Here is a 144,179-nt window from a genome sequence, read left to right as displayed (position 1 = left end):
TTGGAGAAGACTCTTGAGAGTCCCTTGGACTGCAAGGAGATCCAACCAGTCCATCCTAAAGGAGATCAGTCCTGGGTGTTCATTGGAAGGACTGATGTTAAAGCTGAAACTCCAATGCTTTGGCCACCATTTGAAAAGACCCTGATGCTGAGAAGGATTGGGGGCAGGAGGAGAAGGGGACGACAGAGGATGAGATGGCTGAATGGCATCACTGACTCGATGGACATGAGTCTGGGTGAACTCCGGGGGTTGGTGATGGACAGGGAGGCCTGGCGTGCTGCAGTTCATGGGGTTGCGAAGAGTCGGACACGACTGAGCAAATGAACTGAACTGAACTGAAGCATTAGCTGATATCAACATCATCACGATCACCACCACCATCATCACCATCACCAGCATCATCACCATCACTGCATCATCATCAACATCATGACTATCATCACCACCATCACCACCATCAACATCACCATTACAATCATGACCATCATCACCAACATCATCACCATCACCACCATCATCATTAACATCACCACCATCCTGACCGTCATCACCATCCACATCACTGTTATTATCAGCCTCAGATCGTCATCATCACTGTTATTCCCAGAAGCAGCACCTTAAGACTGTAAGTCAGTCTCTGCCCATGCAGTCTTCTGATTTCTGTCCTCAGGTGGAACATTTTGGACCAGAAAAATCTCAGGGAAGGACATAGTTCAGTGGCCTTCACTCCCTTCCTGCTACATGGGCAAGGACAGACTTTGGAGACTCCTGGGACCAAGTTAACAGTGTGAACCTCCCAAGTTCCTTATAAAACCCACACTACGGTCAGATAGATAACCTAGTAGACAAACAGGAACCGTTATTTTAAAATGCACAGAGGCACAGGATGGTTCCTACAAATGGAATTTGGCCCAGGGCTCTCCCACCCTGCACATTTCAGTGTTAGCTCAGCCAGAGCCCTTAGCAGACCATATCCTCCCAGAAGCTGCATCTTTGACCAGAAGCTCAGTGCTGGAACTGTGCTGCTCTGGAAATTGCCAGGGAAGCAGAAGTGCCCTGGAGATCTGGTGGTGCATCACAGGTGACTTGAAAGGGGAGAGGATAACCCAGGGAAAGCGAAAGTGCTGTGAAAATTAGAAGTTACTCCCCATGTTCTCTGCTGCAGTGCCACAGACTTCAGGGGCCCTTATGAGTGTTGAAGGTCCCCAGCTTACCAGCCTCTCCCCACCTGACTCATTTAAAAACAAAGGCTGGAGAAGAGGAGTTCCTTCACCTTGTATTCAGGCCATCTGCACATCTGAAGGACCATCAAGGAGAATCTGACAGAGCAGGCGATAGACATTAGGAAGCTTGTCTGCTGGGGAGGAAAAAATTCTAGAATAGCACCAATGGTAGCATCAGTGGGGTAGAGAGGAGGCGTATGGTTCTGAGTGTCACTCAGGTCACCCCGCTCCCAGGACCTGTACCTGAATCCTGGCTGGGGGTTGGGGAGAAGTGATGGGGATGGATTAGATAAGCAGTGAAACTGAGAGTTTTTTCCCCTACAATCTGTGACGTATGGGCTACACAGAGCAGCCTGGGGTGGTGAAGCTGCTCTTCTGTTCAGGCTCACGTGGGAAACATTTCAAGGCAGGAGCTGCAGCAGATGATGGAGGAGAATGAGGGATAATCACGGCATGAGAGCAAAACAATGATGGGACCTCGTACTTGCTGCCGGAACAGTCTTAGAGGATCTGAGGCGTTTTGGGGACACTCAAAACCACGTGGGAAGAATCTTCAAGGAACAGAGTTTCTTCTTAGAATGGACAAAGGAAATACACGCGTTTGTCTCTAACTGTGATCTGACATGTAACCAGGTCGGTCCCCAGTCCTAGAGAAATAGGACCATGTTCAGCTCCACGTTGGGCTTCCGCATGGGTGGCTCAGTGGTAAAGAAATCGCCTGCCAATTCAGAAGACACAGGTTTGATCCATCCCTGGGTCAGAAAGATCCCCTGGAGGAGGAGAAGGCAACCCACTCCAGTATTCTTTCCTGGGAGATCCCATGGACAGAAGAGCCTTGCAGACTATAGTCCATGGGATTCAAAGAGTCAGACACGACTTAGTGACTAAACAGCAGCAATTCCATACTGTCCCGTTCTGCAAATCCTGCTTCGCTCTTTACTACCGGCAGGCAGTTTGCAATTTACCCGAGTGAATGTCCCCACTTCTTCATCCACAATAGAACCTGTCTCCAGGGCAGTTAAATGGGCAGTAAGTGGATTAATACAGGTCAAGTGCTTTGGCTTCCCAGGTGGTACTAGTGGTTAAGAACCCCCGGCCAATGCAGGTAAGACGTAAGACACGCTGGTTGGATCCCTGGATCAGGAATATCCCCTGGAGAAGGGAATGGCAATCCACTCCAGTGTTCTTGCCTGGAGAATCCCATGGACAGAGGAGCCTGGCGGGTACAGTCCATGGGGTCGCACAGAGTTGGACATGATTGAAGCGACTTGGCACAGCACAGCACACAAGTAAGTGCTCCCTAAGAGTAGCATCCACCACTGTCATCAACATCAAAGAGAAGACCGGCATGAGGGTCTTCTTGAGTCAGGGTTGGACTCCCAGCCCCACCCGCCTAATCAACAGTGAGATGTTGGGGACTTTAACTCCTCTGTGCCTCTTTAAGTGAAGTGAAGGTGAAAGTGTAAATCACTCAGTCATGTCCAACTCTTTGAGACCCCATGGACTGTAGCCTGCCAAACTCCTCTGTCCATAGCATTTTCCAGGCAAGTATATTGGAGTGGGTTGCCATTCCCTTCTTCAGGGCATCTTCCCAACCCAGGGATTGAACCCAGGTTTCCTGCATTGCAGGCAGATTCTTTATCTGACCCATCACTAATACCCACCCATAAGGTTGTCCCAGGGTTTCAGGGGCCTGTGTCAACGACTGGGATCTAGTTCACAGGGAGCCCCAGGCACATGATTGTGTATCCACATTCACAGCATTGGTTCAGCGTCTGGCAGTCCTGCAACTGTGTCCCAGCAGCTGTCCCCCATGCCCTGTACCCCAGTTCAGTGCTCAGCTCACTGCAGTGCCCCTCTGCATGGAACACTCCCCTTGCCCTGTTTCTCCAAGGTAACTGGGTCTTCAGTGCAGGTGGGAGTTAGGGTGACTGATGCTCTGGCATCAGATCTGTCCTCCTGCCAATGAGCCCTGGTAAGGGCTTTGGTTCCACTGGGAACAAGGGGACGCAGCCATCAGTCACGTCCTGGAGATGCAAAGTGTCTCTTTTTGTCAAGTGGGTTCTTTACTGCTCCTGGTCTGGGTCCTGCTGAGAGCCAACATCTTCACAGGCAATGAGCCTTCCAGCTGGCCGGGAGTCTGGGATGTTGTTTGCTGATCTGTCCACCCCGAGTTTGGGGGAAATCTTCCCTGGTAGCTCAGATTGTAAAGAATCTGCCTGCAGTGCAGGAGACCCAGGTTCGATCCCTGGGTTGGGAAGATCCCCTGGAGGCAACCCACTCCAATATACTTGCCTGGAAAATGCTATGGACAGAGGAGTCTGGTGGGCTACAGTCCATGGGGTCGCAAAGAGTCGGGCATGATTGAGAGACTAACACTTACCCCTCAGGGTCAGGAAAGCACTTGCTCCCTGGCCTGGGAGGGAATATAATGCTTTCCTCTCATTTTGAGGCAGAGCAGGCGGATGGTCCCTGGGACTCCCAGAATCATAACCCTGGAGCAGGGGACCCAGGTTCTGCTGCCTGTCTCTCACAGGCTGTGTGACTCTGGGCAGGTGGCCTCACCTCTCTGGGCTTCGATCCCTTCTTCTGCACAAATGTGGGGCTTAGTTCTGAGGACCTCTTCAGTCGCTTCCTGCTGAGCTTCTGAACCGCTTTTTATTCTGGGGCCAAAACTGATCTCATCTGTGTGTGCTGGGAAGGGAGGTGTCCCCATTTGGTCACCTCCCTGAATGCTCTGCTCGAGGGAGAGGGAGTCAGAAAGAAAGCCTCCCTAGGGGTGCCTCCACCACGGCACATTTTGATTTTTTTTTATTAATTCATTCAGCAAATACACATTCAGTGCTTAAAATATGCCAGTGCTGCCCTGGGCGTTGAGGGACTTGTCATGAACAGAGGAAAGGAAATTCCTGTCCTGATGGGACTTATGTTCCTGGAGGCAGATCATGAATAGGAGATGGAAGGATGTGTGTGTGTGTGATGGTGAGCAGGAGGGGCACACAGGTAAGAGGAGGGGATGACGATCTCACATGGAAGTGGGCAGGGGAGCCCCACTGATAAAGTCAGAGTGATGGAGCAGACACTCCAGAAAGAGGGGGCCCTGGGCTCTGTGAAGCCTGATCACGACATACCAGGTGAGGAGGGCATGCTGAGATTGGCCTGATTCCAGGTGGATCACGGTGGGGAAGCTGCAGAGTGTGGGCATCTCTTTGGGGCACCCAGGACTGGGCCCCTTGCCCTCCCACAGCAGGGAGGCCAGGCCAACCTGGATGGTCTGCAGTGCTGGCAGAGTCCAGGGAGGGTAGTGCTGCCAACCCCAATGGACCCACAACAGCATCCTCAGAGCACTTGGCCGGGTGGCCAGGCGATGGTCAGCTAATGAGCTGGAATCCAGGACTCCCTCCATCCCTGCCTCCCTCCTCCTCTCCTCCAGGTGCAGCCAGAGGTGGTGGGGAAGGGCAGGGGGCGGGACCAGGGAGCACCAAGGCCCTGGTCATTTTCAAAACAGCCCAGTGGATTCGGTTCCAGGAGGAGGGAGAAAGGAGAGGTGCGGAAGGACCTGGACCTCCTGCGAGTTGTCCTCTGTCCTTCCCTAGGTGCAGAGCAGAGAGAGAGAGAGGAGACTTCTGTTCAGCTGCAGAACATTTTCACCAACTCTGGAATTTTCCAGCCCAGCTCCTGTCCCCACCTGCCCCATCCAGTCCCACAGGCCGTGGTGGGAAAGCCTAAGGGAGCTGGAGGGCAGGTCTGTTGGCCCCCTCAGCACCTCCACCCATCAACGCCTCTGTCCGGGCAGCTCGGAATGGAACCTGAGTTTTCCTAGAAGCAGTCTTGCCCTGGGTCCCCGGTTCCTCCTCTTTCTGCCCCTCCTGTGGAACCTTCGGTCAACGGATCCCTGCCTGGCCACTTCTCCACCTCCAGCCACCTCCTGGGGCCCCCTCAGCCTCTCTCCTTACCCAGGGCTGGCCTCCTACTGGACTCACTGCCTAAAACCTTCCACAATCAAGCTCTCCTCTGCCAGGGGGGCCATGGAAGGAGGGGATGGGGAGACACATGAGTGTAGAAATTCAAGACACAGAGAAGGAAACGCAGTACATAAACCAGTGACACATATGAAGCCGTGGCGTTGCAACTGCCAGAGCAGACTGTCCTGACTCCCAGGCTTCTCGATGGAGGGAGAAGCAGGGTGGGGTCTCCACAGACCCCCACCACCGCCTGGGGCCCAGACTCTGCCAGCACTCCCTAGGCCTTCCCGGACCACCCTCTCATCTTCAGGAAGGCCTCTCCCACCTAACTCCAAAAGTTCTCTTGGGGGACACTGGATGCTTTAGCCTCCGTAAGGGCTTTAAAAATAGACTGTGGATCCCCTGCAAAAAAAAAAAAAATCTGTGGCTAAAAATAGCTCTCAGCATCTAAGGAAGGAAAAAAAAAGAAACTGCAGCAAAATTCAACTGGAGCAGCGACTTTCCTGCCTCTGACGTTCCGGGTCAGTTACAGCGCTGGGGACTGCGGAGTGGGAGGGGGCGGGGCGGGGTCCTTCAAGGACCCGCATCAGCATCTCACTCCGCGGAGAAGGGCCCTGGACCACTCGGGCTTCCTGACTGCGGGCCGCCGGACCCCTGCCTGGTCCCAGCCGGCAGGTTGCACTGGAAGCAGCAGTGGCCGGAGTCCGCCGTGGAGGTGGGCAGGTGCCAGAGGGGACAGGCCCTGCAGTGTTCCCAAAGATGCAAGTTCAGGGGCAGCTGTAGGGCAGCCTCGAATCCTATGCTGAGAGTCCCTGCCATCCAAAGAGCTGCAGGGGAGGTGAGGCTGATGCTCCGTCTTGGAGAGCGACTGCCTCCGCAGTCAACAAGGGACAAAGAAGCCCTTTGGGGCACTGTCACTAGGAAAGTCAGAATTTATATCCCAGACTTAAGTTCAGGGGAAGGGGGACCCCGTGGTCTTTGGTTTAAGATGATCTGGGCAGCTGGCAGTAGAGCTATCTAGGGAATGAGCAGACAGCGCAGGGACGCGGCTCTGCTCACTAAGGGTGCTGTGTGTGTGTGTGTGTGTGTGCATGCTCAGTCACGTCCGACTCTTTGTGGTCCCACGGACTGTAGCCCGCCAGGCTCCTCTGTCCATGAAATTTTCCAGGCAAGAATACTGGAGTGGGCTTCCATGCCCTCCTCTAGGGACTCTTTCCCAACCCAGGGATCAAACCCATGTCTCTTGCATCTTGTGCCTCGGCAGGCGGGTTCTTTACCAGGTGAGCCACTTCTCTTACCCAAAGACACTTTAAGGGGTATATGTGGTGTGGGAGCTTGTAGTCTAAACACTCAGACACACAAACATACATACACACAGACACACACCTTTTTGTTTCTAGCCACAAAAAGGGAGTCTGCTCATCTGCGCAGATCAAAATGCTATCACAGGGAGCTGGAGCAAAGTTTCAGGCCCCAGCCAGAGAAGAGAGGCTTCTGGTCCCTCCATTCATAACATTCTGGTCCCTCTCCTCCTCCTGTCATTCCAGCTTTGGTACAGGAGGAGCCATCTCCCTTTCATCTCAAGCCGCAGTCACTGACCGCACAGGGGGTGAATGAGGATGCACTTGGGAAGAGAAACAAGCAACCTGAAAAGCCAACAGCCCCCCCTCCCACCACACCCTGGATGTGGATGGAGTAGGTTCACACGGAGATGGCAGCAGTACGGCGGAGCCTGGCACACACAGAGGGCTGCCTGGACATCTCTGCTCCTGTCTCCGCAGTACTTTTCCTCTTGTCAGCCCCTCGGGCCTGGAAAGAAATCACCCTGCCCCACCTGGTGGCCAGCAGGGGCCAGAAGCTCAGAGCATGGGCCTGGGATGCTTCCTGGCAACATGGTAATTAGCCAGGAGTTTTGGCCTTCCCTGATGGCTCAGACAGTAAAGAATCTGCCTGCAATGCAGGAGACCCAGGTTGGATCCCTGGGTCAAGAAGAGGTCCTGGAGGAGAGCAGGGCAACCCACTCCAGTATTCTTGCCTGGAGAATCCCATAGACAGAAGAGTCTGGAGGGCTACAGTCCATGAGGTCGCAAAGAGTCGAACATGACTGTGAGACTGGCACTTTCACTTCTGCTTAGTTAGCACCAGAGCCTTGTGAATAACAACGGGAGGGGAGTGGGGACCTTCCGTTTCCTTGGAGATTTAGCTGTGCTAGCATCCACGGCAGTGACTGTTCCCTATGAGTGCGACAATCCCGGGTTAGGATCTTCACAGGGCTCGCCACCCTGGGGGTAGATGACGCGTCATTGTGTCCTAGGCCAGTGCCACCCCCCAGCTTGGTGTCCTGACCTGCAGCCTTGGTGTTACCCAGAGCCTGAGAGAAATGCAAGTTCCTGGGCCCCTTCTCAGACCTACTGTTTCAGTAACTCTAGGAGTTGGAGCCCAGGAATCTGCACTTTAACAAGGTATCCGGATGATCTGGATCCACAGTGAAGGGTGAGGAGGCCTACCCAGGATCACGCATGCCCCTAGTATCCTGCTCCCATTAATGTCTGGAGCCTTTCTTGACTATTCAGGCACTAGACAGGGACGTCCCTGATGGTCTGGTGGTTAAGAATCCACCTTCCAATGCTGGAGGCGCAGGTTCAATCCCTAGATGGGGAACTTAGATCCCCTGTACCTCAGGGCAACTAAGCCCTTGCATTGCAACTACTGAGCCCGGGCACTGAAACAAAGACCCAATGCAGCCAAATAAAGAAATAATTAAAAAACAAAAACATTTTAAAAGCACTAGACAAAAAGAAAACTGAAAAAGCACGTCTTCCTTATTCCAATCAATCACGCGTTGCACAGAACAATGTATTAATTGGAAGGAATTTCTTCTCCTTGCCTCTAAGGAAACCTCTTCAACCCCCTTCCATTGTCATCCACTTTCTTTTGCACCACAACCAAGTCTGGGATGGAGTCTTGGTCACTGAGGCATCTTTAAGAGACAAAGCAGTGCCTGGAAATCCAGAGAAATGAGGACCCTGTCACCAAGCCGTGAGGCAGCATCACAGAGCCCAGACGAGCTGGTCCCAGCCCCTCAGAAATCAGCAGGACCAGGGAAGAAACTAGACAGCAGGCAAGTGATTGTTGACGCAGAAAATGGAAACCCCGGCCCCTGCTGTTGAGCTTTTCCAGCCTATTGCCGTGAAATGATCAATTACTGTCGACATCTAAGCGCAGAGGGCTCAGAATCATTTTTGATGAGTTCACTGGTTCTAAGAGGTCAGTTTAATTTTATTTTTAGTGGGATTTTTAAAAGAAGCTCACATGGGGAAGGACAATGACTTTTAACAGCCTTTAAACCACAGAAAGCAGGGAGTTGGTGGCAAATGAACCACAGTGCAAGAAGGCAAACTGAACAGACTGCTGTCCCTTGCGGGAGAGACCGTATAGGGCATCGAAACACAAACCTAACAACCTAAACTTACACCTGAAACAACTTCAGAAAGAAATATAAACCCCTGTTTGACCGAGATGGAAACTGAGGCCCAGAGGTGAAGACTTGCCCTGGAGCATACAAGGTTATGCGCAAGGTCACTTATCCATACTTCCCCTCCTAACCCTGATGGCAGGTAGGCATTCTGGATAATTCAGCCTGGTGGGATTCCAGACAATCTCTATGACCAAGTGGTATCTGAACTGGAAAATCACTTTTCCTAAAGACAGCTGATCTCTTTGCCACGTCATCTCCTGGCCCCTGTGGATAATTTCCCATCACTGACAGCAACTCAGGCAGAAGTCCCTGGGATGTCAGGTCTCTGAGTGCAGTTTTCAGGGCAGTTTGTGGCTGCTCTGTTGCCTCTTCCAGGAAGTAGGGGACACTCCCAGGCAGGGGACCCCTCAAGTTGCCCACTGGACTTCCCAGGCCAGGGATCTGGGAGCCTTTGAAGCCTGTGCTCTCCCTGCATCTGCCCTGGCTCTCTGAGAAGCACTGCCTTGCGCTCTTGCATGGATGGACAAAGGGGCGGCGGGGAGGGGGTCATCCCCACTCCCTGGACATCCAGCAACATCAGGACTGCTGGGTAGAAACCCTGGCGGCCCCAGGAAAGCAGTGCAGACTCTCAGCCCTGAATGGACTCAGTCAGCAGGTGTGGCTAGACACGCAGGGACCCCTCAGAGTGACCGAGAGCCAGGAGGTGTCCAGCTCCCAGGGCAGCCCCGGGGTGTCCCATCCCACGGATGGGAGAAACAGAAGCAGTGGCCACTTGGGAGAACTAGTGGCTCCCTCTAGTGGCGCTGTCTGCAATGGCAGGTTACTGGGGACCAGAAAGGGAGCAGCAAGAACCTGCAGGGTAGGAATGGAGCTGGTGAGCGCAGTCCAGATTCTCACAAGTCATCTCAAGTAGTAGATTTTGGAGGAAGTTGTTTTCACCTCCAGAACAGGAGACTGTGACTTCAGGCCTCAGAATCAGCAACAAGCACAAGGGCCCTGAGCCCTAACCTCCCACTCAGAACGTCTCTTCCAGCCACTCACGGCCCACCGCGGATAAACCCCTGTCACTTTTCTGGGGTTGTCTCCCTCCACGTGTTTGTGGGGGGCAGTGCGTGCTTGTCAACCAGCTGATCGCCCATCCCTGAGATGCTCTGAGATGCCCCGATTCTCTGATGAGCCCACGGTCTACCACTCACCTACGAGGAAGCACAGCGTTGCTCATAATCTCCTACGCTTGGAGGGAGCCTGACAGTCACCCAGCACGTCCAGGAAGAGCATGATGACAGTCTGATGCACCTCGGCCTCACCTCTCCCACCGCCAGCCCAGCATCATAGTCTGAGGTTGAGCTGAGAGATGGAGGAGGCCCTTCTGCCACCCGCAGGGCCAAGCATTCCAGGCTAAGGAGTCAATCAGGGTTTGCACTTGGAAGCCTAAGAAAATGAGACCCAGGAATTCTCCTTCTTAGAAGATCAAACTAGTCAATCCAAAAGGAAATTAGACCTGGATATTCATTGGAAGGACTGATGCTGACACTGAAGCTCCAGTACTTTGGCCACCTGATACAAGGAACTGACTCATTGGAAAAGACCCTGCTGCTGGGAAAGATTGAAGGCAGGAGAAGGGAATGACAGAGGACAAGATGGTTGGATGGCATCACCGACTCGATGGACATGAGTTTGAGCAATTTCTGGGAGTTGGTGATGGACAGGGAATCCTGGTGTGCTGCAGTCCATGGGGTCACAAAGAGCTGGACACGACTGAGTGACTGAACTGAACTGAGCAGGAGAAGATGTCTATGTGGCCAGCCCATAACAGTCACGACAGTGACTAACTTTCACTAACATTCACACATGTGCTGATAGCAGCCAGGCTCTGCTTCTGCGTTAACTCATGTGATCAGGACAACCCTGTGTTGCAGGCGATCCATCAACAAGCCATTCCTGCCTGGATCCCAGAACAGACACAGCCCATTGCCTCGTTATCACAATGCCTGTGGGTATTTGTGGTTCTGTCACTAAGTAGCGTTCAAGTGTCTGTGACCCCATGGACTGCAGCACGCCAGGCTCCCCTGCCCATCACTAACTCCGGAGCTTGCTCAAACTCGTGTCCATCAAGTCAGTGATGCCATCCAACCATCTCATCCTCTGTCGTTCCCTTCTCCTCCTGCCCTCAATCTTTCCCAGCATCAGGGTCTTTTCCAATGAGTTGGCTCTTCACATCAGATGGCCATAGTATTAGAGCTTCAGCATCAGTCCTTCCAGTGAATATTCAGGGATGATTTCCTTGCAGTCCAAAGGACTCTCAAGAGTCTTCTCCAGCACCACAATTTGAAAACATCAGTTCTTTGGTGCTCAGCCTTCTTTATGGTCCAGCTCTCACGTCTGTACATGACTACTGGAAAATCGTAGCTTTGAATATATGGACCTTGCAGGTATAGATGCTTAATAAGAATTGAATACATATGATCTCCCTAAGCAAGATGAGAGGGCTTTCGTCTGCTGTTAGGTATCCGGAAATCAATTTGCTCTCAGTTACTCAAGTGATGGAGTTAAACATCTCAGAATTCTAAGTGGGAAGAGACGTGGGAGATGGCTGAGTCCGGTTCCGCATTTCTCAGGTGATAAGGACATGCAAAGTCTCAACATGCGTCATGCAGTGAGTTTAGTGGCAGAGCGGGAACTGGGTCCCAAGTCTCTGGACTCTCGGCCTTCAGCACCTGCCGCTCTGCTGTGTTGAGGAAGCTAAGCTGAGCTGGAGGGCAGCCCCAAGACCCTTCACCTTGCATGGCACAGTGGGCTCCCCAGACACCAGCCAGCACAGCTAAGCTCAGGAAGCAGCGTTCCTCCTGACACCAGCCCCAGCGCCTGCAAGCGGCTTCGTAAATCAGATTCCTGCTATCTCACCTCAGAACAAAGACAAGAGTTTGATGTATGATGCTGGGCACCCAAAGCTGGTGCTCTGTGACAACCTGAGCAGATGGGTGGGGAGGGGAGTGGGAGGGATTCAGGATGGAGGGGACACATGTATGCCTCTGGCCAGTTCACGTTGATATATGGCAAAAAGCCATCATAACGTGGTAATTATCCTCCAATTAAGATAAATAAATTTTTAAAAAATGAAGACAAGAGCCACTCCAGGAAATGGTGCATCCCAAGTGCAGACCAATGGCAGAGAGCAGGGCAGTCTGAGGGCGACCTGCTGTCCATTTCTCCACGCTGGACGAGGCCTCCATGGCCCTTCCAGGAGCCAGGAGAGAGGTGTTCTCAGCCTCTCTCTGCTGTTTCTTCTTTTCTCAGATCGATTTCTGGGTCTCCTACTGGAGCGCCCCAACCATCCCACCATTTCCTTCCCCAGGGTCTCAGCCTCAGGCAGTTCTGGTCTCCCATGTATCCACTCCGGCTTGGCTGCCCTGGGAGGCGACAATACCTTGACTGCCAAGGCCAAGGCCAGCCAGGTCCCCAGCCTTCCCAGCAGGGAGAGACTAGAATGAATCACAGAAATGCAGACGCAATCTGTCCTGGACATGGGGTCAGGGAGACAGATGGTGGGGGCAGAAGCAGCTGACCCTCACCCATCCACCAGTGGGGGCAGTGGGGCTGGGGGCAAAGTCAGGCTGTGATGGGGGCAGAGTCTGGAGGGTAAGGTCACCCCTCATCCCGGCTTCCGGGAGGGGGTTGCGGGGTCTCCAGCACAGCCACAGAATCCTCCAGCACAGTCCAGCCTCTGGTGTTTCGTCTCTCCCCCACAGGCTGGAAGTCATCCTTGCCTTCACTCTTTCTCTTAACCCCACACCCAATCCCTCCTGTGGGTTCTCTTTTCAAAGTTATGCAGAATCTCTGCTTCTCATCACTCCCCTCCGACTGCAGACAGCAGAATTCAACCACCGCTCTCACCTAGGTTATCCCACCAGCTTCCCAACTGGAAAGTCTGTTCAATTTTAAGTCTGATCACATCCCTTCTCCACTCAGAACCCTGGAGGAATGGCTTGCCCCCCAAGTCCAAGTCCAGGCAAAGTCCTTTCAGTGCCTCCAAGGCCCTGCCTGGCTGGCCCAGCCTCGGCGCTCAGCTCACCTTGACCTTGTGTCCTGCGGCTCACTGCCCTCTGGCCACGCTGGCCCCCTTGCGCTCCTAGAACACGCCGGCCAGTCTCCCACCCCCAGGCCTTTTCACCCAGATCACCTCCCTCATTCCTTGACCACTTCTGCTCTCCACTCGAACATCCCCTTCCAGGTCAGCCTTCTCCTGTCCCCCTACATTAACCTGGTCTCCACTCCCCTACTCTGGCTTCCCAGGTGGCTCAGTGGTAAAGAATCTGCCTGCCAATGCAGGAGACACGGATTCGATCCCTGGGTCTGGAAGATCCTTGGAGAAGGGAATGGCAACCCACTCAGTATTCTTGCCTGGGATATCCCATGGACAGAGGAGCCTGGTGGGCTACAGTCCATGGAGTCACAAAGAGTCCGATACGACTTAGCAACTAAACAAGTGCTAACTGAGTATATTAACCAGAGCCTACATTCATTCATTCACGACCTTACTCGTTCACCGGATCCTTTGTGAGTGACGATTCCACGTCTGGGGCTTTACTAGACATCAGGTGGCCATGTGGCTGAGAAGATGGTCCCTGCTGCCAAGGCACCTGCAGTTTGGTGACCCAGCACTCAGATCTGGGAGGGCCCAGCATTAAAGCAGACAGTAACCCTGGCAACACCTAATTAGAAAAGTAAGCCCAAGGCAAGAAAATCAGCCTCATGGGTTTTGTCACCAAGAGGACAGGACACTTGGATGAGTGGGCGCCCGTGGGAATGTCCCCCCTAGAGCACCCTGGACGGACGCTGCCAGGAGGGAGGGAGGTGAGGAGGAGGGACGTCCCGGAAGTTGAATCGCTCTCCTTCCCCAGGGCACAGGCCAGGAGTGGAGTGGGTCACACACGAGAAAGAAGCTCCTGCCTTCCTGGGAGACCCCGTGCACGGCTTCATCACCTGGCCTTGACATCCGCCTGCAGGCAGACCACTCCTTGACCACAGGTGGCACACCTGGCCTCCTTGGAGAACGTCCCCTGTCCAGGGTGGGATCACCGCGGAGGGGACTCAACCACTTTTCCTGATGCCACCCACTTTTTGTGGGTGGCCCCTGGGATGCTGGCCAAGTGTCCTGGCACCTCGGGTACCTGCCTGCCTTTGTCACGACTACTTGACGAATCTGCTCAACTTAGCTGTGGGTGTTTCACACAGTGAAACATGCAGCCTCCGAGACTCCGGCTGTATTTATTGTGAGTCCTCCATGGCCACCCTTTTCCTGGACGGTCCTGCAGCACAGCCATGCGCTTGCCGGCGTCACTCGACCCCTGACCCCTCCACACCTGGTTTCTTCTGTCTGCACCCTCAGTTCTTCTGTCTCACCTCCCTGCCCCAGCCTCAGCCCAGTATCCCAATTCCCATCTTTAAATGCCCATGGGTCCCATCCCAGTTTTTTCCAGCCTGGTCATGGCTCATGGGAGGCCACTGGAGGAGCGTCAGGCCTGTCCACCCTAGGAGCAGGGGAGGGGGGTGTCTCGTCTTCTGGAGAAGTTGAGGGTCCCAGTCCTCTTTGTCCAGTCGCTATCAGAAATACAGGTGTAGTTCTCCTGGTTTGGAACTCTGGGCCAGCCTCTTCCTTAGTTCCCTGCCAGGGACAAATCAGAAGAAAAGGAGGTGAGTTAGTGATGGGAGGCTTGGCTGCATGAGGAGCAGCCCCAGGAGACCTGGGATGAAGCTCCAGCCTCTTTCTTGGTTTCTCTGCATGCTGGTCCCCCGCCTGCCCCATCCCTGGACTCTTTGGTTCACTCACTCCCACCCCACTGGCTCCACAAGAGTCCCCACAGCCCATCAGTAACTGCTGAGCCCTGAAGGGCTCCTGCAGAAGCTGCCTTTATACATGGCCACAAATATTCCACCTGTAACGGCCCCTCAGTCTCCAAACTCAAGTCCAAGCAATTCATTCAACTCCCAGGCCCAGGAAGATGAAGCTTCATACAACTTATCAGCTGAGCTCCCTTCTTTTGGATGCTGACACCGTTCTCCTGGGTTCCAGGGCTTGTCTTGACCCTCGGCATCCATCAGGCACACCATCCTTCCCTGAAAGCGTTCTTGCCACAGCCTGACTACCCACCCTTGGCCCACCAGAATCTCCTGCTTCTCGCCCCAACCTCCCTCCATCTTCTCCCCATCCCTCCTGGCCCAGCCAAGCCCCAGAGCCTCCTGGAGCCTCCCTGGCCACATCAACACAATGGGTCTTTCTCTTCTCTGATTGCTGAAGCCTTTGCAGTCTGTCCCATGTGATATCAGACATCACTGTTTTCGACTGGAAAGCATGCGAGATTGGGAGCCCAGTGTTCCATGTTCAAGGTTTGTGTCTACTGTGCCCTGGGCTGAAAAAGCCATCTGGATGTGCCGGCATGTCCCTGTAACTCCCACAAAGCCCTTCAAGAATAGGCCAGGGTTGCCTTAGACCAATTCCTCCAGGTATCCTGCCCACTCCCACAAAACCAAGCCCCTACCCCTCTGCCACTCAGTCAGAAGAGGGGAAGTTTATCTGATTTGAAGAGGTACTGGCACCCCTATGTTTATAGCAGGACTATTCTCAATAGCCAAGACGTGGAAGCAATCTGAGTCCATCAACAGATGAATGGATAAAGATGTGGTACACGTGTACAATGGAATACCACTCAACCATACAAAAGAATGCAATAATGCCTCTTGCATCAAGAGGACGGACCTAGAGATGATCATACTAAGTGAAGAAAGACAGAGAAAGACAAATATCATATGATATCACCTATATGTGGAATCTAAAAAAAATGATGCTGGCAATGCAGGAAATAATATTTGATAGTGATCATGGTATGAACCCTGAAAACTGATTTAACCAAAAAGTATGCTGGAAGCAGGGAAAGTGGGAATATGGTTTCCAGTCAAGACATGAGGTGCCGTCCCATCACTCAGGGTAGAAGCTGAGGTCATTCCAGCAGCCCACAAAACCCTACCCATTGGGCTTCCCCACCCCTACTAAGCCAACCTCACCCCCAGGGCCCTCCCTACTCACCTCGCTCCAGCAGCAAGGGCCTCTCTGCTGTTTGGACCCTCAGTGACCCCCAACCTCCTCCAACCTCAGGACCTCTGCAGTCGCTGTTGCCCTGGCCTGGAATGCCTTCTCCCCACACACCCACAGGGCTCTCCCCTCAATCCTTCCAGTCTTTGCTCAGATGCTGTTTCTCGGATGGGTCATCCCTTTCCCCCTCTTCCCTTACTGACCTCTACATTCCTCCCCAACAGTGCCCACAGGACACCCATGGATGCCTATTCTTCACCATATTACCTATAACCATAAGAGCCTGGCGGGCTACAGTCCATGGGACCGCAAAGAGTTGGACACGACTGAGCGACTAGCACTTGTGTCCCTACAGAGCCCTGCCTCTATATAGAGAGAGGCTGACAGCCTTTTATTTAAACCTTTACGCGTCCTCCACACTGGCGTGATGGCTTCGTGAGGCGGGGGTTTTGTTCCCCACGTGTATTTGTATGGCGTGTGTTTTTGTTTACCGTGTATATTTTTCTTTACTATGCATACTGTGCTCAGGTGCTTTATAAATATTTATTAGCTGAAAAGACAAATTAGGAAATAACATAAGTATTACAGAGAAAAATGAAGGGAAATGACAGAAAGTAACTTAAAATAATTGAAAGCGCTAGCCTCTGAGGACTTGGATTCACGGTGAGAAGAGAGGTGGAGCCTGCCGGGTTTCCTTAAAAGCCTTACAGCATTATGTGGCTTTTCAAATTGTGTGTGTGTGTGTCTTGAATAAAAATGAAAATGTTTTAAATATGCTGTTTGCACCTCCCCCAGCTCTAATCATACTTCGTCACAATACTAAAGAAGTGAGTACTGGGTTTCCTATTCTTTTGTATTATTAATCCTAAAAAATCACCTCCTTCCTCTCTTCCACCTCTTTCTCTCTAACTCACCACGTCTCTGATTCACCCCGAGGCTGGAAGCGCTCACCTCCTCCATTGCTGTCAAATCCATTCACCTCCTCCTGTCTCTATCATTAGGGCTCTAGTGCCCTCATCCACCTGGATGCCGGCAAAAATTCTGTGACCAGTCCACCTTATCCATACAGAGCATCCAACCCACTGCACTGTGGTGAGACCAACTTGCTCCGTGGGTACCCTTCCCCTGTTGCCTTGGCAACCCCATCTCTGCACTCACTGTGTTAATCCCTTCTCAGGGGCTTTGGATACGGTTCACTCTGCCTGGGATGCTGTTTCTGGAACCTTTGCCTATTTAATTCCCTTCTCATCATTCAAATATCGTGAAGTCAAATCCCCCCATTTCAGGCCCTTGTAGCTCAGGTATGTGGATATCTGTGATCTGTAACACTTGTCATGGTTGTAGTTTTATGTTGGGGTTTACTAGATTAACATCTGCTTCCATATGCCCCATCACCGCACACACACCTCATGACTGCCATCAATTCTGTTAAAGGAAGAAATCATTTTTCATGATTTCACGTATCATTTTATTTATCATTCCATGTATCGTTCTATCGCCACTGCCAAGCACATACAGGAGCCCAATGAATAAATGCTGACTCTGTTGAACCACTACCTTTCGCTGCAGCAACAATCAATATGTATTGCTTGGGGGCGCATAACATTCCTCTCTGCCTTAAAACTCTAGGATATGGAGACTGCATCTTTTTTTAAAGCCCTTCCGCTCACACCTCTCTAAACTTGCAGTTCCCATCTTCACGCATAATTTCTGGAAATGTGTATTGATGTAAAATGTGCAGAAGATTATATGTTGTGTGGGGTTTCTATCCTGGAGTGCTAAGGTCTGATGAAATCCTTCCTCACGCTCTGCCGGGTGGATACAATCATCCAGGTCTATTTGCAGCAGTTCACACATGACTTTTCAATATGCTTCCTCCCTTCATAATCCAACAGATTCAACGGGCTGCATCCCAGCAAACCACTGATTGAAGCTAAAGATACAGCACTTCCGGCACATCTAATGATTCTTATCTTGTCTCAGCTCTACTAACATCCTTGCTTGGTGCTCTTAATTTTTCCGCGTTCCCCTCATTTTTCTAAAACAGAGGAAGAACATGCAATGGCATGTTCTGAACTATTGCATGCACACGACTACACAGAAAAGACGGTGACACTGGCCAACAGCCAGGCCACCGTGAGAATGATCGTTCGTTGCAGCTAACACACAAAATTCCAAATGCAACATAAGATCCAACATCGAGGGTTCTAAATTTGAACACGTAATGCTGAGCACCATTTGCGCACACTTCCTGTGCAATTAGGGACTACCTGGTAATTCAGTATTAATTTAACCCTTTGCTGAGTAAAGCAAGTTTTAATTCATCCATTTCTTCCTACTTATTCAGAATCGTATGAAAAATCAAACATTCTTTAAAGTTCCTTTTAAAGAGTGAGGCTGTCAGGTTTAACTCCCCTTCAGACATAAGCTAAAATAATCAGGGGGAGTCTTAAATTCTTGTGTTTCCAATGTAGCACAGTTGAACAACTAAATTTGAGAATTCTCATGCATGTATTTTTCAAACACCCCTTCCTTTGCCCCTAAAATCAACTCTTGGCAATTTCTGTTGGCAGGGAGGGGGTCACATCTTCAAACGGGCTGCACTCTCAAGAACATGGACCATGCCACATGGGCAGGGGAAGGCAAGGACCAGAATCTGGACGATTCAGCTTCTTGCTGGACCCAGTGTGAACCACTGACCACTTCAATCTCGTGTCTACACTCGCTGGTCTTATCGCTGTTTTCAGAGGTAGGCTCACCAACTGTTTTCCAACCACTCAGCCTATCTGTGAGTGATGTGGAATTTGGCATCCCTTCAAACTTTGAGCTTGATCAAAGTTTCTGCTCCTCTGGGATATGTCACCAAACCCTGTGCATCCCCAGAGAGATAGAGATGTGGCTTGCAGCAAAGTGAGGGCTCCGTCATGCTCCAGACACCGACAGGGAGATTGCTGGACTCCCCCAGGGCTTAGAGTTCACTATTATTTTTAAGAATGTGTGGCCAGGACATGGAAGCAACCTAAATGGCCATCGACAGAGGAATGGATAAAGAAGATGTGATATATATATGTCAGCCATGAAAAAGAGTGAAATAATGCCATTTGCAGCAACCCAGAGGGACCTAGAGTTTGCTATCCTGAGTGAAGCCAGTCAGACAGAGAAAGAGAAATACCCTATGATAATGCTTCTATGTGGAAGCTAAAAATTCATACAAATGAATTTATTGACAAAACAGAAACAGTCTCACAGACTTAGAGAACTTGCGGTTACAGAAGGGAAGGGTAGGGGGAAGGGAGAGTTAGGGAGTTTGGGACTGACATGTACACACTGGTATGTTTTAAATGGAAAACCAACAAGGACCTACTGTATATATAGCACAAGGAACTCTGTTCAGAATTATGTAACAACCTAGTAAGGAAAATCTAAAACCGAATCACTCTGCTGTACATCTGAAACTATCACCAGCTTTTAAATCAACAGTGCATGCAGGCTAAGTCGCTTCAGTCGTGTCTGACTCTCTGCGACCCCATGGACTGTAGCTCACCAGGTCCTCTGACCACAGGATACTCCAGGCAAGAATACCGGAGTGGGTTGCCATGCCCTCCTCCAGGGGATCTTCCCGACCCAGGAATCGAACCCACATCTGAGGCTCCTGCATTGCAGACAGATTCTTTATGGCTGAACCACTGGGGAAGCCCTAAATCAAGTATACTCCAATATAAAGTTAAAAGTTTTTTTTTTTTTTTTTTAAAGAGCATGTGAACATTATAACTAGCAACAAAATACAAACTACACAAGATCCCATTTAATCCCCATCTAGTGAACAGCCACCCTCCCCAACTCAAAGCTGGTTGGTGACATAAACAGTCTCATATAGAGCTGGCGATTCCTTCTGTTTGTCCCAGTCTCTATCCATTGACCACACACTATAATGTTTCAAGGTGGAAATAACCTTTCTGATCCTAAAACGTACATACTCATTTTAAACAATGGAGGAACTACAAAGGAAAATTATAAAAGGAAACAACTTCACATACATCCCTTCCACTAAGACAATCATTTTGCCTTTGGAGTCACACAGATCCAGGTTGAGCCCAGTTACTCACGTGGTGGCCTCGTCTGATGGGTGGCAATGATAATCATGGAGGCTGCCTTACAGTGTGAAGATTTACGATAATATTTTTGTTCAGCACAGTGTTCAGTAACTGGTAGCTATGACTATTATTGCTGTTAATACACCTCCAGTCTGCTTTCTATGCACATGTACATGTGTATAAATGTCCATGTGCACACTTCATGTCCCCACAAGGTGCTTTTGTGTGCCAAAAAGATGATTTAGGAGATCTGTTGCTTCGAGAGATAAGTATTCAATTTATGAAGGGTATATATCTTTAAATTGAGTTCTTTCTGAAGCTTTTGAGCTCAGCAGACAAACTGTACTATTCTATTCATAAGCAGAGGCTGCCTGTGTTGTTTTTCAAAGCCTGAACTCCTTTAGACTTTGGAAGCAGTAAGAGGAAAACATCTTTAAAGATACATGTTATAGAGGACTTCCCTGGTGGTCCAGTGGTTAAGACTTCACCCTTCCAGGTCAGTGGGTGCCGGTTCCATCCCTGGTTGGGGAACTAAGATCCCACATGCTGCACAGCATGACCAAACAAATTTTTTTTAATTTTTTAAAAAGATGCATGAATGTATTGTTGTTTAGTCGTTGTCACGTCCAAGTCTTTGCGACACCATGGACTGTAGCCCGCCAGGCTCCTCCGTCCATGGGATTTCCCAGGCAAGAATACTGGAGTGGGTTGCCATTTCCTTCTCCGGGGGTCTTCAAAACCCAGGGATTGAATCCAGGTCTCCTGCATTGGCAGGCAGAGTCTTTACCATCTGAGCCACCAGGGAAGCCCAGAATATATAATTGAATTTAAAAGGTAATAAAGTATTTTTTATTTTTAGCTAAGTGTTTTACATGTACAAGACACATATAAACACACACACACACAAATCATCTGGAATAATTATACTACGATGACAGGAATTACCTCTGGACTGTGGGATTATTGGTGACCTTTATTTTGCGATATACACCTCTTTGCATATACAGTCGAACTTTGAACAACAAAGAAATGTGGGGTGTCCACTCTCCACAAAATCAAAAATCTGACTATAACATTACAGTCAGCCCTCTGTATTCTCAGATTCAACCAGCCCCGAACTGTGTACTGGAGTACACATATTTATTGAAAAAATATCTGCATAAAAGTGGACCCATTTCATTCAAGTCCATTCAAGAGTCAACTATGTTATCTTAACAATCAGAATAAAATAGTAAAGCTATTACAAGTTGGGGGGAAATGTACCAGTAACTTTTAAAAAAAGAATTATGCAAACGCATTCTTTGATCATCTAAAAAGCTAAAGCAGCAAGCCCATGTGTGTGGTTGTTCCTTGTCCCATTTTGGCATTGATTTACCTAAGCTATGATATTTTTCTCTTCCTAAAAGAGGCACAGAAGAACCTGGATGTAGTAGATAGTCACTATTTTTGTTTGTTTGGGGAGGGTGGTGCTTATATTTTTAGTTACCCAACATCTATGTTATCCCTTCTCTTCCTCATGGAGCACCAACTTTCCTCTAGAAAAACAGTCTCCACACTGTATACTCAGTCCATGTGCTTTGAATAAAACTGACCCCAACCTTGGCTCCAAGAGTGTGCATATGACCCAGATACGTCCAATTAGATAAGAAAATGAGCTGAAATTCTGACCAATGAAAATCAGATCATGGATTTTTTTTCTGATCCATAAAAGACTCTGTTTATGGGACTAGGACCTGGGAGGATATATGCCTAGAGCTACTGGCCATCATATCACCATCTGCCGTCCATATGAACAGCAGAATTGCATTAAGAGAAATGAAAAAAAAAAAACAAAAAACTCTGTCTCCTGGATCACACTGTACCTGAAGCCCAATTTTTCCAAAAGAATTGTTATTATTTTCAACTAACATACAATGGACCTTAGACTTATTTTGAATGTTCCAGCACAAGCTCTGGTTAACTTAATGGATATGCTGCTGCTGCTGCTAAGTCGCTTCAGTCGTGTCTGACTCTGTGCGACCCCAAAGACGGCAGCCCACCAGGTTGCCCCGTCCCTAGGATTCCCCAGGCAAGAACACTGGAGTGGATTGCCATTGCCTTCTCCAGTGCATGAAAATGAAAAGTGAAAGTGAAGTTGCTCAGTCATGTTCGACACCTAGCGACCCCATGGACTGCAGCCTTCCAGGCTCCTCTGCCCATGGGATTTTCCAGGCAAGAGTACTGGAGTGGGGTGCCATTGCCTTTGAGGATGAAATTAATTGAGTCTAATAGCACTAACTGAAAAACATCATTTATAGGTACAGATAGAATCTCATGGGTAGATATACCCTGAGCCTAAAGAGGAGGCTGACATGCATCAGCACACACAGAATGTGTCTTGTATTTAATGACTTTGTCCTGCTTCTTGCATTGGCCTCCTCAGGACAGCCTAAATATCTCATAGTCAGCTTTTTTCAATACATTACAAAACTTCAGCAGTTAGAGCTATGCATTACATTATCTAGGCATTCTGGCACTTTCATTTTGTTAAAATTTGAGCCTTACTAAAGAAGTCCTCTCTAAGCCTTACATTCAGGCTTCCCTGGAGGCTCAGCAGAAAGAATCCGCCTGCAATGCAGGAGATGCAAGAGTCGAAGGTTCGATCCCTGAGTTGGGAAGATCTCCTACAGAAGGAAATGGGAACCCACTCCTTGCCTAGGAAGTCCCACGAACACAAGTGGAAATCCCATGAACATAAGCATTATTGCTTGGCAAATTCCATAAACTGCAGAGCATGGGAGGCTATAGGCCATGGGGTGGCAAGAGTCGGACAGGACTTAGCGACTAAAGCACCAACAGAGTCATTCAACCCCTACAGCTGTCCATGCTTTGGCCTATTCTACGGTATCTCTGCTAACCAAAGCCCAACTTTAAATGAATTTATGAGTAGTAGATTTCCCTTTTGGAATAAATTAGTTTGAGCCAGACATTTTAGTCTCTTGTAACCCAAAGAAAGCTAACTGGACCCATTTAATTATAGAATCACTAACACCTACGTTCTGCAGCCCAATTAAAATAATAGCTATTCTTTGCTCATCACTTGGTGTGTTCAAGATATTTTAAATGCATTATCTCATGAATAAGCCCACTCGTCCTTTGAGATAGACATTATTTTCTCTGTTTCACAGATGAAGAATCTGAGGCACGACGAGCCTAGATAATTACCCTCAAATCACCCCGCTAGATGGACAGAATAGGAAACACCGGCCCCACATTCCACCACTATGCCACGCTACCATCCTGTCTAGACTTAGAATTCTAAATTCCAGTCTCGCACTAGAGACATAATTCTTTTATTGGGCTTGGGTGTACTACCAGTTGAGTTAAAAAAAAAAGAAAGAAAGAAAAAAAAATAAAAGAGAAACTTACTTCCCACAAATAGCCCTGATAGAAGCCAAGCATAGGAACAGCACACAAACAGAGCCTTGTTTAAAGTGGGAGGAGAGGCTTCACGAGTGGTCCAGCGGTTAAGAATCTGCCTTGCAATGTATGTGGGTTGCATCCCTGGTCTGAGACGATTCTGCAGACCTCAAAGCAACGCAGCTCATTAGCCACAACTACTGAGCCTGCACTCAGCAGGCTCTGCAACTACGGAAGCCCGCGCACGTAGGGCCCATGCTCTTCAACAAGAGAAGCCACCGCAATGAGAAGCCTGTGAACTCAACAGAGAGCAGACCCCACTCTCTGCAACTAGAGGAAGCAGCACACAGCAGTGACGACCCAGCACAGCCAAAAATAAAATAAACGCTTAAAAAATTAAAAACTAAAGTGGATGGAGGAAGTCCCCTCAGTGCCACCATGTTCCTCTGATTTCCAAGCAGCAATCAAGATCTGAGAGCAGGTTCGGGGCTCACGTGAGTCATGCCAAATGCCCATTAGCATCGTGTAACCTCCGAAGCGTCAGACTTTATTTCGGGAGGCTCCAAAATCACTGCAGACGGTGACTGCAGCCATGAAATTAAAAGATGCTTACTCCTTGGAAGGAAAGTTATGACCAACCTAGATAGCATATTCAAAAGCAGAGACATTACTTTGCCAACAAAGGTCCTTCTAGTCAAGGCTATGGTTTTTCCTGTGGTCATGTATGGCTGTGAGAGTTGGACTGTGAAGAAAGCTGAGTGCTGAAGAATTGATGCTTTTGAACTGTGGTGTTGGAGAAGACTCTTGAGAGTCCCTTGGACTGCATGGAGATCCAACCAGTCCATCCTAAAGGAGATCAGCCCTGGGTGTTCATTGGAAGGACTGATGAAACTCCAAAAGCTGAAACTCCAGTACTTTGGCCACCTCATGAGAAGAGTTGACTCACTGGAAAAGACTCTGATGCTGGGAGGGATTGGGGGCAGAAGGAGAAGGGGACGACAGAGGATGAGAGGCTGGATAGCATCACGGATTCAATGGACATGAGTTTGAGTAAACTCCGGGAGTTGGTGATGGACAGGGAGGCCTGGCGTGCTGCGATTCATGGGGTCACAAAGCGTTGGACATGACTGAGTGACTGAACTGAGTTGAACTGAACTGAACCTCTGAAGCATTAGTCAAAGCTGACTCCATTGGTGAAATTAGCTGGAAAGCTGCAGATTTTCCACTTTATAAGGACACTGTCTAAGCTGGATGTGAGCTATCACCAGATTTCCAATAAGTCACTTCTGTTTCATATAATTATATGAAAATGTAGCAAAATGGTTCGTGCGCATTTACCGGGGACATGGCATCCCATCTAGTTTGTTATTTCTCACAGTAACCCAACTTCACTCCAAGAAACTGAGGTACAACAGATCCATAAAGATAGAGTGTTCACAGTCAGACAGGCCAGGAGCAAACACATAAAGTACCCTGCTTTTCATGGTGTTAGCTGCTAAGTTGTGTCCGACTCTTTGTGACCCCATGGACTGTATACCGCCAGGCTCCTCTGTCCATGGAATTCTCCAGGCAACAATACTGGAGTGGATTGGTTGTCATGCCTCTCTACAGGGGATCTTCCCAACCCAGGGATCGAACCTAGGTCTCCTGCATTGCAGGGAGATTTCTTCACTTTTCAGAGGCAACTAAGTCACCTGGTACATTGAATCACATTTTATTTAGGCTACAGAGCCATTGGAGGTCAAAGGAAGCAGTCTTGCTTTCCTCGGGTTCAGTTCCCCACTGAGAGCACTCACATTAATCCCTGCCGCCCACCCCCTACCCCGGGCATGGATGGCATGATGCTACAGCTCCCCAGGCAGCAAAGGTGGGAGTCGGCGCCTATGGAAGCCTTGGGGAATGGAGGCTGGCAGGCAAAGCTTTTCCTTCTGAATAACCCTGCTTGTCAAACACCTCCCCTTGATGATTTCCTGGCAGCCCTGACTCTTTTAGGGAGAAAGTTCCAGGGACAAAAGAGTGGCTGTTCCTTCCCACTGGCTCTCAGCAGTGGAGGGAGGGCTTCTCGGGCTCCCAGAGAGGGTCCAGGGGAGCCAGGATGGCCAGAGGAGATGGGGTTTGTGAGACCTGTGCCCCTGAGGTCAGCAGGATGGTGACAACTCCCCCCACCCCACTCCCACTCCACACCCTCCAAGCACACACACATGGGCAGCTTCCACCTTCAAGAAACTCTTGGAGGCAGACAGCTTCTGCAGCCTGGCGCCGCAGCACCCCAAGTACAAAGGCTCTTTTCAAATCCACCTCCGAACCGCAGAGCCAGTGCCCAGCCTGTCCATCCAAGAGCTCCCGGCACACATGACCAGAACCTCCTCTATTTACCTGGATTCCTGTAGAAGCCTTCCTTCGGGGGCACACCAGGAGCAGTGCATTAAGACAAGTCTGCCCTCGCACGGGCAATAAAGGCCTGCCCTGTCCACAGTAATGAACCTGGCCAGAGGTCACCTGTGCCAGCAATGATGAACAATGTCAGTGATGAAACCTTGGCGGACCACTCCCACCACCCTTCCCCACAATGTGCCATGCCGGCCACTGCATAGCACTGGGTCTCAAGCCTCATTTCCACTCCGGTCCTCACTTCAGCCAGAGGGATCATTCCCAAAGGCATCTCAGCAGGTCCTGTCTCTGACTGACAGCTCCTGCTGCTCCCACGGGTGTCAGAATGAATCCAGCCCCTAACAGTGTCACAGCTCGTCACCACCTGAGTCCACCCTATCTCTCCAGCCTCTGCTGCACACTCTGTCCCACCCTATGTGTCCCCAGCTCCCAGTTCCTTGAACACATCCTCTTTTTCTTTCTCCCAAACCTTTTTTTTTTTTTTTGCAACATGTGAGATCTTAGTTTCCAGCTCAGGGATCAAACCTGTGCAGAGTCTAAACAACCTTTGCTCAAGTTATTCCTTCTATCGAGAATTTTCAATCCTGAAAACTCCTATTCATTTTGCAAGGCCCAGCTGATATACTGATTTTTTGGGGAAACCTCCCCTGACTCCCTCCAGCCTACGGGAGAATTCTCTACCTTTCTTACCAGAAGCATCTTGCATATGATTTCCAAGGAAGGATTAAACCAGCTGGGAATGTAGACTTACTGCAATTTTCAGAGTCTTGCTCTCTCTCCTCCTTCTGCAAGTCACCTCTAAGAGAGCTGGTCAGATTCTGGTTTCCTCATTCTTCTCTTTCTGCTTTTGGACATGCTGGTATGAGGTCATGATTTCTGGAACCACTGCAGCCTTCTGTGGACATGAGGTAAGGCGGGGGTGCCAAGTGAGCCCCAGAGAGCAGGACCCCCTGAGCCTTGCATCATGAAGTGAAAGTGAAAATTATTCAGTTGTGTCCAACTCTTTGCGACCCCATGGACTATATAGTCTATGGAATTCTCCAGGCCAGAATCCTGGAGTGGGTAGCCTTCCCCTTCTCCAGGGGATCTTCCCAACCCAGGGATCGAACCCAGGTCTCCCACATTGCAGGAAGATTCTTTACCAGCTGAGCCACCAGGGAAGGACAAGAATACTGGAGTGGGTAGCTTATCCCTTCTCCAGCAGATCTTCCCAACCCAGGAATCAAACCAGGATCTCCTGCATTGCAGGCGGATTCTTTACCAGCTGAGCTACAAGGGAAGCCCTCCATCATGGTCATGGGCAAAGGTGGTTCAAACTTCCTTCTCTGTCCTTTGCAATGTGATCTGGAAGCTCCTTCCAAGGTAGAAAGGAGTAAGAGTCCCTCCCCACTTGGCCTGCAGTCCCAGGCAAGTTTCAACTCAGCCTTTTACCCCGGCGCCCTGAGCTGCAGGATCTGAGTGCTGCTTTGGTGCTAATAAAGTTGTTCCTTGATTCCTGCATCAGTGTTTGCCTGTGCGTCACCGACCAGTGGACATGAGTCTGAGCAGGCTCCGGAAGATGGTGAAGGCCAGGGGAGCCTGGCGTGCTGCAGTCCATGGGGTCACAGAGAGTCAGACACGACTGAGTGAACAACAACAGCAACACACAGTCAGAGCTCAGGGGTGATGAGAGGGAACAACAGGGCAGGACCTGGGCTTCATGGAAAGCCTGTCCCCCTAGCTTCCACCGCTGAGCACACTGTGCTGTGGCCAGCTATCTACTCATGTCTGCCACGTACTCCTTCCTCAAGATATTAAAGCCCTGCTCACCTTTGATTCTCCAGGGTTTGGCTCATGTGGGCCCATTATAAATGTCTGTTAAAAAAGAATGAGTGGGTACCAGACACTGAATAAGGCATTTCCTCCATCCTACCAATTCCCAGGACTGCTGCCATCCCCTGCCCTGCTTCTCTGTGCCCAGAAAGTCAGTTTTGTTCAAGTTTTTAAGCACGATGCTCTCCATGTTATAGCTGAGGAACACAAAGCATCAAAGAAGAAAGAAGGTCTCAAGGCTCGCGAGTCAGAGAGGCAGGGTTGGAACTTGCTCTGATGCTGCAGCCGCTGCTGGTATCTGCCAGGGGGTGCCGTCACCTGTCACAAGGATGCTGAGCAAGTAAAGGAAAGCAGGGTCTCTGCACCTGCACCTCCTCCCGGGACAGCTCCGCAGCCTGCAGCGCAAAACCCCGCCTCCTCCCTACCCCCTCCGCCCTCTCAGCATCCCAGGGACCAAGGATGCAGGGTTCTGACACGGAGCCTGCAGTCCCTGGGAGCTGGTCCAGGATCCTGCCTGCATGAGGGGAAAGGTTTGAACAAGGGAAGGAAGAGGAAAGAGAAGCAGAAGTCGTCGCTTTGAGTCGGGGGAGAGTGTGAGCCAATAGCTGGTTCCTGGGTGGAGGATGGATAGAGAAGAGCATATACAGGTACCTGCTTCTGTCCTCCTCAACCTGGTCCACGTTGTCAAGCACCAGTCTGTCCCAGATGTCCAGAGAGGAGACCCGCCACTGCAGGGGCTCACAGGAAGGACTCAGGTGGGCCTGAAGGCTATCCTGGGGGCGGGGGGTGGTGGGAGGGGAGTAGGTGCAGGAGAGAAGCTTTGGTGGTGGAGGGAGAATTCAGATGGGAGGTGACAGCAGGGGAAAAGCAGAGGGAGTCCCGGGCAGCTGCTGCTGGATGCGGCTCTGCTGGCTCCTGCCAGGCACTAATGCAGAGGATCAGCCATGAATGGCTAGGTCTGGGGCTGGGGGTCAGACCCCTTTGTCCTTGGGGCCATCATCTGTTACGTGGGGGTGGAGCTTGGGGAAAAGAGGTGACTGGCACCATTTCACGAGGAGCTCTCTGAGGAGGAGGCAGGGCTGCGGTAGAAGGGATGTGGGTGAGAAGGCAAAGAAGGAAGCTCCACAAGAAGGGGGCTGAGATAATTCCATCCTGCAAGATCTTCAGGGGAAAAGAGGCTGCCCCTTCCCAAAGGGTCGGGCGGGACTGGCCGGGGCTGGGCAGGGAATCTCTGCTCTGACTGGTGGGGAAGCTGTGTCACTTCGGGCAACTCAGTCAACCTCTCTGGGCCGAGGAAAGTCATAAAAATGCCTGCTCTGCTGGTCTCGGTGAACTGTTGTGATGTCCTGTTGCGATAGAGCTTTGTAAAATGTGAAGGGCACTTAAAGGTGAAGGTATAAAAGCATGAGCGCCAGAACCTCCTAGACCAGTGGTCCCCAAATGCAGCTGTACCCTACAGTCTCTCGAGAAGCTGTTTTTTTAAGTGTTGCTTCTTGACTGCATCCTAGATCAGTGGTTCAAACTGGAGAAGCGAGAAGGTGTTAAGACAGCAAAGGGGGCAGAAAGCGGTACTTTTAAAAATAAAGCTCCCAGGGTGATTCAGGCTTCCCTGGTGGCTCAGAAGGTAAAGAATCTGCCTGCAACGTGGGAGACCTGGGTTCAATCCCTGGGTTGGGAAGATCCCCTGGAGGAGGGCATGGCAACCCACTCTAGTAGTCTTGCCTGGAGAATCCCCATGGACAGAGGAGCCTGGCGGGCTACAGTCAACGGGGTCGCAAAGAGTCGGTCATGACTGAAGTGACTAACACTTCAGGGTGATTCTGAAGCACTGGAAAGGTGGAGACCCACCACCTCAGATCTCCTCAGGTTTCCTGAAGACAGTCATGCGGCACACACGTCTTAGAGAAGCAGACCCTCAGCTTCCCCCAGACCTCCTGCGTCGGGGTTTCTGGGAGGCCAAGGGGTCTCTGTGTTGAACACCATGATGAGGCAGCCCAGACCATCATTCTGTGACGTGTCTGTGATCCCCTCTTCCTTGCAGGATGAACAGTCACACCTGCGGGCATCACCTTGCTCTGGGCAGAGCCGCTCGGGGAGGGGACGTGCCCTCTTCAGGGAATACACACAGACATGTGCTTTGGGGACGGGGTGGCGCTAGACAGCGCTCCCCACCCCATTCCTGCTCCACTGGACTGACAGCCCAATTCTAATGTGACCAGTTTCCCAGCCATAGAGGCTGAGATGAGTTATCCTTGACGAATAACACCGAATAACCGTGTTTCATTATTTTGTCAACAGATATCCAGGCTTTTCTGCCCCATACTCTCTCTGTTGGCTCTACTCCATTCCTAAGATTACGTAAGTGTGTGTACGTGCGCGCACACACACACACACACACCAATCCCACTAAACACACAAATGTCAGGGTGAAGAGGATTCAAGGATTTAAGGAGTCAGGAACTCACACCAGGCAACCATGTTACTTGGGAACACGGCTAATGTAGAAATAAATGAGGTAGATGACCTTAGGACTGGATAGAGACCTGGGGACTGTTCCCCATCTCACGGGGAAGTTAAGAGCACGGATACTACAGCTAGAATGCCTGGACCGTGAGACTTGGACCAGCGGTCCTCTGGGGTGGAGATTCTCACAGTGCTGCTGGGAAAGCAAACAAGTCAGTGCAGGCGAAGCTCTTAGAAATGTGGCTGCACCCGCCACGCTGGTGCAGTGTCTCCTGCTCTTACTCGTTGTTGTTTCTGTTGCTGCTTTATGATAGGTGAGGAAGCTGAGGTATAGAAAATAATTTGCTCAATTTATCTATGGTACTTGACTCTTGGAGGAGCACAACCTAAGGAGAGAATCATAAATGTGAACACTTATATAGAGGAAAATGTCCACTGTAACATCACTTAGAACAAAAAGCTAGCAAACAACCAGAATGACCCACAGTAAGCGGTAGGTTACCAGAATGATGGTGGATCTATGTGATAATTGCATGAGAAAATGAGAGACAAAATACGGAGCTTTTTTTTTTAATGAAATACAAAATGGGTCTCAATGGAGAGAGATGCAGAGACAAAGCTGGTCTGGAAGAAACACCAGCAAAATACCAACACTGAAAGTCTCTGGTTATGGGACTGTGGGAACTTTTATTTTCTTCCTTATGCTTTTCTAAATTGCACTAGTTTTTCATAATGAGCAGATACAACTTTTAAAGTCAGTAAATAAAACTGTTTGTTTCAAGCCGTTTGCTCAGTGTGCTCGGAGTCCACATGGGCTTTCTCTATCTCTGGCCAGACCTCTGCTGCTTGTCGGGCTGCACCAGCAGTAGGAAGCGAGGCAAAATGGGATAAAGATGATGCACAAACACCAGGAAGCACCAGGACTGGGAGCTGGGCAGGACCGGGAGCCAGCTCAACAGGGACCCTGGTCCCGAAGTGCAGCCCCAGCTCCCGGGACTGAGCTGAAAGGGCAGAGCTGGACAGACCTTCCTATCAGAGAAACTGCATGGCCAGCGGGAACATCCCAGCAAACACTCCAACACCCGCCCTCGGGGTTACCCAGAAACAGAAAGAGTCAGCCCTACTTTGAAGACACCAAAGAGCTGTACCTACTTGGCTTTGTCTTTTCTACAGGTTCCCTCTGCAAGTGGGGAGCCAGAGACCCAAGAAGATACTAGATCAGCATCTCTGCTGGTCTGCATTCCCTGCTTCTCCTTAACACAGAAGCGTCCGTCCACACCCCATGTCTTTCCAGTCATAAAGCCAAGGTTCTGACACAGACAACACCAAGGAATGCTTATTTTGCTACTCTGAGATTTAAAAGATCTGGAAATCACTTAATGACTAAGAAAGACTTCATCTAAGAAAACAAGAAGGAAGGGAGGGAGGGAAGGAGGAAAGACGGAGAGGAGGGGGGAGGAGGGAAGATGGAGAGAGAGGGAAAGTAACTGAGAAGCAGAGGAAAGGGATTTATCATACTTGGTATCACATAAAAAGCTATGACCGCTTCCAAGACTTTGCTATAACCAACTCAGTGTATTTTTTAAGTGTTAAGTTCTGATCTTTGTAAAATAAGAGACTGGAGTAGATAACCTCTGAAACTGAATGATTCTATGTAAAGTTGAAATTGTAAGTTAACGCCCACTCTCTCTTTAAAAGATCACTCTAGTGGCGAAAGTCAAGCAATAAAGTTGGCCAAGTGATCAAGGGAACCAGCTGTACATTTAATGAATAGGCTTGAGCGCCCACAGAATTTTCCAGCAAAAGCTCAAAAATTGTCTAATGCAACCACCTCACTGTACAGATGAAGACTGGGACAGAATCATACCGACAGTTAATACCTGCCCAGTGCCAGGCAGGCGACCTGCTCAGGGTCACAGCAAGCCAGTGACACACCCAGAATTAAATGTGATTCCCACTTTTTCCACAGTCTACTTGTTCTGACTCTTGGTGGATTTAAAGATGAAACCATCAGTTATCAGAAGCTCCTCCTCATGGTCCAGGATGTTCAGAAGAGGAGCCGAGACAAAGGCAACAGCAGGTCAAGAGCAACCACATCCTCTCCTTTTGTCTCCAAGCACAAAAGGGACTTCCCCAGTGGCTCAGCAGTAAAGAATCTGCCTGCAATTCAGGAGACCCAGGAGGCCTGGGTTCGATCCCTGGGTCGGGAAGATTCCCTGGAGAAGGAAATGACAACCCACTCCAGTATTCCTGCCTGGAGAATCCCATGGACAGAAGAGCCTGGCAGGCTACAGTCCATGAGGTCGCACAGAGTCAGGCACGACTGAAGCGACTTAGCACACACACGTGCAATCTCTGATTTGGTTAACAACGTGCATGGAAATCAAACTGGTAGCACCGTAAGGCAACCCTGAAGTCAGTCATCCACTGGCAAAGTGTATCTGAAGTGTGGCCACTTGTAAGCAAAGCAGAACATAAACTTCACCTCTAATGAAGAACAGCGCTTACAGTTCTTTTTCTCAAGGACTTCTACTTAAGAGAAAGGTCACCAGGGGAGGGAATGTCTCCTTTCACATTATTCAGAGCCTTATCAACTCACTGATTCTGTAAGCCTCTGCACAAACTTAAGAGGAGTGTGGAAAACTTGAAGAGGGTTGCTAAGGAGGTCTACAACGATCCATTTGAGAAGACCTTATTTAAAGGGCTGAGGTTTCACGGACTCAAATCCATTGCCGTGAGTTTCAGATCTCTTTGACTTTCTCGAAATGTATTAATATTCCTTGGATTGCAGGGTTTTTTTGTGGGACATGAATAGAAGTTCCCTCCAAAAAGAGGTGGAGCTTCTGCAGTTAAAAATAAAAAATACTTTGAACAGCACTGACTTGAGAAGTGAAATAGCTTTACTTGTTGCAGGACTTCTCAGAGGCTTTAATCTTCTGCACATATGCCTCTGTATCTCTCAGAGGCAGTGCTTGTTTTCTTTTCTTTTCTTTTTTTTTAATTTATTTGGCTGGGTTGGGTCTTAGTTGCAGCACTTGGGATCTTCCTTGTTTTGTGAAGGATCTTTTGTTGCGGCCCACAAACTCTCCAGTTGCTGCTCGTGGGTGCCGGAGCACACGGGCTCAGTAGTCGTGGCGTGCAGGCTTAGCTGTCTCTCAGCATGTGGAATCTTAGTTCTCTGACCAGGGATCAAACTTGCATTCCCTGCATCACATGGCAGATTCTTAACCACTGGGACGATCATTTCTGAAATGGGCATCATGCCCAGAGATTCTGTTCCCGTGGGAATGTTGGACTGGTGCTCTGCAGATCACCTTGAGGAACTGACAGAAGGAGCTATTCTAGGTAATGCGGTCAGCTGAGTATACATTGCAGCAGAAGAAAAAACACAAGGAAGTTAAAATACCACAGGCGATGTGTAACTGACATAGGAGGGAAAAGTCCCGAAAACAAAGGCTGTGAAGCCCAAACGCATGTCCTGGAAGGGGTGTAGGATACGGATTCTCATTGGGGAAGTCTCAGAAGAGGCCTGGGGGACTTGCCTGGTGGTCCAGTGGCTAAGACTCTGGGCTCCCAATATAGGGGGCCCAGGTTCGATCCCTGGTCAGGGAACTAGATCCCACGTGCCGCAACTAAGACCAGGTGCAACCGAATAAATAATATGAAAAAGAAGAAGAAGAGGCCTGGGATAATTAGGAGCTTACTCAAGTGCAAGGCGGAGTACTGGATTCCCTGACATCTGGAAGTCTCTTCTTATTCAATTATTCCACGTCATTTTGTCTTATTTTCTACGTATTTACCATGGAGCTCAACTGACTTCCATGCAAATGAAACACACTCCTGAAATGCTGCATACAAAGAAATACGTTCTCTGTAAATTGAATCATATTTTCCACCAGTTTGTGTTGTAATTTCAAAGAACATCGACTCCAAACACATAACAAAAGGCACGTCAATGAGCTGCTGGGCACCCCAGGTAGCACCCCACCTGGACCCACTAGCCAGGCAGGTAACCAGCTGAGCCCCAGGTCTGTCTACACTCGCTTACTCACACGCTCAGTTAATTCCTAAGTGAGCTGGAGGCTCTCACTGCTCCCGGGGATATGTTGCCTCATTGCTTACATCCTTTTCAAAGGGATTTACTAGAATCCTTGGATACTCTCTTCTGCTGGCATTTTTAGCCTGGAAGTAGTTTTCAAGTCAAAAAGGGCATTAAACCACTTTCCATGAGTCTCCTCTGTGACAGTCAAGTATCTGATGATTGAATAGCTGGATCGTGGTCAGCCAATCTAAATCTACAAAGCGAGAGAAACTATTATATATACTCATATCTCCCAAAAGACTAATTTATGAGAGCTCCGAGTGGTTTCCACCATTCCGAAAGGTTGGACAGTTTTCAGACGCTTGCCGATTGAAGCCTCAACACCCCACTGAACCAGGGAAAGAAAAGAGAGACCATGGAAACAATACTGCTCTCTGATTGGATGCTTGCCAGGCCGTGTGACACATGGGTCAGCTCTGCCTCAGTGCATTCCACTGGCCACCATGAGGGATGTTTTTACAAGGAAGAAAAGGCTCGGAGAGGTTCCCAACACACCCAAGGCCACACAGCGGCAGAGCCAGAGGGTGGCAGCACTGGGCGCTGACTCCCGGCTTGGCTGAGATCACCTCTTCCGACTGGGCTTACAGAGGAACTAGGGGCTCAGAACTGTGTCCTCAATTCTCCCATCCTGCCTCACCTGACACTGCCTCAGGGACGGAAAATGCAATGCTGCAGGTGGCGCAGCGGTAAAGAATCCGTCTGCCAACGCACGAGACCCAAGAGATGTGGGTTCAATCCCTGAATCAGGAAGGTTCCCTGGAGGAGGAAATGGCAATGCCATTTCCTGAGCCTGGCAGGCTCATGAGGTCACAAAGAGTCGGACAGGACTGAGTGACGAAACTCGCACACGTCGGAATCCTGGCAGGTTCAGCACCTAGAGTCAAAATGCAGTAAGAAAGACATGAAAATGGTCAGAGTCTCCTCAAGTTTCCACTTTTGAAGATGCATTTTGAAAACTATCCCCTGCTTCTGCCAACAAATAGAGACGCTCTTTCTTTCTCAAATCTTTCTAATATGAGAGTATTCCTTTACCCGCCATTAGAGAAAGGAAATCAGGATGGTATTCATAGAAAGCGTGCCACGAACTAGTCCAGGTTCCTTTTTCTATAGACCAAATAGCCTCATGTAAGTTTAGCTATACTGTGATTTTTTTAATGCGAAAAGGCTCCTTACCATTGAAAACACCTCTGACAGAAAGTGAATCTATTATTTTTATACACACACACACACACACTCACACAACAAAAACAGCAACTTTTTAGAAGTGCACCTATTGGAAAAAGTGAGGCAGAGAAGCATTAAGATGGAAGGCCCATGATGGATTTCAAGTCCAACCTGATTTCATTTTTTCCACACTCCTGGAAACAGCAGATATTTTAGGGGGAATGGAAGGAAGGGTTATAGAATTCTTTTCAACTTGGGTTTTCTGCAGTGAAAGCTGTCCCTGGTAAGGGATGACCTCACCTCTCTTGGAATCCGGAGGAATTTGAGCTGATTGCAGCTCAAATTGCTTTTGAGACTTTCCATTTGAATTCTAGCCCTGAAATATCGCAATGAAATTACCCGTAAAGCACTGAAAAAAGGGAGACTTTCTTATCTGCCTCCCAAGGCGATATGTTGGACATGGATCCAATTCTACAATGATTTAACTTTCGGCCAGTAAATCTCACAAACACAAGAGTTCCCCTGGGAGCCAAAACTCACTGGGAATAATCTCAGAAGGACAAGAAGGGGTCTGGGGCTGACAGCGGGGTCATGATGTTCCAGACAGCCAAGAAATGCAGAGTCCGGGCTGCGAACAAGTGATGACCCAAGAAAGCCATATGGTCCCACTTTAGGAATGCCCTCTCTCAATTTTCTCCCGCTCCCAGCCGGCAGGCATGGGGGACACCTAGTGATCTGACATCAGAGATGCAGGAGGTCATCCTCAAATGGGAAATATCCCAACACCACAGTTTTCCTTTTTTCTCATTCTAGTCATTTTGATGGAAACCCTTTATTGCTGTCTCCTTGCCCACATAATTGAACAGAACATGTAACTTAGGGTGTTCTTTTTTCCCCAAATTGAATGGTCTTATTGCAATAATTCTAGGCTTCCCTTGTGGCTTAGATGGTAAAGAATCTGCCTGCAATGCAGGAGACCTGGGTTCGATCCCTAAGTCGGGAAGATTCCCTACGGAAGGAAATGGCTACCCACTCCAGTATTTTGGCCTAGAGAATTCCATGGACAGAGGAGCCTGGTGGGCTACAGTCCATGGAGTCACAAGGACTCAGACATGACTGAGCGACTAACATTGCAATAATTCTAACATTGGGTGCTGAGAACCTACACAAAGGTGATGGCAGAGAGCCCCAGGGTGTTACATTTGTACATTATATTTGCACATTAACTGAGCGTGTTCTTGATTGCTGGGAGGTCCCTGCTCCCCTGCAGCCACACCTCTCGTCTGGAGTTGTGACTGTCTCCTCCCCAGCTGCCAGCCCTCACTTCTACTCCCTCCCACTGTCTGTGTCTGATAACTACCCTCCTCCCACCCCGATCTTACAGTCTGCTGTGACTCAGTCCAACATGATCCCGCAGGAAGGCTCCCAAGAGCAGCCACACCAGATGGAGGAGGCCAGGGCACCATGGTTCAGTCTCTGATGTTCCAGCCCGGGGTTCAAATGCACACGTAGGAAGAGGTCTTCCTCCCAAGAGAAGCCCAACACTACAGGCACAGTGCCTCCATGGGCACCGGGCAAGAGCGCCTTAGTCCAGTGACTAAGACTCCACACCCCCAGTGCAGGGGGCCTGGGTTCAATCCCTGGTCAGGGAACTAGATCCCACATGCCTCAACTCAAGACACTGCATGCTGCAACAAAGACTGAAGATCCTGCGTGCCGTAACTAAGACCCAGTGCAGCCAAATAAATAATAATTTTTTTTAAAAAAGGGATCACTCCGCCCTTCTGAAGCAGTGACTGTGTTCAGTGCTTCTGACCAATGTTAGAAAACTGAAACACAAGCCCAAGGAGACCAGACCTATTATTCTTCAGAAGAAAACAAAAATCCAACACTGCATGTGAACTCTTCCAACATTTCTTCTGTTTTGTTTATTTATTTCTATTCTTTCCAGCTTTACCAAGACATAACTGTCATGTCCAGTATTTCTTAGTGTCCCATCATCTTTGATTTAGGACATGTGGTCAGAAGTAGCTGTGAAATCTCAGGTTAGGCGCTTTGTGACAGCTGTTTGGAATCCTGCACATATGTAAAACCATGTACCAGGGCAGTGCAGATGCGGAAAGAAAAAATAAAGAGTAAAGTAAAATACAAAAAAGATCTTCACGACCCAGATAACCACGATGGTGTGATCACTAACCTAGAGCCAGACATCCTGGAATGCAAAATGAAGTGGGCCTTAGGAAGCATCACTGTGAACAAAGCTAGTGGAGGTGATGGAATTCCAGTTGAGCTATTCCAAATCCTAAAAGATGATGCTCTGAAAGTGCTGCACTCAATATGCCAGCAAAGTTGGAAAACTCAGCAGTGGCCACAGGACTGGAAAAGGTCAGTTTTCATTCCAATCCCAAAGAAAGGCAATGCCAAAGAATGCTTAAACTACCGCACAATTGCACTCATCTCACACGCTAGCAAAGCAATGTTTAAAGTTCTCCAAGCCAGGCTTCAACAGTAAGTAAACCATGAAATTCTAAATGTTCAAGCTGGATTTAGAAAAAGCAGAGGAACCAGAGATCAAACTGCCAACATCTGCTGGATCATCCAAAAAGCAAGAGAGTTCCAGAAAACATCTACCTCTGTTTATTGACTATGCCAAAGCCTTTGACTGTGTGCAAAAAACTGTGGAAAATTCCTCAAGAGATGGGAACATCAGACCATATTACCTGCCTCCTGAGAAATCTGTGTGCAGGTTAAGAAGCAACAGAACTGGACATGGAACAACAGACTGGTTCCAAATTGGGAAAGGAGTACATCAAGGCTGTGTATTGTCACCCTGCTTATTTAACTTCTATGCAGAGTACATCACGTGAAATCCCAGGCTAGATGAAGCACAAGCTGGAATCAAGATTGCTGTGAGAAATATCAATAACCTCAGATATGCAGATGATAGCATCATTATGGCAGAAAGCAAAGAACTAAAGAGCCTCATGATGAAAGTGAAAGGGGAGAGTGAAAAAGTTGGCTTAAAACTCAACATTCAAAAAACAAAGATCGTGGCCTCCAGTCCCATCACTTCATGGCAAAAAGTTGGGGAAACAGTGGAAACAGTGAGAGATTTTATTTTGGGGGGTCCAAAATCACTGCAGATGGTGATTGCAGCCATGAAATTAAAAGACACTTGCTCTTTGGAAGAAAAGCTCTGACCAACCTGGACAGCATAGCAGAAACATTACTTTGCCATGTCTAGTGATGTAAAGGTCCATCTAGTTAAAGCTATGGATTTTCCGGTAGTCACATATGGACATGAGCATTGGACTATAAAGAAAGCTGAATGCCGAAGAATTGATGCTTTTGAACTGTGGTGTTGGAGAAGACTCTTGAGAGTCCCTTGGACTGCAAGGAGATCAAACCAGTCCATCCTAAAGGAAATCAGTCCTGAATATTCATTGGAAGGACTGATGCTGAAGCTGAAACTCCAATATTTTGGCCACCTGATGTGAAGAACTGACCTTGATGCTGGGAAAGACTGAGGGCAGGAGGTGAAGGGAGTGACAGAGGATGAGATGGTTGGATGGCACCACCAACTTGATGGACATGAATTAGAGCAAGCTCCAGGAATTGGTGATGGACAGGTAAGCCTGGCGTACTGCAGTCCACGGGGTTGCAAAGAGTCAGACACAACTGAGCGACTGAACTGAACTGAAAGTAAAATAAAAAGTAAGGCATGTACATGAGGAGCCCAGGTTCCCATTCACTCCCAGACTTCAGACGGGGACTTCTTGGCAGTCCAGTGGTTAAGATTTCACCTTCTCGTGCAGCGGGACGCGGGTTCAATCCCTGGTCGGGGAACTAAGATCTCACATGCCATGAAGGCAAAATACCAAAACATAAAACAGAAGCGACATTGTAACAAATTCAGCAAAGACTTTAAAAATGGTCTACATCCAAAAAAAAAAAACTTTTAAAAAACAAAATAAAACAGTAAAGGAACACCCTTCCAAATGAGCAGAGGGCAACTGCCTGAGGTCTAGGAGTGAACGAGAAGCTGGGCTCACCACACACAATGTAGCTCCTGAAAAGCCTGACACATCCCCTACAGCAGAGAGCAAACCTCACAGCCCACACGATTTTTCCCAAGCACACCAGACTTTTCTCTCTTCCCAGGGATACCAAATTGCCTTAAAGCAGCCGATGAGTGTCTGTCTGATTTATGACTCAGCTACCATGGCCTCTGGAAACTTTACTCTGTCTGACTCTGGTCCTGTGATTTTTGTTGTTGTTCAGTCGCTAAGCCACGTCTGACCGTTTGTGACCCCATGGACTGCAGCACGCCAGGCTTCTCTGTCCTTCATCATCTCCCTGAGTTTGCTCAAACTCATGTCCATTGAATCGGTGATGCCATTCAACCATCTCATCCTCTGTCACTCCCTTCTCCTCCTGCCCTCAGTCTTTCCCAGCATCAGGGTCTTTTCCAGTGAGTCTGCTCTTTGCATCAGGTGGCCAAAGTACTGGAGCTTCAGCTTCAGCATCAGTCCTTCCATTGAATATTCAGGGTTGATCTCCTTTAGGATTGACTGCTTTGATCGCCTTCCTGTCCAAAGGACTCTCAAGAGTCTTCTCCAGCACTACAGTTCAAAAGCAACCATTCTTTGGCACTCAGCCTTCTTTATGGTCCGATTCTCACATCTGTACTTGACTATTGGAAAAACCATGGCTTTGACCATGAGGACCTTTGTTGGCAAGGTGATGTCTCTGCTCTTTAATACACTGTCTAGGTTTGTCACAGCTTTTCTTCCAAGGAGCAAGCATCTTTTAATCTCTCTATATTAAATCATGTCTTACGCACAATTTATTTAGAGATTCTGCAATGAATCCTTTAAGAAAAGAGCCTTCAAGCTTAAAAGTTTATATCCTGAGTCTATTTTTTATGCTGTATTTCATTTCAATGTTGGTTTCAGAGAACGAAAATGAAATCACCTGGGATGCCCTTTCTTTGAGGTGCAGGTGGCTGGTCACTCTGGGTGGCCGATCAGTGTCACTGAATCCCCATCGGCTGCCTGGCAGAGTGGGGAGCCAGGCTCTCTTGAGAGTGTGTGGCCTGGGAAATGTTTTCGCTTGCAACCTCGCAACCACCAGGTGGGCTGAGTGGAATTTGCTTCCTTATTTTGCAGATGGTAAACAGAAGCATGGAGAGATTTAAACAAGGTACAGCTAACAGATGGTTCAGACCTAAGTTCTCTGACTCTGAAAGCAAGGAAGCCAGGAAGTTCTGAATTCAGGATGGGGAGGGCAGTCCCATTTCCTGCCTGGGGCCAGGTCCCCCGCGGGACACTGCAGTGGCCTCAGGAATGAGCTAAGGATGTGTACAGCTGTTGGCCCGGAACTGAGACCCCCAAGCCAGCAGCTGCCCTTCAGTCGCAGTGAAGAAGACCAGAAAACCAAAGGAGGTGGGGAGCAGCTTCTTTCGACCCTAGGGTCTCCTATACCCTCTGAAAGGAGGAAATTGCTCAGACACTCAGTAATGTCCAACTCTTTGTGACCCCATTGGCTGTAACCCGCCAGGCTCCTCTGTTCATGGGATTCTCCAGGTAAGAATACTGGAGTGGGATGCCACGCCCTTCTCCAGGGGATCTCCCCGACCTAGGGATGGAAACCATATCTCCTGCATCTCCGGCATTGGTAGGCAGATTCTTTATCACTAGCACCACTGCGGAAGCCCTTGAAAGGAGGAAAAAACAGTGGAAAACAACTAAGGAATGTCAGCAAGTACTCCACTGCAAAGGAGAAAGGACACGGTGGGACAAAAAAGGACGCTGAGGGTGAGGACCAGGGAAGTGGGATTCTGAAAGCCGCTAGAACTGTAGACAAAAACTCTGAGCCAGGGTCCAGCTTATGGGTTCTGTCCTGAGGGTCACCTGTGAGACCCTGCATTTGTCCCAAAGAAGAGGATTCAAAGGAAGTGTTAGAGGAAGGCTCTAGAAGAGAGCCACTCCCACCCTCCCAGGCTGCTAACACACGAGGGGAAGAGAACAGTGATGGGTGAGGAAAGACCCTCTAGAAAGATGCATGAGCAATTCTGTGCCTTCAGAGCCCCAGAAGGAAAACAGCATGGGAAGCCTGTGGATTTTCAGTCAAAAGACAAACTGGCAAGTAAATAAAAGCCTATCGGGAACTTCCCTGATGGTCCAGTGGTTAAAAATCTGCCTTGTGATGCACGGGGCTCGGTTTCGATCCCTGGTCAGAGAACTGGGATCCTGCATACTGCACAGCGAAGCCAAAAATTTTGTTTAAAAAACAAAACATGGGACTTCCCTGGTGGTCCAGTGGTTAAGATTCCATGCTTGCAATGCAGGAAGAGCAAGTTTGATCCCTGGATGGGGAACTAGGGATGCTTCGAGACGCGGCCAAACAAAAAGCTATGTGCACATTCAGGAACCATGATTCATTCTCTCTTCTTGCTGAATATCCATTGGACTTTTCCTAGGTTCTGCTCATCACGTCTCACCTGAGGGCGGTGGACCACTCAGTAGCCAGGTGCCCTTGAACTTGCCCACTGAGCCTCAACTGCCTTCTCTGCCAAAGAGGAAAACAATGCCTAGCCTTCCCATTGCATTTGGTTGTTGAAGGATAACAGCACTGATAATATCAACCTCTGTGTGGTGCTTGCTTACATCACACTGTGTGCATAGTGTTACTTGGTGTTACATAAATAGGGTACTCATATCAACTCATCTAATCCTCGAAACAGCCCTATGAGATTGTCCCCTTTATGCCTCTATTTTATAGAGAAGGAAACTGAGGCACAGAAGGTTCCAGAACTTGGTTTACATCACCCAACTGGTGAGCGGCAGAGGTGGGATCTGAACCCAGCCAACTGGCTCCAGAGTCCAGGCTCCTAACCTCTGTTATAAGACATGATGTCTGAAAGCACTGAACTGAGATGCTTTCTTAAATGAAAGATGCCATTCTCATCCCTGTTAGGACTACTCCCACGGGGCAGGATGGATTCCCAGATGGCGGTGCCGCCCCAGCCTCAGACCCACCACCCCACTGGCCGGGTGCCAGCCTCCTGGAGGAGCGGGAAGGCACAGCACCGACCACTCCCGGCTGCAGGACTGTCTTCCCGTATTCTTTTCCAAAGCAAAATGTCTGCTGCCAAAAGCAGGGTTTGTCTGTCTCCTGGAGACAGCGGTTGTCAGGTCCTGGGAGCAAGCAGGCATGTCAAAAATAGCAGCGCCGTAGACAGCTCGGCTGCAGGCTCCTTGGAGATGGTGGTTTCACTCTCGCCAAAGAGACAGGGTCTGTCTGCATTTCCTGCACCTGTGATGAAGGCCACTTAAGGCTCCAAGACATTTTCTAGGGCCAGGCAAAGAGTGTCCGCCGGGCGCGTGACAGACGAAAGGAAAACCCTCTCCATAGCAACAAGGATGAGGTCAGAGCCGTGCTCAAAAAAAAAAGTCATAGATAAACCATGATGAAAAAGAATATTAAAAAGGATGTCTATATATGTATAACTGATCATTTTGCTGTACAGCAGAAATTAACACACTGTAAATCAACTATACTTCAATAAAATAATTTTTTTAATTGTCATAAATTCCACCAGGGCTAGGCCTCCAATAGCTAATGCTGATAGCCAAGGTTAGACCAGTATGGATGGCCAAGGTGAGATACCAGTATTGAGGTGTCTGCCTCTTTTTCTTTCTTGTTCTAAAAGAAGCAGTCACTCATTCTAGAAAACCTTTCCAAGGTACTCACTGATAGGTTTTCATCTCCTTCCTAGGGATGAGCACCAAGATAACTCACAAGGACCTACTTATAGCACAGGGCACTCTGCTCAATACTCCGTAATGACCTATGTGGGAAAAGAATCTTAAAAAATGAGTAGATGTACATATAGGCATAGCTGAGTCACTTTGCTGTACACCTGAAATGAACACAACATTGTAAATCAAGTAGTCTCCAACAAAAAGGTTTTTTTAATATATGGAACAAAGAGGTGGCAAGAACGCCCTTCTCTAGGAGTTCAGAGCAAAGGGAGGGGAAAGAAATGACCGTCTCCAGCCCCGCAGGGACCTCAGGCCCAGATCAGGAAAGTGGTTCATCACGAGACATGATAACACAGGAACTAGGAGCCCATCTGTCTTCATTCCCAGTGGCTTGCATCTAGAGGCTCTCTCTCAGGAGAAGCCCCAAGCTCCAGCCCAATTCTGCCCCAAGAGAGCCTCGTACCCTGGGGCAGCCCGGCGTCAAGTGGGAGTGAGAGAGGAAATCCTTCAGTTTAAAGAATGGGTTTCTTTTCCTTCCCTAAGTGACCCTGACAAGCTAGAATTAGACCAAACTTTGCTTCCCCAGGCAATAACTCACAGTCAGAACCAATCAGAGCCGGCCCGGCAGGTTCCAGCCAGATTGTCCCAGGAGGACTGCGTTCCTTGGAAATCTATCTTGGCATTTATGGAGAGATGCCGGGGGACAAAACATTGCCAAAAGCAAGGGCTCAGCCAGCCGAGAGAAGGCATGATAAATAGCAGGACTGGAAGGTGTCACGTAAGGAAAAGCACCAAGGGCAGGGAGGGGAAGGAAGGGATCAGTGAGGGGAAGGCAAGTGAGAGCAGAGAGCAATGGCATCTGATGAGCACTCCAAGAGGAGGACTGGCTAAGGGAAGACCCTCACCCCCGCTTCTCCTGTTTTCTGAATGAGCCATAAGCCTGCAACACCCGATCAGCCGCTGGAGGGTGGGGAGCAGACCAGGAGAATAACACCTTGGCCCCTGTGTAATTTCTCAAGGAACTCTGAGTTTCCAGGGAAACAGAGATGAGGTGGAATTTTCTGCATTTGTTTGTGAGGTTTTGCCAGTGAAGTATAAACCCCTTAGCTTTGGGTGGGTGGGGAGGAGCGGGGGCAGGGGGGGGTGGCAAGTTCATTGTCTTTGTGCTGTCACGAGTCACATCCAACGTGTTTATCCTAGTTCAAGACAAGCTGCCCAGGCTCTACATGGACTAGAAATGGCTTAGTCTGTCTTCAGAGCCAAAAGAAAGGAGCACGTCAATCCCACAATGGTCTCATTGTCAAAATTCAAAACAAAACAAATGGTTCCTAGCACTGGATGGGAGCAACATGAAAGCTCTCAAGTGTCCCCATGCGGCAGAGAAAAAAACTGTCATCCTTCTCGAATATGCAATCTGGTCCATCTTTAGAGAGGCTTAACGTCTAGATTCATAAAACCAAACCATCTCCCAGACAAGACATGAAACTCTGGGGTTATTAGCCTCATGTCACTTAAAAAAAAAAAAAAAAAACAATTCAGTGACTTTTGTGAGTTAACTTATGAAGTACAACTGTCACTGCAATCCTCTTTTAGAAAATGTCCATTACCCTCATTGGAAAAGACCCTGATGCTGGGAAAGACTGAAGGCAGAAGGAGAAGGAGGCAGCAGAAGATGAGATGGTTGGATGGCATCACCAACTCCATGGGCATGAGTTTGAGCAAATTCCAGGAGACGGAGAAGGACAGGGAGGCCTGACGTGCTGCAGTTCACGGGGTTGCAAAGGGTCGGACACAACTGAACAACCCTCCAAAAACCTAATATCCTGATACACGTGGGACTCAGTCTACATGACCTCCAGCAAAGAGATGCACAAAGAAAAAGCCTCCTTATAGACCGGTTGGTGAATCTCAAGCCATCTTTCTAAGGAGAGTCGTCCCCTGAACTTCACACCACTAGGATTTATGAACTCTGCTTTTGTTCTGTTTTCAGGATTTGAGAGAGACAGCTCTGAGAACCTTTGAGTGAATTCAGGGCATTCAGAAGGCCAGCCTTAAATTAAGGCTTTTTCTAGGTTAATTCCACTCTATGCTTTCCTCCTACATCCTCTTTCCTGTGTTTATTTCACTGTATCTATAGTGCATTGTCCGGAACTCTTCTGCAAGCTTCTCAAGGTTGGGGACCCAGAGTGAGCAGAGTCCAGTGCTACACAAGCGAAATATTTATCTGAAATATATGAGGTTCTCTTTCTTCTCTCCAACCCGCCTTCTCTATTTTCTACTTGCAGATTCAGGAAATTTCATCAGAGATGTTTTCTAAACCCACAGCAATCTCATCTTGCTTCAGAAACTCAGGACTCCGCCCCCAGAGGTGAGCACACTAGGACAGGATGCTGTACTGGCAGGAAAACAGAGAGTCCACCAGCTGGAGAACAACCTTCTGAGCAAACACCCAAGGTCACAGCCATCCTCGAATGCAAAGAGTGAGCCCCACTGAAATGCCCCAAGGTGCTCCCAGCTCCCGAGAAAGTGAGAGAAAGATGCACAAAGAAGGAAGAAGAGGTTCAAATGGCAGATGAGGGAAAGCCAGAAAGGTGAGAAGAAAGCAAGGCAGAGCAAGTGAGACTGCAGAGAAGAAGGAAGGGGGGAAAAATGCAGAGGAAAAGGGGGGGGTGATTTAGAAGGGGGAGTGAAGGGAGATAGCAGTGTGCAAGCAGAAACAGAGGAGAGTAATATAGATGGAGACAGAAACACACGGAAAGAGAGAGAGCGAGGAGGCTGCTTAGGAAAGACAGTCAAAGGCTTCACTCTCCCCAGATGCACGCTCTCCCGCCCCCTTTCTGCCCCTCCCCACTCCTGTTCTCATTTGACCTGAAAGACTGAGCCAGAATGAAATTCCCCAGCAGCAGAACCTACCTCGGGTGCAAAGACGGCCAGCTGTCCCCTTCTCTCCTGGGGCTTCTCAGGCAGAAAGAATCCCCCCACGTCTCAGCTGAGCCTGACAGATCCAGGAAGACCTCTGGGAGCTCCTGCCGGCCCAAGTCAGGTGTAACAAAGACCTGAACCCCTCTGCTGACAGCTGTGAAAACGCCACCCCAGCTGTCATGGCGACATGGGGCACAGATTCCCTCGGTGCTCAGGGAACAAAATCCACATCAAGAGGCTCAGAGTCAAAGGGGGTCACTTGGCGAAATCCATCAGAGGAAGTAGGTCAGGTCACAGCCTCCCAGTTTGTCTTGGATGTCTTTAAGAAGAACCATCTATGAGGTCCCTCCCAGGAGCTAGACATTTCCTTGGGAAGAAGCATCATCTCTCTGTCTTAGAGCAGGGAGGGGCCGACGTGAGTGCTCCATGGTGCTATTATGGACTAAAACTAGTAGCAGCTGCCTCTTGAGAAGCTAGTCCCCTCCAAGGCCATTTCGAAAGAGAGAATATGGTCTAACTGGCAGTTGCCTAGCATTCAAGTTTCTGAAGACTCGAGTGAGATGAGATAGCTCCAGTGATGGGCTGGGGAAACCAGGAAGAAAGGTCCAGATAGGAAGCTTTGGGGATCTGCTTACCCTCATTTTCCAAAGGCCACACATCCCTGTCCCAGCCCTGCCAGCCCCTAAACAACGTTATGTGAGAGGCGTCCCCATTTCAGAAGCTGGGAATACATCGTCTCTCGTTCTCCCTGGCTGCCCAAATCAGAAGATAGAACAGTCTGGAAGGTTGCTACGGCAACCAGAATCCCCGGAGAGCCCAGCTCTTCATAAACCCTTTCCACTCGGGCATGCTCTGACTTGAAATGGTGAGGACGATGAAAACACACACACTCCCATTCTGAGAAGGACACATCCATGTTTCAACATTCACTCTCGACGTGAGCATCCCTTTTGCCTCTGGGTGGGCCTTCTCTTCCCCCCTCCCCCTGAACTGTCAGGAGTAATATTCCAGAACAGATGTGGAAAACTGGCACTTCATAGCCTCAGAGCAGGTGTGTGAATCATGAGCATTTTCTACTGCATTTCAGATTTGGAGAAGCCAAACTCCCAATCAAGATGGTGCTGGCCCTAAAAGGATGCCACTGAATCGCTCCAAAGAGCATCTTCCTTGCTGAAGGGGAAGAAGCAAAGAATAAGGCCCAGTTCAAGAGGCAAGGGAGGGATTTAAAAAGCTAAGGACCCAGAATGGCCTGGATGTGGGCTTTGGACCCAAAGCGGGAACCCTGGGAGGAGGCTTGGCCTATGGGACAGGGGGAAGCAGGGTAACGAGCTAGAAATCATTACAGAAGTTCACGCATTTGCATAGCATCACCCCCAGGATCCAAGCTGAGTTCCTGGGCCATTCCCCAAGAAGTGGGGGTGGGGGGACAGACATCAATGTTCCCATCAAATGGGTGGGGACACCGAGGCACAAAGTGGAACTGTGGCCCCCAAGTTACCCTGTAAAGTGCGGCAACATCCAGACACAGTGTCTCTCAAGAAAACCCTCAAGAGGCTGTACCTCGTAAGTTGGCTCTTCGAGAAAAGCTTTAGAAAAAAAAAAAAATTCTCATCAAGGAGTCTTAAAGCCTAGATTATAAAACTGAAAACATGTTAACAGTCCTTTCGGTTTCTGAACTGCACCCAGGAGAGCTCAGAACAGTACATCACAGTTGATCAAGGCAGCAAATGAATGGCAGTGCAAAGAGGAGAAAAAGGGGACGTGGGCAGGTGGTACAGGAAGAGCAGTTCAGTTCACCATGGAAGAAGATGGCTCAGACCAGGTGGGGGCACCACCGGGCATCTCCCCGGTGACAGCCAACGGCTGCATCTCCAGGGCTGGAGCAGGACAATGTTTACCTGACTCAGCAAAAAAAAAAAAAAAACAACCCTCTACCGGTGAGGCTGTCAGCAAAAGAACAATGCTTCTTCCTTACTCTAAACCGCCTGTCTCATTGCCCGCAAAATGCAAACAGAAACCCACGCTAGCATCCAATGTGTGCTTTTACCTGGCGGCAGATTTAAGCTGGAGTCTGCTTTAGCAAGCCTTCAGCTGCAAACCTAAGTCAGATTCCCAGGAAGAAGGATGGAAGGCTAGAGAGGGCTGGGGGAAGTGAGGGAAAGGAATTTGCTGTCAGCAAAAAGACTCCTCCACCGCTCTGAGATGGCACTGTCTAAGGGACACTGCTTCTCTAAGAAGTGGTCAGGCCAGGTACTTGGTTCCGTTCGGCCATTTCTTGCAGCTCCGTGGTTCCCCTTTGTCAGTTCCTCTGCACAGGAAGGCACCTGAACAGACAGAGTATTTGGCTCTGAGAAGGAGGAGCCTTCCTGGAAGCCAGAGAGTCAGGGGAATCAGAGTCGAGAAAGCTAAGTGGAGACCAGAGACTAACGTCTGTCGTGCCAGGTCACGCTAGAAGAATCCACTGGCCCTTTTGGTCCAGGACTGACCTCTCACGTCCTCCAAATGGCCAAGTGTCATCGTAGTTTCTCTAATTGCATCCAAGATTAGAGACAGATAACATATGTTCAGGCTGTGCAACTGAAGGCTCTCCTAAGGCTTCTCTGCAGAATGACCAGCCGACCTTACAGGGCACTGGAGGAAAACAACAGGATGAGTACTGTTTCTGTCCACCGGCTTCGGCTAGTTAGCATGTGGCCAGAAGCTACGATGGGAGGGTGCATGCCCCAAAGCCAAGGATGCTAAGGAGAAACAAGACCCAGGTATGCCTGGTTTCCAGCCTGTCGACGTCACTCTTCCTAGAGACATCACAAGTCCCAAACGTGAAAAATCAGAGTCTCAAGGGAAGGTCAGATGGAAATCTCATCCACGTGACATAGATGGGCACGAATGGGTGGCACCATTAGAATTTCAAAAATGTCACTTAGATGGAGAAACCTGGGATGCTGCAGGGGTCAAGTAACAAGGCTGACAGTCCAGGTGTATGGTCCTGGCGCCAACCACTGTGGGGTGAGGGAGTCAGGAGGTCACCTGGAGCTGGGGTGCGAGTAGTGGAGGATAAGAAGGGTCCCTACAGAAGGGTGTGTTTGGTGTCTTCCTTCCATGCAGGCACTGCCCGCATCCATCAAACCTCAGTGAGCATCCTTTTCTCTGCATACCCTCGATGTGGTGTGGGAAGGTAGCTGGGTCTCCGCTCCCGGGTGGCCTCTGAGAATTCAGGCTTGCCAAGTCCGCTGTCAGCTGCCTTCAGGTCCGGGGCAGGCTGCCCACAAGTGACGTGGGTATACTGCCCTTGCTCCTCCTGCTCTGTCTCTCGGTGGTAGAAGTAGTTGAAGTTAGAGACGATGACGGGCACGGGCAGGGCGATGGTGAGGACCCCAGCGATGGCACATAGCGAGCCCACGATCTTGCCCCCCACCGTCATGGGGTACATGTCCCCATAACCTACGGTGGTCATGGTGACCACCGCCCACCAGAAGGCATCCGGGATACTGGGGAAGAGCGAATCGTCGTCGTCAGCCTCCGCGAAATAGACGGCGCTGGAGAAGAGGATGACCCCGATGAAGAGGAAGAAGATGAGCAGGCCCAGCTCCCGCATGGAGGCCTGCAGCGTCTTGCCCAGGATCTGCAGCCCCTTGGAGTGGCGTGACAGCTTGAAGATGCGGAACACGCGGACCAGGCGGATCACTCTGAGGATGGCCAGGGACATGGCCTGCTGCCCGTTCTGGCCGCCCCACCAGTGGCCGACTGCTGCTCCTGCTGCTGCACCAGCTCGGTGCCCAGGGTGATGAAGTAGGGGAAGATGGCCACCAGGTCGATGATGTTCATGATGTTCCGGAAGAAGGCTGGCTTGCTAGGGCAGGCGGAGAAGCGCACCAGCAGCTCGAAGGTGAACCAGACGATGCACAGCGTCTCCACCAGAAAGAAGGGGTCGGTAAAGAAGGAGCCCCCGAGAGTACTTAGTGAGGATGAGCCCCCTGCCACCATTCCCCCGGGGGCGATGCCAGGATGGAAGGTATAGGAGTCACCTTCATCCTCCTCTTCCTCCTGACTGCCCCTGGACCCTGGGGAGACGCCGCCACCGTTGCTTCCACCTCGACCGTCTGCACGGAACTGGGGCAGCGTCTCCAGGCAGAAGATGACGATGGAGATGAGGATGACCAGGACGGAAACGATGGCGATGCCCCGGGCGGGCCCCGAGCTCTCCGGGTACTCGAAGAGCAGCCACACCTGGCGCTGGAAGGGCTGGGAGGGCAGCGGCTTCTCGTCCACGCCACCCTCGGGCAGGCAGCCCTCATCCTCGCGGAAGGCCGCCAGGGCCTCGTCCCCCAGCTGGTAGAAGCGGATCTCCTCCAGGAAGATGTCCAGCGGCACGTTGACCGGCCGGCGCAGCCGGCCCCCGGACTGGTAGTAGTAGAGGATGGCGTCGAAGCTGGGCCGGTTGCGGTCGAAGAAGTACTCGTTCCTCAGCGGGTCGAAGAAGCGGACGCGGCGGCCGGGGTCCCCCAGGAGCGTGTCCGGGAACAGCGACAGGGTGCGCAGCTGCGTCTCGAAGCGCAGCCCCGAGATGTTGATGACCAGCCGCTCGCTACTACAGCAGCCGCCGCCACCGCCGCCGGCCTCCGGGAAGTCTCCCGCATCCTGTTGCTCGCCCTCCGGCCCGCGGACCTCCCCCGGCGCCGCCAGCGTCAGGGATTTCTCCGATCGCATGTCCCCTCCGCGCTGCGCTCCCCGCCGCTAGGACGGCGCCCACTACACGACCACCACCCGGGCGCCGCGGCGCCTCCCAGCTCTCGGCGGCGCCCTCTTTGTAGGGTGGGGCTCGCAGTCCGACCCGGCGGCGGGTCCCTGAGTTCCGAAGCCCTGGTCTCTGCCGGGCTAGGTCTGGGGAGGCGACCAGGGAGTGGAGGGTTCGGCCCCGCGCCTCCAGGTATCCGCGCCGGATGCCAGATGGAGCTCGGAGTACCTGGAACCGCAGCCTGGCGCGTGTGCAGCTGGACGCCCGAAAAAGACGCGTGGCTTGGCCCCTCTCGCCCCGCCCCAGACTGGGCTCCGCGACGCGGGGGTCCGCCCTGGGTGTCAGCACGTCCCAGCTCCCACGGCTCCAGACCCCCTGCCGCCGCTGGGACTCGTGCCCCAGATGTGCCTCCCTCCGACTCGGCCAAGACGCCCGGCGGGGCTCGGCCTCCGCCCAACGGCCACTGCGCGTTCCGCTGGCCAAGGTCGCCGTTCCCGCCGCCACGGCCGCCACCGCCTCCCTCCGAGCCGCGCCGCCGGCCTGCGAGAGGGGCCCTGGGGCCGCCCCGGAGGCCGGGGCGCGCGGACCCACCTCCCCAGCGCTCAAGCCTTCGCTGCAGCCGCCGCAACTGCAGCGGCTCGGCTCTCCGCTCTGCCCTTCCTTCCCAACACACTCTCTCCAAGTGACGTGGCAGGCCCCGCCTGCTGCCCCCTCCCACCCCACTCCCGCATGACACCCCTCGCCCGGCCAGGGGCTGCGCGAGCCCGGGCGCGGCGAGCAGAAGCACCCTAGCCTCTCCCGCAGTCTTTCCCGCGCTCTCCTGGCACGCCTCTCCCTTAAGCGCGTCCGCATCCACGGCCCTCTGAACAGGCGCTTATCCCCCTGCCACACCCCCCCGCCCCCGCAAGCCGATTCTCCCTTTTCGGTTTGCGGAGTTGACCTGCGCAGTGCATTTCATCAATAAGAAAACACCCCGCCCCGCCATCCGGCGCAGAGCTCCGTGCCTCCACTCACCCCGAAACTGAATGACCAAAAAAAAAAAAAAAAACAAATCATCTTTTCTCCTTCTGAATTTACAAAGACCCATTTGCCAGTTTTTTCCAGTCTCTACTTAAAAAATAAAGGAAGCACGTTTTGATGTCCTGAGAGCTCCCAATTTAAACTGTACTCGAGTGTTACTCCCCAGAGAATCCCATGGGTCTTTTTGCAAACCGAGGAAGGCGGGTGAGGCTGCCCTTCTTCTAGGATTGCAAAGTGAAAAGGATGGGAGGTCGCCTGTTGCCTTTCCCAACAGAGGTTTTCCAAAGGAGCTTGGGCAGCAATCCCAGGGGAAAAAGAACCAGAAGATGCTGGCATCTCACAGGTAGCATAATCTAAGGAAGCATTATACATCCTGGAATTCATAAGCTCCCAGCCTCCCTGGGAACGAATCTGGAGTGTCTGAGAAGGGCGTGTTAATTAAACTAATAGCTGTGCTTCCTGGGCACCTAATATGTGCCAACCACCTTCTGGGTACCTCACCTGCACCATCTCATTCACTCCCCCACAATCTTGTGAGAAAGATGGCCTCTGCTCCTGGGCAATGTTACAAGGAAGACCCACCTGGCAGTATTTGGGGAGGGACCCCATTTGGTTGAAGGGAGTTTCCAGGAGGGAGGAGGTAAGAATGGTTTTCCACCCATTTCAGCCAGAGACCATCACTAGATCAGACAGGTTAGGGTCTGATCATTTCACACTGCCTACCTACCCAGCAGGGTTGATGGCTGGCTTCTCACTGCCTCAGTTTTCCCCTTTTGGGGTGGCTACCGCCAAAAGTAAGTTGGCTGACAACCAGAACAAGAAGGTTTTTTTTTAGTACCTCCTGGTGCTCTTAGAGCACTGGTATGAGTTCATGGATGATCATGATGGGAAGGGTACATGGAGCTACTCTCAAACCACAAAACTCGCGTGAGAGTTCTTTGCATAAAGCGCGGTGTTGTAAAACCACAGTGGTTCATTCCCAGCAGGGTGCTGGGGAGGAAGGTGAGTAGGGAACCAAGTGTGCTAGATGTGTAGGGCAGAGGTCAAGTGATGAGAGAGTAGGAGACAGATGGCCGCACCACTGCGTCTTCGTTCTCTAGTCTGGTCGCTCACCACGTCTTCCAGGTAGGTGTTTCCATTTCATTCCTGGTCGTTTCTGCTCCCTTCTCCCAACGTGCGTGTTTCCCAATTGTGTTGATATAACGCAATTATATCACCCAGTCAGTATCTTTCTTTTTCACAAGCTATTGTCATTAATCAATTTAAACTTTGCACTAGTAGGTTGCTCCATTAAATTTTTTTTTTCTTTCAAGAAAGAAAAGGAAACCTACAAGTATAACACAGAAAGTACTGGGGTTTTTTGCTTGTTTTTACCCCTGTCCAATTATCTGTAGTTCTTTCCTGAGTGGTAAACTGACTTACTCACGATTCCCTTTGTTTTTGGTGATCAGTTTTTACCATGGAGTAGTCATGGGTGTGTTTGTTTTCATCACTGCCATTTTTATGCACGAGGTTGTCCGCTAGGTCAGTCACTCTTCCAAGCAAACCTTGGAGAAATGTGGGGAGGAACCTGAATTCTGTCTAAAATGTGATGGGAACAGACCTTTGAGTATCGCCTGGGTTAAGGCTTCCAAGCTACAGGCAGAGAGAAGCTCCATAGTTCCCTTGACATGCGGCAGAAGGCTCTGCCCCAAGAGAGGTTTCACTGTGCACAGAAAGTTTCCCCCCGAGGGAAAACCCATTAGCAAGTTCATGAATCAGAGTTCTGTTTTTAGTTCTTGTGTGAAAGAGACTCATTTCTTAGCCACAGAAAAGCCCTTTTCTCTAGATCATTCCTCTCAAGCCGATATTAAAGGGTGAGTAAAATCACACCTTTAGAAGTGCCAGTTCCCACGTGAAGGAAGACAAGAGGAATAACCCCATGCTCAGACTGCACAAGTGAACATTTCTCCAGAATTCACGGAGCCCCAATTTCACGACAGCATAGGCTTTCCTAACTCTGTCTAAAGCCAGACGTTTTCACTGATGGTCGCTATCATTCATTTATTTAATCTTGCATTGAGAAGTTATTGGGTGCTCATCATGTGCCAGGTGCTGGGGTTTTAGGAGCAGCTTGGACAGACCGTCTGCTTTTATTTCTTGCAATAAATATATGACATTCTAGATAGAAAATTTTCACAGTAAACAATAAAGAAGATATTTATATATTGTACTGAAGGCTCTGAAGAAAATAAACTGGATGCTGAGTTAGGCACGAACCTGGGAATTCTGCTTTGAAGCATCAGGTGGTTGGGAAAGTTCCTTCTGAAGAGGTACTGATTTAACTGAGAATTCAAAGAAGAGAAAGAACCAGACTTGCTACAAGCAGGGAAGATCATTCTGGGCAGACAAGTTCCAAAGCTGTGAGCTAGACAGGTCATGGGTGTGTGTGTGTGTGCGTGTGTGTAGGAACATGTGCGCTTGTCGTTACCCCAGCAGTGGAATCTTCATGGTTTTCCTCTGGGGAGACTTAGCCTTGCTTCTCTGAGTAATCTCTATGAATGGGCCTCTCCACTGCCCTTTCAGCCACAGACCTCCGTGAAAGGAGAGTGGTAAGGGGTCAGCTCCCTCAGTTCCTACCTGTCTATAGGTGTGTATACACACACTCTCCCTAAGAAGAATCACCTCTCTCTGTAGCTTTTCACCGTAGATTGTTGAGGACAGGAATAAAAAGTCTAACACCGTGTCCCATGACCATTTCCCTCCCTCTGGGCTTTCCCTGGGACCAAAGTGACAAGAGGAAGGACAAACGCAAATACATCTTATAGATAAGGATCATTTATAATTAGCTGCTTAGGTGAAGTTTTTGACGATGATGGTGATGATATCAGCTACAGACTGGTGATGGAGATAATGATGCTCCAGAATCCACCAGAGAAAAATCTAACAGTTTTCAGCTGAGTGAAGCTATATATTGGAAAAGGAATGCATTAGACATCTGAGTCGTGCAAATCAACAGCCCTAGGAGATGACTAACCCTGCCAAGAAATAAATCTATAAAGAGCATTTTATCATGCAGGGAGGATCCCAAGAGCACTTGTTAGTTCTGCAAGTTTGCAGCCTGCTTTTTCATCCCATTTCCCTACTGTGGCATCATCAGTGATATTTTCCAAATGTCTCCAACTCTCTCCATTTCAGGAAGGTGGGGAATTGTACACTCTACCTCACTTATGGTTGGACCAGGCCAGTAGTTCTAACCAATGAGCTGTAAGCAGAAGCGATGTGTGCCATTTCTGAACCAAAATATTTAATTAAAGGTTCCAGAGCTTTCTTTATCATAGCCACGTGGTTGGCATCATCCATGATGGTGACTGCTCTGGCAGAGTGAGATGAGTCCCAGAGTGAGGTGACCTGAGACAGGGCCCCCAGACAAAGCAACAGGGATGAAGCGTAAGAAAAAATCTTTTGTTGTTCTGATTCTCTGATATCTGGGGATGGACTTGTTACCATGGCCTAATGTGGTCTACCCACACTTACTCACTGTAATACCCAGAATTGAGAAACGACTATAACCAAAACCTAAAATTCATGGCCTGGTACGTTGCCTGGAAAATCCCATGGACAGAGGAGCCTGGTAGGCTGCAGGCCATGGGGTCGAGAAGAGTCGGACGTGACTGAGCAACTTCACTTTCACTTTTCACTTTCATGCATTGGAGAAGGAAATGGCAACCCACTCCAGTGTTCTTGTCTGGAGAATCCCAGGGACAGCGGAGCCTGGTGGGCTGCCGTCTATGGGGTCGCACAGAGTCGGACACGACTGAAGTGACTTAGCAGCAGCAGAGGTGGTTTAGACAGTAAAGAAATTGTCTGCAATCCAGGAGACCCGGGTTTGATCCCTGGGTCAGGAAGATCCCCTGGAGAACAGAGTGACTATCCACTCCAGTATTCTTGCCTGGAGAATCCCGTGGACAGAGGAGCCCAGCGGGCTATAATCCATGGTATCACAAAGAATTGGACACAACTGAACAACTGCCGCAATAACAATCAGGGGCCAAGTTATGGGCAATAAAGACACTTTACTGGAGGCTGTTATGGGCCATTTATGTTATGAGTGGAAAAATATTTGAAAAATCGTTGCTGGTGATAACTTAGAAGGCAGATAATGTACCTAAAAACTCGCACGTCTGTAAAGAAGTTGGAAACCAGATTGTTAGTATCACCTGGTGGCTACTATTGGCCAGCAGAGATGAGACGGACAAGAGAAGAGTCCTGAAACATGGGGATTTTCAGGGTTGGTGGAGGCAACTGCTTGTCAATCAGAAATAAATAAAAATTAAAAGACTTCTGTGCCAGAAGGGCTGACTAGGATTCCGGCTTGCTTCATGGAACAAATCAAGCATAAGACAATTATGCCCCTTGCTAATACCTCTGAAGAAAATAAGGTGTTTTACAGAAGTCTAATTAAAGTTGTGGCTTTCAAAAGATAAGTATTTGATTTAGACAAAGTGACTCGTGGGGTAAAGGGGAGAAGCTAGAGGTGTATAAGCTCCAATTGAAAACCCATAAACCTGGGACTTCCCTGCTGGTCCAGTGGTTAACACTTCACCTTCCAATGCAGAGGATGCAAGTTCGATCCCTGGTCTGGGAGCTAAGATCCCATATGCCCTATGGCCAAGAAACCAGGACATAAACAACATAAGCAATATTGTAACAAATTCAATAAAGACTTAATTTTTTTAATTGTTAAAAAAAAGGAAACTAATAGGCTCAAATTATCCACTGTTAGGTTGATTTCAAGAAGAACTGTGGATGTGGTTATTGGCCCCAGGATGTATGGCTGTATTTCCAGAGAGCTGCCTGGACAGGTAGGAGAAAGTCTAAGATGATTTACACCAGTCATGCCACCAAGGGAAGCACCATCTGGACTAACCTATGCAGGACTGTTCAAGACTTGCAACAATCTTTTTTTTTAATTATATTTATTTATTTTTAATTGATTGATGTGCAACAATCTTTAGTGTCCTAAATCTTTATGTTCAAGAAGCAGGCAGAGAAAGCTGCTCTGTCTCCAAGGAGCATATCACTTGCAACACCCATCTCAGGTAGGACCAAGGAAGATGACAGAGAAAAGGGGGGGAGAAGTCGGGGGACAAAGAACAGTGACCTGGGAATCCCTTCCAAGCAGCCACATGAGGACCTCATTCTGTGAAGAGCTGTTTAGAACCATCACGACCACAGCCCAGGGATGCCTGCACTGCTTCCATCTCTCCCCTTTCTGAATGGGAATATTTATTAAGGTTGTGTGTGCGTGTGTGTGTGTGTGTGTGTTAGTCACTCAGTCGTGTCTGACTCCTTGCGACCCCCTTGACTATAGCTCGTCAGGCTCCTCTGTCCATAGGATTTCCCTGATAAAATACTGGAGTGAGTTGCCATTTCCTTCTCCAGGGGATCTTCCCTACCCAGGGAATCCAACCCAGGTCTCCTGCACTACAGGCAGATTCTTTACCATCTGAGCCACCAGGGAAGCCCCAAATCAATCTTTGTCTGTTGTGCTGTAGACGAGGGAAAGATAATCTATCTTTTTGTTTCCCTGAGGTTTTGAACTAGGAGGAGCCACGTCCATATCTGATTTAGAGACCAGAACATGTCCCTTTTCTAAATGCATTTATTTTTAATTGGAAGATAATTGCTTTACAATATTCTGTTGGTCTCTGCCATACATCAACATGAATCAGACATAAGTATACATATGTCCCCTCCCTACTGAACCTCCCTCCCACCTCCCACCCCATCTCCCATCCCTCTGGGTTGTCACAGGGCACCTACTTTGAGCGCCCTGCATCATGCAGCAAATTCCCACTGGCTATCTATTTTACATATGGGAATATATATGTTTTATGCTTCTCTCTCAATTTGTCCCTCTTTCTCCTTCCCCCGCTGTGTTCACAAGTCTGTTCTCTATGTCTGCATCTCCATTGCTGCCCTGAAAATAGGTTCAGCAGTTTCATCTTTCTAGATTCCATATATATGTGCTAATATCAAACATGTCCCTTTGAACACAAATACTACTGCCCATCACTGGAGGTCCTGTACTTTGAGCTTGATATCTGAACTGGATAGGACTTTTGCATTGTCTCCCTTAGAAAGTACGTGTGTTTCACCTGTGATGGTCAAACATTTTTTATCAGGAGTGCAGACAGTGGTAGTCATTGCTGCTATTTACCAAATATTTCCATCTTCTTACCTTCTGAGTGCATGGTAGGATTGTGTCCTTCCTGGTCCATGGTCAGCAGGGTGGGGTCACGTGACTAGTTCCAGCCAATTCACTGTGACTTGTGTTCCATCTATGGCATCACTGACTCAATGAACATGAGTTTGAGTAAACTCCAGGAGTAGGTGATGGACAGGGAGGCCTGGCATGCTGCAGTCCATGGGGTCGCAGAGTCGGACATGACTGAGCGACTGAACTGACCGACTATGTCCTATCTGGCCTGCAGCACTGAAATACCGAGAGTCTTCTCCTCTGCCATAACAATCCTGAGTGCTTGAGAAGGTGGCCACTCCATCAACCTGGGCCCCGAGAATGCCAATGAAGTGTGCATAGTCTGAGAAATAAGTAATCCTTCAGTGGAACCCACTGAGAGGTGTGGGATGTTGATCACTACAGCTTAACGTAGCCTCTCCTGACTCATTCACCTACCTGTTTTCCTTCTTGGAGATACATACAACAGACATCATTTTTATTTTTTGGCTGCGCTGGGTCTTCATTGCTACACAGGCTTTTCTCTAGCCATGGTTCACCAGCTTCTCATCGTGGTGGTATCTTTTGTTGCAAAGCAGGGGATCTAGGGCAAGCAGACTTCAGTAGCTGTGGCTCGTGGGCTCAGTAGTTCTGGTTCCTGAGCTCCAGAGCACAGGCTTAATAGTCGGAGCACCTGGGCTCAGTTGTCCCATGGCATGTGAAATCCTCTTGGACCAGGGACCAAACCTATGTCCCCGGCATTGGCAGGTGGATTCTTCACCACTGAGCCACCAGGGAAGCCCAACAGAGATCATTAATGTTCTATTTTCTATGGCCACAAGAAAAACATTGAACATAAATCATGAAATTCATTTCAAAAGCTTAATTTTGGCCAACCTTTTGTTCTTGGTGTTCTTGTTGTTAGCTATTTCTTCCTCCACCATATCATCCTGCAGAGGGGATGCTCAGAAAAGATGGAGAAAACATTTCCCTGCTTCTTCCTCCACTGGAGTGAGGTTCAAGTTCCTGAAGAGATAGATCTGGAAGCTTTGACACAGTTAAAGGAGTTGTTTATCTAGTTGATTTTGCTAACTGGGGACTCCATGGAGTAAAAAGTTCTTTTAGTTCCGATGACAAATGAAAGGATTTTTATAATTAAGAGTGGTGAAACTGAGCCGGTTTGTGATGGGAGCTTAAGGCAAAGGAAATTCTATTGCTTTGCATCAAAACAGAAGTAAAATGATTTTTGATTGTCTTCCCAGGGTCAGGAACTTGCAGGAAGCTAAAAAGGAACAAATTGGGACTTCCCTGTCGGTCTAGTGGTTAGGATTCAGCACTTTCATTGCCCAGGGCGTGGGTTTGATCCTTGGTCGGAGAACTAAGATTCCACAAACTATGCAGCACCACCAAAAAAAAATTTGTAAAGGAAGAAAGAAAGAGAATAAAAAAATAAAAAGGAAGAAATTAGAGAAGGCTGTCTATCAAGGAGGACAGGTCCCAAAACAGGGTGGGGAGGCAAGGTCACAAAGACTTTGTGAGGCAGCCTGTCGGACACAGAGATTGAAACAGAAATGTCCGGTGTGCACTTTTAGCCTGTTTTCTCTTCTGGGCTTGGCTTCCCCTTGGATAACGACAGAGCTGCTTTGGAGAAAGAGATGGAGGAAGTTAGGGAGGACTCTACAGAAAGAGGAGACCCCACTAACATCCACCACTCCCCTCTCTCTCTTTCAGATACAAACAGATAGATGGGAGCAGTAGGGGAGGCCAGATGGCTGGTGCCTGGTTCCCTCCAAAGCACATATGCCTCCCACCCCGCAAGTGTAAGGATGTATGGATGTGAGAGCTGGACCATAAAGAAGGCTGAGTGCCAAAGAGTGCCAAAGCATTGATGCTTTTGAATTGTCCTGGAAAAGACTCTTGAGAGTCCCATGGACTGCAAGGAGATCAAACCAGTCAATCCTACAGGAAATCAACTCTGAATATTCATTGGAAGGACTGATGCTGAAGCTGAAGCTCCAATACTTTGGCCACCTGATGCGAAGAACTAACTCATTGGAAAAGACCCTGATGCTGGGAAAGATTGAGGGCAGGAGGAGAAGAGAGTGACAGAGGATGAGATGGTTGGATGGCACCTCTGACTCGATGGACATGAATTTGAGCACACTCTGGGAGAAGGTAAAGAACAGGGAAGCCTGGTGTACTGCAGTCCATGGGGTAGCAAAGAGTCGGATGCGACTTAGCGACTGAACAACAACAAAGCCCCCAAGTGCCCTGCAGGCAGAGAGCCACTGTCCCTTGCCCAGTGAGTCTCAGTTAGATGTAGTTGGGCCTCCAAGGTGCTGCTTCCTTTCCTGAGGAGCTAAGAGTGTGATTTTCATGTTCTGGCTCGTCCACTTCCCCAAGGGAATGAAATAGCTGGGGCTGAATAATGCAACACTTTCAGTCTACCGATGGTAGCCTCTCTCTTTTTTTAACTACAGCCTCTAATTCACTCCCAGGAACAAATTATATTTGATAGCCTTTTACTAAATTATTCATCCCTCCTCCCACTGCTCTCAGTGGTTCAGGAAGCCTGGAGATGGCCTGGGGTAGGGAGGACCTCATTTCCACCCATATACAGTTCCCAGAGGCAGCCAGGCTCTGACCACAGTGGGGCAGGATGCTGGCTGCCAGGCTGGGAGCAGGGATTCCAGAATCCCGCTCCATAGTGCTGGTCTTCCGGGACACCTGGAGGTTGGGGGCCTTGGGGGCCTCAAGGGCCATACGGGAGGAGAGTGAAGGGGAGTCATGCTGCTCGCCTGGTTTCTCCACGATTCGTGAATTTCTTCTGAAGACATGGAAGGCCAGCCAAGCAGCCTTCACACATGTCCTTCGTCCTCCACACCCTCTTTTCTAAAATGTACGTGTTGTTCCCACCCAGGCCCAAGGCCAGGACACCAGCAAGGGGGTCAGAGTCCAGAGAAGGGGTGAGGGGAGGCTGGTGGGAGGTGGCAGAGGGAATTTGGGGGAGAAAAGGGAGGGGTGATGGCTGCTTTCTCTCCATGTATGTTTCCCATCCAATGACCAAGGGACACGTGTTCATAATATCATGAATAAGGCCCTCACTTGCTCACAGTGCTTTACAGTTGGCAAAGAACAGTCACATTCAGAGCCTTGAGCCCTGAAGTCAAAGTTGGGGAGCTTGACTTCCAGATCCGGGGTGTCTGTGTTCAGCCCACATCATTGCACTTTACCGGGCCTCAGTTTCCTCGCTTGCACAGTGAGAGGTTTATATGAGAGGTCTTTGGGGTCTAAGGTAAATTCTAACCCTGGTTCTACAACCCTCACTCTCCTTCTTGTGAGCTCCTAATCCTAGGCTGTTACCATTTTAGAGGGTCTCTGGGCATTTGTTCACTGAAGGTAGAAAGAACTCCATTTTCTTCCAAAGCAATAGCATCAGTAGAGAGAGGTTTCCCAATGCCAGTCTCACATCGTGATCCCTGGCATCACCCACTAGGTCCTTCCCTTAGTGGGGGGAGAGGTGGACTCTAGGCACCCCTCCCAGCTGGCCAGGGACCTGATTCTCAGAGGTGGTGCCCAGGAGAATGTGTATTACCAGCTGCAGTGCACAGAGCCAGTGAGAGAAAAGGCAGACACCCCCTACACCCAGAGGCCACTTCCCCCCATCTTCCTGAGCAAGCCTGGTCCACTCCGCATGGGGACATGCTCATGAGGACAAGAAGAAGGATCTGACACTAACAGCAAATTACAGTAGAGGATTTTCCCAACTAATTTGTCATCTCGAGATCTCAAAGTACTCTGTGTCTCTCAGTTATTCCCAGAACCTGTTCATGTAAAAAGACTAGATTAGTTAATGTGCACATTTTCAATTATATGAGACAGAGTATGGATGAGAATGTGTGAGTCCTGGACTCCTCAAGCTGTATTAGCTGTCAAATAGAATTCTCCTAGTCCAGAGTGACCTGAGCAGTGTTTCTGTGTGGGGAGGGCACAAGTGGCTCCTTGAGAGGGCTGTCACCATGCTCACTCATCTTGTCATTGCCCCCTGTCTTGGTCATACACGTTGGTAACCCAAGAGGCAGTCATTCATCTATTCAACAAATAATCATTGAGCGTCTCCTGTATACCAGTACTGTGTTACATGCTGGGTTGAGAGTGTTGAATGAAATAGTCATAAGCATGACTCTAACTCCCAGGACAGTCGACCTAACTGGGGAGGGGGAAGTATATACATACAGGTGTACAGGCTTCCCAGGTGGCTCAGGGGGTAAATGAGAAGCAATGCAGCAGATGCAGGAGTCACCAGTTAGATTCTTGGATCAGGAAGATCCCCTGGAGGAGGGCATGGCAACCCAGTCCGGTATTCTTGCCTGGAGAATCTCATGGACAGAGGAAGCCTGGCATGCTGCAGTCCATGGAGTCGCAAAGAGTTGGACACGACTTAGCAACTGAGCACGCATGCATGTACAGACATAGGTGTAGAGACACAGGTGTACACACACCCTCACACACACACATACACACACACATACACGTTTAAAGAGACTGAGAGACTCCTCAAGCAGCCCTAGCTGTTTCGGGACTCGGTAATTCACATCATCCCAGCTGAGACCCCAGACACCACAGAACAGATACAGAACAACGCCACTCTGACTTTTCTGGATTCCTGAGCCCCAGCATCATGAGCTATAATGACAACAAATCAATATTTGAAGACACTAGGTGTCAGCTGCCCTGTCATGCAGACAGAGATAACTGAACCCCTCAGAGAGGCCACGTAACCTGCAGAGAGTTGCTCAGCTATTAGGTTTTACAGCGGAGGTTCCAACCCAGCTGAGTTGTGACAATAGATTACCTCCTGGGGAGTGAGGGGGGGTGGTAGAGTCCAGGGGAGCCCAGAACTTTCCTCAACGTGGGACTAGCCCTCTGCACTTTCTCGTCACACACACACACACACACGCATGCACACAAACACACACGCACACACAAACATACGTAGGCACACACTTGCACACACATGCACACGTGTGCACATGCACACACACGCACACACACACACATACTCACTCACCCCTAGGCATCACATTTCACCATCTCATCACCAGAAGGGAGTCCATGCAGGAAAAGCACCGGCAGAAAGCCCCTCCTTTAGAGAGAAAGCTGCAGCTCAGCTAAGCCGAGTCAGCAGACCTGTGGAATCCGAGTCTGGCTGGTGCAGGCCACACTCTAGCCCTGCTCTGCAACACATAAGGTTCCAATTTGAATTCCATTTCCATGAAAAACACGTCCAGTAGAATCCTCTGGTCCTTCCCGAAGCCAGGAAGGGGCCCCGGGCAAGGAAAGAGCCTTGCATCCTTACAAAACAGGTTCCTGCTCTCTTGTCAAAAACAAGGAGGTTGAGAATGGGGGACGCAGAGGGGGCAGGGGAGGTGGAGGGTGGGCCCCCACTGTCTGGAAATTCTGCTTTCAGAATGTCTCAGTGTATTTCTCAGGTATTCTCAGTGTCATTTGCTCAGGAATTGGCAGAGGAAGGGGCAGAGCGACATTATGGAAACAGGAAAGGGAAGTTGCAACTTTTGATACTTATCATATTTTGTTGCTTAGTTACTAAGTCCTTTCTGACTCTATGACCGCATGGACTAAAGCCCGCCAGGCTCCACTGCCCTTGGGGTTCTCCAGGTAAGAATACTCGGGTGGGTTGCCATTTCCTTTTCCAGGGGATCTTCCCAACCCAGGGATCAAACCTGCATCTCCTGCTTGGCAGGTGGATTCTTTACCACTGAACTGCCAGGGAAGCCCACCTTCCATATGTCCAGATTCTATTCCCACTTGGGGAAATATCAAACCACACGGGCATCCCCAGATTCCCCTGGAACCCTGGGTGGGTGGGGACTGAGCATATGGGGCCTGCCCCCTGAATTGTAAAGGGGAACCAGGCAGGGTGTGGACTAATTTACAAGGTCAGAGAGAAGCCTTCGTGATCTGACTGCAGCCCCCATACATCACTGTCTAAATAATAGACATTCATACTTTATTGAATGAGTGGAAAAAGAAATGATCTCCATACAACTGCCCTGATGTCAAGTCCCTAGAATATTAGGAAGTGGGCGGCCTGCTCCCCATTCAGATGCCCTCTGATCTTCTGAGAAAGAGGGGAGGCTCCTTTGCCCACTGGCAGGGCCCAAGCTCAAGGGAGATAACGAGGAAGGAGCACAGGCCAGACGCCATCCTCCAAGTGTGTGACCCTGGATGCGTTTCCCAGCCTCTCTGAGCCTCTGTGTTCTCATCTATACGTGGTACTTATATAGAGAGGAATATTACTTGGCCGTAAAAGGGAACAAATTGGAGTCAGTTGAATTGAGATGGATGAAACTAGAGCCTGTTTTACAGAGTGAAGTCAGTCAGAAAGAGAAAAATCTCATGCTAATGCATATATATGGAGTCTGGAAAATTGGTACTGATAAGCCGGGGCAGGGCAGGTATACCAACGCAGACATAGAGAATGGACATGCAGACGTGTTGGGGGATTAGCATTGACATATATACTCTACCATGTAGAAAGTAGAGAACCAGTGCAAAGTGCTGTATAGCCCAGGGAGCGCAGCTCGGTACTCAGCTGGAGCGGTGAGATGGGTATGGTCGGAGGGAGGGAATAGGTGTGCACCTCCAGCTGATCCACTTTGTTGTACACCAGAAACTAGCACAACATTGTAAAGCAATTGTCCTCCAACTAAAGATAAAAAAAATTTTTTTAAGAAACATTGACCAAACGGGAAAAAAATGAAGCTAAAATGTCTTTCCCCCCCAAATTAATGAATGTGAAGACATACGGGATACTTTTCATCAAGCAGAAACTTCATAACTGTAGTTCCTTTCACCTTACCTTCTGTTGGCACAAGGAATAAACTTTAGCCATGGAAGTCTGTAGCCCTCGTTTCTTCATCTTCCTTCTACCTCCTTGCCCTTGCAGTCTGGGTACATTACAGCCCAGGTATGAAGATTCTGTTTGGGGTGTGAGGTTGTATATTGGGTTTAAATCTCATCTCCCCCACTCCAGGGAAGTTACTCAACTAATAGGGACTGCCTACTTCTCATCTGTGAACTAGGAGTCCTGACAGTACCCGTGTCAATGGCGTTAAAAGGACATCGTCATGAACTGGCATCCTATGGGGCACCCTGACCTGGCTGCTCACTTCCAGAGAAAGGGGCATCTTTCTCTAATGCGCATGATGTTCTCTATGGGCTAAAGCTGGCTCTGAGCTGGTGTGAGGATGAAATGAGATAGAGCAAGAAGGTCACTCACCCTAGTTCATTACAGGAGGAAGCTTTAAAAATATGCCCCAAATCTAATGACTTTTTCTCACCTCTTTAGAGCTCTAGGAGTTTCTCCACTGGCCTCCTGCCAGCAATGTGCTGGTACTCATACTGATTCACAAATGTCAACTGCTAGCAACTCAGGTGTCCATCCACAGATGACTGGAGAAAGATGAGGTGCATATATACAATGGAATAGGACTCAGCCGTACAAAATATGAAATAATGCCACTTGCAGCAACGTGGATGGACCTAGAGATTATCACACTAAGTGCAATAAGTCAAACAGAGACAGACAAATATATGATATCGCTTATATGTGGAATCTCAAAAAGGGAAAAAATGAACTTACCTAGAAAACAGAAACAGACTCACAGACATAAAAAAAAATCCTTTTTTTTTCTTTGCTTTTTTAAAAAAGTGTTTACAATGTTGTGTTGGTTTCTGCCATACAAAAAAAGGGTGTTAGTCACTCAGTCGTGTCCGACTGTTTGCAACCCTATGGACTGTAGCCCACCAGATTCCTCTGTCCATGGGATTCTCCAGGCAAGAATCCTGGAGTGGGGTGCCATTTCCTTCTCCAATACAAAAAAAGGAATCAGCCATAATTGTACATATATCCCTTCCCTCTGGAACCCCCCTCCCTTCCCTGCATCCTATCCTTCCAGGTCATCATAGAATGCCAGGCTGGGCCCTCTGTGCTGCACAGCAACTTCTCACCAGCTATCCATCTTAAACCTGATAGAGTATCTTTGTGGATGCTACTTTCTCCATTCATCTCACTCTCTCCCTCCCCTACTGTGTCCACAAGTTTCTTCTCCGCATCTGTGCTTCCATTCCTTCCCTGTAAGTAAGTTTGTCAATACCATTTTTCTAGATTCTATATATATGTGTGTGTTAATATACGATATTTGATGTTCTCTTTCTGACTTACTTCACTCTGTGTAACAGGCTCTAGGTTCCTCCACCTCACTAGGACTGACTCAGAACAATCTTATGGTTACCGGAGCTTCTAGTACATTCTCTCTCTCCTCCTCCATCTCTCACTCCCGAGTCATCTTGTCTCTGCTCCCAGCTCACCCACCTGTGACCCCTCATGTTTGACTAGACGCTTGCCTTTCATGAGTTGTCTCCAGTTTTTCTGATGACTCCCATGGAACCCCATGCAGCCAAGAAAACCCTCAGCATCTTCCTGATTTCTAACAAGAAGGCCTGTTCTTGAAAGGCTCCAGGTGGCACAGTTTGTCAGTGGCGGCACCATAACTAGAACCCAGGTCTCTGAACTCCAAATGGGGACAAATCTCATGAAAAATGCCTTCAGATTTCCATTTGCATGAGGACAGCTCTATCACACTGTCTGAGATGTCTTTCCCATATTCATCTCCTTGATTAAACTAAGAATTTTTCACACCATCAGTTAACTTTGACAAGTGATTGCTAAGAACCAGACACTGTCGGGGTTTTACATACATTATTCTTTTAATCCTCACTGTTCTTTGAAGCTCTGAGAGTTTAACAAACTTCTCCAAGTTCACCAAGTTGACAAATGGTTGAGTTGGAATTTAAACCTAGGCTTTTTTAAGAAAAAAAATTTTAATATTTATTTATTTATTTGGCTGCACCGGGTCTTTGTTGCAGGATTTTTTTTTAAGTCACAGCATGAGGGATCTTTTAGCTGTAGCATGTAGGATCTAGTTCCCTGCTGCTGCTGCTAAGTCACCTCAGTCATGTCCGACTTTGTGCAACCCCAGAGATGGCAGTCCACCTGGCTCCCCCGTCCCTGGGATTCTCCAGGCAAGAACACTGGAGTGGGTTGCCATTTCCTTCTCCAATGCATGAACATGAAAAGTAAAAGTTAAGTCGCTCAGTCGTGTCCGACTCCCAGCTACCTGATGGACTGCAGCCCACCAGGCTCCCCTGTCCACGGGATTTGCCAGGCAAGAGTACTAAGAGTCCCTGCAGTGGAATCTTAGCCACTGGACCACCAGTGTGTAATACCTGTGTGCATGCTCAGTCATGCCTGATTCTTTGCAACCGCATGAACTGTAGCCCATCAGGCCCCTCTTGTCCATGGGATTCTCCAAGCAAGAATTCTGAAGTGGATTGCCATTTCCTCCTCCAGGGGATCTTCCCAACCCAGGGATCGAACCTGTGTCTCCTGTGTCTCCTGCATTACAGGTGGATTCTTTATCACTGAGATCCCATCGAAACCCCACTAGACCACCAAAGAAGTCCCCAAATCCAGGCTTTTAACAACACACATGGGGACCCCCTTTCCAGAGGAGATCCACCACCAGGAGAAGAGTCAAAGGGAAGAGCAGACAGAGATCTTTCACCCAATGTCTTCACCCATCATCTCTCTTTGGTCCTCACCCCTAGAACAGGGACCCTGGGGCCTCTAGGAGAGAAATCCTGAGTCCTGGGTTCTCTACTCACCACCAGGTGCCTTCTTCAGCTCCTCCTCCTCCGCTCTCCTCTGGCTCCTGGGCAGAGCGAGCCTTAACCTCCAGTCTGCCCCCTGAGCCCCAGCCCAGCACCCTCTCTTCTCTTTCACATCCTCCCTCTAAAGCAAAAGCAGCCTCCAGCCCTCTCCCCACCCCCAGCAGAGCAAGAATAGCTCGAGGCTGGATAAGAGCTCTGAGTCCTGAGCCACAAGCCTCATTTCACTTTAACTCATCGTGTCCTTTCTTTCCAACGACATGCATTCATCACTCTCTACAGCCTGCCCCGCAGCCCTCAGCAGTTCTCTTTGGATGGCTTCTTCTTGGGCATCTTCAGAGACAGACTTGCTTCCCAAGGCATCCTTAGAAGGCCCCTCCCAGCCAGCCCCCAGCCTTCGGATCACAAGGTTCATTACCGAGCTCGCTGCAGCTCTCAACAACCAGACGCTTGGTGGAGGCGCGTCTGTCCCCCGGGATGGCTGTAAAAGCAGCATGCTCGCTTGGTGGTTGCTTCCTGATGCTTTTTCCAAGGTAGGGCTTGAACTGATGAAAGGGAGAGGAAATAATCTCCACCTTATGTCTTAAGAAAATAAATCCTTGCCCTAATAAAATCAGCAGTCCTGAAATAGGCAGGAAGGGAGATGGAAGGTCCTCCATTCCTAATTAAGTTTCCATCCTGACATGGGAGCTGAGTAGGATGGGGGATTGGAAAGGCATTAGGGCCCTAGCACTTGGAAGAAACAGTCTTACTTTGTTATAAGACGTTAGGATGAGCTGTCCCTCTGCTTTCTGTTCAAGTGATGTGCATATTCCCTTGCACAAGCGTCTGAATTAGTCTGGACCTTTCTCTTAGGCCAAATGCCACTTCATTCTCCTTTTGATAACTGAGTGCTTAGTCGCTCAGTCATGTCCAGCTCTTTGTGACCCCATGGACTGTAGCCCACCAGGCTCCTCTGTCCATGAGGTTTTTCAGGCAAGAATACTGGAATACGTTGCCGTTTCCTTCTCCAGGATATCTTCCCGACCCAGGAATTGAACGTGTGTCTCCTGTGTTTCCTGCATTGCAGGCAGATTCCTTACCTGCTGAGCCATTGATGACTGAGGTTGCCTTATTTATTCCTCTAAATTATTTGGTCCAGTGTAACCCACCCATCTCCTGTATATCACTCCTGAGTCAGCCCCTATTAATCCTCCATGAGGGGAAGTAGTGTGGGTGTCGGGGAGCGGTCTGAGGATGGGAAAGGGGGCAAATCATTGAAGAAGCAGCAGCAAAGGAAGCCGAAGAAGCCTAGGGACTCTGACGCCATCAGAGCAGACAGGAAGAAGCATCTCCTGGCAGACAGCATCTCTGTCCTAAGGGTGCCAAGGCTAATGCAGTTTTCCTTTGAAGGATGTTTTACTGCTGCTAATGGACTGTTTCTTACTGAATCTTGTTTCCTGGTACATTTAAAGCAACCATGAAGGAGGAGAGCTCTCACAACCCACAGTTTACATTTCCTTCCTGGGGTGTTTGTTTTCTTCAGAGACACACTTTTCTGGGCACAAAAACCACATTCAGAAAAACAAATAGCATACATTAATGCGTATATGTGGAATCTAGAAAAATGGTACAGGTGATCTTATTTGCAAAGAAAAAATAGAGACGCAGACGTAGAGAACAAACGTATGGACAGCCAGGAGGTAACAGTGTGGAGGAGTAGGATGACTTGGGAGATTGGGATTGACATATATACACTACTCATGCATGCATGCATGCTAAGTCGCTTCAGTTGTGTCTGACTCTGTGCAACCCTGTGGATTGTAGCCCACCAGGCTCCTCTGTCCATGGGTTTCCCAGGCAAGAATACTGGAGTGGGTTGCCATTTCCTTCTCCAGGGGAGCTTCCTGACCCAAGAATTGAACCTGTGTCTTCTGCACTGGCAGGTGGACTCTTTACCACTGAGCCACCAGGGAAGCCCCAATGTATGTATGTGAAAGTGAAGTCGCTCAGTCGTGTCTGACTCTTTTTCGACCCCATGGACTGTAGACCACCAGACTCCTCCGTCCATGGGATTCTCCAGGCAAGAATACTGGAGTGGGTTGCCATTTCATTCTCCAGGGGATCTTCCTGACCCAGGGATCAAACCCAGGTCTCCCACATTGCAGGCAGACGCTCTAACCTCTGAGCCACCAGGGAAGCCCACATGTATGTATACGCAGAGCTAATTCGCTATACAGTAGTGTATACTATAGCACAAACTAACAACATTGTAAAACAACTAGACTCCAATAAAAATTCATGAGGGAAAACCCCACATTCAACCCTTACCTGCCCAAGGCACTGCTAGAGGCACTGATCTATCAACAATTTAACTCTAGAACATTTTGCCCATAGAGTCAGATGGGGGAAAGACTCACCCAGTGTGCGGTGAACCGTTTCCTTCTCATCCTAGGTTCACGACTGGACTACATTTCCCAGCTTCCCTCGCAATTATGTGGATACACCCATGTGACTGGGTTCAGCCCAGTGGAATGTGGATAAAAAGGATGTGGGTCACTTCCCAGGCTGGCCCATGGAACCACACAAACCTGAACACTCTCTCGCCTTCCCGTATCTATTGACCAGATAAGGAAGATGCCGAGGACTGCAGGGTGGAGGGGTTGAGGGAGCCATAATGTAGAGGCTGGCTGAGTCCCTGAGTCACAAGGTGGAGGAGAGCTAAGCAGAACACCTGTGTGGCTGTTGTATGAGTAATTCATAAACTTTTATCGAGTTAAACTACTAGGTAAACATTGGTTACCACAGTTAGCCTACCCTGGCTAATACAGGGCTTCCCTGGTGGCTCAGACAGTAAAGAGTCTGCCTGCAATGCAGGAGGTGTGGGTTCGATCCCTGGGTTGGGAAGATCCCCTGGAGAAGGAAATGGCTACCCACTCCGGTATTCTTGCCTGGAGAATTCCATTAACAGAGGGGCCTGACGGGCTAATACATCCCCCATTCTAAAGATTATGCAATTGAATTATAGCTGAATTTCTGTGACTTGCTCACTGTCGGATGCTGTTCAGTGGCAGAGCTGGGATTCACAGGCAGATTTTCTGACTAACACTGGTGCTTTCACCCCATCCCACAGCTGCTCCATCATCGCTTCTGCTCCTGCTCTCAGAGAAACAACAAATCTGCTGAGACAAGCGATCATCTCCTACAGCTGCATTTACAGCTCATTGATGCTGTCCTAATTAGGACCTTAATGAAGATGGCCCCTTGGGGTGGGGGGAGGTGGGGAAGACACTGGAAGCAGGGAGGTAATCAGAGCCTCGTCCTGGACATAATATGGGAAGAGATTCTGCAGAGTCACCTTTGAGGACCTTGTGGCAGCCTTAGCAACAGCAGGCACCAGGGTTAACCCAGAGGGTGGGTTGTGCTCAATCCCTCATTCATGTCCAACTCTTTGTGGCCCCATGGACCGTAGCTTGCCAGGCTCCTCTGTCCATGTGATTTTCCATGCAAGGGTACTGGAGTGGGTTGCCATTTCCTTCTCCAGGTAATCTTCCCAATTTAGGGATCGAACCCACATCTCTTCTGTCTCCTGCATTGGCAGGCAAGCTCTTTACCACTAGCACCACCCGGAATGCCCCAGAATGTGGGTTAAGAGGGTCCTAAAGGGCTGCACTGTGCTCATTTTAGAAACAGGTAGAGTGTGTGTGGGCCCCAGGAGGAACCCAAGGAAGCCCCAAGCACACACAGAAGAATCCCTGGAATGTAGTGATACCTAGCCAGGACATCAGCACCACTGCTGCTCTGCTCAGAAACCCTTCAGTGGCTTACTCGTGGCTACAGCATGAAGTCCAGCACCTTAACTGCACCCAAGGTCCCCCGAGATCTGCCCGTTCTTACCTGTCCATCTCAGGCCCCCTCCTCAAGGACAACACAGGCAGAGCATGGAGAAGTACCTTATGCTCCAGCAATGTAGAGGTCTTAACTACCATCCCACCCAGGTCTTTGCAAACTCTGTTTGTTTTGCATGGACCCTCAGCCCCGTCCCACCCCCTTAAATCTCAGGCCAGCTGCCTTCTCTTTCTCCAGTCTGGGGGGATGCTCCTGTTTTGTGCTTCACAGCAGCCTTTGCACACCCACATGTCAGATTACAGTAGATGGCTGAATAAGCAGAATCTTGACATAAATCCACTTGGCATGGTAGTAGGTAGAATAACGGCCCCTCCAGTGGTCTCCACATCCTGATGCCTGTAACCAGTCACTAAGATATGTTACTCAGCACAGTACAATTAAGGTGATCAATGGACCTTAAGACAAATAATCCTGGCGACTTCCCTGGTGTTCCAGTGGTTAAAAATCCACCTTCCAATGCAGGGGACACAAGTTTGATTCCTGGCCAGGGCACTAAGATCCCACATACTTCATGGCCAGAAAAACAAAACCTTAAGCAGAAGCAGCATTGTAACAAATTCAATAGAGACTTTAAAAATGGTACACATCAAAATAAAAAATCTTCCAAAAAAAATAAATAAATCCCAGAAAGGAAAATCAGATAAGCAGAGACTTTCCAAACCAAGGGACCAAAGAAAAGAAAGAGATTGGTAGCAATGTTTCTTCAATAAATACATATCATTTATAGAGTCTGGAGGAAAGGTGTGTTTTAACAAAAGTGATTTGAAGTTATGTTTTTTGTTTATTTCAAAGGCTGTAGTTTTCAATCCTGGTACACCCTGGAAACTCATTTATGGTCCTCATCTGACCATTCACCAGTTGTGTGATCATGAACTGGTATATTAATCTCTGAGAGACTTACTTTCTGCCTTTGTAGAGTGTGGGCATAATGCTTACGTGGTCAGGTTGTTTGGAGGATGACGAACAGCATTTGCACAGCCCCCAGAGCCCAGCACCTAGTAGGTGATCAATAAATGTCATCTCGGTTGAGGAGCATATTCCAAGGTGGGGGGCTCCTTTTGCTCTCGGCTGGGAGGTGCAAAGAAAGGCAATGCCAAAGAATGCTCAAACTACCTCACAATTGCACTCATCTCACACGCTATAATGCTCAAAATTCTCCAAGCCAGGCTTCAGCAATACGTGAACTGTGAACTTCCAGATGTTCAAACTAGTTTTAGAAAAGGCAGAGGAACCAGAGATCAAATTGCCAATATCCGCTGGATCATTAAAAAAGCAAGAGAGTTCCACAAAAACATCTATTTCTGCTTTATTGACTATGCCAAAGCCTTTGACTGTGTGGATCACAATAAACTGTGGAAAATTCTGAAAGAGATGGGAATACCAGACCACCTGACCTGCCTCTTAAGAAATCTGTGTGCAGGTCAGGAAGCAACAGTTAGATCTGGACATGGAACAACAGACTGGTTCCAAATAGGAAAAGGAGTACGTCAAGGCTGTATATTGTCACCCTGCTTATTTAACTTATATGCAGAGTACATCATGAGAAACGCTGGGCTGGAAGAAGCACAGGCTGGAATCAGGATTGCCAGGAGAAATATCAATAACCTCAGATATGCAGATGACACCACCCTTATGGCAGAAAGTGAAGAGGAACTAAAAAGCCTCTTGATGAAAGTGAAAGAGGAGAATGAAAAAGGTGGCTTAAAGCTCAACATTCAGAAAACGAAGATCATGGCATCTGGTCCCATCACTTCATGGGAAATAGATGGGGAAACAGTGGAAACAGTGTCAGACTTTATTTTGGGGGGCTCCAAAATCACTGCAGATGGTGATTGTAGCCATGAAATTAAAAGATGCTTACTCCTTGGAAGGAAAGTTATGACCAACCTAGACAGCATGTTCAAAAGCAGAGACATTTGTCAACAAAGGTCCATCTAATCAAGGCTATGGTTTTTCCAGTAGTCATGTATGGATGTGAGAGTTGGACTGTGAAGAAAGCTGAGTGCTGAAGAATTGATACTTTTGAACTGTGGTGTTGGAGAAGACTCTTGAGAGTCCCTTGGACTGCAAGGAGATCCAACCAGTCCATTCTAAAGGAGATCAGCCCTGGGTGTTCTTTGGAAGGAATGATGCTAAAGCTGAAACTCCAGTACTTTGGCCACCTCATGCGAAGAGTTGACTCATTGGAAAGGACCCTGACGCTGGGAGGGATTGGAGGCAGGAGGAGAAGGGGATGACAGAGGATGAGATGGCTGGATGGCATCACCGACTGGATGGACGTGAGTTTGAGTGAACTCTGGGAGTTGGTGATGGACAGGGAGGCCTGGCGTGCTGCGATTCATGGGGTCGCAGAGTCTGACACAACTGAGCGACTGAACTGAACTGAACTGGGAGGTGCTGACTCCATCATTACAGACCAGACATAGTCCTGTGGGTCTATCGTCACTCGAGAACAGTCCTAGGAGAACACACACCTAGGAGAACAGAACTCTTTCTTTCTAATGCACCTGCCTCTGCCTTCTTCCTCTTGGAGCAGCAGCCCCAGTGCTGGCCTGGTTGACGGAGGAAGTGCTCTGTCCCACCTACAACTTGTGTCTGAAAGATTCACCCACACCATCATTCCACAGAGTCATCTTCTAAAGCCTGTACTAGAAACATCTGTCTTTCAGCAGGTGTCTCCTCTATATTCAGAAATAATGAACTAGTGAAAAAGGCTGGATTTCTTTAAAGTATTAAATTTAAAAATTCAAGCTACACCTGTGTATAAAGTATGATCCTAATTTTAGAAAATGTATATCTTCAGACACATAGATTCAAAGGAAAAAGACAAGAAGAAAATAAGGAGAAATGTATAATTATTACCTGAAAGTGGTTGAATGATGTAAGCTTTTTTGTTTGTTTGTTTTTCCTTTATGTGTTTTGGAAATACTTACAATGAAAAATAAGACTTGAGTATTATTTATCCCTCGGAGAAGGCAATAGCAACCCACTCCAGTGTTCTTGCCTGGAGAATCCCAGGGACGGGGGAGCCTGGTGGGCTGCCGTCTATGGGGTCACACAGAGTCAGACACGACTGAAGCGACTTAGCAGCATCAGCAGCATTATTTATCCTTTTGCTTCTCTATGCATCCCTGAGGGAGAAGGCAGGGTGGAGGATGTTTCTTTTCTTTTTCTCTTTTATATACATTCTTTTTCATCAATCTTCTTTTCCACTATGGCTTACCCCAGGAGGTTGGAATATAGCTCCCTGTGCTATACGGTAGGACCCTGTCCGGCCATCCTGAATGCGACACTTTGCATCTGCTAATTACAAACCCCCAGTCCAGCCCTCTTCCTGCTCCCCTCCCCCTTGACAGCCAGGAGTCTGTTCTCTCTGTCTGCGAATCTGTTTCTGTTTCATAGATAGGTTTATTTGTCTCATATTTTAGATTCCACCTATAAGTGTTATCATATGGTATTTGTCTCTCCCTTTCTGACTTACTGCAGTGGGTTACCATTTCCTCCTCCTGGGGATCTTCCCTACCCAGGGATCGAACCTGCATCTCCTGCATTGGCAGGTGGGTTCTTTGCCACTGAGCCACCGGGGAAGCCTTGTAAAAGGACTTTTAATACACTGTTTTCTTTTATTCCAGCTGTGGCTTCAGAGCTGATTTGCATTCCTAGTCTAGAAGTCATTTTTGATCACAAATATCAGGAGTGATGACAGAGTTGAAAGTCTTACTTATCAGAATAAGAGTCCCAGAGAACCCCTGATTGACTCCAAAGCTTCCCCCTTTTAAACTTGGGATGTTTGTCTCTCTTCGTGCCGCTATGTCAGGGGAAAGCACTGCCAAATGGAGTTTTTCCATATTTGACTCAAAGCGGGTGGAGGGTTGAAGTTGATCCTTGTTATAACGTTGGTGCCAACAGTTGGCCAGGAATAAGCATTCACAGCCAGATTTTTGAATTCCTGTAACCAGGAGCCCATAATAAAAAGACTCCTACAAACCCCCACCTCTCTTTCTCTCTCTCTCTCTCTCTCTCTGAGGCCTCTGGCCAAGAAAAGCAGGAACCTCTGGAGCCAAAAGGATCCATGGATGGAGTGGAGAGAGATGAGAGTCCTGGCAAAGAACTCGACGGGGTGCACTTATTCCAAGCATGTCTGAGACAAAGTCTCTCCATTGCTGGACCGGCCAGGCCACTCCCACCTCAGGCCCGGGCAAGCTGGACTTCAGAACGGTTGCTGTTTCGACCACATCGCACTCAGTTGGTGACCAGCCAGCTGGTCTATTTGCCCAAAGAGGCCCAACCCAACCACAGCCACCACCCCACAGAGAACTTGGCTGATTCTTTAAGAACCTCCCTTCCTTGCCTTCTGGATAGAACAGATTCTGGACTGTTTTTATTTTTTCAACACCCCTGCCCTCCCTCCAGACATAAGTGGGATGTTTAGAAAAGCTCAAGATGGCCAGGGGTCTGCGGTGTTGGCCACTGGTCCCCACTTGGAAAGTAGTTCTGATCAATATCAGTGGATCAACTTCTGCTAAGGCTTTGGATAGAGCCCAGGACTCCTGAACCTCTCTCTCTCTTTCTCTCTCTCTCTCTGTCTCTCTCTCTCTCTCTCCCTGAGAGAACTTGGCTACAGGGAGTTCTACAGGGTGAGGTAGAAGATATGCCTTCCCTTTTTAAGAATTTTTCTTATTAGACTTTTAAGAAATCTTTCCCAATCCCAAAAAGTTCAAGGGAGAAAGTAAGTCTCATTTTGCTGTTGTTTGTTCACTAAGTCCTGTCCAGCTCATTGCAGCTTCATGGACTGCAGCACACCAGGTCCTCTGTCCTCCATTATCTCCCAGAGTTTGCTCAGATTCGTGTCCATTGAGTTGATGATGCCGTCCAACCATCCCATCCTCTGTGGCCACTTTCTCAATCTTTCCCAGCATCAGGGTCTTTTCTAATGAGTCAGTTCCTCACATCAGGTGGCCAAAGTATTGGCGCTTCAACTTCAGCATCAGTCCTTCCAATGAATATTCTGGCTTGATTTCCTTTAGGACTTTGCTCTCTTTGCAGTTCAGGGGACTTTGAAAAGTCTTCTCTAGCACCATAATTTGAAAGCATCAGTTTTTTGGTGCTCAGCCTTCTTTATGGACCAACTCTCACATCCATACGTGACTACTGGAAAAACCATAGTTTTGACTATAGGGACTTTTGTTCAGCAAAGTGATATCGCTGCTTTTTACCATGCTGTCTAGGTATGTCATAGCTTTCCTTCCAAGGAACACGCATCTTTTACTTTCATGGCTGCAGTCACCATCTGCTGGGAGTCTGAAGCCCAAGAAAATAAAATCTGTCACTGCTTCCAGTTTTTCCCCATCTATTTGCCATAAAGTCATGAGTCTCATAGCTGGGGGTCTTACCCCTTGCAGACCTCTTCTCAGTCTCCTAAGGGCTGGGGTAGGATCCAAAAAAAAAAAAAAAAGAACTCCTCTACGGAAAACAACCTGTCTGATTAAAGGTCTGTTGGGCAAAGTGTCCATGAGTAAAGACCCCCTCTTGCTCCCTCCAGACTGAACAGAAAGATGCATAAGGGCAAATTCACCACTGATGAATTGAGCCAGTGCCTGCTCCTCTAGAACTGAGTTCATCCCAGAAGCAAAGGTCCTAAGATTTGAGGATGGAGATTGGGAAACCTCAGGCACAGTGAGAAAGCCAGAGCTGCCCTGCAGGAAATGGACCAGGAGCAGCGGCAGCCACACAGAGGCCCCCTTCTTCCGGCGCTTTCACACGTGCCTGCTTGGCCAATCCCCAGGCTTAGCTATCAGTGTTTTACTACCTGCCACTGCCAGAGCTCCCTGGGGGCTGTTCAGCACCGTGGGGGCTCCTGCAGCAGCTACTAGAGGCAAGACTAGTCCCTGCCCACCCTGCACCTTCCATCACCCCACAGGATCTGCTGCCCTAGGACGTGCAGGTACCATTGATGCCCACACAGCCACATCCATCCCGCAGGTCCTCCATCACCCAAACTGGCTTTGCAGTGGCCATGCCTTTTGCCCCCAAGTCAATTCTTTTCTGCCCCCTCAGTCCATCCTCCTGTTCCCTAAGCCATGCTGGACAATTCCCAATGATGCTGTTCCAGTCCAGCAGAGCAAGGCAGGCTCGGCAGTTAGCCAGTTGCCAGAGCAGCAGTCCTCCCAGGACCAGCAACTGGTTACAGTTGTGGAAGATAAGCCATCATCAGGATGGCAGGACCCATGCTTAGAGTGGGCTTCCTTGGTGGCTAAGATGGTAAAGAATCTGCCTGCAATGCAGGAAACTTGGGATCGATCTCTGGGTCAGGAAGATCCCCTGGAGAAGGGGATGGCTACCCACTCCAGTATTCTTGACTGGAGAATGCCATGGACAGAGGAGTCTGGCAGACTACAGTCCATGGGATCTCAAAGAGTTGGACATGACTAAGTGACTAACACTTATGGCTTAGAGTGTGGAGCATCCATCCTGAGGCATCTTCATAGAATCCATAACATGTCCCCTGCACCTTCTACCAGTCAGTGACAAAAAACTCCAGCAGCCATTGAAGGCATCCCTCCATAAGGCTGGGACTGGGACTTTTGGAAGAAAGGGTTCCCAAATTATGATACTAGAGCTTTATGTAGAGTCCCCTTTTTTGCCACTGTCGTTGTAACCCATATTTCTAAATTTTTCCCCTTTCCCACATGGATCAGAGGAAACTGGGGAAGTATAAATACATTTGACTTTATTCAGCCTTCAGCAAAACTCTCCTGCCCTGGAGAGAAGCCCTGGAAGATTAAAAAGTCACAGGGAACCAATTGCTTAAGATGATTACAATTGTGAGAACCACTGTGCACCCGTGGGAAGCCACCAGACACCATATCCAGGCTGCTCCCCATGGGGCCACGGCTCATGGACACGAGAAGAAAAGGCTTCTGGGAAAGTAGCTTTGTCAAAGGCATTTTGAAAAGTTTGGCAAACGTGTGACAACATGGCTAGACCTAAAGGACATGATGCTAACTGAGATAAGCCAGACGCAAAAAGACAAATACTGTATCATCTCATTTATATGTAGAATCTGCTGCTGCTGTTAGGTCATCAGCCATGTCCAACTCTCTGCGACCCCATGGACGGCAGCACGCCAGGCTTCCCTGTCCATCACCAACTTCCGAAGCTTGTTTAGACTCATGTCCATCAAGTCGGTGATACCATCCAACCACTTCATCCTCTGTCATAGAAGGTTAGTTAGTTTCAGATGTCATAGGTTAGTTTTCTAAAACTAACTAAATTTATATAGGTAGAGAGTAGAATGGTGGGTGCCATGGGTCAAGGAAGGAGGACACAGGGAGAGGATGGTCAATGGGTATAAAGATGCAAGATGAGTGAGCTCTGGGGATCTCCTCTACAGTCTAGTGTCTATGGCTAATCACTCTGCATTTTTAAAAACTCTGGGGGGCATGTGGGATCTTAGTTCCTCCACGAGGGATTAAACCCAGTCCTAACTGCTGGACCACCAGTGAAGTACCAATAATTCTATATTTTACACTTAAAATTTTCCTGAGAGGATAACACTTACAGTGTGTGTGCTAATAATGATAATAATGGCCAAAGGAAACTTTAGGAGGTGATGGATATCTGTGCTCTTGATAGTAAGGAGGGGTTCCCGGGTGACAATTGTCCCCAGACTCGTTAAACTGTGTGCATTAAATGTGTACATATCAGTCACTCCTCAGTGAAGTGGTTTTTAAAAAAATGTGGCCAAAAAAATTTGGTGAAAAAGAAAAAGGACAATTTAGTAAGAGGAAATCCTGAGAAACGTGATTTGATTGACTATTTAATGGAAACCCTGGACAATAAATTAGGGGCAACCACCTGGGAGGCTCCAGCGCTGTTAAGGTATTATTCCCAATAGTTTATCAACAGGTGTTATCTTTAGGGTTCAGGAACAAAAATTAGAATTTGCGGAATTTTCAGTAACACCCCAAATCTTAAGTTATTGTTTGTTAGTGCCTCAGTCATGTTAGTTGCTCTTTGCAATCCCATGGGCTGCAGCCCACCGGGTTCCTCTGTCCATGGAATTCTCCAGACAAGAATACTGGAGTGGGTTGCCATGCCTTTCTCTGGGGGATCTTCCTGACCCAGGAATGGAACCTGAGTCTCCTGTACTGCAGGCAGATTCTTTACCATCTGAGCCACCAGGGAAGCCCAAGTTATTCTTTAATTATTTCTAAAATTAATTATATTATTTACTCATGGATATCTAAAAAATTGTATACAAAGAAATATTAATTTTAGTTGCATTTATGAAAACTATAGTCTATAGCAAATATTCAAACACTAGAAAACACCAGCAGGATGCCCTGGTAAGTTGGAACTTCTCCTTCCAATGCATGGGGTACAGGTTTGATCCCTGATTGGAGAGCTAAGAGCCCACATGCCTCTGGCCAAAACACATAAAACAGAAGCAGTATTGTAACAAATTCAATGAAGACTTTAAAAATGGTCCAATATAAAAAAAAATCTTTAAAATAAACACCAGGAAACATCACGGTGTATTATAATGTAACATTCAGATTTCCCAGTGAGACATTAATAGTTAACAGCACTAGTCAGAATCATACATTGAAATTGCTCTTTTTAAAACTTCCATTTAAATTTTGCTTCCAAAATTTATTATTTCTTGGAACACCATTCATAAGATTTGTGGAAAGCATACAATGTACAAAATGTATTAATAAATTAATAAAATTTATTAGTTATTATTTTATAATAACTACTTTTTAATAACTATTTTATAATAACTACTACAACAATCACTCACCATTAGAGACAGGCAGGTCACAGACACACACTTACAACATGGCTATAGCTATATCTTAGAAGATCGACTGGTTAATCATCACTGCTCTTCTGGGTGTTCCTGTCTGGTTTCCAAAACTATCACCCTTGACCTTGGACTCTGTGTGTCAGCGTCTCCTGAACTCATGTTCCACTGCACTTCAGTGGATTCCTTCAGATCAGTAACATCTCTGTGTTACTTGCAAAGCTTTCATTCTTGAAGGAGAATAATAGAGTTTTTTCTTGTTTTCCTGACTTCTCCACTGGTTTTCCTCGAAATTTGAAATTTGGAAAAACACAGAAATTTCCCAAGCAATTCTTTCAAGTAAAGAATTCTCACATGCAGCTCAAAATAAGCTGCAGGTCTGGTGGGGATGGGCCATCAGCAGGGCCCTGGAAGGGAAGTAGGTAGCTTGATGGGGTGGGGGAGGAACTGGGACTTGGGGCTGCAGTCCAACCTCAGGACAAATCACCTGTGAAAACAGGAGCCCATAAGCCTGTCTTCTTCAATTTAGCCTTGGCTAGAAAACATATTGGCTTTCCTGGTGGCTCCGTGGTAAAGAATCTGCCTGCCAATGCAGGAGACCCAGGTTCAATCCCTGGGTCAGGAAGATCCTCTGAGAAGGAAATGGCAACTGACTCCAGTATTCTTGCCTGGAGAATCCCATGGACAGAGGAGCCTGATGGGCTATAGTTCATGGGGCCACATACAGTCGGACACAACTTAGCGACTAAACAATAGAAAACACATTGGAAACAGCAGCCCCCAGCCTCATTTAGTAGCCAGTGAAGAAACTTTAAAGAATGAAGAAGACTGACAAGGTACTTGGAAAAGACAAGTCCTGACTTAACTGTGATGACTTGTCAAAGAAAGAAGGAAAATATTAGGGAAATACTGACACAACGGTTTATATCAATTAAAATGAAAACTACACCTATTTCTTCCTTGTCATAAAGCTGAGTTTCTGCCTAAGGCTCTTTGTTTGGAAGGCCAAACAACTTTCTGGTAATATTGAGAGATTTGATTTTTATAGTTTCAAGGACAGTAGACTTGAAATCCTGACACAGGTTTGCTCTTTGAAACTACACTTGTCAAAATGTTTGTGGGGGCTGGGGGGGACCGTGTTTGTTAAATTATAACAACTTAAAGTCAAGAGAAGTTGATTTATTCACAAGTTCTAGTGATAATTTTTCACCAGAACATTACTCAGTTCAGTTCAGTTGCTCAGTTGTATCTGACTCTTTGTGACCCCAGGGAGCCCGCCAGACTTCCGGAGCTTACTCAAACTCATGTCCATTGAGTCAGTGATGCCATCCAACCATCTCATCCTCTGTCGTCCCCTTCTCCTCCCGCCTTCAGTCTTTGCCAGGACGTTACTGGCCTAACTCTATTCCACTTAATCTTTATAAAAGGACTTTATGGGGCTTCCCTTGTGGTCTAATGGTTAAGAATTTGCCTTGCAATGCAGGGAACACCGGTTCAATCCCTGGGTCGGGAAGATCCCACATGTCACAGGGCAACGAAGCCTGTACACCACAGCTACTGAGCCTGCCCTCTGGAGACCACGAACCTCAACAAGAGAAGCTACTGCGACGAGAGGCGTACGCACAGCAGTTAGAGAGCAAAGCCCACAGGCAGCAGGAGGACCCAGCACACCAAAGATAAATATATTTTTTTAAAGTAAAGGACTTTACAAATTTCCTTAAAATTAGGAAATTAGCTAAAAGCACATTTCCTATTGTAAAAAATGGATTGCAAGGAAAATAAAGGGACTGTGGAGGAGATTAACTTTGGAACTGCTAGAATCTCAGTTTGTTATGATCCAGCCCTCGGCCCTTTATCTCAGGTTTTGCACAGATGAGGAAGGTGCTTGTCCTAAAGACCACTGGATGCTCAAGGCTGCTGTGGATGACACCTGGGACCTGGAGAAAAGGGACCATCAGGCCCGGACACCTGACCACAGTCTCAGGTCCGTCTCTCTTTGGAAAAGTGTCAGAATCCAAGAGCAGCAAGAGGTGCAAACAAGAGAGGCCTGTCCTGTCTCTTTAATCTCCTTTACTCTGGGACAGTTCCTCAGTCAGTCATTGTTTTTTATGACTGACGCACAAAATATAAAGACCATTTATTTTGAAGAATGTCCCTCGGCTTGGGTTTAAGTGATATTCCCTCAAGATTATAGAATCAGGCTCTGTGTTTTGGGAAGAAGACCAAGGCCCTGATACTGCAAAAGACTGAGGGCAGGAGAAGAAGGGGGCAACAGAGAACGAAATGTTTGGATGGCACCATTAACTCAATGGACATGAGTTTCAGCAAACTCTGGGAGTTAGTGAAGGACAGGGAAGCTTGGCCTAAAAGGCACATAACTTCAGAGGCTGAATTCCATGGACTGTATAGTCCATGGGGTTGCAAAGAGTTGGACACAACTGAGCGACTTTCACTTTCACTTTTTCCCCTTTTGCAGTGGAAATCACTATCCATTCAAAAACCGGTCCTCACACTTTTTTATAGCTGCACCCCAGTGGGTAGACCACTCTCCGATGTTTGAGTATATGGGGTTTTTTCCCCAACATTTTGTGATTTCAATTAACACTGCAAGAAATTATTTTGTATGTAAATATTTTCTTGTTTTTGGAGCTATGAATTTCTAGAGGTGGAATTAGTGGCACAAATAGAAAATACATATATAATATTTTTAGATAATGCCAAAGCTTCTTCACTCAGTCATGTCTGACTCTTTGCAACCCCATGGACTGTAGCCTATCAGGCTCCTCTGTCCATGGGATTTTCCAGGCAAGAGTGCTGGAGTGGATTTCCATTTCCTTCTCCAGGGGATCTTCCCGACCCAGGAATCGAACCCAGGTCTCCTCATTACAGAGGGGCATCACTTATTGGGACACAAAGAAGGGATTGTAGGTAAATAACTAAAACCAGGGGGTCCTTCCTGCTGCCCGTTGGATAAATCCTTTCCTATAGGTGGTGAGTTAGGCGGATCTGTCTAGGGGTGTCAGCTTCCATGAGGACTTAGAAGCTGGTAGGAGTGGGCATCAGGGTGGGAGAGGAAGCAGAACGTGTGTGTGCTGTGTTGCTGGGTTTGCCTTTTAGGACATCCTTTCATCTTTTCACATCAGGGTTACTTGGGTGTGATTCTGGGAATCATCAGGCTTCCTTTAAGCATCGGGCAGACGAGATACTCATAATTTAGCACAGAATTAAGTCAGCTCAGGGTTTTTCAAGTAACTTTTTAGAGATGTACAAGTCATACATGTACAGCTTGATAAAATGTTTTCAGTGACCATACCCATATCAAGGACTAAAATGTTACCGCAATTAGAGAATTTACGATGAGAAATATGAAGAGGATACATGTTAAGCAAATGTATAACTTCCAGCTTCTGCCCAGCACTTTGAAAGGAAAATGCAATTCATAGCCAATCTTTTTCTTTTTTTTTTTTTTTTAAAGCATGTGCCCAATAGAAAAATGGGCAAAATTCACAATATTCTTAAAAGAAAAACTGTTTAACCTCACGCATAGGGCAATGCAACTTAAAACTGTACTGAAATCATTTTTCACTTAATGGTGAAAATTTTAAAGTATAATGGCACATTCTGGTTAGCGGGACTGGAAAAGCAGGCAATCTCATGCTTTGATGGTAGGGATGAAAACTGGTACAACGCTTTTCGGGGGGCTACCCTGGTGGCTCAGACGGTAAAGCGTCTGCCTGCAAATGAGGGTCTCCCTCATTTTCTCTGTAATTTTCAGGGATAGTAGCAGGAAGCAGGTAATCAAGCCTATTAAATGTGATAAGCTCCTTAGAGAAAGACCCTTAAGGGCTTCGATATTTTTCCACTATATTCACGCACTGAGCAGAGCGGGACTGGCTAGTTATATGTGTCCCCTCATACCCTCAGCCCCTGTGGCAGAGACGGGGTAATCCAAAGAAATCTGCTATGGGGTGTGGGGCTGGATGGATGGAGGGCTTTTTAAAAAAAAATTACTGGTCGATTTGCACCTTTCAGGATAGGCCTAGCTGAAATTACAGTAAACACACACACACACACGCACGCACTTTCTCTCCCCCTTCTCTGTTTTGAGCAGCATTGGGAGCTGTGGCAAGAAGCCAGGCTCTCTGAGCATCACTGGACCTCAGTCTGACCCCCAGTTTCGGACAGCGTACTGGATTGTCCACACTTGCGTGGTGCAGGCCTGGAGAACAAGCGTGTAGCCACCCCAGATGTCTTTCTTCATCTCCAAACATCGCTTGGTGATTCTGTTGATAACAGCTCTTCCCTGGATGGAAGGAGAAAGAGTGAAATTACGAACACACCTTGGAAGAACATCCCTTCGCCTGCTCCCAGTCTGCCTGCCATGCTCCGATACAAGTCCGAGGGTTCCCTCAGTCCTCGGCAAGTCATCCAGAGGAGACAGGAAGCCAAGCGCAGAGTTAGATCACCCAAAACCTTCTCTCCTCCCCCCCAGAGTGAGCTAACCCCAGACCCGGGAGTGAAGAGTGCTGGGCTGGTTCCTCTGTTCTCCTCCACCCCTCCTGAGCTGGAAGCATCAGGTCAGCACAGCTGGCAAGGCAGCCTGCAGCCTGGAGAACCACGGTCCTCTATTAGGTCTCCTTTCTACATCTTCACCACTGAGCTCATGAAACTCATCCGGGCCCTCCCTCCCACCAGCAAGGCTCTCTGGTGGGACAGGAGCAAAAGCCCCATTCAAGAATCTCAGCCTGTTTTCTCCACCTGCTTTCTCCGAGGGGCCGTTTCTGCCCCCTTGTTATGGGGGCTTCACCAGGGTTTACTGCTGGAAACACTGAAGGCTTTAAAGTCAAAGAGTCTGGGTTGAATGCTTGCTCCGTTAATGGAGAGAGAGATGTGGGCAGATGACCATTCCAGGGTTGATACTGACTGAACTCTGCCTGACAGGGAAGACGTGCAACAGATCTCAGCTCGTCTCTGCCTTTCCCCATCCTCACGGGGCCGAGGGAGGGACGGCGTCCTACTCTGTGCCCCTTGTGCCACCTTCATCACCCCCAACCTCTTTGCTCCTTACCTGCTCACCTTGACACTGAGGGTCATGCCATCTCTCCTGATCCTGTCCCCCTCTCCTAGCTTTTCTACTCCCCACCCCACTCTCCACTGCTTTGCAGGAATCTGCCTCAGTGCCTGGGTCAAACAGTTCCCTATAGCCTCAGAGTTCACAGCATCCAGGCAGATGTCTGGTGAGAAGTTCACTGCTCCCCATCCATGACCTACCCCTCCCCACGTATTTCCTTGACACCAAGCAGAGCTGCTGCTGTTTAGTCGCTCAGTCGTGTCTGACTCTTTGCAACCCTATGGACTATAGCCCGCTAGGCTCCTCCGTCCATAGGATTCTCCAGGCAAGAATCCTGGAATGGGTTGCTGCTCTCTACGATGCCAACAGCTGACTCATTGGAAAAGACCCTTATGCTGGGAAAGATTGAGGGCAGGAGGAGAGGGACAGCAGAGGATAAGATGGTTGGATGGCATCACTGACTCAATGGACATGGGTTTGAGTGGACTCCAGGAGTTGGTGATGAATAGGGAGGCCTGGCGTGCTGCGATTCATGGGGTCGCAAAGAGTTGGACACGACTGAGCGACTGAACTGGACTGAACTGAACGTCCAAATCTCTGCTCCCTCTCTGACCCCCGCATTCGTGCCTCTCATCTCTTCCAACCACAGGCTGCCCCCAATGACCCTGCTCCCCCAGTCTCACCTGACTGCTCCCTCGCCACCTGGGTCTCTCTCGGCCACCTCCACACCTCCCTGGGTGTATCCATCCAGCATCGGTCATTCAGGGCTGCCCTCCCGTTCTTCAGCTGCCTCCATCACTCCCATCGCTCCATTCTCTGGGCCCTATTCCTGGACCACAGAGCACTCCTGGAGAGGGTCCATTAACCGAGTAGCCTGTCCCCAGAAGTGCCTGTAGCAGCCTGGCCTCAGAGCTTGGCTGACTCCTGCGGGCTCCTCGCCCAGGCCTCCTCAACACACTTTTACCCCTCAACCACCTTCACTAAACGCCTTTATTTGTTCCTTTGTCAAAAGACCTTGCTTCCAGCCAATCTAGCCCCACCCCAAGTGCCATGAGCAATCTCAGGGGTGGTCTCAGAGGACTGCCCTGTCTCTGTCTCTGCTGTCAGCCTCCCTGTGCTCGGAGCCCAGCCATCCCTAATGCTGAAGAAACACCCTTCCTGTCTAACATCCTTCTCTTATTTCTCCCTCTTGGCAGATTCCTTTCAGACTGACTTTAAATATATCCAAATGTTCTAATATTCGAGAAGGGAAAAAAAGCTCCTAACTCTACCATCTTTTTCAACCAACACTCAGTATTTTTCTCCCTTTAAGAATCAAACTTCCCAAGCAGTGAGGCAAAAACAATGGATATGATTCTGTGTTTGAATCCTGGATACGCTGTGTGACCTGGGGGATGTTGTTTGACTTCTTTGTGCTTTAGTTACTTCACAGATAAAGTTGAGCAAATGGTAATACATCTCTTATAAGATTTGGGTAAGAATTAAATTAGGTAGTGTTTATTCCAATGTTTGGTACTTAAATATATACTCAATAAATCTTGGTTATTACAATGTATAGGCTTCCTTGGAGGCTCAGTGTGTAAGAAACCATCTGCCAATGCAAGAGGTGTGGATTTGAACCCTGGATTTGGAAGATCCCTTAGAGGAGGAAATGGCAACACACTCCGGTATTCTTGCCTGGGAAATCCCAAGGACACAGAAGCCTGACGGGCTACATTCCATGGGGGTCTCAAAAGAGTCAAACATGACTTGGTGACCAAACAACAACAAAAATCACCCTGATACAGACCATTATCTCTAATGAACTCAGACCAAAAAAAAAAAAGACTTCAACAAAATACTTAAAAAACTGTGCACGTTCAGTTCAGTTGAGTTGCTCAGTTGTGTCCGACTCTTTGTGACTCCATGGATTGCAACACACCAGGCTTCCCTGTCCATCACCAATTTCCAGAGCTTGCTCAAACTCGTGTCCATCACATCGGTGATGCCATCCATCTATCTCATCCTCCGTGCTCCCCTTCTCCTCCTGCCTTCAATCTTTCCCAGCATCAGGGTCTTTTCCAATGAATCAGCTCTTCACATCAGGTGGCCAAAGTATTGGAGCTTCAGCTTCATCATCGTTCAGAATTTCCTTTAGGATGGCCTGGTTGGATCTCCTTGCAGTCCAAGGGACTCTCAAGAGTCTTCTCCAACACCACATTTCAAAAGCATCAATTCTTCGGTGCTCAGCTTTCTTTATGGTCCAACTCTCACATCCATACATGACTACTGGAAAAACCGTAGCTTTGACTATATGGACCTTTGTTGGCAAAGTAATGTCTCTGCTTTAGGTATGTATGTATGTTTTCCTGGAGACAGTCCATAGCATTCCTCAAGGGGTTATTAGCTTTAAGACTCATTGCTAGATAAGTCCTTGTCTCTTGTCTCATGTCTCATGTCTCATGTCTCCATGTCTGTGAACCTAACACAGCACCAAGATGCTCAAAGATACTCTCACGGCAAAACATTGCCTACCCTCCTCCCTCAGGACATCCCATTCCTGTCAATGTGGCTTAAGAACGTAGCCTCCCCACATAGTAGATTCACACATAGATCGTGGTCAGGCGCATCCCTCAAGCCACTGCAACGTGACTCCTGCAGCATTCCCTCTACCCTGTTCTTAGTCAACTGACGATGAGGTTAAATCAGAGCTTTTACTTCAGTTCCTGTTGATTTTCAGCCCAATGCTCCAGACTCTCTGATGATCACAAAAGCTAATATTGTTGAACCCTCTATATGAGCCACAAACCATAATTGATTTACACATCATCTCATTAAGTCATCTCCACAGATTTGTAAAGTAGAAATTATCATCAAGATGAAGAAACTGAGTCTCAAAAAAGGATAGCAGAATAGCTAAAGAAGACCGAATTAGGATTAGAAGGCAAACTCTGAATTAAGTTACAACAGATTCCAATATTTTTTACCTTGGCCATGCCACTTGGGTCAACACACTCAGTATTTTATGCCCAGTGTTTCATGCTCAGACTAGAAAAATTTCTAGGCTTTTCACTACACACTGCCACAAAACTAGTCTTTCAAAAACACTACCAGATCAAACCTGAACTTCTCAGACTATATTGTTTTTCGTCCTTGTTGTTGTTGTTGTTGCGACTACAGAATGAAATACATCAGGCTCCTCTGTCCTCCACTATCTCCCAGAGTTTGCTCAAATTCATGCTTACTGAATCAGTGATGCTATCTTCTCCAGCATCACAATTCAAAAGTATCTATTCTTCAGCGCTCAGCCTTCTTTACGGTCCAGCTCTCAGACTATACATTAATATATTTATCTTAAAAAGAAACAAAAACATGTGACTCACCGGTTTAAAATCCCAATGTATGTTCAGTCTGTCTTTGACTGCCTTGGAACATGGCTCTAAAGTGGGCTTCTCCCCTTTACCGGGGTCTGTCAGACAGCGATCATCAGTGTCTCTCTGTGCAATCAGTGGTCCCACAAAGAATTCCCCAGTTACGTGATAGTAGACGTTCTGCAAGAGAACAAAGGGATCTGCCATGGACACTCAGTCAGGGATGCCCTTGACCTCACAGAGGACATAAAGACTGCCTTGGGTCCCTTAGACACCCAGTCACCATGGAGGAATCCTTGAGCATTCCTGGGTAACAAGGAGTCTCCTCTGTTCTCTTCCCCATCCCCAGCTGATTCGAGAAAGAAGACCAGGCATGACAAAAAGACACTAGCCTGCTTCCTTCCACAGGGCTCCAATAGAATCATTTCCTACTGGACGAGGGAGCTTATCTTGGAAAATAGAAGCAACACAACTCAACTTCAGAAGCTGTCATTATAAACCCCAGCTAAGGACTTGTTGTCAGAAAACCTTTCAAATGCTCAATCACTCCCTACCTTGCTCTGTGAACTTGGACAAACTGGTTGTTTTCGTGTCTCTGTTTTTTTTTTTTCCCAATGTTATCTACCCTGCAGACCTCAAAAGGTTCCCGTGAGGGCAACATGCAAAGTAACATGAGAGCTGGAAAAAGTCCCCTGGGTGCGCCCTCCACATGGTCCCCGATCTCTCCTACCCCACGGAGGGGCTTCCATTCAGCTTCTCTCTTCCCTAACCCTCTGTTTCCTTCTCTGTGGAAGAAGCCACAGGGAGCATCACCTGTCCACCTTCCAAGACATACAAGGGGCAGCAAGAGGATGGCAGGGGGCAGGGGAGGAGGAGGAAAGGAAGGGATTGGAGGTTGTTTTCAGTGAAGGTATTGCCATAGAGACTGCAGTCTTTCTAAGCACCCTTCCTGTACCTGAGATGGAATGACCTCTCAGGTGAGCTCGGAAGGGCTGAGTTACAAGCACAAGTTTGGGCTTCTCCTTGACCCACTACCCAGGCCACTCAGCTCCTGTCTCCCCATCACCTAACACCAAGTCCAAACCTGCCAGGGGCCGAGCTACAACAGGCTGACCAGGGGGCCGGAGCAGGACGATACCTGGGAATTGTATTGATGGCAGTAATGCATGATGGGGGTGTTGCCTGGAATAGCTCCCTGGTCCAGGCAGACGCGTTCATCCAACGTGTTTTTCATCTGAGGGAGCAAAGCACACAGCAACACGGTTGGAAAGAGCCAGAGAAGGAGGTTCCCCGACCCTCCCAGGGCCCTGCACCTTTGCCAGCACTCCAAGAGTACCCAAAAGGGGCAAGGGTTTGAGATCCTGGCAGCCACTTTCTAAGCACTAGACAAATGCCAAAGCGAAACTCTGCTGTGATGCGCTTCCTGGGAATGAAGCAGGAAAGAGACAGAACAGGCTCCATCTTGAAAGCAGGACTCCATCTTGGGCCAGACTGTGGACTTATATGAGCTATATGCCCAGTATCTATGGAAACAACATACCAACTGGAAAACCAGACCCCCCGGATGGAAGAGACCCACGGCTTGTACCTAGACTCCCCATTGCCTAAAAAAAATACCCTAATTATCTGTGTAACCAAATAGAATCATAAATTCTATTATGCTTATTGGAGTATGACCACAGGCTTATTGATAATTGTCCACTGTTAGCTACCTAGGCTTAAGGCATACGGATCACGGATTAACTTTGATTGTATCTTTCTTTTCCTTTGTTCAGACTAGTTTCAGGGAATTTGGGGAGGGGGGTTTGGGCACGTACACTTAGGGTATGTAAGGTTTTCACAAAAACTGGTCAGGGTCCTTGGCTAAGAGGAGACTCTGCCTTGGGCCCACGGTGTAATAAACTGCACTCCACTATCTGCATTGTCCTTCTGAGTGAGTTTGTTTCCCAGAACTCGTAGCTACAACAGGAACATCCACTCCTCAGACCATTATAGCACAGGTAAAGGAAGGGCTCTTATACCCGCATTGAGAGGGGTGAGGCCACACACCCTGGTGGATCGAGGAACTGTGAGGGTCAGAGCAAGGGCTGATGTTTACAAGCTAAGGAACCAGAGACAGAGGGAAGGAAAAGGAGACTGGAGAGTGAGAGAGGAAAGAAAACCAAGAGGGTTGGAGGAGAGAGTTGGGGGTAGGAAGAGAATGGGGGGAATGGGTTTTGAAAACCCTTGTTCGGAAAGTCATGAGACTCAGATCTCTTCATCTTTTACAGGCAAATGTTTAAAACCTGCAATGCAGTTTCATAAAACGTACTCTTCCATAGGCCACAACACTGCGGACTGGTTTCAGGAGAGGATAAACATTTTTCAGATACCAGTCAAAAGTTTTGCATTTCAGTTTCTTCCGGAATGCCATTCTGGAAGAAATGTCTCCAAAATCGATTCAGAGTTCTGCAAAGAAAACATGGAACATGGTTGCACTCTGTAACACCCTGGACTCCACCATGTGGGTGTGCTCAGATGTGTCTGACTCTGTGCAACCCCATGGACTGTAGCCCGCCAGGCTCCTCTGTCTATAGGATTTCCCAGGCAAGAATACTGGAGTGGGTTGCCATTTCCTCCTCCAGGGAATCTTCCTGACCCAGGAATCGAACCTGTGTCTCCTGCATTAGCCAGCAAGTTCTTTACCACTAAGGCATCAGGGAAACAGATAGTGCAGGAGGGAAGCAAGTATTTTCCTGATTCCCTGTAAGATAACCTTTCTCATGTATAGTTTTCCAGGGAAATTGGAAGAAGCTTGACCCCTAGGAATTTCTGCTGGTCTCAGAGGCACTTTCAAGGCTTGCGTATCCAGGTTTATGTCTCATCAGTAGCAAGCTGATGCAGACTGCTCCTGTTTGAGATGATATGCACATCAATCAGGCACAAAATGGTTCTCATGATGGCCAGGAAAGGCTCCCAAAAGGAGCATGCTGGCCGCAAGACTGGGAGGTTAAAGGAGATGTCCTAGAAGCGGTATCTGTGGGGAATCAAAGTGGAAGGATGCTTGAACCCAGAGCCGCAGCTCAGGGACAGAGACAGCATGTCACATCAGCCTCAGGGACTAAGGCCAACCATGCGACCTTAGCCAAGGAGGCTTTCCTTGTTCACGTGTGTCCAGTAGAATTACACAGCCTTCTACCACCATTCCTCACCCCACCGCCGTGTTCGTTTTCTCTTAAGACAGTGAATCCTTGTCCACTCCTGCCCCACAAGGAATCCCCTGGTATAGATGATGGATGAAGAGCACAGAATCTAGAAGTTTCCTTGGTTTGAATCCCATCTCTGCTCTTAGGACCTTCTTACTTTAACCGGCTTTTCCCCTTCCATTCTCTGTGTGTCCGTCTCTTCATTGATAAACTTAGAATAATAAAAAATAAACCTTATGCCAGAGCTACGTGATGATAGCCATGCGTGCCAGAAACTTAGTCCTGGGACACAAACGCGAATGCCATTGCCCTCACAGGGAGGACGTGACTTCAGGTCTTTAGGGCTGGAGTGGCCCTGTTGCAGAGAGAAGCCAATTCTGACTCCAGGCTGAAACTGCTTCTTTGACTTGCTTTCCCTTGCTCTTGTTGTAATCACACCTAATGGGCTGCCTCAGAGAATCCTGCCCCTCTGCCTGACTCTTAAAGTGCGTCTGTTGAGAAACCTGTCCACCCGTGGATGGCAGGAAGGAAGAAATTAACACACTCCTTGCCTAAGGCTTGCAGTCCTAGGAGATGTTTGCAAGATTAATGGCCTCTTTACTTTGTTTCCTCACCTTCCTCCCCTCCATCTCTGATCTATAAAAGAACGGGACATCCAGACGGCATAAGATGGCTACTTTGAGACATTCCTTTGCCGTCTTCTGGTGAATAAAGTCATATTCCTTGCCTCAACGCCTCATCTCTTGGATTCATTGGCCCATCGTGCCGTGAGCAGCCTAAGCTTGGGCTCTTGTCCCTTCCCATTCCCACCAGGACCACCTCCCTTTCCTCCTCCTCCATCCTTCTCAGCTTCTGTCCCATCCAGGACGAACCTGGAGAGGTATGTTCCAGGCCATGTAGACCATGTCTTTGTACTCGTCCATCCAGATTTCAGCCACTCTCAGGGCGTTCCGCTTCAAGGGAATTCTCAGGTCTAAAGAGTAGGGCTTGTGGTGTCTCTCCAGGTGGGCGACTCGGGAGCAGGGCAAGACTTCAATCTTACCTCCACATTGCCACACCTGCAAGGGAAGGAAAAACAAAATCGCCCGGGCAAGCTGGACACACAGACGTAAGAGCACAGCCTGTTGACGGGGACACCACTCTTCAGAACCACTTTTTAAAGAGTGTAGGGACTTCCCCGGCAGTCCAGTGGTTAAGACTCCACGCTTCCACTGCAGGGGGTGAGGGTTTGATCCCTGGTCGGGGAACTAAGATCCCACATGCCTGGTAACCAAAAATCCAGAACATAAACCAGAAGCAATATTGTAAAAAGTTCAATAAAGACAGAAAATGGTCCACATTAAAAAAAATTTTTTTTAATAGAGTGTAAATTCAGTCCTTCTACCTGTCTCTATGAGCCTCCCAACCTATTCATTGAAAAAATAGTGCTCCTCTCCTTATCGCTCAGAAGCTCCAGAATCCCACCAGGTGTAGGCTCTGGCCCACAGGAACTGTGAGATAATCAATGGATCTTGCTTTGAGCCACTAAGTTTGTGATAATTTTGTTACACTGCAATTGATAACTAATACAGGTAATTCTTGACCAAGAGATACCCTGACTTATGATCTAGTCGTTAACATTCTTTCTTCTTATCCTGATGGAAACACACATACTTGTCAGTCCATACATTCTAATATGTGGCTTAAAATATTTAAAAATACTGCCTTTGTCCCAGTAGACGATAGAACTAGTAGATGTAGATTTACTACTTCATCCCTGTAGAAGATACATCTAATGATGAGTGTGTTCTCTTCATGGATGTCCAAGTGAGCTGCATTTTCTGGGAAACACTAGCCTGTTGGGGGCCAGAGTGAGGTACTCCGCCCATGGCAAAGGTCATGAGGAAGGAGGCTCGACATACGCAAAGGCGGGATCGAGCCTCAGGAGTCCCCCTGGAAATCCTTGAGCATCTACCCCCATAACCAGAGCCTGCCTACTTTACTACTTTGTGCTCTCACCTACACCTCTGATTTTACGGGGGGCTGTCTCCCACCACCTCTTTCGGAGAGGGAGTTAACTTAGAGCTCCAGTTAACAATAATTCCTGGGCATGATAGGAGTGTTTCAACCTACAAACTCCTCTGAAGGTTCTCTAGCCTGCCTGATGGGCTTGTCCGGCCACATGTGATTGCTCACAGCCTCCCAACCGTGAGAGGCACGAGATGCTTTAAACCTTCTAAAAACAGGTTCCTTAGAAAAGTTAGAAAACTATTAGTATAAGTATAACGGGCTGATTAGAAATTGTATTGGTGAAGGGTTTTTCATTTGTTGAGCCAATGTTTGTTGCTAAGTCTCCATATCCCCTGCCCTTACACACATTAATGAATATTTAGAAGAAATAAGTATTAACCTTTGATATTAATCACGTTAGACCTTAGGCTAAGTAAATTCTTTCCTTAACTAAAACCCACTACACCCTCACCCTATAGGAATGTAACTTTATTTGGGTGGCGTCTGTTTTAAGAATAATCCCCCTTGGAGAAAAAAGTGTTCTGGTTGACTAACCGCTGTCACAAGGAGAGGGTCATAAATTGTCAGCAGGCCCCCCCCCCGGCCAGAAGATGATGTAACACCCCTAAGACCTCTGTATACATTTGTATGAAGCACCTGACTTTAATAAAAGTCAGGACTGCTGTCCCCGCGTGACTTTTGTATAACATCTCAGTGTATAAAAACAGACTCTGGAAAATAAAGAATTGGGATCAGTTCCTCGAAAGACTGGTCTCCCCATGTCTCTCTCTCTCTCTCTCACTCTGGCTGAGTCTCCATCTGGAGCGCAGAACCCGCCATGCTTACTAATTATGCCTGGGCTTCTAAGATCCGACCGGGGAGGCCTCAGTGTCTCCTCTCCTTCGGGAGAATGGAAGGACGCCTGCGGCCTACGTAAGTGGTGCAAGCTTCTTGTCTTGAAGTTTTATTGGTCTCCCGCATAAACCAAGCTACTCAGCCTCTTTTCTCCACTGAATTTTCCTACTGAGCTATCCTTATTCTATTACTCTTTATATCTTTGATGAATATTTAAATAGTCGCCTAAGCCGTCTCCCCTTCGAATACCCTGGATCAGCCAGGGCTGGACCCCAGCACTAGCCGGTCCAGTTACTATGCTTAGTCGCTCAGTCGTGTCCAGCTCTTGGTGACTCCATGGACTGCAGACCGCCAGGCACCTCTGTCCATGAGGATTCAGGCAAGAATACTGGAGTGGGTTGCCATGCCCTCCTCTAGGGGATCTTCCCGATCCAGCGATTGTGCACAGGTCTCCAGCATTGCAGGATTCTTTACTGTCTGAGCTTCCAGGGAAGCCCTTCCAGCAGCGGTTAGCAACCTACCGCACTCATGTCTGCAAATCCCTGAACATCACAGGTCCAGTGGCTCAGTTAAAACACCTTGGGAAGGGTTATCCTAGACCAACAGCTTTCAGATTTTTCTGTCTCAATTTATTCCCACTTGCCAGATGTCCCCCCACACACCCACCCTCCACCCCTCACTCTTTCTCTGAAACACACGAAAAGAAACAGGAAGTTTCTGATTATAGTAGCTTACTTTGCATCACAAACCATCCTGACATTTTTCAGGAAGTTAGCCCTCACCACGTAGGTATTATGATTATTCCTATTAAGGTAATGGGCCCAACCTTACCAGCTAAGAAATGACAAAGCCAGAAGGATTCTGTGATGCTGTGGCACAGTGCCAGGGATACACAGGGTGCTGAACCAGAGTGGGTGTACTTTCTCTCCCATCAGACCAAAACTCTTCTGTATTTATACACATCCAGGTGCACCATCACTGCCGTGGCCTCTAGGTGTCAGAATAAAACATCACATGCAGCTCTGATGTTCTCCAAGGTCTGTTCCTAGAGAAATGTACATCCTAGCAAATGCTTAGAGGTTTGAAAGGACAAATGGCCACACGCACAAACCACGGAAGCTGAATGCGGGTAAACTGTTTTATCAAGAAAGGGGAAGAATGACTCTTCAGAGGGTACGGCAACTCACTCTAGTATTCTTGCCTGGAGAATGCCATGGACAAAGGAGCCTGGAATGAGTGGAGTGGGTTGCCATGCTCTCCTCCAGGGGATCTTCCTGACCCAGGGATCAAATCTGCGTCTCTTACATCTCCTGCTTTGGTAGGCAAGTTCTTTATCACTGAGCCACCTGAGAAGCTGTTCTCTTCATACCGATGAGAATACAGATGTGGTGTTGAGTGTATCAGAACAATAAGATGGAGGAGACTTGGTTCCCAACACCCTGCTGGTGGTAATTTAGTCACTAAGTCATGTCCAACTCATGTGACCCCATGGACTGTAGCTAGCCAGGCTCCTCTGTCCTTAGGATTTCCCAGGCAAGAATACTGGAGCGGGTTGCCACTTCCTACTCAGGATCTTCCCAACCCAGGGATCAAACCCACGTCTCCTGCGTTGTAGGCGGTCTCCTGGGTTGTAGGTAGATTCTTCACTGCTGGGCCACCAGGGAAGACTGGAACTGTCATCTGAATCCTGGACTGCTCATGTTCAAATTGTTACAGGAATTAATTTATATCTCATTTAAATCTCTGTTATTTTGGCCTCTGTCACAGAAATCAAACAAGGATTCTAATTCTCACACGTTTATAAATCATTTCAAGTTATTTATCACGTTTGACCTGCACTGTCATCCTTAGGAGGGAAATAAACTGGAGCTTCCCTGGTGGCTCATGGGAAACGAATTGCCTGCAATGCAGGAGATGAGGGTTCGATCCCTGGGTCAGGAAGATCTCCTGGAGAAGAAAATGGCAACACATTCCAGGATTCTTGCCTGGGAAAATCCCATGGACAAAAGATCCAGAAGGGCTACAGTCCACTCAAGTGTTTAGTTGCTACAGTCCATGGAGATGCAAAAGAGTTGGACCTGACTTAGGGACTAAACAACAAAACTGGGGAACAGACCATGAAAGAAAATGGACATGAACTCATGTCATCCTGTCAGCTGCTTGACTGTCCACAGGGGGACAGATTGGCTGCCCACACATCTTTATCCTCTGGTCTCTCTGCCCATTCCAGTTTCTGACTGGTCTTGCAGAGAACCACCCACCCCAAAGTTGGTGTATGTCAGGGGATGTTTGGAAAATGCCTGAAGTCCTCAAGAAAATAGGGACACCATCTTTCCAGCAATATCTCCCAGACTATACAGACCTATACCAAGACGCTCCACTCTAGAAGTTCCACAACCTCTCCTTAGTGACCTGGAAACATGAGAATTTGTTCACCTCTTGAGCCAGTGGCATCCATCCTTGTTCCAAGGTTCCAGAGGTCCTCTACCTTACCCTTCTGCTTTGTCCCGTAATGAGAATGGAAACATACCTACCCTCAGGCTAAGTTCCACATTCTCTCCTCCATAGGTCAGCATCCCACCATCCAGAGAGCCAATTTCTTCCAAGAAGAGCCTGTTGGCAGCCAGGATGCCCATGATGGAAGGACTTCTGTGGAGCACATGGCGAGAGAGTCACTCACCCTGGATGCAGAACATCAGGATGAAGGTGACAGGTAGCAAGCTCAGCGATGATGTAGCCTTTGGAACTCTCTCTACCAAAGCTTCTTCTTATCCTGAAGGCTTTCCCCAAACCCTCAGACTGAACTAAGTGCATGGAGCCTTCCTGTCCCAGATTATATTGAAATCCATCTTGGTATCCCTACTTCATAGCCTGATAAATGCTTAAAGGGGCTGATATGTTTTCTAAAACATTATACATTTTGCTTTATTTTGCTTAAAATTCCTTAAATAGCCAAAGTATCTGTGATTTCTTTTCTGGGATCAGCTCTTTTTTTAACTTTTCATTTTGTATTGGCGTATAGCCAGTTAACAACATTGTGATAGCTTCCCGTGAACAGTGAAGGGACTCAGCCATACACAGACATGTACCCATTCTCCCCCAAACTCCGCTCCCATCCAGGCTTCCACATAACATCAAGCAGAGTTCCTTGTGCTCTACAATAGGTCCTTGTCGGTTATGAGATCTGCTTCTTTTTTTCTCTATATCCTGTCCTTCACCCCAACTCCTCTGCTCCTCTCACCCCACTCCTAAGACTACCACGAAGGACAAACAAAGCCCAGACTATCCATCCCTGACTTCCCCCAGACTAATCAAGTTTCCTAAGCTCATGCAGACTGACCTCACAGGAGCAGTGACATCGTGGAGATCAACCCAGGCTTTCGGCAGTGCATCATAGCGGCACCAGAGTTCCCAGTTAAACCCGTCAACTGCCAGTGCATATTTAATCAGTTCAAAGGTGTCAAAAAGAATGTTGTCAAACACAGGAGATATGATCACGGTGCGGTCTTCCTGAATCCGAGCCAAGATGGGCTCAGCCCTGCAAGAAGGGTGTGTAACAGACCCAGGTGGGATTTGAGGATAATAGTCAAAGTGAGCAGACAAAGCTGCTCCATCCCATCCCATTGTCCTGACCCTGACCACCTTCTTCACTCAGGCCACACTGGCTAGTAGGCAGAATTCTCCAGAGTCCCGAGAATCTGCAGGTTTGAGAAATAGCTGGGGCTGCTGGCAGCTGACCCCAGTCAAGAGCACATTTGAAACTGGGGTACCCAGTTACCAACCCCAAGCCACTGTGAGCAGTGCTATCAGTATCTGCCTGAATTTGTCTTACTTCTTGAGTCTCCCTGCTTCCAAAATAACATCTCTTTACTATCCGATTCCCCACATTCTTTGAGTAACACAGCTCTTCGTATCATGTAACTTCATGGGAAAACCTTAAGAATTACCAAAATGTAGTCTCTTCATGCATGGATGTGAGAGTTGGACCATAAAGAAAGCCGAGTGCTGAAGAATTGATGCTTTTAAACTGTGATGCTGGAGAAGACTTTTGAGAGTCCCTTGGACTGCAAGGAGATCAAACCAGGCAATCCTAAAGGATATCAATTCTGAATACTCATTAGAAGGACTGATGCTGAAGCTGAAGTTCCAATACTTTGGCCACCTGATGTGAAGAACTGACTCATTGGAAAAGACCCTGATGCTGGGAAAGACTGAAGGCAGGAGGAGAAGGGTACAACAGAGGATGAGATGGTTGGATGGCATCACTGACTCAATGGACATGAGTTTCAGCAAGCTCTGGAAGTTGGTGATGGACAGGAAAGCCTGGCATGCTGCAGTCCATGGGGTCACAAAGAGTTGGACATGACTGAGCGACTGAACTGTACGGAGTCTCTTCATTTTACAGATAAAGTAATTTGTTTGTTAGTTGCTAAGTTGTGTCCGACTCTTTTGCAACCCCATGGACTGTAACCTACAAGGCTCCTCTGTCCTTGGGGATCCAGGCAAGAATACTGGAGTGTGTTGCCATCTCCTACTCCAGGATATCTTCCCAAGCCAGGGACCGAACCTGCATCTCCAGCATTGGCAGGCAGATTCTTTACCGCTGAGCCACCAGGGAAGCCCTAAGTTGTGACTCATTCAAAGTCACAAAATATCTGGCATAGTCAGGGTTTGTATTCAGTTGTCAATACTCCAAGCCTATTGTTTTTTCTCTAGACTACTTCTTGTAGGCAACCAAAGTCCTTGAATAGAAACATCCTGTTTTTGGAGCTTCCCTTTTCTTAAGTTCTGACTTTCCCTACTTCCACAATATCCCGTCTCTACTCATTGTATTTACAATTTCTCCTCTCTCCGCTTCCCCACATGGAGCCCCTGGAGCCTTACCACCCAACATTCACTTCAATGTGAGCGTCCAAGATGGCAACCACATCAGCCGTGGCCGCCTCCCTGCCGGTGTTGCGAGCTGCAGCCAGACCTCTTCTCTCCGTGTGTCGTACTATCTTCAGGAGTCCTGGACACTTCTGGTTGTAAAGCTTAATCTTCTCATCCAAGTCTGCCTTTAATTCTCCTGCCAACCAAAGGCACACCTGTAGAAATTCTGAGTGCAATAATCAACACGGTGCAGAAATTTTATACTAGGATACTGTAATGGTTGGACTACCTCCAGCATAGGGTGGGCAGTTCTACAGCCTTGACTGAGAAAATAGTCTTTCCTCTACACCAACTTCTCCTCTGCCTTCCATCCTCAGAATTAATGTTCCCATTCCTAATCTTTCTCTTGAGGTTAAACTGTCTTAGCACAGTAAAACTGCTGTGTTGGGCACTGTTACAGGTACTTTAAGTGTATTGAGAAATTACTATAAGAATGAATGGGATCAGAGAACACCATAATTTGAAAAGACACATGCACTCCAATGTTCACTGAAGCACTATTTACAATAGCCAGAATGTGCAAGTGACCTAAACGTCCATCAACAGGAATGGATAAAGAAGATGTGGTACATATATACAATGGAATATTACTCAGCCATAAAAAAGAATGAAGTTGTGTCATTTGCAGAGACATGGATGCACCTAGAGACTGTTACACAGAATGAAGTAAGTCAGAAAGAGAAAAATAAATATCATATTAACACATAATGTGGAATCTAGAAAAATGATATAGATGATCTTATTTGCAAAATAGAAATAGAGACACAGATAGAGAACAAACATGGACACCAAGGAGAGAAAGTGTGGGTGAGACGGACTGGGAGACTTGGATCGACATATATGCACTATGACACTATGTGTAAAATGGATAACTAGTGAGAACCTGGGGCTTCCCTGGTGGCTCAGACAGTAAGGAATCTGCCTGCAATGCAGCAGACAGGAGTTTGATCCCTGGGTCAGGGAACTCAGTGCTCTGCGGTGACTTACATGGGAATGAAATTCAAAAAAGAGGGGATAGAGCTGATTTATGTTGCTGTACAGTAGAAACCAACACAACATTGTAGAGCAATTATACTCCAATAAAAGTTTTTTTTTTTAATGAATGGGACACACCTGACCTAACTAACGTAGGGTTGCTGATGGACAGACATTGCAGATACAGCCTGGAGCATCGTCTTCACCGCTAAACTCTCAAGATTTTACAGAGGGCACATAAACAACTGAAATTGTTTCATCTTCTTTTAGATATTCCTATTTGACCTGCTGAGGCTCAACTGGGATGGAATGCCCAGATGAATCTACTTTTCAGCTTCTATCTAATAAGTTTATCCCCCAAATAAAGAAGGCTGAGTGCCAAAGAATTGGTGCTTTTGAACAGTAGTGATGGAGAAGCCTCTTGAGAGTCCCTTGGACTGCAAGGAGATCAAACCAGTCAGCCCCAAAGGAAATCAGTCCTGAATATTTACTGGAGGGACTGATGCTGAGGCTGAAGCTACAATATTTTGGGCACCTGATGTGAAGATCCAACTCATTGGAAAAGACTCTGATGCTAGGAAAGATTGAACACAGGAAGAGAAGGGGATGACAGAGGAAGAGATGGTTGGATGGCATCACCGACTCAATGGACAAAAGTTTGAGCAAGCTCCAGGACATGGTGATGGACAGGGAAGCCTGGTGTGCTGCAGTCCATGGGGTCACAAAGAGTCAGACACAACTGAATGATTGAACAACAATCTCCAAAATATACAAACAAGATTCGCTATTCCACACTGTTCACAGTTTCTTCTTCTCTCTCTCCTCTGTTTTAAAAAATATGTCTATGTATTCCTATCATTTTTGAAAAGCTTGGATTAAATCCGTTGACCTTTGAAATATTTAACTTGATGCAAATTAAGCTTCATATCTAGAGGGGACAAAGGAAGTGGGTATACCTCTCATGTCAATGTGTAGCATTTCAATCTTACTACTATTGATGGTGAGGACAAGGAGAATTATGCTAGCTAACATTTACTAGGGACAAGCCCTGGGCTGAGGACTCTACATGCGTTAATTCCCAAACAGCCCTGTGAGGAAGCACTATTATTTTACAGATGGCGACACTGGAGACATGAAGTAACTGAGTGACTCGCCGCCACCTAAAGTCACATGAGTAGTAAGCTTCTCCTGTGGCTGATGTGGTAGAGACTTCCGATCATTTTCCTCAATTTAACACACACAAAAAAGATTTTAACACAATACATAATTCAGTGCAGGCTCAAACTGGCTGCTGTTTCCATGGTTACTGAGAGAGAAGGTGATTGCTGCCCTAACGACACCGGTCAAAGAATGACCAACAGTTCTCTCTGCCATGCCTTCCCAATCAAATTATCCCCTTGGAAGACACAAATGGGTTCCTGACCCAAGTGAGCAGGTTGTGTTATACATAGGGTCTGGAACAGCCTAGAACTTTCTTTGGCTTCAAATAGTTAACGAATATAAGGTATTTAGAATAAATGATGTTAACTGCTATTACTACCTCTTTAATTCTCACTCTAGTCCATGAGATCATGATTATTCTCAACATCCATGCTTTGCAGATAAGGAAACTAGTGGAGAAGTAAGTCACTCAAGGGATAGAGCTTGTAAGGGAGGAACTGAGATTCCATAAAATGAAGACTCAAGTGCACTGCCTTCCACTTCCTTTGTCATCTCAGGGGGGACTGGACCAGGTTGCGGGAGAGGGCAGGGCCTGAGCAAGAGACCCAGCCACTGTGGAGAGTCTCAGCACCTAGAGCTCCCTTCCCTCCAGGCTTAAATACCCAGGAAGATTGGGGTTTCCTCCTAGGGGATGATTCTGAATCTCTTCCTGGTATCTGGGGTTTTCCTTTGGACCCACCTCTCTCCCTGCTGCCTCCCTCATAGTGCGTGGGCCCGACTGACTGCAGATTCACCACGTGATTGGAGCACATTGTGTGACCTCTCTTAGTTTCTTCTTCTGTGTGACCAAGAGGATCATCCCCTATCTCAACTATGGGAAGATTAATGTGCCCAGCACAGTCAATAAACAGTCCCTCTCTTTTCCCTCCATGAGAAATCCAACTTTCTGTCCTCGTGTGTGTGTGTGTGTGTGTGTGTAGGTGTGTGCATGCTCAGTTGTGTCTGACTCTTTGCAACCCTATGGACTGTTATCCCCCAGGCTCCTCTGTCCATGGGATTCTCCAGGCAAGAATACTGGAGTGGGTTGCCATGCCCTCCTCCAGGGGAATTTCCTGACTCAGGGATAGAACCTGCATCTCCTGCATGGGCATCTCCTGCATCTCCTGAGTGGGCAGGCAGATTCTTTACCGCAGTGCCACCTGGGAAGCTAAGCTAAAACCCCTTTATCCTAGCACAATCCATATACAGTCATTTTTTATACTATTGCTTGATCAAGTTGCTCACCATGTGAGCTAAAATCATCCACTAAGATGATCTCCTTCAACAGTCGAGGGGGGGTCCGCTGGATGATGCTGGTGATGGCTCGCTGGATGACAGTCAGAGCTTCATCCATGAATATGAGGATGACGCTGAGAGATGGGAGCTGTGAAGGATACTGCTTCCAATGGCACCTGTAAGAGACCTTTTATAATAACCATATCACTCTTTTAATTACTTAAACATTGTTCTCCGAAGTCCCCCTTCACTACATAGGATGTTATAATAATTCAATCAGTTCACCAGCTCTCAAACTCGATAGGAAGGGAAACTGTCAGTTGCTTTTCACAGTAGAAAGATTTTGCATTTGTTTGTCCAAAGTTCTCCTGTTGTGGGGATAAACTTCATTTCTTTTTGATTAATCATCAGTAGACATTTCCCCTTGAACAGTCAACCTGCCCCACAAAGAATTCCCGTTCCTTCCCCTGCCCCAAAGTAGCTTCTTTGCCAGAAGTCCTCTTTCTGCCTCCCTTTCCACATGTTCTCAGACCTCCCATCATTTGGACACATGCCTCAACCTCACCACTATAGAGAGGTGGCAAACTGTCCGAAGAAGTGTGCTTGACACACGTTTTATTTTTATTTGTGTGTGTGTGTGTGTAATAAAGTTTTAATGTCAGAGCTTACATTTAGTAAATGCTCACCATATGTGAGGCACTGGCTTACTCTTTTTTTTAACATCCTCATCAAGATATATTTCACACACAATAAAAGTCACCCATTTAAAACTGCACAATTCATTGTTTTTTAATAATATTCACAGAGTTGGGCAACCATCACCACCATCTAATTTTGGGACAGTTTCATCATGCTAGAAAGAAACCCCATATCCACTAGCAGTATTTCTTCATTTCTCCCCAGTCCCATTCCCCCTCAGCCATAGGCAATGATTAATCTACTTTTTATCTCTATAGAATTGCCCATTCTGGACTTTCTGTATAAATGGAAACATACAATATGTGGTCTTTTGTGTTCACCTAGAATAATGTTTTCAAAGTTCATCAATGTTGTACCACATGTCAGCACTTCATTTCTTTCTATTGTCAAATAATATTACATTGCATGGATATGTCACATATTTATCTGTTCATCCAAAATGGGACATTTAGCATGCTTCTACTTTTTGGCTGTTATAAATGCCACTATGAAAATTCTTGAATGAGTGTTTATGTTGGCATGTTTTTATTTTACTTATACACACACTTAACCCTAGGTGAAGATCCTTGGAGAAGGATCCTCTTGAGAGTCCCTTGGACTGCAAGGAGATCAAATCAGTCAATCCTGAAGGAAATCAACCCTGAATATTCATTGGAAGGACTGATGCTGAAGCTGAAGCTCCCAATACTTTGGCCACCTGATGTGAAGAGCTGACTCATTAGAGAAGACCGTGATGATGCTGGGAAAGACTGAAGGCAGGAGGAGAAGGGGACGACAGAGGATGAGATGGTTGGATGGCATCACCGACTCAATGGACAAGTTTGAGCAAGCTCCAGGAGTCGGTGAAGGACAGGGAAGCCTGGCAAGCTGCAGTCTATGGGGTTGCGAAGAGTTGGACGAGACTGAGTGACTGAAGTGAACAGAATTGAAGAGAGAAGGTTTTAAGTCAAGTGGTAACTCTATATTTAACAATTTGGTGAACTACTATACTGTTTTCTAAAGTGGCTGCACCATTTTACATTCCCACCAATAATAAATGATGCCTTCAATTTTTCTCCATGTTCTGGACAATATTTGCATTATCTGTCATTGGGATGATAGCCTTCCAAGAGTATGAAGTATTGTCTTACCATTGCTTTGATTTCCATTTCCCTAATAACCAACGATGTGAACATAACTAATGGGGTGAACTCAGACATGACACAGTGACTAGCACTTTCAATTTTCACTTCATGGCTGATTCACTTTGCCTAGAGCAGAAACTAACACAACATTTTAAAGCAACTGTACTCCAATAAAAAAACTTTTTTAGGGAAGCTTTTTTGCTGAGTCACTGGATACTTCCAGGCAGCAGATAGTCTTTGGAAAGAAGGTCTTGGTGGCAGATCTCCAAGTTCGGCAAAGGTCATTCAACCATTCCTCAGAAGAAGGATATTTGGATTGTATCCAGGTTGGGGCAACTATGAATAAGGCTGCTGTAAATATTTTTGCATGTGATCACACTGAGAATGTGGCCATCTACAAGTCAGGGGAAAAGCTCTCACCAGAAAAATGACCATACTTGCACTCTGATCTCAGACTTCCATCTTCTAGAACTATAAGGAAGATCAGTTTTAAATAGATCGTAAGTAATGTGTGGACCCTCTGCTGAAATTGCATTAGAGCCCTGGGACTGAAACAAACTTTAAAAAGTCCTCTGGGAGGAGGAGCCAAGATGGCGGAGGAGTAGGACAGGGAGAACACTTTCTCCCCCACAAATTCATCAAAAGAGCATTTAAACGTTGAGTAAATTCCACAAAACAACTTCTGAATGCCGGCAGAGGACATCAGGCACCCAGAAAAGCAATCCAACTCTTGAAAGGAGGTAGGAAAAAATATAAAAGACAAAAAAGAGACAAAGAGGGAGGGACGGAGCTCCGTCCGGGAAGGAGTCTTAAAAGAGAGAAGTTTCCAAACACCAGGAAACCTTCTCACTGCGAATCTGTGCCGAGCTTTGGAAGCACAGAGGGCAACATAACAGGAAGAAAAATAAATAAACAATTAAAACTCGAAGATTGCGAGTCCTCACGGTAACTCCCCCAGTGGAGAAGCAGCGCAGACGCCTGCAGGCGCCATTAACAAGCGGGGCTGGGCAGGGGGGGAGGCGCGCGGGCTGCATCATCGCTGAGTAAGAATCTGGCCTGAATACCTGAGCACTATCTGGCGAAATAATTTGGGCTAACAAACCAGACTGTGGGATATCTACTACGCGAAAAGCCAGCCCCAACCTAAGACCGCCAGGCCCGTGCGGAACAAAGAATTGAACAGAGATAGCGGCTGCAGACCTTCCCCCCTCGGTGATAGGCAGCCAGAGCGGAAGGGGGCAATCGCAGCCCCAGAGAGACATTATCTATAAAACTGTAAGCAGGCTTCTTTGCTAACTAAAACTTCTTGGGGTCTGGACAGTTAACATCTGCCTAAGAAGGTGCGCGGTTTTGCGCCCAGATAACCGAGTGGCGGGGAGGCGATAAGTCGCAGCATTGGCGCTCGCCAAACACCTCATCACTTGAGCTGCTCGGACCTGGGAAGAGCACAATACTCAGGCCCAACTGAGTCTGCGCCTCTGAGGACTATCCGAGTGCCTGAACCTGGCGGCTTGGACCTGGGAGGTACATGCAACCCAGGGCCAGCCTTGGATTGTTCAGCGGAACAACCTAGAGCCCGAGCAGTGTGGGCAGGGAGGCTACACGCGCAGTGAGCGGGGGCAGACCCAGTGTGGCTGAGGCACTGCGAGCGCACGCCAGTGTTATTTGCTTGCAGCATCCCTCCCTCCCTCCCCACAGCGCGACTGAACAAAGAGAAGAAATACAGTTCCACCCATCAGAACACTGACACAAGCTTCCTAACCAGGAAACCTTGACAAGCTACCTGTACAAACCCACACACAGTGAGGAATAGCCACAATAAAGAGAACTCCACAAACTGCCAGAATACAGAAAGGACACCCCATACTCAGCAATTTAAACAAGATGAAAAGACAGAGGAATAGCCAGCAGATAAAGGAACAGGATAAATGCCCACCAAACCAAACAAAAGAGGAAGAGATAGGAATCTACCTGATAAAGAATTCCGAATAATGATAGTGAAATTGATCCAAAATCTAGAAATTAAAATGGAATCACAGATAAATAGCTTGGAGACAAGGATTGAGAAGATGCAAGAAAGGTTTAACAAGGACTTAGAAGAAATAAAAAAAGAGTCAATATACAATGAATAATGCAATAAATGAAATTAAAAACACTCTGGAGGCAACAAATAGTAGAATAACAGAGGCAGAAGATAGGATTAGTGAATTAGAAGATAGAATGGTAGAAATAAATGAATCAGAGAGAATAAAAGAAAAACGAATTAAAAGAAATGAGGACAATCTCAGAGACCTCCAGGACAATATTAAACGCTACAACATTGAATCATAGGGGTTCCAGAAGAAGAAGACAAAAAGAAAGACCATGAGAAAATACTTGAGGAGATAATAGTTGAAAACTTCCTAAACTGGGAAGGAAATAATCACCCAAGTCCAAGAAACCCAGAGAATCCCAAACAGGATAAACCCAAGGCGAAATACCCCAAGACACATATTACTCAAATTAACAAAGATCAAACACAAAGAACAAATATTAAAAGCAGCAAGGGAAAAACAACAAATAACACACAAGGAATTCCCATAAGGATAACAGCTGATCTTTCAATAGAAACTCTTCAAGCCAGGAGGGAATGGCAAGACATACTTAAAATGATGAAAGAAAATAACCTACAGCCCAGATTATTGTACCCAGCAAGGATTTCATTCAAGTATGAAGGAGAAATCAAAAGCTTCTCAGATAAGCAAAAGCTGAGAGAATTCTGCACCACCAAACCAGCTCTACAACAAATACTAAAGGATATTCTCTAGACAGGAAACACAAAAATGGTGTATAAATTCAACCCCAAACAATAAAGTAAATGGCAACGGGATCATACTTATCAGTAATTACCTTAAAAACGTAAATGGGTTGAATGCCCCAACCAAAAGACAAAGACTGGCTGAATGGATACAAAAACAAGACCCCTACATATGTTGTCTACAGGAGACCCACCTCAAAACAGGGGACACATACAGACTGAAAGTGAAGGGCTGGAAAAAGATTTTCCATGCAAATAGGGACCAAAAGAAAGCAGGAGTAGCAATACTCATATCAGATAAAATAGACTTTAAAACAAAGGCTGTGAAAAGAGACAAAGAAGGTCACTACATAATGATCAAAGGATCAATCCAAGAAGAAGATATAACAATTATAAATATATATGCACCCAACACGGAGCACCGCAGTATGTAAGACAAATGCTAACAAGTATGAAAGGAGAAATTAACAATAACACAATAATAGTGGGAGACTTTAATACCCCACTCACACCTATGGATAGATCAACTAAACAGAAAATTAATAAGGAAACACAAACTTTAAACAATACAATAGACCAGTTAGACCTAATTGATATCTATAGGACATTTCATCCCAAAACAATGAATTTCACCTTTTTCTCAAGCGCATGGAAACCTTCTCCAGGATAGATCACATCCTGGGCCATAAAGCTAGCCTTGGTAAATTCAAAAAATAGAAATCATTCCAAGCATCTTTTCTGACCACAATGCAGTAAGATTAGATCTCAATTACAGGAGAAAAACTATTAAAAATTCCAACATATGGAGGCTGAACAACACGCTGCTGAATAACAAACAAATCACAGAAGAAATCAAAAAGAAATCAAAATTTCCATAGAAATGAATGAAAATGAAAACACAACAACCCAAAACCTGTGGGACACAGTAAAAGCAGTCCTAAGGGAAAGTTCATAGCAATACAGGCACACCTCAAGAAACAAGAAAAAAGTCAAATAAATAACCTAACTCTACACCTCAAACAACTAGAAAAGGAAGAAATGAAGAACCCCAGGGTTAGTAGAAGGAAAGAAATCTTAAAAATTAGAGCAGAAATAAATGCAAAAGAAACAAAAGAGACCATAGCAAAAATCAACAAAGCCAAAAGCTGGTTCTTTGAAAGGATAAATAAAATTGACAAACCATTAGCCAGACTCATCAAGAAACAAAGGGAGAAAAATCTAATCAATAAAATTAGAAATGACAGTGGAGAGATCACAACAGACAACATAGAAATACAAAGGATCATAAGAGACTATTATCAACAATTATATGCCAATAAAATGGACAACGAGGAAGAAATGGACAAATTCTTAGAAAAGTACAACTTTCCAAAACTCGACCAGGAAGAAATAGAAAACCTTAACAGACCCATCACAAGCATGGAAATTGAAACTGTAATCAAAAATCTTCCAGCAAACAAAAGCCCAGGTCCAGACGGCTTCACAGCTGAATTCTACCAAAAATTTAGAGAAGAGCTAACACCTATCCTGCTCAAACTCTTCCAGAAAATTGCAGAGGAAGGTAAACTTCCAAACTCATTCTATGAGGCCACCATCACCCTAATCCCAAAACCTGACAAAGATGCACAAAAAAAAAAAACTATAGGCCAATATCACTGATGAACATAGATGCAAAAATCCTAAACAAAATTCTAGCAATCAGAATCCAACAACACATTAAAAGATCATACACCATGACCAAGTGGGCTTTATCCCAGGGATGCAAGGATTCTTCAATATCCATAAATCAATCAATGTAATACACCACATTAACAAATTGAAAAACAAAAACCATATGATTATCTCAATAGATGCAGAGAAAGCCTTTGACAAAATTCAACACCCATTTATGATAAAAACTCTCCAGAAAGCAGGAATAGAAGGAACATACCTCAACATAATAAAAGCTATATATGACAAACCCACAGCAAACATTATCCTCAATGGTGAAAAATTGAAAGCATTTCCTCTAAAGTCAGGAACAAGACAAGGTGCCCACTTTCACCATTACTATTCAACATAGTTTTGGAAGTTTTGGCTACAGCAATCAGAGCAGAAAAAGAAATAAAAGGAATCCAAATTGGAAAAGAAGAAGTAAAACTCTCACTATTTGCAGATGACATGATCCTCTACATAGAAAACCCTAAAGACTCCACAGAAAATTACTAGAACTAATCAATGATTATAGTAAAGTTGCAGGATATAAAATCAACACACAGAAATCCCTTGCATTCCTATACACTAATAATGAGAAAACAGAAAGAGAAATTAAGGAAACAATTCCATTCACCATTGCAACGAAGAGAATAAAATACTTAGGAATATATCTACCTAAAGAAACTAAAGACCTATATATAGAAAACTATAAAACACTGGTGAAAGAAATCAAAGAGGACACTAATAGATGGAGAAATATACCATGTTCATGGATTGGAAGAATCAATATAGTGAAAATGAGTATACTACCCAAAGCAATTTATAGATTCAATGCAATCCCTATCAAGCTACCAACAGTATTCTTCACAGAGCTAGAACAAATAATTTCACAATTTGTATGGAAATACAAAAAACCTCGAATAGCCAAAGCGATCTTGAGAAAGAAAAATGGAACTGGAGGAATCAACCTACCTGACTTCAGGCTCTACTACAAAGCCACAGTTATCAAGACAGTATGGTACTGGCACAAAGACAGAAATATAGATCAATGGAACAAAATAGAAAGCCCAGAGATAAATCCACGCACATATGGACACCTTATCTTTGACAAAGGAGGCAAGAATATACAGTGGATTAAAGACAATCTCTTTAACAAGTGGTGCTGGGAAATCTGGTCAACCACTTGTAAAAGAATGAAACTAGAACACTTTCTAACACCATATACAAAAATAAACTCAAAATGGATTAAAGATCTCAACATAAGACCAGAAACTATAAAACTCCTAGAGGAGAACATAGGCAAAACACTCTCTGACATACATCACAGCAGGATCCTCTATGACCCACCTCCCAGAATATTGGAAATAAAAGCAAAAATAAACAAATGGGACCTAATTAAACTTAAAAGCTTCTGCACATCAAAGGAAACTATTAGCAAGGTGAAAAGACAGCCTTCAGAATGGGAGAAAATAATAGCAAATGAAGCAACCGACAAACAACTAATCTCAAAAATATACAAGCAACTCCTACAGCTCAACTCCAGAAAAATAAATGACCCAATCAAAAAATGGGCCAAAGATCTAAATAGACATTTCTCCAAAGAAGACATACAGATGGCTAACAAACACTTGAAAAGATGTTCAACATCACTCTTTATCAGAGAAATGCAAATCAAAACCACTATGAGGTACCATTTCACACCAGTCAGAATGGCTGCGATCCAAAAGTCTACAAATAATAAATGCTGGAGAGGGTGTGGAGAAAAGGGACCCTCTTACACTGTTGGTGGGAATGCAAACTAGTACAGCCACTATGGAGAACAGTGTGGAGATTCCTTAAAAACTGGAAATAGAACTGCCTTATGATCCAGCAATCCCACTGCTGGGCATACACACTGAGGAAACCAGAAGGGAAAGAGACACGTGTACCCCAATGTTCATCGCAGCACTGTTTATAATAGCCAGGACATGGAAGCAACCTAGATGTCCATCAGCAGATGAATGGATAAGAAAGCTGTGGTACATATACACAATGGAGTATTACTCAGCCATTAAAAAGAATACATTTGAATCAGTTCTAATGAGGTGGATGAAACTGGAGACTATTATACAGAGTGAAGTAAGCCAGAAGGAAAAACATAAATACAGTATACTAACGCATGTATATGGAATTTAGAAAGATGGTAACGATAACCCTGTGTACGAGACAGCAAAAGAGACACTGATGTATAGAACAGTCTTATGGACTCTGTGGGAGAGGGTGGGAAGATTTGGGAGAATGTCATTGAAACATGTGAAATGTCATGTATGAAACGAGATGCCAGTCCAGGTTCAGTGCACAATGCTGGATGCTTGGGGCTGGTGCGCTGGGAAGGCCCAGGGGATGGTATGGGGAGGTTGGGAGGAGGAGGGTTCAGGATGGGGAGCATGTGATTTTTTTAAAAATAAAAATAAAAAAAAAAATAAATAAAAATTAAAAAAAAAAAAAAAAAAAAAAAAAAAACTTTTAAAGAATTAGAACACATTTCCTCTGATTACAGAACTGTCAAAAAAACAAATTCTCAGAAGGCAAAAAGGAACATTATAAGGCTTTGAGAGATCAGGAAACAGAACATAAAAGTAAAACATAAATAAACACAAGTTGGAAAAAAAATTAAAAAGAGGAATTTCATAGTCTAAGCTTTTCTCCCCAAATCAGTTCCTCCTTTCTCTTTCCACTCCAACATTGATGAAATGCAGAGTAATCGAGATTAACTCTGGAGACACATCAAGGGACTCCAAAAGGCCATGCAAGGAATTTCAAGTAACATTGAAAAGCATACAGAAGTCTGCAAGAAGGATCTCTCCTTTCTCCTTGTTTCCTAGCACCTGACTGGCATGTGTGGACCAGTTCTGTCCAGTAGAACTGGTCCAGTTCTGACCAGTTCCTACCATGATATAGATGTTCTGTATATGCTGTTCATTCTGATCTACACTAGCCACGTGTGGCTAGTAAGCATTATAACAAGGCTATGTAAACTAAAAAAACCTGCTTTTTAATTTAATCCAATTTTAATTAATTTAAATAGCCACATGTGACTGACGCTACCATATTGGATAGTGCAGTAAAATATACTAAAAAATATTCATTGGTTGGTTAACAGCTGGAGGAATTAATCTTTAGCAAATACTTCCAGTATAGAATTACAATTGCCCCTCACTTAGTGGGCTTCCCTGGTGGTAAAGAATCCACCAGTCAAACAGGAGAGGCAAGGGATGTGCGTTTAATCCCTGGGTCAGAAAGATCCCCTGGAGGAGGAAATGACAACCTACTCCAGTATTCTTGCCTGGAGAATCCCATGGACAGAGGGGCCTGGCAGGCCGCAGTCCATGGGGTCGCAGAGAGGCAGATACAGCTCTGCACACCCACATGTGCTCACTCACCCTTAGCATCAGGAGGATACAAAGAGAGAAATATATAATGTGAGCAATTTCTAGATGTTAGAGCTATAAGTGTGTGCGAAGTCGCTTAAGTCATGTCTGACTCTTTGCTACCCAATGGACTATAGCCCACCAGGCTCCTCTGTCTATGAAATTCTCCAGGAAAGAATACTGGAGTGGGTTGCCATGCCCTTCTCCAGGGGACCTTCCTGACCTAGGGATCAAACCCATGTCTCTTATGTCTCCTGCACTGGCAGGCAGGTTCTTTACCACTAGCACCACAGCCAGATCCCAGATGTTAGAACTAGAAAGACAAGTTGTATGCAAATTACAACTTTGCCAGAAACTGCTGTTGTGGAAAGTAAATAAACTGATATGCACCCATGCAACAGTTGCCAAACATCTTCTTATTGAACATCGGGATTTCCTGAGGCAAGTTAGGTGCGCAGCAAGGCCAGATTCCTGGGTGTGTGACTTGTGCAAGCACACAGGTCCTGACACTTGTGAATTAACTCGATAATTTGCTGTCACCATCTTGAAATATTTTTAAGTAATTTTTAAATAACAAGCCCCACGTTTTTATTTTGTACCAGGCCCTGCAAATTTTCTAACTAAACTGGTCATGGCATTTTTCTGAACTCCCTATTAAAGATTAACTATTGAAGGCCTGCCTTTCCATGAGTTTGTTTATTGGAACTTAATATGTACTTAGGGCTTCCCAGGTGGCTCAGTGGTACAGAATCTGCCTGCCAATACATGAGACACAGGAGATATGGGTTTGATCCTAGATCAGGAAGATCCCCTGGAAGAGGAAATGGCAACCCACTCCAGTATTCTTGCCTGGAGAATCCTATGGACAGAGGAGCTTGGTGGGCTACAGTCCATGGACTTGAAAAGAGTTGGACACGAAAGAAGCAACTGAGCATGCAGGATCTACTTAAAACTCAATAAAGTTTATTGATTCCCCTGAATGGCCTTTCTCTGGTCTCTGAAAGTTAAAGGGAGGATGTGACCACTTGGAGAATGCCAGGGCTGGCATGTTTCTGGTATCAGACAACCATCCCCAAACTGGGGAAACCAGTAGTGACCACCACTTTGCATCTTGCTGCTGGGCTGCCGTCTATGGGTTTGCACAGAGTCAGACACAACCGAAGTGACTTAGCAGCAGCAGTAGCAGACATAGAAGGTCCGTCCTCATATTATCTTATAATTTATGTGATGGCTCTGAATCACTAAATTACTTCTTCCTCAGAGAAAATCCAAGGAGGACTTTCTTGGTGATCCAGTGGATAGAAATCCATCTGCCAATGCAGGGGACACAGTCTGATCCCTGATGGGGGAAGATTCTATATGCCGCAGAGCAATTAAGCCCATGTGCCACAGCTACTGAGCCAGTGCTCTACAGCCTGTGCTCTACAACAAGAGAAGCCATCGCAATGAGAAACCCACGCATCTCAACAAAGAATAGTCCCAGCTGGTCACAACTAGAGAGAGCCCTCATGCAGCAGTGAGGACCCAGCACAGTCAGAAATAAATAGTAAATAAAATAAAATTTTAAAAGTCCAGGGAGTGGTCTTCCTATAGTTCTCCAAGTGTGGTGGTTTCCAGGATGCCTTAGTTCTGGAATCCATCCATCGGAGCCACATGGATTTTTTTTTTATGGTCAGCAGGAAGGAAGAGCACTCATTTGATTTGTAAGCAGCAGACATGACTCATGTTATTCAAGAATAGAAGGGTACTTGAATCAGACATAGTTTGCATCCACACTAATACTTTCTAACAAGCAGTTTCATGACTTAATCTCTACAGAATTCAACCTTAATGCTCCACAAGTGCGTCAGTTACCCACTGATCTCAGCATATTATCCACACACCTAAAGACTTAAATGATGAATTTGAGGCAGGTTCCAAGGAAAGTAGGAGAAATGCAGAGATGCACACCCAGACACACCTTAGTCCAAATACCGAAAGCCAAAGATAAAATATTGACAGTAGTCAGAGAAAAATGACTCACCACATACAAGGAGACGCTCAACAATATTAAGAGTTGACATCTCATCAAATACAATAAAAATAGAAGGTAGTGGGACAACATACTGAAATTGTCCAAAGAAAAAAGACTGTCAACAAAGCATCTTACATCTTTCAAATGTGAAGAGGAAATAAAAGCAAGTGAACATTGAGAGAATTTGTTGGAAGTAGTCTACCAACAAATTCTCTCAATGTTTACTTGCTTTTATTTCCTCTTTAAGGCACTGGCACCCCACTCCAGTACTCTTACCTGGAAAATCCCATGGATGGAGGAGCCCGGTAGGCTGCAGTCCATGGGGTCGCTAAGAGTCGGACACGACTGAGCGACTTCACTTTCACTTTTCACTTTCATGCATTGGAGAAGGAAATGGCAACCCACTCCAGTGTTCTTGCCTGGAGAATCCCAGGGATGGGGGATCCTGGTAGGCTGCCGTCTATGGGGTCGCAAAGAGTCGGACACGACTGAAGGGACTTAGCAACAGCAGCAGCAGCAGACTACTTTAAAAGAAATACAAGTTTTTTTTATATATACTTTTTTTTTATTATTTTAACATTTTTTAACTTTCTATTTTACATTGGAGTGTAGTTGATTAACAATTTTGTGATAACTTCACGTATACAGTAAAGTGACTCAGTTATCTCTTATTTTTCAAATTATTTTCCCATTTAGATTGTTACATAATATTGAGCAGAATTCCCTGTGCTATACAGTAGGTCCTTGTTAAGACCAAACTTCCTAACTATCTCTTCCTCTTTCCTTCCCATCTGGTAACCCTAAGTCCATTCTCTAAGTCTGTGGGTCTTTTTAGGCTAAAAGCAAATGATTTGGGGCCATAATGCAAATACACACACATACACACACAGGCAAAAACAAAGAGCACCAGTAAAGGTAACTGTGTAATCAGAAAAGACAGTATATTTCTTCTCTTAACTAATTTTAAAAGCAATTGTATTTTTAAAGTGTATGTAATTGTATTATTGGGACTATAACATATAGCAATTTAATATACTTGACAAAACAGCACAAAAGAAATGGATGGGAGAAGAACTGTATTGAAGTGAGGAAATAACACCAGATGGTAAATTGAATCTACAGGAATAAGTGCAGAGAATCAGACATGGTAAATAAGATAACTATAACACACTGTAAATTTATACTTCCTCTCCTTTTTTCTCATCTTCTTTAATAGACATAAAATTATGTAATGTAATTATAATAGTATATTTTGGAGTTTGTGCCATACAATTTGAAATATGTATGAAAATAATAGGAAAAAAGGAGGAAGAGGGAATAGAGCTATAAATATAATCTTCCTATATCTCACTCAAATAAGTCTAAATAGACTCTGATAAGTTAAGATGCATGTGACAAGCCCTAGAACAACCATTAAGAAAACAACTATACAAATATACTGAAAAATTATTTAAAGAATTATACTGTTACATTAGAAAATAGCCACTTAATGTAAAAAACAAGCAGTAATGGAGGAACAAAGGGAAAACATGAGAGACATTAGAAAACAAAAATAGAATGCCAGACGTAAATCTGACTATGTCAATAAAACAATGATTGTGGGTGAATTAAGCAATCCAGTCAAAAGGTAAATATTATCCGATTGCATTTTTTAAAAAAGGTCCAACTGTATGTTGTCTTTAGGAAACATTTTAGATCAAAAGATACAAGTAGGTTGAAAGTAAAGGATATATCAGCAAGCAGCAACCATAAAAAGTTAAAGAGGTTATACTAATATCAGACAAAATAGATGGTAAAATAAAGACATTGCTAGTTATAAAGGGAGAGACTTTGTAACCATAAAAGGATATAACCATCAGGAAGATATGCCAATTTTAAACATATATTCCCAGCAACAGAGTGCTGAAATGAAAGAAACAAAATCTGACAGACTGAAGGGAGTAACAGACCAATCAGCATCAATCCCTGCCGATTTCAATACCCTACTTTCAAGGAGAGTAGAAAGGAGAGTGTTAGTCACTCAGTCGTGGCCACCTCTTTTCAAGCCCATGAACTGCAGCCTGCCAGGCTCCTCTGTCCATGCGATTCTCCAGGCAAGAATCCTGGACTGGGTTGCCATTTGCTTCTCCAGGGGATCTTCCAGACCCAGGGATCGGACCAGGTCTCCGGCATTGCAGGCAGATTCTTTACTGTCTGAGCCACCAGGGAAGCCCCATAGAACAACTAAACACAAGATCAACAAGGAGGGCTTTCCTGGTAGTCCAGTGGTTAGGAATCCACCTTGCAGTGCAAGGGACACCAGTTCAATCCCTATTCCAGGAAGACCTCACATGCCTCAGAGCAATGAAGTACGTGCCCCAACTACTGAAACCAGCACTCGAGAACCCATAAGCTGAAACTATTGAACCCACGTGCTGCAACTGCTGAAGCCCGTGTGCCTGGAGCCTGTGCTCCACAGCAAGGGAAGCCACCGCAAGGAGAATCCCGAACACGAGGAAGAGCAGACCCCGCTCACTGCAACTAGAGAAAGCCTGCGTGCAAAAACAAAGACCCACCACAGCCAAAAAAATAAAATACAGAAATGTCTTTAAAAAAAAAGGACAAACAAGGAAATGTAAGACTTAAACAACATTGCAACCAATGAGAGAGACCTAGTGGTGTCCATAAGAACAGTCCACACAACAACAGCAGGTTGCTTTCAACTGTACATGCAACGTTCTCCAGGAGGGGCTGTGTGCTAGAGCATAAAATAACCCTCAATAAATTTTAAAAGACTAAATTCATACGAAGTGTGATTCTCTGATCACAGCAAAGTGGCATGAGAGATGAAAACAGAAAGATATTAGAAATTCACAAATCGGTGGAAATTAAAGAACACATTCTTAAATAGTCATTGGGTCAAAGAAAAAAGTTACAAGTAAAATTAGGAAATAGGAAATACTATAAACAACTATCCACCCACAAATTTAAAAACTTAGGTGAAATTGGCAAATTCCTATTAAAAAACACTTGCAACTCAATAATGAAAAGACAACTGCCTTCTTAAAAGTAGAAAGTGTCTAAATGGGCATTTCTCCAAAGAAAATATACAAATGGCCTGTATACACATGAAAAATGTTCAGCATAACTAGACAACAGGGAAATTTAAATCAAAACTACACTTGTATACCACTTGGCTTCCCTTGTGGCGCAGCTGGTAAAGAATCCGCCTGCAATGCAGGAGACCTGGATTTGATTCCTGGGTTGGGAAAATCCCCTGGAAAGGGGCAAGGCAGGAAGCAACAGTTAGAACTGGACATGGAACAACAGACCGGTTCCAAATAGGAAAAGGAGTATGTCAAGGCTGTGTATTGTCACCCTGCTTATTTAACTTCTATGCAGAGTACATCATGAGAAACGTTGGGCTGGAAGAAGCACAAGCTGGAATCAAGATTGCTGGGAGAAATATCAATAACCTCAGATATGCAGATAACACCATCCTTATGGCAGAAAGTGAAGAGGAACTAAAAAGCCTCTTGATGAAAGTGAAAGAGGAGAGTGAAAAAGGTGGCTTAAAGCTCAACATTCAGAAAACGAAGATCATGGCATCTGGTCCCATCACTTCATGGGAAATAGATGGGGAAACAGCGGAAACAGTGTCAGACTTTATTTTGGGGGGCTCCAAAATCACTACAGATGGTGACTGCAGCCATGAAATTAAAAGACGCTTACTCTTTGGAAGGAAAGTTATGACCAACCTAGATAGCATATTCAAAAGCAGAGACATTACTTTCCCAACAAAGGTTTGTCTAGTCAAGGCTATGGTTTTTCCAGTGGTCATGTATGGATGTGAGAGTTGGACTGTGAAGAAGGCTGAGCACTGAAGAATTGATGCTTTTGAACTGTGGTGTTGGAGAAAACTCTTGAGAGTCCCTTGGACTGCAAGGAGATCCAACCAGTCCATTCTGAAGGAGATCAGCCCTGGGATTTCTTTGGAAGGAACGATGCTAAAGCTGAAACTCCAGTACTTTGGCCACCTCATGCGAAGAGTTGACTCATTGGAAAAGACTCTGATTCTGGGAGGGATTGGGGGCAGGAGGAGAAGGGGATGACAGAGGATGAGATGGCTGGATGGCATCACTGACTTGATGGACATGAGTCTGGGTGAACCCTGGGAGTTGGTGATGGACAGGGAGGCCTGGCGTGCTGCGATTCATGGGGTGGCAAAGAGTCAGACATGACTGAGTGACTTGTGCTTTGCGCTTTCACACTCACTAGGATGGCTATGATCAAAAACAAAAACAAACCTTGATAAGTATGTTAAAAGAAATCAAAACTCTCATATGCTGCTAGAGGGAATAGAAAATGATGCAGCCACTTTGGAAAACAGTCTGGCAGTTCCTTGGAAGTTTAAATATAGAGTCATCATATGGTCCAGCAATTCTACTCCTGGGGTATAACCAAGAAAAATGAAGACACATGTCCACACAAGAACTTGTACATAAATGTTCAAGCCAAAATTATTCATAGTAGTCAAAAAGTGGAAATAATCCCAATGTCCATCAGCTGGTAAACAGATAGAGAAGAGGTGGTATGCAACTGGACAATGAAATTTTATTTTACCATAAAAGGAACAATACTGACAAATAAAGTAGTAATGAATGCTATAACATGAATGACACTTGAAAACATTATGCTACATACAGAAGACTCCATGTTATACGATTCCATTTATACAAAATGTCCAGAAGAGGCAAGTCCATGGGGACAAAAAGCAGATTAGTGGTTTCCTAAGGATGAGGAAGTTGTAGGCAGATGGGGAGGGCCTGTTAGGATGGGTAGGTTTTCTTTCGGAAGAGGTGAAAATGTTTTGAAATTGATAATGGTGATGAATAAACTAAAAATCATTAAATCATACACTTTAGTAAATTGTATGGTATGTGAATTTATCTCTAAAAACTGCTATTTTTAAAACTAATTAAGGAGGCAGAAAAAACTTACTAAGGAGAGGCAGAATGAGAAAAAAAATAGGAAGGGAAAACAGAAGGAGAGAGGAAAGTTTCTTTAAGTTAAAGTTAATAAGACCCGGGTGGTCCCGTGGCTAAGACTCTGTGCATCTAATGCGGGGCCCCGGGGTTTGATCCCTGGTCAGGGAACTAGTTCCCACGTGTTGCAACTAAAGGTCCTGCCTGCCACAAGGAAAACTCAGCAGAGCCAAATAAATAAATATTTGTTTAAATAAATAAAGACGGGTCCAAGCAGAGACTTGGAGAGAAACATCAGGGAGACGAGTAGCACTGTTAACTTCCTTCAACTTGCCCAAGTTTCTCTCTCTCAGCCTCGGTTTCTTCATCTGTAAAATTATGAGTTAGACCCATCCTATCAGAATTCTCAAGGATCTGTGTGTCTCTGATACCTCTGCTCAGCTCTGAGGGGCTGTAAATACTTAAATCAGTCAGTTATCGTCTCAGAGCTGCCATTATAAAATGGATTAAAGTCAAGAATTCTGCTCTGTCAGTCTTCCAGAACTTTCTACATCCCGACCCACTTCCTCACGAATTTCTCACTCTCCCTCCCTTCTTTTCAACCCTTGACTTCTGCTGCTTTCAAAATGTTAGTCACTCAGTTGCATCCTACTCTTTGCGACCCCCATGGATAGTAACCCACCAGGCTCCTCTGTCCATGGAATTCTCCAGGCAAGAGTAGTGGAGTGGATAGCCATTCCCTTTACCAGGGGATCTTCCCGACCCATGGATTGAACCTGGGTCTCCTGCATCACAGGCAGATTCTTTACCATCTAAGCCACTTCCCACAGCTTGTCTCCAAGCTACATTGAGGTCCCTAGGAAGCCTGCCTTGGTCCATCTTACCTGGAATCGCGAGTGTCCGGGAGGGTACGATCCAGGGGCAACCGGTCACTGAGGTACACGTTATAGCCAAACTTCTGGAAGAGGTCCTCAGCCTCTTTCTGCTGAGCCTCAGAAAGGTCCCTACCCCACTTCTTGAAAAGTTCTGAGTCTGGGAAGAGAACCTTGTGGGGATTTTCCTTGAAGAAGCCACCCTCCTTGGCGTGAGCTCTATCTGGAAAAGGATAGAGCTTTTCGTCTTTCACCATTGCCAGCGTGCAAATCCCATCTTCTGATTGTTTTGTAGCCAGCTTCATAGTTTGTTCTGCAAATGAAGGGCAGGGGAGAAAGCATCTCAGCCAGGTGTTAGCTACCCGGGCGTTACTTTCTCATCCCCATTTCCTTGAAATGTTTTTCTTCCCAGATTTTTAGGAGGGTGCAACAGAAAAAGTGTGCAAGAAGTTGTAGACATTGGCAAGAGAAGACCTGGAGAGATGGTATCATTATGGAGAAGTTGAATGAGCTTGCTCCAGGGTCCTGAGGTTGTGGTCAGGGCTAGATAGTGTGCATTTGTCATTTTCGAGGGGAGCAGTTTGGGACGATGACAAAGCCCAGAGCACACTGTGAAAGTGTGAGGCAGGAGGCAGGTAAAGGACTTTACAGAGGGGGAGGCTAAGGGATTGGATCGGTTAACCACAGGGTGCTGCAGGGGCCCAGGTGACAGCAGGACTTGGGTCAGATGGAGACTGTGAATGGATGGCTGTGGCAAGGCCTGTAAGGAGGGAGAGAGTGTGTTGAGATTGGCAGGGAAGTGTCAGCTGAGGAAAGAGGACAGTCAGGCTTTCGTGATAAGTAAAGGGCTGTTTCAACAAGTCTTCTGACTCCTTCCTTCAATGGAACAGAAGGACGTTTGGGATCACCCTAGATGGTGGAATACAAAGAGCCCGAGATTACCCTCTCTCTCTCGAGCACACCAACATCACTACCATCTGCAGAGCAACCATGGGTGACAAAGACCAGAAAAGATCTTCCACAGCTAAAGGCGTCAAAAAACTGGACAGACCTCCCTGGTGGTCCAGGGGACCTGGATTCGATCTGTTGTCAGGAAACTAGATCCCACGTACTGCAACTAAGACCCAGCACACCCAAAGAAAGAAATTGGAGGACCCCAAACTGGAGAATGATTATATTGCCGAGGTTCTCCTCCAGGAGTGAGAGTTCTGAGCTGCATGTAGGGTTTCCCAGCCCAGGGGTCCCACACCAGGAAAATGAGCCCCCAGAGCATTTGGCTTTGAAGACCAGAAAGGCTTAATTTTGAAGTCCCAAAGGGCCAGGAGAAATAGAGATTTCACTTTTAAAGGACACACACACAAAATCTCATGCACACCAGGACCCAGAGCAAAAGCAGTCATTTAATAGGAGCCTGGGCAGACCTACCCATTGGTCTTAGAGAGTTTCCTGGGGGTGGGGGTGCTGTCACTTTGGGGACAGAGACACTGGCAGGAGCCATACTTGGGAACTTTCGATTGAATGAAAGCTAGAGTTGACTGATTAGTATTTCCCAAGTCCTACATTGACTATGATACTCCTCAGCATTCAGCCCCAAAATGTTAATCAAGGTGATAGGGACAGAGTAAAGGGACCGAAGAAGGTGATTAAATGGTTAATCCCACTAGCGGGGTGTAAGTAGGAAAAAAATATGGGAGACCTCTGTAAGTTAATGGTCACTTAAGAAAGCAGGTTTGCTTAACCACAGAAGCAAGCAGGCTTCCTTAGCCACAAACCCAAGCAAAAGAAGCATGAGACATGCCCCCAGATGATAAAACAGTGGCATGAGCCCCACATCCTGCCCAGTGAGCTCAACAAGTTAATGATCCTTAGGACGTGCTCTCTCCACACATCGAAACAACAGTTTGTGGAAAGGTGACATTTCAAAGTGAAAGGCACTCACTGTGCTGAGACCTGGAATAATTTTCCCATAGTGCCATGACAGTCCTGGCTTGACCATGGAGGGACAGGAAAACTCCGCTACCCAACCTGGAGAAGGGGCTGATGATGGAAACATGACATCTACTCAAGAATGAGGAAGAAGGTCTTCTCCCCCTCCCCACTTTTCCTTTGATTATAAAACTGTAGCCCACTAAGGTCTTGCGGAAGCACCCTCTGGCCTGCCCACTTTAAGCCTCTCAAGCATCCTATTCTAATCAGTTCAGCTCAGTTCATTTCATTTGCTCAGTCGTGTCCAACTCTTTGGGACCCCATGGATTGTAGCATGCCAGGCTTCTCGGAGCTTCCTCAAACTCGTGTCAATTGAGTCAATGATGCCATCCAACCATCTCATCCTCGGTCACCCTCTTCTCCTCCTGCCTTCAATCTTTCCCAGCATCAGGGTCTTTTCCAATGAGTCAATTCTTCACATCAGGTGGCCAAAGTATTGGAGCTTCTTCAGCATCAGTCCTTCCAATGAATATGCAAGGTTGATTTCCTTTAGGATTGACTGGCTTGATCTCCTTGCAGTGACTCTTAATTCTATTCTAATAAAGGGACTCTCAATTCCTATTCTAATAAATTCCTTACCTATCACTTTGCCTCTCTCATGCAGAATTTTTTCTGCTTTAAGACATAAAGCACCAAAGCTCTTCAAAGCCCCCCAAAATACCCATCCAGTGGCTTCAATTCAAAGGCACTCCACCAGAGGGGCTTGCTTAAGTTCCCACCAATCCTCCCTTTGTTGTTTTTCAGTCACTTTAGTTGATTTTGACTCTTTTCAGCCCCATGGACTATAGCCCACCAGGTTCCTCTGTCCATGAAATTTCCCAGGCAAGAATGCTGGAGTGGGTTGCCATTTCCTACTCCAGGGGATCTTTCCGACCCAGGGATCAAACCTGCGTCTCCTGCACTGGTTGGCAATTCTTTATCACCTAGTCACCAGGGAAGCCCCAGTCCTCCCTTACACACATTAAACTCCAACCAAATTGATGGGATCACCTCTAGCTCATGTAGTACCATTCTGCAAGTTAGAAGAGAGAATCCCTTTTTCAGATGATTGCAACCCTGGGGTACCAGCTTCAGGAGAGGATGGTCCCATTGTGTGAACCCCTCTGGGCAGAGGCAGCCCCACACCACAGAGTGTGGTTTGGTGTACAAAACGTGGGCAGAATTTCAGCTAGGTGCCCAGCCCCTAAGAGGGATGCAGGGAAACCTTACAAGTGGGGGGAGGGTATTTTTGGAAGATGACCTAAACCTGGCCCGTGAATGAGAAGAGTCAACCATAGAAGTGCCTATGAGACGGAAAGAGGATGGTCAAAGCAAATCTGGAAAGAAAAATAAATGGAGGATATTTCAGAGAAGACTCCTGGGGACTAGCTCTCATATTTGCTCAGGCAGAAAATAAAAATGGGAGCAAGATTTTCACAGTATTCCAAATCAAACCATATTTTGATTCAAACTCTTCTATGCTAAGCACGGGGATCACAGGATGGCCTTGGATTCCGTGGGCCTTTAAACTCCCTTATACTCCTCTTTGGAGATTCCCTGGTGGCTCAGATGGTACAGAGTCTGCCTGCAATGCAGGAGACCTGGGTTCGGTCCCTGGTTCTAGAAGATCTCCTAGAGAGGGAAATGGCAGCCCACTTCAGTATTCTTGCCTGGAGGATCCGGTGGACAGAGGAGCCTGGCAAGCTATAGTCCACAGGGTGGCAAAAGAGTCGCACATGACTGAGCAACTAACATTTTCTCTTTTCACACTCCGCTCTGGGCGTTATCTGATCTTCCACTCTCATTCATTGCTGTCAGTGGGAAATTTTGACGATGGAAGCACAGAACCCAGCGGGACAGAGACTGTGTTACTAAACCACCCACATGACTTACACTAAAACTCTCCAAGACCCAAAGGGGACACACCCAAGTGTGTCGCTCTGATCGGGCCTTTTAAGAACCCCCAGGGAAGTTCCAGAAAATTGGTTTAGAGTTATTAAGCCCTTCCACAGTAAGGATATGATTATCATTATGTGTTTGCTTTGGCTCTTCACAGACTTCATTATTTGCTCAGGTGTCCTCACTGTCATGATTTTCTTCAGTCTTTTCGGAGGTAAAGAGCAACCAGAAGGAGGGTCATTGAACCAGCTTTCCATTTCAGCAAGCCCTTCCGGAAAGAAAAGCGTTTGTGATCTGGAAACGGGGTCCAGAAAGCATTTTGAAATTCATCTCAGCGGGTAGGGAGTCCCTGACACCACGTCATTTCAGAGTGAATAGAACGTGTAGAGCACAGAGAACAACAAGCCAAGGAGGAACCGGTTGTGCAGAGAGATGGAAATAAACTTGACGGCTCTGGATGGCTTCTCGGGGCACATTGTGTCCCAGCCGGAAGAAAGACTAGCCAGGCTCTTGGCAGAACTCCTGCTATTTTAAGGCCTGAGGAGGCTGACACAGGATGGGTGAGCCAGAGAGCTGGTGTGGTCTGCGTGTTCAGCCAAGGAGTGACAGTGATGGCCAAGGTACACAGACATCCTGTGGTGAAATTGCCCTGGGAATGTTTGCACAGTCAACGTGCAAACCAGCCAAGGGCTCTCAAAGCCAGGGCCTCAGGAGCTGATGATCTTCTCTGTTGTCTCTAACTCTTTCCCCTGGATCACCCTTCTCTTCATCCCTGGCTGCCCATCCCTTCAGCCCAGGCTCAGAGTCTTCTGTTCTCTCCTTCCTACACTCAGTCACTCACTCATCTATTTAATTTCTCTGTGCCAGGCCCAGGGCATAGAGTGGTAAAGCACATCACAAGACACTCATCAACTGAACCGTCCCGTAAGAAAGCTTCCCTGGTGGCTTAGATGGTAAAGAATCTGCCTGCAATGGAGGAGACCCAGGTTCAATCCCTGAGTTGGGAAGATCCCTTGAAGAAGGAAATGGCAACCCACTCCAGTATTCTTGCCTGGAGAATCCCATGGACAGAGGATCCTTGTGGGCTACAGTCTATGGGGTTGCAAAGAGTTGGACACGACTGAGTGACTAACACTTTCACTTTATGAAAACTGCCTTCCAGAAATCTGAACCACAATAACATAAGAGTCTTGTGATGGGGGATGGAAACCATGCTTCATGCCTCCTTCTCCCCTCATCTATTTTCCCTTTTTTCCTCCGTATCAATTCTTCCACCCTCCGCCCTCGACATTTTCACTCTGGCCTCCTTTTCTGTGCTCATCTCTTTTCTCCTTTCTTGTCCCCTCTCCATATCTCCCCTTCTCTGATTTCCACCCTTCCTTTTCCTCTTCCTGTCTGACCTTCCATCTATCCCTCTGTCTCACCCTGAACCCTGACAAGGCTCAGTTCTTGTTTTTTAAAAGACACTCCGTAGGCTTTCCTGGTGGCCCAGTGGTTAAGAATCTTCCTGCCAATGCAGGGGGACATGGGTTCGATCCCTGGTCCAGGAAGATTCCACATGGAGTGGATCAACTAAGCCCATGCGTGCACCAGAACTATTGAGGCTGTGCTCTAGAGCCCAGGTGCTGCAACTACGGAGCCCATGGGCGGAAACTACTGAAGCCTGGGTGTTCTAGACCCCGTGCTCTGCAACAAGAGAAGCCACTGCAACGAAAAGCCTACGCACTGCACCTAGTGGGTAGCCCCTACTCTCCGCAACTAGAGAAAGACTAACTGCAACAACAAAGACCCAGTGCAGCCAAAATAACTGAAATTAGTAAACATAATTATTTTTTTAAAAAGACACTCCCCAAGGCTATTATGTTAAGTGAAATAAGTCAGACAGAAAAAAACAAGTACTGTATGACATCACTTATATGTGGAATCTAAAAAATATATATACAATAGACTAGTGAATATAACAAAAGAGAAAAGAGAAATAGACTCACAGATATAGAGAACACACTGCTGCTGCTGCTGCTGCTAAGTCGCTTCAGTCGTGTCCGACTCTGTGTGACCCCATAGACGGCAGCCCACCAGGCTCCCCCATCCCTGGGATTCTCCAGGCAAGAACACTGGAGTGGGTTGCCATTTCCTTCTCCAATGCATGAAAGTGAAAAGTGAAAGTGAAGTCGGTCATGTCCGACTCTTAGCAACCCCATGGACTGCAGCCCACCAGGCTTCTCCATCCATGGGATTTTCCAGGCAAGAGTACTGGAGTGGGGTGCCATTGACTAGTGGTTGCCAGTGTTTGCCGGCAACACAGGAGTAGGGCAAGGGGAGGCACAGATTGTTACTGGATGTAACATAAGCTCATGTATGTACTGTACAATACGGGGAATATAGCCGATATTTTATAATAAATGTAAATGAAAAATAACCTTTAAAATTCTATAAAAATTTAAAAATTAAAAAAATTAAAAAGAGGAAATTTCCTGGTGGTCCAGTGGCTAAGACTCTGCACTCCCAATACAGGAGGCCTGGGTTTGATCGCTAGTCTGGAAACTAGATTCCACATGCCATGACTAAAAGGTATCACATGGCGTAACTGAAGGCCTTGCATGCTGCGATGTAGATCAGAGATGCTACACACCGTAGCTGGGACATAATGCAGCCAAAGAATTAAATAATCCTTTTTTTTTTTTAATTAAACCGAAAAAAAAAGACACTCCCCACCACCCAGGCTCCATGGGCACACAGCCACACATCTGAGCAGTCAATTCCCTGCTCTCACATTCCAGACCCCTCTCCCCCAGGGCATGAGCACAAGATTCTTATCATGCGGGAGCCCGTGAGTCCTGCCTTCACTGGAAGCAGATGCCAAGATACAAGAAATTCACAGGAGGTAGAGTTTCATGGTGAGTTTCAAAAACAAACCCCAGAATTCCTGGGAAGAGGTTAAAATGTGCTGGACCCTGAGGGCATCATCTTAAGTGAAAAAAGCCAAAGACAAATATTATTGGGTCTCATTTATGTGTGGAATCGAATAAGAATGGGGGGAAATGAGTTCATAGATGCAAAGAACAGGGACTTCCCTGGCAGTCCGGTGGCTAAGACTCCACACTCCCAATGCAAGGGGCCCTGGTTTGATCTTTAGTCAGGGAGCTAGATTTCACATACTGCAACTAAGAGGTTTGCGTGCTGCAATTAAAAGAAGATTCTCAAAGATCTCATATGCCATAAGCAAGGTGTGGTACAGTTATATATATATATATATATATATATATATATATATATATATATTTTTAAAGATACAGGAACAGATTAGTGGTTGCTAGAGGCAGGGTGGGGGGGTGAGCAAAGTGTGTAAAGAAGGGCAAAAGCTACACACTCCCAGTTATAAAATAAATAAATCCTGGATATGTAATGTACAGTGTGGCAACTATAGTCAATAATGCTGTATTGTATGTTTAAAAGCTGGTGACAGAGTAAATCTCAAAAGTCCTCATCCCAAGGAAAAAATGTAGAACTATGTGAGACAGCAAATGTTAATCAGATTTATTTTGTGATCATTTCGCGAAATACACAAATATTGAACCCTTATGTCCTACACATGAAATTAATGTAATCTTATGACTTATTTGAAAAGACCCTGATGTTGGGAAAGATTGAAGGCTGGAGGAGAAGGGGATGACCGAGGATGAGATGGTTGAATGGCATCACTGACTCAATGGACATGAGTTTGAGTAAACTCTGGGAGCTGGTGATGGACGGGGAGGCCTGGCGCGCTGCAGTCCATGGGGTCGCAAAGAGTTGGGCACGACTGAGTGACTGCACTGAACCAAACTAAACATCAACTGGGCTTCCCAGGTGGTGCTAGTGGTAAAGAATCTGCCTGCCAAGGCAGGAGACTCAGAAGAAATGGGTGCTATCCCTGGGTCGGGAAGATCCCCTGGAGGAGGGCATGGCACCCCACTCTAGTCTTCTAGCCTGGAGACTTCCATGGACAGAGGAGCCTGGAAGGGTACAGTCCTTGGGGGTGGCACAGAGTCAGACACAACTGAGCAAATAAGCAGCAACAGCATATGCCAACTATAAGTCCATTTTAAAAAGAGGTTGACATGTAGGGCACATCAGCCAGGGGGCTCTTTCTGCACAGACTTCACCAGGGTGTGTGCCCGCCCTGAGGTACACACACACACACACACACACACAACCTGTTCCCTCCATCAGCTGCTGGCTCTGATTCCCACTAATTCTCCCTCCTTTTCCCCTCCACACCTCTTTATTCTGTGCCCCTAAGCACATACTCACAGGCACAGACAGGCATACACACTGTCCCCTCCATGTCAGTGCCGTCGACTTACTCAGATGCTGCAAATTCGCCTCTAGTCGAGAGAGTCTGTCCATCACTGTCCAGTTAAGTTCAGACGGAGCAAAATGCAGCTTATTCTGGCGATCCCCCAGGATCAACTCCTGTACAATCCTCTTAGTGTAAAATATCAGGAGGAGATTGAGAGCGAAGACCAGCAGCAGCCCGATGCTGAGGACTCCGAGGACATTTCTCCTGAGCATGTTATTCTGTCCCTGGCTCTGCTGCTCCCTGGGGGCTGAGGGTAGTGTCACTGCCCAGGCAAGCTGAGGATCACAGTGAGCTGAGCCCTGACGGTGCTGGCTGCATAGAGGATACCCTGCCCACTGAGCCAGATGTTCTCTGAGTAGGAAAGCCGTACCGGGCTGCCTGGTTCTCCCCGGGCAGCGTCAGGCTTGCGGAATGTGTCATGGCAGCGGCCCAAGGATGGGCAAGTCACCTGGGCACACCTTATGCAGAAGTCAGGTTACTGCTTGCTCCCGGAGCCAGTGGAGGCTCTTCTCTCTTGGTTTTGTTTGATTTCATTTTGCTTCTGAATGTTTCTTCTCTCTGGTAGGAGCCCTTAGAAGACTCTCCGAAAGGGCGTGTGAGGTCTGGACCTGTGAGTGTAGCAGAGAAGAAACAGTAGGAGGGAAGAAGCCACTGCATGAGAAGTCTCTGGACCACGTGCTTTTTGAGAGCAAGGATGGTGTCTGAGATGTCTTTTTTGCCGGTGGCTCAGTGGTAAAGAACACTCTTGCCATTGCCAGAGACACAGGACATGCAGGTTCAATCCCTGGGTCGGGAAGATCCCCTGGAGGAGGAAATGGCAACCCACTCCAGTATTCTTGCCTGGAGAGTCACATGGACAGAGGAGCCTAGAGGGATACAGTCCATGGGGTCACAAAGAGTTGGACACAATTGAGTGACTGAGCTCGCTTGCACATAGAGTCTTGAAAATTATAGGTCTGTAACAGTTGTCAGTTCTGTAAAACTTCCTGCGAGTTCTACCTAGAAGCAGATGAGTGAGCTGGAGGGGGCCCACTGGGGTAAGCCCCAGGGCTCAGACTTGCTTCACTAGTCACTGCCCAGCTCTGCACACTGAGGTGCTAGCCTCCCCTGACCCTCAGCTTCCGGTAACTCTTCTGCCCCACACCTTGCACCCACTATATGCTTTGGACAAATCACCTGATTATCGTCATCACAGGTTAACATTTAAAATAGTTCCCCAGGGCTTCCCTGGTGGTCCAGTGGTTAAGAATCCACCTGTGAATGCAGGGGACACAGGTTCAATCCCCGGTCAGGGACAATCCCACAAGCTTCAGAGCAATTAAGCCCGTGTGCCACAACTACTCTTGAGCCTGCTCTCTAGAACCCACGAGCCTCACCTACTGAAATCCGAGTGCCCTAGAGTCTGTGCTCCCCAACAAGAGAAGCCACTGGAATGAGAAGCCCCTGCTGGCCATAACTAGAGAAAGCCTGCGTGCAGCAATGAAGACCCAGCAGAGAAAAAAATAAAATAAATAAATATTTAAAAAATAATAATAGTAAAATAGTTACCCAGAGCCCCAAAGTTCAAAATTCTCAATTAAGGGTTGAATTGCTTCATAATATCACCCACTCTGTCCCAGGTCCCCAGACACAGCACATGCTGATGAGAGCTGAGGCAGACATGTGGATTACAGCAAAGACATACAGTTTTAGGAAACGCAGGTGGAAAGAGAAAGAACCAAATGAAAAGTAATCAGTTCTTTTGTTTTCATCAGTTTTTCCCTTGCATTCACATGCAAATTAGAGTCAAAAGAAATTTGAAATGGCTGATTGCTTCCGTTTCTGATGCAACGTAGAATGGACCCACTTGTCTCTATTACTCTCCATTCAGTTCAGTTCAGTTGCAGCCATGTCTGACTCTTTGTGACTCCATGAACTGCAGCACACCAGGTCTCCCTGTCCATCACCAACTCCCGGAGTTCACTTAAATTCACATCCATTGAGTCGGTGATGCGGTCCAGCCATCTCATCCTCTGTCGTCCCCTTCTCCTCCTGCCTCCAATCCCTCCCAGCATCAGAGTCTTTTCCAATGAGTCAACTCTTCGCATGAGGTGGCCAAAGTACTGGAGTTTCAGCTTTAGCATCATTCCTTCCAAGAACACCCAGGACTGATCTCCTTTAGAATGGACTTGTTGGATCTCCTTGCAGTCCAAGGGACTCTCAGGAGTCTTCTCCAACACCACAGTTCAAAAGCATCAACTCTTCGGCCCTCAGCTTTCTTCACAGTCCAACTCTCACATCCATACACGACCACTGGAAAAACCATAGCCTTGACTAGACGGACCTTTGTTGGCAAAGTAATATCTCTGCTTTTGAATATGCTATCTAGGTTGGTCATAACTTTCCTTCCAAGGAGTAAGCCTCTTTTAATTTCATGGCTGCAATCACCATCTGCAGTGATTTTGGAGCCCCAAAAAATAAACTCTGCCACTGTTTCCACTGTTTCCCCATCTATTTCCCATGAAGTGATGGGACCAGATGCCATGATCTTCGTTTTCTGAATGTTGAGCTTTAAGCCACCTTTTTCACTCTCCTCTTTCACTTTCATCAAGAGGCTTTTTAGTTCCTCTTCACTTTCTGCCATAAGGGTGGTGTCATCTGCATATCTGAGGTTATTGATATTTCTCCCAGCAATCTTGATTCCAGCTTGTGCTTCTTCCAACCCAGCGTTTCTCATGATGTACTCTGCATAGAAGTTAAATAAGCAGGGTGACAATATACAGCCTTGACATACTCCTTTTCCTATTTGGGACCAGTCCTCTCCATTAAGAACAACCAAAAGCTCTGGACACTGTACATTAGACTCTAAAAGGTAGAGAGAATAGAGCAGACCAGCTAGAGATCTTGAGACCTGAGGAAAAACTCAGCAGTGAGTTCCCCGGGTTCGCTTTTCAGCTGAGAGGTCTTAGACTGAACACTGAGAAGTTGCCAACCTGTCCATGTTAACAGGCAAAGACTATGAAAGCACCGAGAAATGCCTGCTGTCTATACACAAAGGAGAAGTCTAGCAAGATAGAAAACCTTCAAATAATAACTGCCCTACTCCAGGGACTTCTCTGATGGTCCAGTGGCTGAGACTCTGCACTTCCAGTTCAGGGGGCCCGGGTTCAATCCCTGGTCAGGGAACTAGACCCCACAGGATGTGCAACTAAAGATCCCACATGCTGCAACTAAGACCCAGTGCAGCCAAGTAAGCAAATTTTTTTAAAAAACCAAAACAACGACAACAAAAAAACTGTCATTTTCCAGCCAAACACCCCTGAAAACCCATTGCATCAGGACCAGTCATCAATAAAGACCACACGGGAAGCCTTCACTTCTACCCCCTTCTCCAGCTGTGACAAGGGGCGCCTTCCATCCCCCTTCAGGATGGTGTCAGAGAGCCATAACTTTTGTCCTTGTTCCCTGTGATGTCTGTAAGAACAGCACTGAAGTGCCCCTCCCTCTCTCAGCCAGTGTGGTGTCAGCAGAGAACTCAAGGGGAAACTGAGCTTCCTCCCTCCCCCACAACAATAATGAGGCCTCCCTCCCCCAGGTGTCAATGGAGGCCAAGTGGAAGCCTAGACTTTCACCCCACATGTCATAAAGCAGTGGCATCTCCCTTTGCCTACCAGAGCAGTGTCAGAAAGTCCTGCTAAAACAGAAAATTTAAACAAGATACAGAATCTCATGATATAATACCAAAATGTCCAGGATGCAATAAAAAAAATTATGTGCCATACCAAGAACCAGGAAAATCTCAACTTGAATGAGAAAAGGCAATCAACAGACATTAACAGCAGTAGGACACAGATGTTGAAACTGTTTTATGAGGGTTTTAAAGCAGCCATTAGAAAAGTACTTTGACAAGCAGTTAACAAATGTGCTTGAAAGAAACGAAAAAAATAGTAAGTCTCAGCAAAGAAGTAGAAAATCTCAGGAAAGAAATAGAAGACATAAAGGAGAACCAGATGGAAATTTTTTAACTGGAAAGTAAAATAAATAAAAATTTTAAATGGTTTCTGTCTGTCTGTTAGTCGCTCAGTCGTGTTCAACTCTTTGCAACCCCATGAACTGTAGCCCCACAGGCTTCTCTGTCCATGGAATTCTCCAGGCAAAAATACTGGAGTGCATTGTCATTCCCTTCAATTACAGTGTCTTAAATCCTCCTGGGGAAAAAAATGGTGATTCAATCATTAATAATTGCCGGGGTCCAGCCCCGGCTGATCCAGGGAGTTCGAAGCGGGGACGGCGTCGGCGAGGGTCAGGATACAATAGCTTCAATTAGATATCAATTAAAGATATAAAGAGTAATAGAATAAGGATAGCTCAGTGGGAAAATTCAGTGGAGAAAAGAGGCTGAGTAGCTTGGTTTACGCGGGAGACCAATAAAACTTCAAGACAAGAAGCTTGCACCACTTACGTAGGCCACAGGCGTCCTTCCGTTCTCCCGAAGGAGAGGAGACACTGAGGCCTCCCCGGTCGGATCTTAGAAGCCCAGGCATAATTAGTAAGCATGGTGGGTTCTGCGCTCCAGATGGAGACTCAGCCAGAGTGATATGGGGAGACCAGTATTTCGAGGAACTGATCCCAATTCTATATTTTCCATGGTCTACTTTTATACACTAAGATGTTATGCAAAAATCACGCAGGGTCAGCAGTCCTGACTTTTATTAAAGTCAGGTGCTTCATACAAATGTATACAGAGGTCTTAGGGGTGTTACATCATCTTCTGGCCAGGGGGCCTGCTGACAATTTATGACCCTCTCCTTGTGACAGCAGTCAGTCAACCAGGACACTTATTTCTCCAGGGGTGATTATTCTTAAAACAGACGCCACCCAAATAAAGTTACATTCCTATAGGGTGAGGGTGTAATGGGTTTTAATTAAGAAAAGAATTTATTTAGCCTAAGGTCTAACGTGATTAATATTAAAGGTTAATACTTATTTCTTCTATATATTCATTAATGTGTGTAAGGGCAGGGGATATGGAGACTTAGCAACAAACATTGGCTCAACAAATGAAAAACCCTTCACCAACACAATTTCTAATCAGCCCATTATACTTATTCTAATAGTTTTCTAACTTTTCTAAGGAACCTGTTTTTAGAAGGTTTAAAGCATCTCGTGCCTCTCACGGTTGGGAGGCTGTGAGCAATCACATGTGGCTGGACAAGCCTGTCAGGCAGGCTAGAGAACCTTCAGAGGAGTTTGTAGGTTAAAACACTCTTGTCATGCCCAGGAGTTTTTATTAACTGGAGCTCTAAGTTAACTCCTTCTCGGAAAGAGGTGGTGGGGGACAGCCCCCCGTTAAGTCAGAGGTGTAGATGAGCACAAAGTAGTAAAGTAGGCAGGCTCTGGTTATGGGGGTAGATGCTCGAGGATTTCCAGGGGGACTCCTGAGGTTCGATCTTGCCTTTGCGTATGTCGAGCCTCCTTCCTCATGACCTTTGCCACGGGCGGAGTGCCTCACTTTCGCCCCCAACAAATAATGTCTGTCTTTTCTTTCCCTTGCATACAACCTCCAGCCAGACAGCAAACATTTCAGAACAGGTTGCTTTTGTCGATCATAAATGCTGACTTCTTAGAAGGAAATTCCAGCCCCCTTCCATACTTTACCACTAAAATTTCTGCTCATTCTATGATCATTAAAGGAGAGTATGTCCTCAATAGGTTAAACTGTACCCTTTCTTAACCAGTTACAAATATCTGCGTAATTTCAGAGGATTCATTCACTTGACAAGGAATAGGGTTGATGACAGTGGCTAAGAAAAAGCTGATTTGTGGCTTGTGAGCATGTGTTGGAAGGAAAGAGAAAATAAATATCTTGTGAGCACCTTCTATGGGCCAGCCAGTGGTAGGCGCTGGATGCACGTGATCTCATCTGGTCTTCATAATCACCCTGTGATGGGAGGACTATTACTCCATATTCCAGATAAGGAAACAAAATCAGGAGGTCAGGTTGTATTTGTTTCAGTTTTTTAATCATACTTTTTTACGCTATGGGGCTTCCCTTGTGGCTCAGCTGGTAAAGAATCCGCCTGCAATGTAGGAGACCTGGGTTCGATCCCTGGGTTGGGAAGATCCCCTGGAGAAGGGAAAGGCTACCCACTCCAGTATTCTGGCCTGGAGAATTCCATGGACTGTTACAGTCTATGGGGTTGCAAAGAGTCGGACATGACTGAGCGACTATCACTTTCAATTTTTTATGCTGTAGTTTTGGGGATTAGTACAGATAAACTGCAGAGTTTTTCTTTTGCACAGATATCCATGTTCCAATGTCCTTCCTGACCTCCTGGACTGGTTGCGTATATATTTGTCATTATGGTAAAGTGTATGTATGATGCAGAAACAAGAGTTTCAAGGCAAGAGTTTTTCACTTCAGTTGCTTAGCCAGGAGTGGGACTGTAAGATCATAAGATGATTCCCTTCCCTCCACACCCCCCTCAAAATCATAAGGTGAGCAAAATTGTAGAGTAAGAAATTCACTTTAAAGATGTCTTTCCCATCAATAATCAAGAGGCTTAGACAAGTTTTTCCACCAGAACAACAGAGGAAAGAGAATCACACTGCAGAATTAGCACTGTAAAATCTAATGCATTTGTACATAATTAGGAAAAGCCAACAGTGTAATCAATACAATTGATAAACACTTAACTTTGAGAAATAGCAGAGCAACAGGATTCCTTGCAATTAATTCATCAGTTCTGAGTGCTTATCATAGAATAGAGTTGGGCCAAGGAAAAAAAAAAATAGCCTGAAAAATGGACCAGTATAGATTACAGAACAAAGCAACACAAGAAGGGAGGATCTGTACTCACAACCAAAATATGTCTGGCTTTTTTCTTTGTTTTTTAATCATACCTGGTTGTGAGTGTCATCAGAGACCTAGCAAGAAAGTCTTGGCCATTATCATCAGAACTAGAGTAGATGTAAGTTTTATGTAGCCCAGACTTGTCCTTGTAATTCACTTTCATAAACCTTTAAACTCAGTTCTTCAAATGTTATCTGATGGATGATATTTGAAGCACTATCTTAGTTACCAGCTGCCATCTGCCAGCAACAGCTCAGCTTCTGTTTCATTTAGGCATTCTAGTGAGACTTTAAATAATTCAAGGTGAAACTAGCCATTTGGGAAAAAAAAATGGAAGAAGCACTTAGGAAAAGATATTTAGGAATTTCATACAAGTGCTGGTTAGTTTGTTGGGTTTGAGAAAGTGGTATCTCTACCTTACATTGAATTTTCTGAAGATTCAGCTGAAAACAAGGGCTTCCCAGGTGGTTCAATGGTAAAGCATCCACCCGCCAATGCAGGAGACAAAGACATGTGTGTTTGATCCCTGAGTCAGGAAGATTCCCTGGAATAGGAAATGATGACCCACTCCAGTATTCTTGCCTGGAAAATTCCATGGATAGAGAAGTCTGGCGGGCTGCAGTCCATAGGGTCGCAAAGAGTCAGACCCAGCTGAGCACACACACGCAGTTGAAAACATATAAGAAAACACCATGATGCTTTTTAAAAAAAATTCTGGAATCGGTGTCTGCTTCCAGCTATGATGGAGTATTTGAAATCAGATTGTCCCTCTTGACAAGACTATAAAACTGAACAAAATATATGAGACACCGGCTTTCAGGCAGTAGGCACCAGTGAACTGTGATCCCTCAAAGAACAGAAACATGAGATGAGGCCTACATTTACCCCCATCTCCCAATCCGGACACAATTTTGCAACCATGGAGCAGGATGGTAAGCCCCAAGCAGAATCAGAGAGCAGAGTTTGGGAGTTACTAAAGCATCTTTAAATTTCAAGGCAAGGAACCAAACAGTTCAAGAAGCTACATAGAAAGAGGGAGATTTCTGAGGAGTCCCTCCAGATTCCCAGACAAGGGAATGAGCCCAGGGAAAAACTCCACAAGGTCTAGTTAGGAAACTGCTACAGCTGTGAGGCATAACAAAAATACTAGAGATCACACAGCCTTGGTAGATACAGGAATTCTGGTTGAGTCACAAAGGAGACATCTTAGTAAAAACACCCTGAGTATTCTGCTAAGACAGTAGGAAAACCACTGCTTACATGTAACAACCATGCCCAAGGATATAGGACACTCTAATCCCATCACTTCATTGCAAATAGATGGGAAAACAGTGGAAACAGTGGCTGACTTTATTTTGGGGGGCTCCAGAATAACTGCAGATGGTGATAGCAGCCATGAAATTAAAAGATGCTTACTCCTTGGAAGGAAAGTTATGACCAACCTAGATAGCATATTCAAAAGCAGAGACATAACTTTGTCAACAAAGGTCTGTCTAGTCAAGGCTATGGTTTTTACAGTAGTCATGTATGGATGTGAGAGTTGGACTGTAAAGAAAGCTGAGTGCCAAAGAATTGATGCTTTTGAACTGTGGTGTTGGAGAAGACTCTTGAGAGTCCCTTGGACTGCAAGGAGATTCAACCAGTCCAACCTAAAGGAGATCAGTCCTGGGTGTTCATTGGAAGGACTGATGTTGAAGCTGAAACTTCAATACTTTGGCCACCTGATGCAAAGAGCTGACTCATTTGAAAAGACCCTGATGCTGGGAAAGATTGAGGGCAGGACAAGAAGGGGATGACAGAGGATGAGATCGTTGGATGGCATCACTGACTCAATGGACATGAGTTTGGGTAAACTCCAGGAGTTGGTGATGGACAGGGAGGCCTGGCATGCTGTGATTCATGGGGTCACAAAGCTTCAGACACGACTGAGTGACTGAACTGAACTGAACTGAACTGAAAACCCACTATGCTGCTGCTGCTGCTGCTAAGTCACTTCAGTCGTGTCCTGCTCTGTGCGACCCCAGAGACAGCAGCCCACCAGGTTCCCCTGTCCCTGGGATTCTCCAGGCAAGAACATTGGAGTCGGTTGCCATTTCCTTCTCCAATGCATGAAAGTGAAAGTGAAAAGTGAAAGTGAAGTCACTCAGTCATGTCCGACTCCTAGGGATCCCATGGACTGCAGCCTACCAGGCTCCTCCGTCCATGGAATTTTCCAGGCAAGAGTACTGGAGTGGGTTGCCATTGCTTTCTCTGGAAAACCCACTATCAGTTCAGTTCAGTTCAGTTCAGTCACTCAGTCGTGTCCGACTCTTTGCAACCCCATGAATCGCAGCACGCCAGGCCTCCCTGTCCATCACCAACTCCCGGAGTTCACTCAGACTCACGTCCATGGACTCAGTGATGCCATCCAGCCATCTCATCCTCTGTCGTCTCCTTCTCCTCTTGCCCCCAATCCCTCCCAGCATCAGTCTTTTCCAATGAGTCAATCCTTTGCATGAGGTGGCCAAAGTACTGGAGTTTCAGCTTTAGCATCATTCCTTCCAAAGAAATCCCAGGGTTGATCTCCTTCAGAATGGACTGGTTGGATCTCCTTGCAGTCCAAGGGACTCTCAAGAGTCTTCTCCAACACCACAGTTCAAAAGCATCAATTCTTCGGCGCTCAGCTTTCTTCACAGTCCAACTCTCACATCCATACATGATTACTGGAAAAACCATAGCCTTGACTAGACGAACCTTTGTTGGCAAAGTAATGTCTCTGCTTTTCAATATGCTATCTAGGTTGGTCATAACAGAGACCAAAACAAGTCTCAACAGTATCAAGGTAAGTTTCCAGTATATTGACAGCCAGAACAAAACTCAACATTCTTTAAAGGAAAACAACACAAACAAGATGCTTTACAGGGATTCATTCACAAAGTCAAGGATACAATTGCAGATTACTGGACATATGGAGAAGAAGAAAAAATTAAAACACAAGTCAATAGAAACCGACAGAAGAAGACTCAGATGTGGTCATTCAAACATTAGGACTTAAAAATGGCTATTATAAAAAATGTCCAGGAACTTAAAGAAAGAGATGGGCATATGAATGAAGAGGTGGTGAACTCTCAATGAAAAAAGCAGAAACTCTAAAAAGGAACCAAATGAGAATTCTAGAATTGAAATTTATAAGTATCTGAAATTAAAAATTTACCAGGTGTACTTAATAGCAGACTGGCAACTTCAGACAAAAAAGATCATAAATTTCCAGACCTATCAATAGAAATTATCCAATGTGAAGGAAAAAAAAGATTAAAAATGATTTTTAAATCATTTTCTTGAGCTGCGGTCTCTTCTTCCTTGTTTCATTTCCTTTCACGCATCTCTTTGGCTTGTCTCTCTTTCCTTCGAATGTCCAGCTCAGCAGAGAGCTTTCTGGTCTACTGGAGACCGCTTGTTAGAACATCTTGGCATCATTCTCCTCCACATCTGTAGGTTTTTCTTCCTTCTTTAATTGCCCCTTTCAATCTTTCACTGCGTATTCCATGTATTATTTTCCTGCCTAAATGATACGCAGGGCCCTTGCCTTATTCTCCTGATCCAGTTGTTGTTGCTTGTTGTTTAGTCATTAAGTCATGTCCAAACTCTTTGCGACCCCATAGACTGTAGCCCACCAGGCTCCTCTGTCCATGGGATTCTCCAGGTAAGAATATTGGAATGGGTTGCCAGTTCCTTCTCCAGGGGATCTTCCCCACTCAGGGATCAAACTAGGGTCTCCCACACTGAAGGCTTTTCTCATTTGGATTTGTTCTTCATTTAAGATTTGGATGGCTTTATCACTATCTAGGAGGGCCTGTTTTGTGAAATTAGTCAAGGCCTCTACTTTAATCGTAATATCTGTTGTCCCTATAGAAGGTACGAATAAGGCAGCAATATACTCATAAATTCTCCAAGCCAGGCTTCAGCAATATGTGAACCGTGAACTTCCTGATGTTCAAGCTGGTTTTAGAAAAGGCAGAGGAACCAGAGATCAAATTGCCAACATCCACTGGATCATAGAAAAAGCAAGAGAGTTCCAGAAAACATCTATTTCTGCTTTATTGACTATGCCAAAGCCTTTGACTGTGTGGATCACAATAAACTGTGGAAAATTCTGAAAGAGATGGGAATACCAGACCACCTGATCTGCCTCTTGAGAAATTTGTATGCAGGTCAGGAAGCAACAGTTAGAACTGGACATGGAACAACAGACTGGTTCCAGATAGGAAAAGGAGTACATCAAGGCTGTATATTGTCACCCTGCTTATTTAACTTATATGCAGATTACATCATGAGAAACGCTGGACTGGAAGAAACACAAGCTGGAATCAAGATTGCCGGGAGAAATATCAATAACCTCAGATATGCAGATGACACCACCCTTATGGCAGAAAGTGAAGAGGAACTAAAAAGCCTCTTGATGAAAGTGAAAGTGGAGAGTGAAAAAGTTGGCTTAAAGCTCAACATTCAGAAAACGAAGATCATGGCATCCGTCCCATCACTTCATGGGAAATAGATGGGGAAACAGTGGAAACAGTGGCAGAATTTATTTTTCTGGGCTCCAAAATCACTGCAGATAGTGACTGCAGCCATGAAATTAAAAGAGGCTTACTCCTTGGAAGGAAAGTTATGACCAACCTAGATAGCATATTCAAAAGCAGAGACATTACTTTGCCAACAAAAGTCTGTCCAGTGAAGGCTATGGTTTTTCCTGTGGTCATGTATGGATGTGAGAGTTGGACTGTGAAGAAGGCTGAGCGCCGAAGAATTGATGCTTTTGAACTGTGGTGTTGGAGAAGACTCTTGAGAGTCCCTTGGACTGCAAGGAGATCCAACCAGTCCATTCTGAAGGAGATCAGCCCTGGGATTTCTTTGGAAGGAATGATGCTAAAGCTGAAACTCCAGTACTTTGGCCACCTCATGCGAAGAGTTGACTCATTGGAGAAGAGGCTGATGCTGGGAGGGATTGGGGGCAGGAGGAGAAGGGGATGACAGAGGATGAGATGGCTGGATGGCGTCACTGAATCCATGGACGTGAGTCTGAGTGAACTCCGGGAGTTGGTGATGGACAGGCAGGCCTGGCGTGCTGCGATTCATAGGGTCACAAAGAGTCGGACACAACTGAGCAACTGAACTGAACTGATACTCATACCATTGAAACACAGACTTATCCACCTAGCATGTAAATAAGGCAGATTTACCAGGGCTTATTGTGGGTTAGGCTTTATGGTGCCATGGGCAAAAGTGAATCCCAGTGTGCAGTGGCCTACCCAGCCAATTGGTAACCAAGGCCAAAGGTTAGGCCCACAAAGCCATTGGGTTCCATTGAGCGCCACCCAGCGGATTCCAGGGTTATATTTCCAATCAGAGCCTAGCCAATGGATGGGCTGGTTGGGGCGGTATGTGACCTCAAATGTTCTTTTACATTGTTCTGGGGATAGGTACCCCCTATATTTTAGTTCTTTTGGGTCTAATGCATGGTCACCAAACCCTACTGTTTGTTCTTTTTGTTCCCAGAATACAGCGGTGGGAGTAATTAATTGACCCTCTTCTGGGGTCATCCAGAACTATTCATCCCAGACTTGGTAAAATTGTTCAACATACCTAGAGGCCTGTCCTCCCTTGCTGGTCAGGGAGATTTTTTCCTTTTGTTCTTTAAATATGAGTTATAGGCTTTTGTTACCTCTGTGAAACTGGTGTTTACATCAAATGTCACCCAGTGATCCAAGTCTACTGACTGTAGGTCTGGCTTACACCAAGAAAGCAAGGAGAGATTATGATTGACAAGAGAAAGGAAAGTCTCTTTTTGTCATTCCAGAAAAGAGCAGAGTGGTTTAAAATCTCGTTGGTGGAGCGGTGACACCCACCAAGGAAGTCCGTCTGTCACAGAGAGAGGCATAGCCCCATGTACCCAGTAGTTGGAGGTGTTGTGGAAGTCCGCGTAGGAATGTGCCCATGAGATGAAAACATTGTCCTCAATGGAAATGGAAGTTAAATCCAAAATCACGTTGATGAGACCAAGCAGCAGGAGTTGGTTATGTGGCTTCATCCTGAAGGGGCTCGTCCAGGATCTTCTTTTCCTTCTTCTTAAGGATGATCTTAGTCTCTTGAGGGTCAGTGGGGTCCCTCTGCTCAGTCCACCCAGCATTTTCTGAGTCTGCATGGTACGTTCTCTTCATCCTCATGTGGTGGATCCAGGGAGTGACAGCTGCAACTTGAACTGCCATAGGGGTGGTTAGAACAACAGTGTATGGACCCTTCCAACGTGGGGCCAAGGAGTCATGTTTCCACTCCTCGACCCACACCTGACCCCCAGGCACAAATTCGTTCCCAAGGGGGAATAGCACCCTTTCTTATACAAAGTTAGTTACCTGATTTATTACCTTACCCAGTTGTTCCATCTGCTGCGAAATCTCATCTCCCTTACCTGAGGCAAATTTGTTGACACCTGTTTTATTATGGGAGGGGGCCTCCCATACACTGTTTCATATGGAGAATAGTCATGGGACCGTGGGGTCATCCTGAGTCTGAGCAGAGCCATTGGAAACAAGTCCCCCCACAGTCAGTCTCTATGATCCAGTTGGAGAATATCTCTTTTAAGTGTCCGGTTGGTTCCCAGAACTCTGGGGCCTATATGCTGTATGTAATTTCCACTTGATGTTTAAAGTTTTGCTTACTTGTTGTACTAAATCAGCTACAAAAGCCAGGCCATTGTCTGATCCAATACTGGTGGAGATCCAAATCTGGGAACTATCTCCCTAAGCAGACACCGGGCTACTTCTGACGCTCTTTCAGTCCAGGTAGGAAAAGCTTCTAACCATCCCGAGAATGTACATACCATGACCAGCAGGTAACGGTAGCGTCGGTGAGGTTTCATTTCAGTGAAGTCCACTTCCAGGTGTTCAAAAGGCAGCGTGCTTTTCAGCTGAATCCCCGGAGGTTTCTGTCTGTGCCAAGAGGCAGCATTGATTGTATGAGCAGGCAGTGCAGTTCTGAGATTCTGTCCTGCATAGGGAAGAGATGCGGGGAACCAAGAAATATTTTTGAATTAGCTCTTCCAGTTTATCATGGCCTAGGTGGGTCGCTTGGCGTGTTTGGTTTATCAGAGTGGGTGCCAGCTCCTCCAGTACCAATAATTTGCCACTTGGCAATTCCCACCATCCCTTTTTACTCTTGATGGCCCCTTCTGCTTTGGCTAGTTGGTTTTGGGCTTCATTGTATTTTGGAGAGTCCAGCGTTAGCTCAGGCAGCTCCGCCAGTATGAGAGCTTTAATAGGGGCTTCACTTGTCAAGCCCAAGCCCTCGGCTGCTTGTTTAGTGGTCTTATCTGCCAGGCTGTTTACCCGATCCCAGTTGGGGAGGGTATCCTCTTTTTGATGTCCTTGGCAGTGCATGACTACAACACTTTCTGGTTCCCAGGCAGCATCTAATAGGGTCTTAATGTCTTCCTTATTTTTAATATCGTTTTCATTAGCTGTCAAAAGGCCTCTCTCCTTATACAGAGCCCTGTAGTGTGGCAAAAGCATACCTGAAGTCTGTGTAAGTGTTTGTCTTCTTGCCTTTTGACAGCTGGAGAGCCTGGATTAGAGCACATGAATCGGCCTGTTGAGCGGACCAGTGTGATGGCAGAGAGCTAGCCTCAACGATGCTTTCTTCCATGACTACTGCATATCCCAACAGTCCTTGTTCTTGTTTCATCAGGCTGGTGCCATTGCTGTACAGGACCAAATCTGGGTCTGGGATTGGCTGGTCTCTCAAGTCAGGTCTGCGGGCATATTGCCTTGCAGTCATGTGAGGGCCCCCCTTCTCCCACAGGAAGGAGAGTGGCTGGATTCAGGACCTGACAAGGCTCAGTAGTAACATAGGGGTTCTCACATAATCGTCCCTGGTATTGAGTAATCCAGGTTGTTGACAGCCATTTATGGGGCTGTCCCCTTAGGAGAGTGTTGACCTTATCCAGGACTTCTACGATCAAATCTTGGCCCACAGTCAGCTTGGTTGCCTCCCGGACCAGGAAGGCAACTGCAGCAACTGCCCGTAACCATCCTGGACACCCAGTGGCAACATTGTCCAGCCGTTTCGGGAGATAAGCCATGGGTCTGCCCCATGTCCCCAAAGTCTGGGACATCACTCCCATAGCCACCTTGGCCTTTTCAGTCACGTAAAGAATAAACAGCTTAGCAAGGTCTGGCAGGCCCAAAGCGGGTACTGACATAATTGTACTGGGTTTCAGTTCTATTAGCATTGAGACTTGTTTTGCAAGCCTGGGGGGGTTGTCTTCTGCCCAGACCTCAGGGAATTGTTGAGTTAACTCTCTTGACTGTTTAGCCTGTCTGGTTTCCCTTCCAGGAAATCGTGCAACCTCCATTCATCTTGAGGGGTTACCGAGAGGAAGAGTAAATAGGTTGTTGAGCCCACTCAAAGAGTAGGTCTTTCATTGGGGGGAAAGGTCACTTGTGCC

General features: G+C 46.9%; 2 protein-coding genes across 2 annotated transcripts; both read right to left on the bottom strand.

Annotated features, from left to right (window-relative positions):
• Positions 1 to 13,877: 13,877 nt before the first annotated feature.
• Positions 13,878 to 50,685, bottom strand: KCNA6 (potassium voltage-gated channel subfamily A member 6). The gene is given in 5 exon segments (XM_070370098.1): positions 13,878 to 14,331; positions 25,626 to 25,748; positions 26,392 to 26,535; positions 45,861 to 49,601; positions 49,604 to 50,685. Coding segments are annotated over 2 exon segments (1,584 nt in total). The 5' UTR covers positions 50,577 to 50,685; the 3' UTR covers positions 13,878 to 14,331; positions 25,626 to 25,748; positions 26,392 to 26,535; positions 45,861 to 48,990.
• A 33,768-nt stretch (positions 50,686 to 84,453) lies between these two features.
• On the bottom strand, positions 84,454 to 143,813 carry GALNT8 (polypeptide N-acetylgalactosaminyltransferase 8). Its single transcript, XM_070370160.1, is given in 14 exon segments — positions 84,454 to 84,597; positions 88,728 to 88,895; positions 89,854 to 89,949; positions 91,027 to 91,163; positions 92,769 to 92,958; positions 97,279 to 97,393; positions 98,085 to 98,282; positions 99,629 to 99,812; positions 103,097 to 103,263; positions 120,675 to 120,975; positions 128,873 to 129,203; positions 142,557 to 142,665; positions 143,247 to 143,320; positions 143,670 to 143,813. Coding segments are annotated over 14 exon segments (2,358 nt in total).
• Positions 143,814 to 144,179: the final 366 nt, after the last annotated feature.

This window comes from Bos mutus, chromosome 5 (assembly GCF_027580195.1).
Source record: "Bos mutus isolate GX-2022 chromosome 5, NWIPB_WYAK_1.1, whole genome shotgun sequence".
Lineage (NCBI taxonomy): Eukaryota > Metazoa > Chordata > Mammalia > Artiodactyla > Bovidae > Bos > Bos mutus.
Note: the sequence above shows the minus strand (reverse complement) of the source record. Positions and strands in the feature narration are given on the sequence as shown.